Below are 144,179 nucleotides of genomic sequence, written 5' to 3'. Positions count from 1 at the left end.
CATTCGCTTCTTAATTTAGCTAGCTTGGGTTTAGCATCACTTGACGATGTGAACTGATTTAGAAATGGCTCCATGCTCACGAGGTAGTAAACAAAGCTAAGTAGTGCCAGGAACAGTTGTGAGTGATGTGTGAATGAGTGATACGTGACAGATTGATGTTAGTGTCACAGTCATATCAGTGTCTATTGGCCCACAGCTAACTAGGGTGGGAGTGATGGGCACAAATATGCTGGTCCTCATCTGTATATATATGCTGTTTTTAATGACACAGCACAATTTTATAATTTATTAGAACTTTTTTATAATTGTTTCACGGACCCCCACGCTACGGTTCGCGGACCCCACTTTGAGAACCACTGGTCAAGACCACTCTATGTCAAATTAGAGTTTCTTTCACTTAAAGTGAAAGTGAAAGGTTCACTTACAGTGAAAGAGGCCTCGCGGAGAATTAACACAAGACTTTTCAGAGTGCTACAGAGCGTTTTAGCATATTTCAACTTATTGTTTTGGTTTAATTTAAGAGACCAGTATCTGTGTCAGGACATGGTGGAGACCAAAAGCAGAGTTAAAAGGAATCGTAAATGGTTAATTTTGATTGGTCAGAACCCCATTATGATATTAATTAGTGACGTCACTGAGGCTACATCCATGTTTTATATGGTCTATGGTCTTCAACTGCTTCTTGAAAGTGTCCACAAAGTTCACATACACAACTCTAACTGTTTTCACTATAACTTTAATTATTACATTTGACATATTATATTTAACTTTAAAAAGATTTTACTTAATGCTGAACTTAAGCGCCAAAGCAATTTTCTGTACTGTAAAGCTACTTAGAAAGCTTATAAAAAATCAGGCCTCCATCATTGATTGTCCTTTAATTTAGATTTGACAGTTTGTCCTCTGTCAGAGTCACTCAGTGAAACTGTCATTCGGTTCACTTAGGCTTAGGTTAACAAGATAATTCTATTTCTTAAACAAGCAAGTCAGCAGTTTTTATAAAAGTCCTCTCCACTGCGATGACAAAGCTGTAATTCACTTCCTGTGTCCCAGAGGGTCGAGCGTGACTCGATCCAATCAGAAGCCATGCCAATTAGACGCCTCAACTGGCACTTAATTACCACTGTGAGGAGGCTGATGGGCCATTAATTAGCAGGACATTAACGGACTGAGTGTTCATTAACAGCAGAGCATATTAGAGGAGATAAGACCCGATGTAATGGACTCTGGTGGAGGAGAGAAAAGCTCAAGCTGTCTCCAATAGAATTAGATGACCTGCTACGGCACTCAAGTCTGGGATAATAATGTTCACAATAGCCATTAAAGGGGAATACCACTTACTTTTAATGTTGGAGTGTGTCACTCATATTGCTGAGCTCTGTGTTAATGCTTGGTACTCCCACATAGATAGCAGAGACACATCATCTCGACAAGCACTAACAGCGTTGATTGATGCTCAGTTTATAATCACATTAGATCAGACCATTGTTTCTGGACAAGGGTCAGGAGAAGGTCAGAAAGGCCACTTCACTTTTTTTAAAGAAGTAGCGCAAGTGGCCCTGAGACTCTGCAATGCAAGTCACCTTGGCTAAAAGAAATCTCAAGTCACTACTGTTCAAAAATGTGTCTTTAAATAAATAAATAAATAAATAAATATAAAAGCAAAAAAAACTGCTAAAGCAGCAAATGCAGTCCTTCCTGCTCTTTCTTGAAAGTTGCTTTTCTTAATAAGATTTGTATAATGGGTCTAATGGGTTTGCACTGTAATCAATAAGTGAAACCTTTTATTCATGTTGTTCACAAACAATTATTTTCGAACTTCCACCACTTTTTTACGCCAGCTGGACAGAGGTGCAAGAGATTGACATCTTGGGAAACAAATGTAAACAAACAATGGCCTCGGCAGTGGTCTGTGTACGGACTCGCTGGGTTGTGTTCGAAAAAAGACTTCAAAGAAAAAAAAAAACTAAATGTGACTTTTTTTTGTTTGACTGTTTCAACAAGCAACAAGGACAACAACATAGTTTCTGCTTTGCGCTGCCATATAATAGTTGTGCAATGAAGAGCCCCTTGAGTTTTGTCAACGTAGCAGATGAGAAAAAGACAAAACCTTCTGTTGTGGAGCATCATTAGCCATTGATGCAGCTTTGGTTATTGTAAACTTCTGTCTCATACAAAAATTGATTTTATGATATATATATTTTTTAAAGATTAAAAAATGAGAGCCTTTCTAAAGTGATACATTTAACATTGTCCTCCCAACAAACTGTTAGCAACCAGGGATGCAGCTTGCTCGGCTGGAGGTGAAGCTTCCCCAAAAACTCTGCCCCCTGGTTGCTGGCTGCAGTATAGGTCAAAAACTCTGTCTCCCCCAATCATTTGAATGGGGCTGCAGTCAAACTTTAAAAAATAAATACACGTGGTACGAATGTTTCTCACATCCGTATGCTGTGGTGAGATGTAGTTATTATTTAACTGTTTTGTGTTCAAGGCCTCTTTTCTCTGAAAAGTTTATTTTTCGTTAACTATTAGAGGTTGACTCTGGCTGCACAATGGCTGCCCATTGGAATGGTTTTTTTTGGCTACAAAACCGTACAACAGGAAAAGGCGGAGCAACGCTGTCCATTTTATATACAGTCTATGTTAGCAACACATGGGAGCCCAGGAAACATCAAACTCCTTCCACAAGGGGGCGTGTAGATGCATACAACCTGAAGGTTGAGGTTGGAATCGTGGACAGTAAAAAAAACATGAATTGAGTCTCAGTGACTTACTGGTTTCTGAAGAGGTTGCCATATTGGAAATTTTAAGGCAGTGCTCAAGCCCCCAATTATGCAGATTTATGCATAGCTCTGAGCCTTTATATATACCTGTTGTAACAGGGACACATCCTGGTAGCGCTACTTGCTGACATCATCAACATCAACACATGCCCATACCACCCATACTAGGCTATAAACAGGTTAGTTCTGCTGTAAAAATGGGCATTTCAATATGGTCTGTAATGGTGATTCCTTAGCTTATAGAGCGAGCATCAAGTGGAGTCTTGAGGAACTGCAGTTTATTGCACTTCTGCATTGGTTTCATTTTGCAGCTCTGGAGGTTGCCACTTGGTTTGACCGTCCTGATCTATCCTGGCCCGGTCTGTGTCAGTCTGCTGTAGAGGATCCCTGGGGAAGGAATGTTCTAACATCTCTGACTCTTCATTTCACGCTTCATTTACCATCACACTCTCCCAAAACACTAACTCTGCATCTCACTGTGTGTGCGTGTGTGTGTGTGTGTGTGTGTGTGTGTGTGTGTGTGTGTGTGTGTGTGTGTGTGTGTGTGTGTGTGTGTGTGTGTGTGAGTGCGTGCTCAGGGTCGCACCTTCTCTCCATATATATGTACTCATAGTCTCACTCTCACTCTTACACACACAACGCTCACACACACACACACACACACACACACACACACACACACACACACAATTAAAAGGTAAATGATAGTGACCAGCCTGCTTCTATATATGTGAGTCAGTAGGTGCTTTGTTGTTCTCCAAGGATATATGGTACAATGAGCTATAGCTCTAATGCACATTGACACTGCTTGAAGACAGGTTTTGACACACACATACACAACCAAACACACACATAACGCCTGTAGTTTAACTGTTGTTTTACTTCTAAAGCTAATGCAATTACCTCTTTAGCCTCTTTGTGGTGCATACAATGTACAAACATAGCTAGGAGACATGTAGTAAATGTGTGTGCGTGTGTTTGTAAATGTGTTTGAAAGGAGTGTGTGTAGCTCATAAAGCCTCTGCTGTGTCATTATAAACTTCCTCTACAGCCACAAGGTAAAGGAGTCTCACAGCATGGTGGTGCTTTTTATTTTCATTTTGCTGAGAGGCTTTTATTTTTTTACAGTGTGAATTGTTATGCTCTTGTTTATGTATTATTGTGATGCATGGATTTTCGGTGAAATATAATGGCCTACATATCCATATTACACACTCCCAGGGGAAAGTGAACATTTAAAGTTTATTCAAAGTCATTCAGGATTAATTTTTCCAGTCAGGAGTTGAAATTCACACAACAGCCATCAGACAGTAAATTGGCTTTGGAGCTGAGCTGGTGATAAAATATCAGAGCTTAGACACAGGTTCAAAGATACACACTGGCACACACACACATACACACACAACAATAAGCACAGTGAGACATTGAGTTGCATCACCAACTGCAGTGTGAATGGATGGCTGCTATCATTACACACATACAAACACACTCTGGTAGGTAGGTGTGTGTGAATAGATGGTGTGTCTGAGACTGGTGAGATTGGTTCCATCTGTCGTCGAGTGGGTCACAGGGTCACATCCCTCCTATTACCTCTCTCTCTGTCCCATGATTCTTTATTCACCTGTAGGTAGGACTGAGAGCGCGATGGATGGAGCTAATCTGAGTTACAGAGAGAGTGATTGCAGGGCAAGGAAAGATGGATGGATGGATTTTTGTAAACTTTTCAAAGATCAATAAGCCACAAAAGTCTCAAATCCAAAATAGGTAACTGCCACTTGGGATGCAACGATTAGAGATTTTGGTGGTACGATTATTGTGAGAGAAATAATCATGGTTTCACAATTATCCTGAGTATTACGTTTTCCTTTCGGACACAGGTGTCATAGGGAAGACCTCACCTGTGGAGAATAAAAGATACGCACTCTGCAGAGTGTTTGCTTTGTCCCTTTGTCTTCTTGTGCCGTTTTGGCAGCGCCTTTTCTGCTGCACTGAACTGATTTTAATAAAACACCGCCAACACGTCGTTTTAATGTTGCAGTTAAAACTGAAAACAGTGTTCTTCATGAAAACACCATCTGACTCTGACGGGATCTGGATTCGTTACGGAAATGGGTGGAGGACGCTGCCTCGCACTTTTAAATGACGGAAAAACTTTGCACAGGTGTCACTCATTTTTCGTTTACAAGTTGCGCCGGGTATAATGTACCGGACCCTTTTTGACAGAGACATTAGAAAAACTCGGTGTAGTGGAGCCTTCAAGATGAGATTAACCGTGACAATTTTAAGCGCGGTTAATAGTGAAACCGGTTAATCCCGACCAGTGTTGGGCAAGTTACTAAAAAATAGTAATTAGTTACAATTACTAGTTACTACTTTCAAAAGTAACTGAATTACTAACTGAGTTACAACATTATAAAAGTAATCAGCTACTTAAAGTAACTTAAGCATTACTTCGTTTCGCTTGATTCCTCTAATTAATGTACATATTAAGTGTCGCATTGGCAGTGTGAAAGGAAACAACTTTCAGATTACATGACATCTTAGCTATTAGACCTATGATGAAAAGTATTTAGTGGAACAATGAAACCCGAAAGAAATGTTTGAAACTTTTGATATTTCTGAAATATTTATTATAGCCTCAACAGACATTAAATTTAAGCATTACTGAATTATTTTAGCAGTGTAAATATAAATAACTTCACTATATTAGCAGTGACACAATGAACATACTTCGCAATAAGTCTGTTTAGTCCTTCCTGACTCACATACTGGGATGCTGGCAGTGACTTAAAACCTAGCCTTGGCTGTTTTGATGGTCCTCCCTGCTCTGCCGAGCTAACGGTAGCTTCACCTGGGTCCACTGTGTGTTCAGCACCGGGCTCTCTGGCAGCAACTAACTTTGTCAAGGGATGTTGTTTCATGAGGTGCTTTGTGAGGTTGGAATTGCTCGTCTTGGAGGTGGACAACGTTTTCCTTCCTGCACATATACAGCAACTCACAACTATATTCCTTTCCTTTGTCTTGAGGAGGGAGAAATAATGTTTGTATTTCCAGGTCTCAAAGCTCGCACCTGAATGCTCATTGTTAGCCATTGTGTTTGTTTACTACTAGACGCACTTTTTTACTCCCACAATGCTACTGTGCTGACGTAAGCATAACCCCCTCCCCCCCGCAGAGATTGTTTGTCTTCATCAGCATTTGGAAATATGACATAAAGTAACGGGTAACGAGTCCTCTAAAATGAATATAACGGTAACGGCGTTATCAAGTTTAAAAAGTAATTAATTATGCAACTAGTTACCGAAGATAGTAGTGGAATCACAGTAACGCGTTACTTAGTAATGCGTTACTTACAACACTGATCCCGACATCCCTACCTGCCATATGGCCTTACTATTACAATGTCCGTTGTCGGCGACAGAACCACTTAAATATATGTAAAGTGAGTACACCCTTCATGATCATTTCAGGGAAGCACTAGCCTAAGGTCTGAAAACTGACCTGCTATTGTCAACGTGCAAGCTTTCATGCTCCACCTGCAAATTGAGGAGATATTTCATCTTTACTAGTGTCAAACATTTCCATCTAACAAAATGGCATACCTTCTTTTTTACTGAGAGTGATGTTATTTGAAGGTGTTGCAGAGCTCGATCAGTTGGAGCAAAACACCTTTCATTTCAAGCATAATCATTATACATTTGATTTCCGTATGGCAAAATAAAAGCAGCATAAAGAAATAAAACAAAATAAAAAACATTTTCTGGGGTCCAAACAAGGCATAGCTGGAAGTCAGCAGATAATATAACAATCACTGTCTGTTATTTTCTACTGGCAACAGTCTCAGCATGCGACTTTTGCACATGCAAACAGGCACGAACCAGAAACTCCAATTCTCAAAACAAGCATGGAGAGGGCCGGGATGATGACACAAACACACAAGGAGACAGATGGACTGACAGAAGTCTCATCAATCAAAGACCAAAGCAGAGTGCTAATCCTCTAGCCAACACAGACAGAAGAGGAGCCAGGTGAGAGGAGAGGAGACAGGAAAGGAGGAGAGGGAAGATAGAAGGGGACAGGGTGAAAATGGAGAGAAGGAGAAGGACAGAGAGGGCACAGTGAACAAGGCCTATTGAAGGACAATCATTGTCTATCAACATGAAGAATTACCTCTGTCTTTGTCCATTCTGCCTACATGCCTACACACACACTGAGACACAGGAGCGAGTTGACCTGTGAGGGAACACTGATGGAATCTTCAGTGGGATTAACAGGGATTTAGCCCAGTGTAATGATATCTGAATGAGTTGATTAGCTATCTGATGACACTTTGCTGTCTGACCTCTAAAGCCCAAGAACAACTGGTAACCCATCTCATTCACTCTGCATTCAAACTGAGATGGGACTAAAACAATACAGGACTGCATGAGGTGGTGATCTGTGCCTTTTTTCCGCTAAATGAGCCATAACTGTGTCAGTGTGTGGGCAGTTATGGCATGATGATGTGGATGCTTATGGTGAAGCATCAGTTTTCATTTGGTTTGTTCTGTTAAAGAAAGGGACTAATCATGCAAGGAGTGACAAAATACAAACATGGAGGACAAAGGATTCCTGAAAATGCAGCTAGAAGAACACATAAAGCTGCAAATACTTATTAAACCCAGCCAAATAGGACAATGTGATGATGATGATGATGTTGATGAAGGGGACAGAAGAGGAATTTTGTAGGGAAATAGCTGAGCATCACTCGTGCCCAGCCTCACTGTACATTAAGAAACTTTATAGGCATTGCTTGACATTACTGGAGAAAATTCATTGTTATTTTCTTTCTTGGCATAGTGTAGAGGGGAAAAAAACATATTGCTTTCTCGATTTACATCAAAATATTGAGACCAATTAAATTCCTGGCAAAATCTAGGAAACAGCTCGCCGAGCTTAGCTTAATGGTTACAAAATCCAACAACCACTTGCCCTCTTATGGTGCCTTCCATTTACCTCAGAAGTCAGATGTCAGAGCTGGGAATTACATCAGATGCGTGTTGACATGATCCCAGTTACGAGCTAAAACAACATGGAAAATTGTTTAGCCATTAGCTCCTGTTGTTGTTAGCATTGTTTGCCAATTCCAGGCGATGACAACACACCATGCGATAGTTTGTGGCTGATAGCAACATGAAAACATGTCCAGAGACAGAACATGCAGTTAATTCTGTGGGATTGATGTGATTACACAGAACAAGACTAAGTTGCAAATAAACACTATTGAATATAATTTGCTGTTGATGCAGAGGGAAGCCATCTTGGATTTCAAGCTCAGGGTAACTGAAGGTGCTCGGAATTTTAGGGGGTGTGAATTTTGTTATAACTCACCTGTTATTTTATGTTATTACCGCTAAGAATTCTGGGTAAATGTGCATAATTGGGGGCGTGGTCAGTTGACACACAGATGGGCCTCATTGTAGCTGTTTGCTTGGAGGCTTGAGGCCTGCCCATAGACTGTATAAAATATGGACATCATGTGCGTGACGTCACCCATCTGTTTCTGAAGCGCTGTTTTGAGGCTGTCGGAGGCAGCCATATTGCTGCTGTTGAGCCAGTGTGACGTAAAGAGGCGGGCTTTGAGCCTCCTAGCCAAAACAGCTACATGGTTCCTGCAGGCAGCTGTGCCTCTCATTGGAAGACTAGGAATCTCAATATCTTCAAAATTGCAACGTTAGAAAAAAATTCACCTGCCTCGGAGTGTGTGCGGATAGAGAAATGAGCTATCCAGACTACACTGGTCTTTTGTACCAGGCTGTAAACATGTTTATTTCTGCTGTAAAGATCGTCTTTTTCTCATGTGTATGTGACTTTTGGTACTTCCAGAGCCAGCCTCAAGCGGATCCTCGATGAAATGCAGCTTTTAACACTTCCGTATTGGACTCATATTTTTAGACCGGAGGTTGCTGCTTGGGCCTGCCTCAGCTCCACCTCCTTGCCTGTTTTTTAATTTGACCAAAAGTCAAGAGTCATCATTTCCAACATGGGGACCACAATGTTTGGGCTACATCTCCTTACCAATGGGTGAAGTCCAAGTGGCAACCTCCGACCATGAGAAATTAAGTCAGTGTGGAAGTGCTAAAAACTGCAGTTCCTTGAGTGTCCACTTGAGACTGTCTCCAGAGGCACTGAACTGCACATCTTTTTAATACCTCATTTGTTTAGAAGATGGTGTGAGATTTGCGCAATTAGAGGCATGGCTGACTTGACTGACAGGTGAGCACACTGTAGCTGTTAGTGAGGAAGCTAAAGACCCGCCTCAACTCCACCTCTGTGCTTGAAGCTGGGTCGACTGAAAGTTCAGTTGAGTCAGCTAGACTTCAAAACTCCACTTTAGAAACCAATGGGTGACTTCAATTGGGCCACGTCCATTACTACGTCCATGATTTATACAGTCTATGTTGTCAACCCAAGCATGTTTCTTAGCTGAAAACACCAGGCACCCCTCTGAAAACACCAGCTTTTATCTATTTTACAGTCAGAAGCTCTGACAATGTCTGCCTGCTTTGATAAAGAAATCAGCTGAAACAAAGAGATCTGCTCTGGCTTCAGTATGTGCTGTATTCCTTGTTATAAATGAAAGGAAGCTTCAGGTTAGGAAAACAAGCAACACAGGAAATAGCAAGAATGAAACTATTTACAAAATATAATGCTTACCCACACAAAAAGGTATGCAAAATGATCTACTCTAAAATTCTAGAAATGGAAATAGAAATTTGAAACATGCAATACATTTTGAGTAGATTGTCAGACAAGCATTTTCATGCCTAAGTCTTACAGCAAGATGAAAAATGGAAAGGGACACCACCTATAAGTTTACTGAGACATAATGACATACATAAAATGTGTGATACAAATAAATGAAAATAATAAAAGCTACTTCTCAGAATACAATGTAGAGCATTTGGCAGCATATCAGGAAATCCTGAGTACATCAGGTCATCAGCTTAAAACCCTGATATTGTCGGTTTTATATACAATCTTCTTCATCAGCCACAAGTTGTCGTAAATAATTGATTGATGGCATGATAGAAATCTTGTGACAAAAAGAAAACCTATTTTGTAGCATAAAGCACAGGGATCAAGGTATGATTAAGTCTGTTAAAAGCCAGTTCAAACATTAAGAATTACAAAGTGTGAGTAATCCTGGCAACAAGAGATTCATAAACACACTACAGGATCTAAAATGCTGTTTAGACGGGTATAGTCTTCTGGAAAAATGTCCTGGGATGTGTTGTGATTACCAGATGTGCCACTTTTGCTCAAAAACATGGAGCTACAGTCCTGTGAGAGTCTTTCTGTCATCTCCAGGCAGACCTGTCCCATCAGTTGTTCAGAACTTCATCTACATTTCCTCTGCACTCCTCCCGTCTCCAACACAGAGGTTATGTGAGGATTGTGGGTGTTCGACTTAAGAGCACTTGGAGCTCTCTGCCCTTTTTCCACATCTACCTGCACTTTACCATCAGCTATATTAAGTGGATGTGACTGGTGTGACAGTTGTTATCAGGAGCTTTTTCCTTTAACTTCTGTCTAAACAGCATTTCACTGGAAGTATCCAGCTTTAGTTTCCCTTAATGCCAACTTTAGTAAGCTTGTTCCTTGTTCGTGAAAAGCCGAGGGAAAGATCACTGACACATACAGCTAACAGTCTCATGTATTGAACATGTTTCTGTTACTGAATCAGGCACAGTGTTCAGAACTGATCACAAATGATGTGCTTCAACTATTCAGACTGTTACATCTTTTTAAAATGGAGTAAAGGAGTTCACAATGTTACTTCTGCTGTTCCAAAAGGTCAGAAACATAAATATGAAAGTTCTCCTGCAGGCTCAGCAGGCGCTAGAGCTAGTCTATCGATCAGCATACAAGAGCTGGTGGTTCAAACCATTTCTCTGGCTTGACATTTGAGGATAGTCCACATTCAATTTTCTGTTACAAGAAACAGGATGGATGAGAAATGCAGCATGGTTTTTAACTTGTTGAAAAAGGCCTGTCCTCATGGCCATAGTTGTGATAGCTTCTCCCTTTATGTGATGGCAGGCTGAGCCCTGATAAACATCGAACTGATTCTTATCTGGTGATAAATTTTGCTAAATTAATGCTCCTATGAGTAACCAGTTGTGTTTGAGCTGTTTGTGTTGCTTTTGGTGCCCCCTGTGGACAAAGTTGTTTGTCTTATTTCTTAGCTGATTTTGTCCTGACATTCATCCAGACATTTTGCTGAAGTAAAAAGGCTGTTAGGGCCACAAGCAGTTAATCACTTCTTCTGACACTTACCCTAGGTATACAGACTGTATAATATATGGACGTAGGATCCTTGACGTCAACCATCTGTTTCTGAAGCATTGTTTTGAGGCCAATTGTCGGCGTCGGCCATAGTGCTGCTGTCGAGCGATTGGCCACGGTTACAGGATGTTTTTTAATTCTGAATTAATAATTCTGAATTAAATGATTCGGAATTAAAGTTTTCTCCTTCGTGTTTACATGGAAATAGTAATTCCGAATTGAGGTTTACATGGAAAACACATTTAATTGTTTTTATTCAATTCCTCTTAAGGTCTGGGGGTTGGGCAGGGTTCTGATTGGACAGGGGCGGGCGTGACGTATTTACGTTAACCAGAAGAAAACAGACTCCAGTTCCTGCTTCTTTCATTTTCGGTTACAACATGGAAGACCACACAATAAGTACAACTTTCGCTTTTGATTTTGATTATAGTTTTGAATAAGCAGCTCGACACATACATACTGCTTCACTTTCGTCAGCTGAGGAGGAGAAGAGAGATAGAGGACCGGAGAAGGGAGGCGGATGACTGTACTTTGGCGAATCAAAGCCGGTTAATGCAACGGCTGCTCCACCTCAGCCTGGAATATGAGCCCACCAGCGCGGAATATGTGCATCATCGCGACAGGACAAGGGAACAAGCATGCGCAGAACGACCAGAATTAATATAAAGCGGAATGAACATATACATGATAGAGGAATTATTCAATTCGGATTTAAAATCAGAATAAACCAGCCACTTACATCGGATTTAAGTTTAATAATCATTTTCATTCGGAATTATGTGTTTACATGGTCGTTTTTAATCTTTTTAAAGAGGATTTAATCTTAATTTGGAATCAAAGAGGAATTAAAAGTCTCATGTAAACGTAGCCAATGTGACGTAAAGAGGCTGGCTTTGAGCCTCCTAGCCAACAGCTACAGTGTTCCTGCAGTCAGCTGTGCCTCTCATTGGAAGACTCGTAATCTCAATATCTTTGAAATTGCCACGTTAGAAAAAAATTCACCCTGTACAGTGTGAGCAGATCTAGAAATGAGCTATCCAGACTACACTCAGCTTTTGTACCAGGCTGTAAACATGTTTATTTCTGCTGTAAAGATCCTCTATTTCCCATTCAGGTGTATGTGGTTTCCGGTACTTCCAGAGCCAGCCTCAAGCGGATCCTCGATAAACAGCAGTTTTTAGCACTTCTGCATTGGACTCATATTTTTAGACCGGAGGTTGTCGCTTGCCTAGGCAGTGTTTTCAAACATTAAAAATAGCTATATTTCTCTTAATGCTGATGGTGATGGTCTTGTTTGCTTTTGTCGGTTATGAAGAGATACATTTCAATTTCAGATTGTTTCATAACAAGTTAAATCAAATACCCACAAGAGCTTTAAATCAACCACCGAATACCTGTGCAGAAAAAACTGCATGTCCTGCAGTAAATGAACTCATTAATTTCTTCTGTAGCCATGTGGTCACAGATGCCTTGTCATGGCTAACATGCCACAGTGACAAATAGGAGGGCAGAAAAGACCTCAGTGAACACGAAACCCATTAGTTAACAGAGTGTATGCCTAAATTGTTTAATAAAGTTGGCCGCCAAGTTTACTTTGTAAAAATTAATAAGAGGGGGAGTCACTGGCTGATTTCATCTGAGTAGCTGTAACACATCCTGTGAAATACAGCAGGTGCCAAATCCTCCATCAAAGAAAGATGAGCCGTTTTATGCACACCACAATCAGCTTCTTAATGATGGTTATTATATGATTGAACTGCAGTCCTAAATTGCTTACATCCATTTCTGTGCCCGTGCTTAAACTAGCAATGACTGTCATCAGCCTGTTTAAATCAGCGTGCTCATGCTGTCCTTATAGTTTATTGTGGATATTTTATGCACTGCTGTTAATATGCACAATATATCACTTTTATGAAAACTAGCTACTCTATAACAGCAGTTTTTATAATATTGATGCTTGTTGTATAAATTATATTACTATTTAGCCTACTGACTTGGTTTATAACAGCTTCTCACTGTTGATGTCTGGAAGAAAATCAGAGTTGTGATTGGATACAAATTGTCCATGTGGATAAATTTCAGACTTTGCTCAGCAGTGGACACACTCACAACCTGGGTGACTCACACTGGAGCTGAGACGCCATATAGACTAAGCAGAGCTCTGGCACACCCAGGTGGTTACAAATGTGACTGCAAGTAGATGCACTACAGGTCTCTCAAACTACACTTACAATGGTGTTTAGGTATCAAAACCAATCCTCTAATCTTAACCCTCTTGTTATGTTGTGGGTCAAACTGACCCTTTTTAAAGTCTATTTTAGGCAGTATATGCCTTCCAAACCAGCTAAATGCAGCATAAAAACCTGGGCAGCACGTGACAGAAGAGGTGTGGTGTTAATGTATCACTTATTCATCACTTCATGAAAAAAAAATTCAAAATGTAAAATAAAATAAACACAATCTATGTTATGTAAAACTATTGTATTTATATATAGGGCTTTCAAATGTACATTAAAAAAAGGTTTAACACGAGTTTTAATGAAAAATGAGTGAGTTATCCTCATTGAACCATTATCTGAGTATTAAAGAACACCAGTGGACTAAATCTTGTTTTAAATGGTTAGTAATGGAGTTAAAAATTATTTTTTAAAACATGTGTATTGGGATTTTTTGGGGTTCTGACACTTTTGGATCATTGAATATGCCCAGGGTCAAATTGACCAAGGAACATTACTGCTGTTCCCGAGAAACGAACATAACAGGAGGGTTAATCCTAATCCAGTGATGCCATTAAAGCCCTAAAGACAAACAGACTGACTGAATCAGTTTGAATGTTATGTGTAAGATACCCAAACATATTTTGAGAGCATAGACTCTCATATACACACATGCATGCAGACACACTCCAGTGGGTAGAGTGCTAGGGTAGCAGAAAGCCCTGGCACTGTTCATTAATCACTACATTGAGGTTTTGATGCCACAGCAGGAATGAAAATGCTGCTCAGACTCTCATAGATATACTATACTGCCTTCATCAGCTTCACCAAAGCCCAGAGCTAAGAGATGTAACTCTCAGGCAGGAGTATGCCTGCCAGAAATACTTAGGTGTTTTGTGTTTTTTTTTTTTTTTAAACAACCACCTGGAGCGACAGTGTTTTAACAGCAAGCCAAGAACCTAGCAACAAGCTTGGCTAACATTAGCAGGAGATGGCTAAAAGCTTCTACTGGGATGCTGTGTCCATCCAAAACTACAGCGTCCTGATTTCTCTCACCAAACTGCTCTAGTTACTCTGTGTTTTGACTATCTCAACTTCAAACTGAAAAGGCAACACAGCCTTAAAATGTTTCTCTATGACACCGTTTTTGATCATATTTTGCTAGCTAACATTTGCTCTCTGCTAAGAATTCAAAAGTCATAATTGATGCAGTACAGCCATAGTGGCTACTAGTGGTGGGCGTATCGATTCTGTGGTATCGATATATCGATATTTACACGCTACTCATTTGAGTATCAAAACTCTAATAGAATATTGATACTAATTAGTAAATGCGAAATAAAAGTGCATGTGTCACTTCTGATTCTTTTAGGGTAACTTACTCCAAAGTTTTGTACCGACAAATTCAGAGACATCATGATCACAGTGTCGTTTTAACAGCAGTCATGGTGAAGAGGCTGTTTTAAGCTTTCCACTCAGAGAATTTATATAGATGATGTTGATTATTTATTATTTATGTGTTTTTCTTAATGTATTTCATTGTTTAAACAAGGCCAGCAAAGGGTTTGCATATCAATTTTTTTAAACTAACAGTATTTGTCATGGGACTTGTCTTTCAAGCGTTGCATTTTATTAAAAAAACAAACACTGAAAGTATCGGTATCGGGTATTGGGTGTCGAATAAATTGCCCAAAAAGTCATTGGTATCATATGGAACCATAAAAGTGTGGTATCACCCAGCACTAGTGGCTACTAGTTATTGTTAGTAGTTGTATAGTTTTGTAGTCATTGATGTAAAGGTTAGTGGTTTTGAAAGTGGTCACTTTGGGGGTAGAGAGCCTAAAAATGATGGTATCTGATTGGTGCATTGTCTAGTGTGACTAGCTATTTCTCAGTAGCCTAACTAAGACAGAAATGACAGCATTTTCAATACCTGTGTCTGTATCAGATAAATTTTAGCTAGCTCTCTCAAATTACTGTCAGTTCCATTCTCAATCTTTGGGATTCGTTAGTTGTAAGATTAATGTTTAATATCACTTTAATACTCTTTAGTAGTTAAGTAATTATTTGGCCATTGTAGATAAATCCTAACAAGGAATTGCAGATGCTGAAAAAATAGCAGTTACATTTTCTCAACAGGTAAGGACTAAGAGCTGTGGCCTTAGAAAGGTTATAGACGTTCTCGGATTCTACATAATGGTGATCATTTACATTAGCACTTTATGGTTGTCGTTTATCACGCTTGTGAAAAATGGCGTAAAATCTACCGTGGAGAGGATCCTGGACGCCTGCCATGTGTGATTAATGAGACGTCCTTAATCTACCAGACGGAGAGTAAATCATACATCAAATGCAGCTGTGGAATTAAAACCATGTGGAACCAATTCTAGATTTACATATGACAAGTGTAAATTAGGCCTGCTGGTGACTCTTGGCCCAGCTACATTTGCATAGTTTACAAACATATGTGCAAGCTACAGTATGTTAAAGTAGATGTTAGAAAAAGCAGTTGGTGTGAATGTCTGTTAAGGTACTGTAGCGTCAAAGAAATTCAAATTTCAGACACCAACTTTAAACAGAAAATATGTTTGTACCAAGATGCATGTCATATAGCAAAGATTAGGAGGAGATGCTGGAGTTACACTTGAACAGAAAAAAAAACATTTTGATTGGGGTCCTTGTGAAAAAATTGTAACAATCAATTTTAAATACACAAACTTACTTTAGCTGCTTTCTAACACTCTGGTCTGCAGCCTTTCTCTAAACCCTGACTGGGTTTATGTCACTGAAAACAGATGTTCTACCACAAGATGGCATCCTGGATCATGCAGAAACACATGTCCTTCTAAGAGTAAGAGAAATCTATGCAAAGATTTTGTCAAGGATGCTGAGAAATCTATTTTGTCAAAAAGCCAAATCATGTCTTTTACTTGACTTTAGAATTAACCCTTCAATTTGAGGAGTGTTATCTCTGACAATAACATGAAAACATCCAACTAGTGGTTAGACTGTTTAACGCCCCAAAAATAGAGAAAGGACTCACTTTACTTTTTTTCTAAAAGAACAAAGAAAAAACAGATTTTCCACATTTGAACTATTTATTTGTCAAACAGTTGCAATTATTGAATTGCCCTCTAAAAAATGGCGTGCAAATGTGGAGCAGTCGCTACACCGTGAGCTCCTGCTGCTTTCCTATCACAGTGACCTCCACCTGGGTAGCTTCTGTGCGAGCAGCATGCGCTCTCAGGAGCTGCTGTTTGACCCAACAGCTTCCATCACGGTTATGAGTTCAAGTCTGGTTAACACCTGTTTCAGGTGTCAAGCTTTGCTCAATTGTCAGGGTACGATGCAGGTTGCCTTTCGCAGGGCCAAGTAGCCGGTGACAACATCTGAGGGGAGAAGACGGATGTAAGAGAACTCCTCAGAGGATGTGAAGCGTAGTTTACTCTGAGGGTCTGTGTAGTTTGCCTGAGGAGAGATGAGACAGTTTTCAGTGTAAGCTTCATACAAGACTGAGATTTTTGAGTTGTACATTAAGGATTGAAGCTCTGTTTGTACTCACAGGGAGGCCAGAGATGTCAGAGTACTTCTTGGTTGGCAAAAGGGAAGGAGGGGCATCAATGTTGTAATCTGTGAAAACATTAAGGAAACTTGAACTGAGCTTATAAACACTATAGTGTCATGGGAATTTTCTTCTGAAATTGAAGCTCTGCCATCTTTATTTTAACAGTGATATTATGCAGTTTTGAAAAATAGAATTTAAAGAACGGCTTTTTAAACAAACTTGAAGCTAAAACGCATTCAAGAGATTTTCAAGACTAAAAAGATGAATTAATATATTCTGCAATATTTTGAATTAATGTTTGCATAAATAAGAGGATTGTTTAATACAAAATTAAGCCAACTTGTTTCTTGATAACACCTGCACATTTTTCAGGTAAGAAGGAGATAGCAAAACTCACAGTTGGGATCATTAAGCTTCCAGGGTAAAGTTCGTTCCAAAGCCAGAATCTGTTTGAGGTTCTTCCAGGTCCTGTTCTTTTTACCTGCTGCTGCTCCTCCAATCCCAGAATGCTGTCATAGGAAGATAGATTAAAAATAAGGGCAGGAATTGGGGGGGGGGGAAGGAACAAAATCAGATAACCTGAGTGAACACTCACCATGAATATGGGGTCTTTGAAAGGTGGAGGCTTTGCTGTTGGCTCTGCAGGGACAGGGGGTGCACTGTCAACAGTACCTACTGGCTTCACCTCAGCCACCAACTCTGCTGCTATTGTCTGATGAGACAGAAGAGAAAAACAAATCTTCAAAGGGTCATCACATTTGTTTTGCATTGTCTTGTTTTACATTAGTTTTGAAGTGAAACACTTCAGTTTGATAGTGTCACTTTAATGTTTGACAAACAATTGAACTTTGTCTATGTTTCTGTTGTCAAATGCAGAACACTTTGAAGTAATGTTCAGTGATCAGAACTAGACTTTATTATTCATTTGTTTAAACTTTGATGATCTTTTCAGTCAGCTTTTTATTTACAATTAATCATATTTCCTGGTCTCAGCTGCTCAAATATTGGGATTTGCTGCTGGTCTTTGTCAAAAATGACATATCCTTGAGATGTGGACTTGTTGGATGAAGAAGGAAAGATGTATTAACACTAAGTAGCTTGTTCAGTGACAGACTTCTTCACCCGCAGTGTCTCACGGAGAGCTATAGCAGGTCTTTTCATCCTGCAGTGGTCAGACTATATAATTGTTCTTTAATTGTTCTTTATAGGCTCTTGTTTGCTTTATATTTTTTTTCTTTTTTTGCATTGTCTACTTTGTTACTGTGACACTTGAATTTCCCTGTTGTGGGACGAGTAAAGGAATCTCTTATCTTATCTTATTCTATCTTGTGCTTTGTGGTCTTTTTTTTTTTAACCATAATTCCTGAAAATTTCCATAAAGATGTGCATTCTTTATTACATCTTATCTCCTTACGCCCATGAAGTGTGATATCTGTCTGTCCGGTTTGCATAGGGTTGCCAACTGTCCCGTATTAGCTGGGACATCCTGTATATTGGGCTTCATTGGTTTGTTTCATATGGGACCTCAATTGTCCCGTATATTGACTATTAATTCTTATAAATACAGCAGACTGCACTCTTCACATCCTAGATCAGATAAAACGGTAGTGGCAGATCATGTGCCAATCACACCGCCTGTCATCGAATCACAGGGCCCCTCACGCGCATCAGTTGTAAATGGACTTGTACTTACATAGCGTTTTTCTAGTCTTTCTGACTACTCAAAGCGCTTTTACACTACTCGTCACATTCACCCATTCATACTCATTCACTCACTGATGGTAGAGGCTGCTACAGTGAGGGACCATCAGTGTTAGTTAATCTCCTTCATTCACATTCACACACCTCTGAACAACAGAGGGAGCAATTCGTTCAGTGTCTTGCTCAAGGACACTCCGACTGCTGGAGCTGGGATCCAACCGTCAACCTTCCGATTTGATAGACGACCGAATCTACCCACTCAGCCACAGTCGCCCATTGTATACAGCGCCATCTCTCTGATGGCCATTAAATGGTCAGACTCAAGAAACAGATGCAGCACAGAGCTGATCAAAAATGAACTTCAGATATCTGTAAACTGTGACTTGTCATGTAAGGACTTCTCTCTGGCCGTGCAAAAGTACAAAAGACTGCTTGAGTCAGTCAAGAGCAGCAAAAAGTACATTTGGATTTAATTTTTCTTTTGCCTGTTTTTTGATGTAAAGAGCCAAATTGTGGTTTCTTTGAGGTTCTCATTCATATGAGGTACATAATGATACAGTAAGGATTAAAGGGTATATCCACACTTTCTGCATTTCCAGTTACATCAGGATATGAATATACGCTGCTTTCACACATCATGCTCACACCACCATGGCACTTGTCCCTTATTTAGTAGTGAAAAAGTTGGCAACCCTAGGTTTGAAAAAAGTATTAACTTACCTGTGCTATCTTCAGCGCATGTTAATATTTGCATGCATAATAAACTACAGTGCCCTCCAAAAGGTAATGTCTTATTGAAGACACTGAAGAAACAAGAAAGATTGAAGGCACAAACAATAATACGTTTTGCACATAGCTAAGATTAGTTAGCACTTAAAGCCATGTGCTGTTTTTTTTCCTTCTTCCTTGGAACAGTCTAGCTCCTGTGTATTTTAGCTCCAGCTTCTCTACACAGCCTGCTGCAAATAACAGGCTGTAAACAATATGAAGGCTATGTGATTCAGATCAATAGCTAAACACAACCCGATGACTTACCTGCGTTTGAGTTACTGGTGTCGCTGTCAGCTGGCCCTTCTTCTTCTTGTTTCCGCTCAATGCAGCCTGTGGAGCGGCAGAGACCCCCGGGCTACCGGGACGTTTCTTCCCCCGGTTAGCAGCAGAGCTCGGGGCTGCCGGCTGCGGTCTGACGGTGATGGGGATCTGAGAAGCCATGCTGAATGGTGAGCCGAATATTTGGGATAAGTGAAGCAGATGCTGCTCCGAATCTTAGCATCAGCTGTGCGTCATCCAGACCGACAGCCGTAAACAAAACTTCACCCCGGATGTGAATCATTTCACTTCCGGTTGAATCGTTTGAATATAATTGGAGCCAGTGGCTGGCTGTTTCCGAAACGGCCTGCTACATACTACTTACTAATGTAGTTGGCAGTAGGTATTGCCTACTACATACTGCGTTTGAATTTAGAATTTAGTATGACTGTTCTGTCCGATCTGTCATGCAGCATGCTGAGCCAGACTTCGCTGGATTTCCGGTTTCGGAAAGCGGAAGTAAACAACGGCGAAGCCGATAAATAAAATGCTTATTTAGCATCCATTTATGATTTAAAAAGTTAGGAAGTGGTTTATATGTAATTTGATAACTTTCACAGCACCCAAAAACGGATTTCCTCCCGTCAAAAAATAAGGAAAAAGAAAAAGCGGACCGAGCGCTGTGCATTATGGGAAACAGTACGCGAGGCAGACTGGTCCGATCAAGCGGCAAACTCCGGTCTCAAACGATGAAGCCAATGCGGAAGTGATATAAACTGCAATACATCGAAAATCCGCTTGAGGCTGGCTGCAGAAACACCGGAAACCACATAGATATGAATGGGAAAAAGACGATCTTTGCAGCATTAATAAACATGTTTACAGCCTGGTTCAAAAAACGACTTGGCCCTACAAAGCTAATCTCTCCAATGGCACACACTGTACAGGGGGTGAATTTTTTTCTAACGTGACGGTTAAGAAGATATTAAGATTATGAGTTTTGCCCAAATAAGGACATGACTGACGTGACTCCCGGTCGGGAACACACAGCCATTGGCTAAGAGACTCACACTACGTCACACTCTGCCTAGTTGAGTTCCGCATTACCAATATGGCTGCCGCCGTCGATTTGCTTCAAAACAGCTCTCAGGTACAGATGGGTGACGTCACGGATACTACGTCCATATTTTTTACAGTCTATGGGTCCGATGCATACTGAGATATTTTCCTGTATCAGTAGACATCCGGGGATTTTTGGCATACTGCCGATTTTGCTCTTGTTCACATACTACTTACTACATACTGAATTTTGGACATATCAGTACGTACTGCTAGTATAGTAGGCGAATTCGGAAACAGCCGCTGCATCTTAGACATCATAGACTGTAAATAAAAATGGACAGCGTTGCTCCGCCTCTTCCCGTTGTACGGTTCTGAAGCCAAAAAATCCCACTTCTGGGCATAGCCATTGTGCAGCCAGAGCCTGTGAAGCCACTGTAATATGCTCCGCCCTACAGCGTAACGTCACAAGACGCTGTGTGTCCTTTGAAGTTTCACTCCACGGCGGCTGTGAATCCCAGGAAAAAAAACCCTGTTTTTTAAACTCTAATAAATAACGAAAATAAACTTTTCAGAAAAAAGAGGCCTTGAACACAAAACAGTCCAATAATAACTACATATCACCACAGCGTACGGATGTGAGAAATATTCGTACAACGTGTATTTGGTTTTTTTTAAGTTTGACTGCAGCTCCATTCAAATGATTGGGGGAGACCATAGACTGTATAAAATATGGACATAGTATCCGTGACGTCACCCATCTGTTTCTGAAGCGCTGTTTTGAGGCCAATCGTCGGTGGCAGCCATATTGCTGCTGTCGAGCCAGTGTGACGTATAGAGGCGGAGTTTGAGCCTCCGAGCCAACAGCGGCAGTGTTCCCGCAGGCAGCTGTGCCTCTCATTGGAAGACTAGGAATCTCAATATCTTCGAAATTGCAGTGTTCACCCCCCCTCATAGTGAGAGGACATCGAGAATTGAGCTATTCAGACTACACTTGTCTTTTGTACCAGGCTGTAAACATGTTTATTTCTGCTGTAAAGATCGTCTTTTTCCCATTCATGTGTATGTGACTTCCGGTACTTCCAGAGCCAGCCTCAAGCGGATCCTCCATGAACTGCAGCTTTTAACACTTCCGCATTGACTCATATTTTCAGACCGGAGATTGCCACTTGGGGGAGACGGAGTTTTTGACCGATACTGCAGCCAGCCACCAGGGGGCAGATGCTTTGGTGGAAGCTTCACTTCCAGCCGGGAAGTGATTAGTGATTAATATAAGAAAAGTAACTGATGAAATTACAGTTTGCAGGGGTGTCAAAAAAACAGCACGCAGGCCAAAACCGTCCCGCCAGAGGTTCCAATTCATAGTTTTCACGTAACGTCACATACTTATGGAACGCGCCCCCTGGAGGGCAAAAAGAGGCTTCTTACTGCTATGAGCAAGCGGCAACCTCTGGTCCAAAAACTGAGTCCAATGCTGAAGTGCTAAAAACTGCAGTTCATCAAGGATCCGCTTGAGGCTAGCTCCGGAAGTACCGGAAGTCACATACACACCAATTCAAAAAAGACTGTCTTTACAGCAGAAATAAACATGTTTACAGCCTGGTACAAAAGACCAGTGTAGTGGCTAGTTCATTTCTTGATCGGCACACACTGTACGGGGTTGAATTTTTTTCAAATGCGGCAATTTCAAAGATATTGAGATTATGAGTCTTCCAATGAGAGGCACAGCTGACTGGATTGACAGGCAGGAACACTGTAGCTGTTGGCTAGGAGGCTCAAAGCCTGCCTCTTTATGTCACACTGGCTCGACAGCAGCAATATGGCTGCCGTTGACTTAATTCCAAAAGGTCTAGAGGGACTGTTAAGTCTTGCTTGTGACAGTTTTCTCGGTTCATTGTGTGTAAACTGTGTGCATTAGTTCAGTGTACACACCTGCACCAGCAGGTAACTGGATCTCTTCTGTTTTCCAGTTTAGCTCCTAAGTTTCTCCTCTTTTTCCTCTGTTGCATTTAATTGACTTTTCCTCTGTAAACTCTGGCTCATAAAGGTGTCCACGTGTGTCCGCAGTAAACTGTTGTAAACTCATCACAGTAGAAGCGGTGGATCCACTATTTTTGAAAGGAGCCTCATTTCATGCGCATGCTTACTGTATATGTGCGAAGTTCATAGGTGCGCTCCATCATTAATAACGTTAGCATTACATCTATAGACATACAGTATCTCACAAAAGTGAGTACACCCCTCACATTTCTGCAAATATTTTATTATATCTTTTCATGGGACAACTCTGAAGAAATGAAACTTTGATACAATGTAAAGTAGTCAGTGTACAGCTTGTTTAACAGTGTAAATTTACTGTCCCATCAAAATAACTCAAAACAGCCATTAATGTCTAAACCACCGGCAACAAAAATGAGTACACCCCTAAGTGAAAATGTCCAATTTGGGTCCAAAGTGTCAATATTTTGTGTGGCCACCATTACTTTCTAGCACTGCCTTAACCCTCTTGGGCATGGAGTTCACCAGAGCTTCACAGGCTGCCACTGGAATCCTCTTCCACTCCTCCATGACGACATCACAGAACTGGTGGATGTTAGAGACCTTGCACTCCTCCACCTTCCGTCTGAGGATGCCCCGCAGATGCTCAATAGGGTTTAGGTCTGGAGACATGCTTGGCTACTCCATCACCTTTACCCTCAGCTTCTTTAGCAAGGCAGGGGCCGTCTTGTGGATGTGTGTGGGGTCGTTATCATGTTGGAATACTGCCCTGTGGCCCAGTTTTTGAAGGGAGGGGATCATGCTCTGCTTCAGTATGTCACAGTACATACTGGCATTCATGGTTCCCTCAGTGAACTGTAGCTCCCCAGTACCGGCAGCACTCATGCAGACCCAGACCATGACACTCCCACCACCATGCTTGACTGTAGGCAAGGCACACTTGTCTTTGTACTCCTCACTTGGGCGCCGCCACACACGCTTGACACCATCTGAACCAAATAAGTTTATCTTGGTCTCATCAGACCACAAGACATGGTTCCAGTTATCCATGTCCTTAGTCTGCTGTCTTTAGCAGATTGTTTGCGGACTTTCTTCTGCATTATCTTTTGAAGAAATGTGTGGGTTGTACTCACTTTTTTGAGACTTTTTTGAACTCTGTCCAGAAAGCAAACTGTTCATGCTGGAGCTGGGGGTTCCATAAAAGTCAATTTTACCTTCGTCATTGTTATAATTGATCTGTTCTTTTGCTGTAGACATTACACTGTGTATCAAGTGACTGGGAAACCTCAGTGCTTAGTTTATTTGCAGCAGGTTTCAGTGCTTTAGGAATATCATATTTGGCCCCACTATGAGACTCATGATGGCGAAAAAAACAACAGCTGTTTTTGTAAAAAGAGAGTTCATTAAATGTGACATTTTTTAGAATGTACTTGTACTTTTTTGCATTAAAGCAAAGGGAAAACTTTGGAGTTGTCATTATTTATAGGTTATTGTTGTGATTTTACTCGTCCGGCCCACTTCAGATCAGCTCAGGCTGTATGCGGCCCCTGAACTGAAATGAGTTTGACACCCCTGAGTTAGAGTAAGCTGGATGCTGAGCATTTATTGCCTAGCTGTGGATCACTGCTGCCACCCTGTGTTCACTGTCTGTTCAAACAGCCTCTTATAACTGTCAACTTGTGATCGGATCATGCTGCGTGAACGTTAATACCAGCTGCAAACAGGCTCTTACTGGTATAAACAGGAGGATAATTGATGAATACAAACTGTGAAGAAAATTATTTTAGAGCCTCTCAAGAAACTGCAGTGACAACGCTGCTGAACCTCGTGTTCACAGTGCTTGAGACAGTCTTTGATTGATCCTCTTTCAGGCTTAACATGACCGTGAACATAAAATAACCCTGGAGATAACCCTTCTTCATCTCTTCTTTATAATATCGCCCTTTAGTCCACCTTAAATATCAAGACAATCACACATTACATTCATTCAGATGAAGACATGCTTCAATAACTTACCTTACTAACTATTTATTAGATAGAAGTGTACATAGTGTGTATATATCTGTAATATTTGCCATATTTTATTCTATTTTATTTTATTTGTATTTGTTAATATTATTATCATTACTATCATTATTGTTATTATATTTTTAACTTTGTAAGTACATCGTTGTATTCCCCTGTCCCGTATTGTTAACTGCTGTAACAAAATAATTTCCCCCAATGGGGCATCAATAAAGTATATTCAATTCAATTTCAATTCAATTTGCTTTATTGGCATGAACAAAGACATGTTGTTGCCAAAGCACATAAGATGTATACACATACATTACATATATATTCATTACATATTATATATATTACATATTTTATACGCATTAAAACAATGGTGTCACTAATACAGCATATCTCAATGTCCTCACTTGATGCGGTATGCTCATAAAACCTTCACCTAAAATCAAATATTATGGGATGGTGCGTCCCTCAGGCTGTGACAGGCAGACACATATTTAGCAGCCAGAGGAGCTGCTAATCCTTCCCCCAGGAGAACTGACAGTTTCTCTTCTGGGGTTAATGTTGGGAAGTTTGTTACTATTTTAGTAATTTCCCTGTAGCTGGAATCTCTTATCCTATCTCTTATCTTGTCTCTTACTTGTATAGCAAGATTTTCAGTGATGTGGAAACTGTGACCATGTTGATAAATATGCCTCTTAAAAATGCACTTTCTTCTTCTGAAAGAACCCATAGTTCTCTTATTAAAACACTTTCTCTTCTTGCACAGATTTCTGTCAAGAAAGAGATAATAAATTGTATGGATTACATCAAAAAACTGAAATAGTGGATAATTTGATTTTAAAAATGGTATAGGTTACAGAAAATGTTGATCAATCAATCAATCTTTATTTGTATAGCGCCAAATCACAACAAACGTTATCTCAAGACGCTTTTACAAACATAACATGTCTAGACCACTCTATGTCAAATTATTAGCAGAGACCCAACACCAAGACAGGGTAAGACTCAGTCTTATCTCATCTTAATCCACCATGAGCCTTGCACCTTGCAGTATTTAGCTAATGCAGCAGCGAGGAAAAACCTCCTTTTAACAGGCAGAAACCTTGAGCAGAACCAGACTCATGTTAAACAGCCATCTGCCTCGATCGAGTTGGGGTTAGAAAGAGGGATAGAGGAGAATAAGAAGGAGAGAGAGCGATGATAGTGATGAGACGAGCAGTAGTAGTAGCTGTTGCCGCTTGAGTCCAGCACTTCCGTATCAGCTGGAGTCTGGAATGTCCACAGCAGGAGAACGTCCACAGCAGGAGAACGTCTACGGCAGCTCAGAGGAATGATGTGATGGAGACATTAGCTCAGTAATTAAGTACAGATCACATGTTTTTTGCTAATAATCCCACAAACAAAGCAACATGGGTGTATTTGCCCAACTGTATTCAGTAAACAGTATTTTGATTGAATAGGCAGTGCGTGAAAGTCCAGTGTAAAAAAAGGTGCCAAAGAGTGTCACAGATATTTTTTCTTGCCCTCCTAAAGTGTTAGAGTGAGGAAAACTCTTCCCCTGCAGGGATCTGTAAAGTAATTCTGGTAAAACTGAACAAGCTTTCGTGTTAGCAGAACTGTGCAGGCTGAGGTGGCCTTTGGGAATCTGCTGCACGATTATAGTAAGGCGCCTTGGGAGGTACACGGTTATTCTCTCGTTCAGTCACAAACACCTTTGTGGGGGAAAGCGCCTCCAGCATATCCATCAGTCTGTACCGGGACATAGCTGTCAGCATTCAGACATCTCTGCACAATAAAGATGTACCACACTTTAATCCAACAATGGTGTCCTCTGAGCTGCTGCAGGGACCTGGATGAAGGCTGGTCTTACACTGTATGTGTGAGGGCTATAACATAGACACACACACTCTGAGGCCTTACCGCTACTTTTCTGGCCTTGTCATGAATTCCTGAGACTTTAGCTCACAGGGGATATGCTGATTCAGAGGAAGGTCTTTCCAAATGTCTCATTCATTTTTCAACACTGGCACACTGCTGCTGCCAGCTGCATGAATAAAGTATATCTGGAGACTCTGCTGGAGCTCAATTGCAAACAGATATGAATGTTTAATATGTGAAGTTAAACTATGAGCTGTAACTCTGAGCCATTGGACCAGCACACTCTGTTCCTTATGAACACATCATCTACTGTACCAGCGAGGCAGCAGGTGGGAGCAGCATTCTGCAACCAGCGACATCAAAGTCCTTGCACCAGATGTACTCCTCCTTACAATCTGAACACACCTGGGTGCAACTCTGGGCTCTGCTGTCAGACAAGAGAGGCTGTTTTATGTTGATCTAAGCCGTCTTTTGCTAGAAATAGTCATTTTGATTGTGAGGTTGTCAAGCACACAGACACTGCACACAAGTGCTGTAAGGGATGTAGCATGATAGTAGATTACGTAAGCAGGCTGGGGAGGTTTTCTGCTCTAGTGACTATGGGTGGTATGCGAGCCAACCATGTAAGCCACAGCCAGAGGCACAACTTATTGATCCGTGTCAGCAGGCCATTGACTGGTGCTGGATATGTGTCAGTGTTTTTTAATGGGGATGGATAGCTCTCACGTGTGTGTGTGCGGGTGTGTGGGTGTAAAGTCAGATCCCACACAGTTTGTGAAAATGTGTTTGTATGGAAATATAAAGTGAACATGACATCGTGCATGGGAAGTTGTGCTTTCAAGTTTTAAGCTGGAGTGTTCTGTAATTGTATTCAAATAAAGAGCCAGCTGTGAACTGCATTTTAAAAATCACTTTATGCAAACTGTGTGTTTGAGAAAAAACATTTATTCTTCTATTACAGCCCCACCATATCCATCCATCCATCATCTTGACCGCTTATCCCGTTCGGGTCACGGTCGCTCTTTATAATTTGCAATTCTCTGTACATGTTAAGCAGTGTTTTGGTGAGAAAAGGTCCCTTTTCCCACTAAAACTTAAACTTTTCTCGTCCAGCTCTGCTTTAAATCCTCACACATGTTGTACAAAAAATGTGGACAGTTTATGTTCTCACTGGAATCATATTTCTTGGTCTACATTAAAGCCTTTACAGCTTTCTGGTGGATTTGGCGCAACCCAAAAAGCAGCTGATCTCCAAATATGATTATAAGAACAGACAACAGAAAAAAAAAATGTGAGAACATTTTTTCCGATGTTTGATGACTAATACAAGATTGGGAGCTTGTCAGGGGAGAATGCAAATCATCCTTGTGTATCACATATTTAATCATACACTGCGCTTACTGAATACATTGTACATGACCCGACCCAGAAGCACAGCTGTATTGCTATTCACATCTCATCAAGTCGGGGCAGAGTGTTTTCTGTCAGTGCAGGTAGAGAACGATGAGTCACAGAAATGAGACACAGCTTCTTGCTGACTTCATTATATGCAACAGGAGATTGGCACTGATGCTGACACAAACCACTTTGCATGAGGAATACTAGAAAAAGGTGGACCTGCCCATCGTAGACCGGCCTCTTTGAATCACTTACACACTTAATCTGAGAAATGTGCTGCCAATCAGAAACATAATTCACCATCCCGGTGAGCAAGCGGTCACTAAAATGGTATCAACTGAAGAAAATGAACTCACTGAGTCGGGCTGCTTCCACTGCCTTGCATTGCAGGAGTTTGAGCACTCTCAAGTGCTTCTCTTATTCTGGTAATAAATTGTGAAGAGAAAAAGGTTGTGCCTGCAGTCAGACATTTAAACACTCCCCTGATGGAACAGGTAATAGTGAGCAATACTGTTGACATCTTATTTATAGTTTTCTTTCCTGTTTGCTGTAAACAGACTTTTTCCTTGTAGTGGAATAGAGGAGCCAATTTCCTGTTCCGCTCCCTTATTCCCTGTGTTTTCAGTCCAATTTTTATCTCAGTATATATTGCAATATATGACAAGCCCTTGGCTGAATCTGCGTTCTTGTTGGATTGATGGTATGTATGCAAGTAGTGGCCAATAAACAATTTTAAGTTATGGCCCCCTGTCAGATCTGTCAGAGACTCCCACCGGTTTCAGCAGTGCTTCAGTGTTTATTTACATTGTTCAACACACCCCATTCAAAGAATTTTAAACAAACAGCCATCTAGTTTCTTGTGTATTGGTGTTTTCACCTTTTCTCTCATTTTGTTTTACTAATAAGCAGTGGTGGACAGTAACAGAGTACATTTACTCCAGTACTGTTCTTAAGGACATTTTTTGAGTATCTGTACTTTACTTGAATATTATTTTTTGAGGGAACTTATCACTTTTACTCCACTACATTTAGAAGACAGTTATTGTACTTTTTACTCCACTACATTTCTATCAGTGCTCTAGTTACTCACTACTTTAGCTTTGAAGTCAGCTCATGAATTTCCTTATCTTTTCTGAAATCTGATCCCTAAGACAGTAAAATGTGTTTGTGTAGTTCTGTTTGTCTCAGTGGTTTAGTCATACCTGTATATCGTACAGAGCATGTTTCACTCAGATCAGGCAGTTCATTCAGAGGTGGTAATGATGGCTATAATTCTCCACCTGAGCACCCATGGTCATATCTTCATCCCGTTAGAGGTTTTTAAAATGGAGAATGATACGTATCATTTGAAATGTTCTCCTTGTTTCCCACTCTGCCCAAACATACAAACATTCACCGTCCAACCTGAGAAAGCGTGTTGAGGTATGTAACACTTGTTTCATTCCAGATGAACATTTCAAACTAAGGTGTCTGAGTTTGGAGTAACTTAGTTGCTTGTTTTATTCCATGGTATAGTTTTTGGAGATTTCCAGTAATGGTTTCTAAATAAGTATAATGTAACGGTACAGCACTTGTGTATTGTGAAAATACATAGTTTTGAGATTTTTTAAGAAGTACTTTGAATACTTAATTTTTTTTAAAAGCAGGTACTTCAGTACTTTAAATCAAGTAATAATCTGACAGAGCAGCTTTCACTTGTATTGGAGTAATATTTGACCTGGAGTATCTATACTTTGACTTAAGTAATGAAGCTGTGTACTTTGTCCACCACTGCTAATAAGCCAAACGAAACATTACAATGGGATAGTTAGAATAGAATAGTCATGCAGACTGTTCTTGCCTTTACCACCCTCTTGGCCAGGCGACTTATACTCCTCAAATGGAAACACCCTCAACCTCCGTCTCATAACAGATGGGTGAAAGAGTTGTTACTGTCTATTAGACTTGAAAAGCTCAGGTTCCTCGAACACATTCAATAAGACTTGGAGCCCTCTCTTGAATCATATTGAATCTTTGACTTCCCTGCCTGAACGGGGTATGGAAGTTGCAATTTGTGAATTTTTAATGAAAAGTTCTCGTTAAAGCTTGTATTCAAACCATATAAATAAAAATAAAATGTATGTGCACTATAGCCTATCAGTTGCAGAAGTAACCTAAATGCAAAAAGGAAAAAAAAAATTGCACCTCTTACTACAGCACCCCCAACTTAAACCCACTTCCCACGGCTCTGCCTCTGTGCCACATTGTACTTTTCCTTTGCTACCACTGAATCTGCTTCCAATAAACGAAGTTATATATATATATATATTAAAAAAAAGAAAGAATAGAATAGAATGTACTTTATTCATCCTCGAAGGGGGAAATTCAGGAAAAAACTCTAAGTTAATGTTCTAGACAAAGGTTAGATCCCCTTCACAAACCTTAAAATAGATCAATAATTGTCTTATATTTTTTGACTATCCAAAAAAAGGATGCTGTTTTAGTATTTCTTCCGGGTTGAGGGAGGGATGAGCAGTGATGCTGCCTCTGTTGGCTCTGCACATCACTTCTCTCTCTCTCTCTCTCTCTCTCTCTCTCTCTCTCTCTCTCTCTCTCTCTCTCCCTCTCTCCCTCCCTCCCTCTCGCTCTCTCTCTCTCTCTCCCTCCCTCCCTCCCTCCCTCTCTCTCTCTCTCTCTCTCTCTTTCAGTCACACAGAGCCAGGCCAGGCAGGCAGAGGCAGCGCGTCCGCTCGGGGAGACAGACGTATAACACCGCATAGAGTGTTCTGCCGACTGAACCGCAGCCTCGTAATTTTAACGCTCTTCTAAAATGGATGTTTCCGCTGATACCACGCTTTGACACTGGACTGTCGCTGTGACCGTGGGTAGAAACGTTTCCTCCGGGTAACTGTTTCGCCTCGACGACATCAGAGAGGACCACACTCCCCCCCCCCCCCATCGTTAGCTCGCTAAGCTAGCTAGCCGCGCTAACTTAGCCGTGATACTTTGAACCGGATCGGCGTAGACCTGCTTTCTGCCTCGAAGCCAGCCTGCGGTCTCCTGCGCCACAGCGGTGGATTGAGGTGCCCCGTTACTCAAGGTGAGCGAATACTAATGTAAACGCTGTATTATAGTGGTCGTTTCCCCCCTCACTGTGAATAACGGGGCTTGTGGAGCTCTATCTCGCAGCAGAGATCTTCTTGTTGACAGAAGCAGCCAAGCAACGGGGAGGAGGTGATGCGACTCACCGTTAAACACACATATGGAACTTTGATTTCCTGCTAACAAGCAGACAATTGCTCTTCCACAGCCAGCTTGAAATGTACTGACTGAATGAGAGCCTGCTCTGTCTACAACAACGACCCTCTGCTGTACTTTTAAATGCAGATCTCATGTTAGTGTTTCCTCCTTTTAGTGGTGAATGGGCCACTGCCTGCCAGGTTCACGTTATCTTACAGCTGCCGCATTTGACTGCAGCGAGTTGTTGTAACTGTCCATTCAAATGACAGAGGAGCAGGAGATAACGCCCAGGAACATGAACAACAATGTTCAACATGGAGCTGTGTAGTTATTAAACCTCCAATAAAAGTGCTTCTCTTCCTCTTCTCTCTGTGAACATGTTCAGAGGCACTGATGGTGCTGGACCGTGTGTGGTGCCAAGCATGATCTCTAACACAGGGGTGTCAAATATGTGGCCCGTGGGCCAAAACCAGCCCGCAAGAGGTTCCAAAACAATTACAACAATTACAGGGAAGACATTAGCTACAATGTTCAATAAAAGGAACTGCTATTTCAGATTTGTCCTCTGGGGGTCGCATACAATCAAGGCCAAATTCCACCAGGTCCGTCTCCAGTCCGTCTCCGATCCGTCACGGCACCGGATCTGATAGGTTTCTATTCTAGTCTATCTGTTAACCCCCACTGGATCCGCTCCGTTGCGTTCCGGCTGATCAAATTGGGCTGTATGTGGCCCCTGAACTGAAATGAGTTCGACACCCCTGGACTACAGCAAGCTGGTCGGGATGCTTTAAGAGTATTGCTGAAGAGACCTGGATGATTCAGTACAACTGTTAGTTTGTAACTGCATGAGTCGACACTCTTCTAGCTATCTGCAGGGATCTTGTGACTATCTGTTAACCCCCACTGGATCCGCTCAGTTGCCTTACGGCTGAGGCTCTGATCCGGCAGGTTGGAACGCAACAGATCAGATACACAAGACTTCAATTTTTGCTGGACGCATCATATCAGCACAGAGTAGATGGAGCAGGACAGGGAGTCAGGCACCAAAACTAAATAAAAAACCCGTTAATTTTCAGAATGAAACACTCATTTAGTCATTTAGAGCGGAGCCAGGCCTGGAGTCATCAGGTCAGAGGTTTTCGGAGGCTGATAAAGACAAGCAGATGAGGAGAGGAGGAGGAGAATCCTCAATTCGAGCATGATCTCAAAACAGGGGTGTCAAACATACGGCCCATGGGCCAAAACAACAAAAGGTTCCAAAACAATTACAACAATTACAGAGAAGACATTAGCTACAATGTTTCAATAAAAGGAACTGCTATTTCAGATTTGTCCTCTGGGGGTCGCATACAATCAAGGCCAAATTCCACCAGGTCTGTCTCCAGTCTATCTCTGATCCGCCACGGCACCGGATCTGATAGGTTTCTATTCTAGTCTATCTGTTAACCCCCACCAGTGGCAGTTTTGGGGAGGGGCCAACAGGGGCCAGTGCCCCTGTAAAACTGAACCTGGACCCCCCTGTGGCCCCCCCTCCACACCAAACAAATATAATACAATAAAAAAAGCTTAGAGCGCTGAGGGACTCATGTTGAGTGTAAACAGCCAAACAGCTGCTGTCAGTCTGCATTTGATATAGTACACAGTAGTAAATATGTCTAGTATATAGGGATGCACTGATGTTTTGCCAGTTTGTTCTCAGCCGGTCCTCTAGAACCGCCAATGACCCCTACTGGATCCACTCTGTTGCGTTCTGGCGGGGTCTCTGATCCGGCAGGTCGGAACGCAACAGATCAGATACGCAAGACCTCTATTTTTGCGGGACGCATCAATTCAACACAGAGTAGATGGAGCAGGACAGGGAGTCAGGCATCAAAACTAAATAAAAACGCGGTTAATTTTCAGAATGAAACACTCATTTAGTCATTTAGAGCGGAGCCAGGCCGGGAGTCATCAGGTCAGAGGTTTTCAGAGGCTGGTAAAGACAACATGGACGAGGAGAGGAGGAGGAGAACCGGGCACGGATCTGGTGGAAGTCCCGTGTCATAGTGCTGATGGAGCGCACCTGAACGGCGCTCTGGGAGAATATTTGCAGTTTGCATAATCCGGTGGAAATTCATAGACTTTTTAGAGCACTTCAAGATCCAATCAACACTAAAGTTTTCATATATGTAAACTTGTAACAGCAGGAGCGCTGGATCCACCGTTTTCCAAAAAAGGAGCCACATGTCGTGCACATGCTTACCATATATGTGTGTACTTCATAGGTCCCACTATGAGACTCATCATGGGGAAAAATACAACAGCTGTAATGTGGACCTTTTCAGAATGTACTTGTACAAAGGGAAACATTTTGAGTTGTCCTTCTCTATAGGTTATTATGCTATGATTTTACTTGTCCAGCCCATTTGAGATCAACTTGGACTGTATGTGGCCCCTGAACTGAAATGAGTTTGACGCCCCTGGACTACAGCAAGCTGGTCGGGATGCTTTAAGAGTCTTGCTGAAGAGACCTGGATGATTCAGTTAACACTCTTCTAGCTGTCTGTAGGGATCTTGTGTATCTGTTTGTCGACTTGATACCTCTGAAAATGAAAGTATATTTGTCCCATCCTGTTACAGTTATGTTCATCACCAGGACAATGGGGACAGATGGTTATTGTTATGTATGCATTCTGTATATGCTACATACAATAAAGCACTTTATTGTGCTTTTGTTGATGTTTCTTTTAGAGGCAGAATCCGTTATAAAGTTCTAACTGAGTAGAGCCTCAGTGTTGCATCACAGCCTGGAAAGATGAGCTGTGCAGCTGGAATTTAACCCTCGCTTGGTGCTGCTTGTGTGTCCTGTGTCCTGATTAGAGGTCAGATGATTTAGCTTAGCTTAATAGGAAACCAACTAGTCACCATATCCTTCCTTGCAGGACTTCAGATTTTCAGGGCCCTCCTCCTCCTCCTCCTCCTACCCTGTTGAACAGAGGTTAATCACATTTCATGTAGTTCAGTCTTTTATAGGGTTCAGTTGAAGCATGTGAGACCTGACCTGTGCGTGTGCATGTGTGAGAATGTGAGACTCATTGAGTGAGTGAAAGAGGAGAGAATGGGTGTGCATGAAAGAGCTGGTATTACTGTAATTATCTCAAGAGATAAGACAATGGATTCACTATCAGTCCTGCAAGAGTTCGCAGTAGCGGAGGAGCAGATGAAGATGTAGCATTGACAGGGAACCAATTATATTAATCTGTCATGTTCCTTAAAGGAGAGAGGCGAGGAGCATGTATTATTTATTCCCTGTGTGTGTGTGTGTGTGTGTGTGTGTGTGTGTGTGTATGTGTATGTGTGTGTGTGTGCAGTAGCAGAATATGCAGTGTAGCCAGAGGGGAGCTGCTGCTGTATGTTTTTGCTACCTGTAGGATTAGTCCCATGGTGCCTTCACATGAGCTGCCGGCTTTGATCATACTTTCAAAGATGTGAAGTAATCTGGATTACATTAAAAGAAGCACTGACTTCACCATTTAGGTTTATATTACGTAACAAGTTGGTCGTGAGACGTATACCGAACAAGATATGTTCTCAGCACAAGTCTGTTTTTCTGATCCGGGTAACCTGTAAGCCATGTTCAGGACCTGGTCTCTGAGCTGGATATCTAAAAACAGGCCTGTATTGAGGCATGACTGTCCAGCTTTAAAAGGAAATGAATCATGTTCCTCATTTCAAGGCCGTGGAGTCGGCATGATGCGTTTCCTGCCCTGTGTGTGTGTGTGTTGACTGTGTCCAGGCGTCGGCAGATGTGCCTGCTTTTGTGTGTGTGTGTGTGTGCTGCTGCTCCTGTATTTGTGGGGCCTGATTTGAGATTTCTGCACATTTTTTAATATTTTTGCCAGTCTTTGGGACTTATTTAGTTAGGTGAGTATTTGGACTAAGGAATGTGGGTTTGCATCTGAGATAGAAATGATCAGGGCTACAAAAGACGTGTGTGGTGAGGGGAACGTCATTGTGGGTTTAGCTCATATGAAGGGTATTTATAATAACTCTGAAGGTAAGGGTTTTACACATGGTGATAGTGATAATAACATGCTGTGGAACATGTTTTTTATAATCTCTACAATGCATGTAAACCGATGCAGCCAAGGTTATTTTTTTGTTTCGTTTCTCATCAGAATGAAAACTCGGTGTTGCTGCTTATCTAATGCAAAAGATGTAACGGCGAACATCTACGATACGAGCCAGTATTTGGAAGCGTACGTGTTCGTCATAGAAGGTGGCCGTGGAACATTTATTGCTCCGAGCGGGTTTCGGAACAATAGCTCTATTCTGGCCCATTTTCTCCGGAGGGGAGGCTGCACTATTCGGCGTTCCCGGCACTCAGTGTGCCAGCGAGGCTTGGTTTGGGATTGGGTTTCCACAGCCACCTGGAGCTCTGAGCACAGGAATGCCATTGTTCCTTCTTCCAGACTATGGCCGGATCAGACACGCATGCAAACACACACACATGCAACGTAAACAGACATGTGCATGTTTGCATCCTTATTGCACAGCACGCAACAGGAGCTCATATCAAACTGAGGGTTACCCCCAGCTTTTGAGATGTTTTCTTTGCTTGTAAAAATAGACACAGCTACTGAGAGCTGACACTAGCAGGGGGAGACAGAAGCTCGTCAGAGTTTCTGGTTTGTGTTTTAAGCATCACCAAAAAAGTCGAAAAAGAGTGAATTTATTTTACTTTCACTTTTCTTTTCTAGCAAATGATTAACCTGCTCAAGACTTGTAGTGAACGGAAAGCATTTTAAAATGCAATTAGTGTGGAAACAATTGCTCAGTTAATAAATGAGTTGCTTGACATACAATCAGTCATCAGTACAGCTGAGAGGCAGTAAATCTTTTCAGTCATTAATCAGGAGAAATGTTTTCCTCTCGTGTGGGGAATTTTGAGCCCGGGGCTTGCTGAAAATGATAATGAAAAATCGTCACTGTTGCCGGTCAATTTCTGCACCAAACTTTTTAATTTTATAAATGAAATGATGATAGAAAAAAAACAAACTGCAAACGGTGACCTTGAAATGGATGTATAAATTGATTAATATGGATACATTATGCTAAAGAGAAAAGCAGAGCGAGCGTGGCGACACCCCCTCTGTTATCTGTTCCAGCCGGTGAAATGTCACTCCGACTTTGTTTACTCCGAAGTTGTCTCTTTAATCAAATCCTCCTCTCACAAGAAAACATTGAACAATCACCAGCTGTCAGTTAGACATGTGATTACTTTCCTGCCAGCTACTTCTCAAAGGTGGCTTTTGTTTTTTAATAATGTTGTCTGATCAGCGAGCACGTCGGACAGACTTATCTCCACATTTTGCAGTTGTTGTTTTTTGCAAGTGGCAGTGCAGCAAAATCTACATTATTTGACTTGCATGTGATTGGCTAAAATATAAGTGGATGTGTATGCATGTTAAAGGGTCATTGACTTGACGTGCATATTTTTGTGTCCGAATCCATTATTTTCTTTTGAAATAATTTGTTATTTTTAAGACATACATCAATTGATTCTATAAAACCTGCTTATTTTGCATACAATTTCAGTACATTCAAATATTGTGATTTGTTTTATTTTGAAGTATCTCAAACCCTGAAAATGTCAGTTGGCGCAACCGTCCGAGCAAGTGAACTGACTTAAAACACTATAAAACATTTTTTAAATAACAATAAATTCAAATTAAAACACCATGGCATTATTTTACATATACAAGCTTTGAAATAAACATAATTTCATAAATATCAATAGTTTAAAGGCACCTAAGGCTATTTAAAAACTTTTGTCCAGCAATTTGCATGTTCTCAAATGTCAGGGTGGCACCACCGTACTCATGGACCTTTTATTTTGAAAGTAAGTAGTTATAATGGACTTCAACATATGAAATAATTCAGAGGACCCCAACTAATTGTCATGGCTGAGTTAAAAGGTTTGTAGATGTCTCTTAAATATTAATAGAAAAGCTTTTATCAACATATAGGTGGACGGTAACACTTTCCATGTCATGTGGTACAACCAACCTAAAACTGTAAAAATTATATTTTATACCTGGCCAGTAGAATGCAAAAATCCTAATATATTGTAAATAAAAAATATACTCACAAAATACAAATGTGTGAAGCACTGTAACCACTCTAAGGCATACTTCCTAAAACTTTCAGTTAGAATAAATGATAGGTAAGTACATATATTTTCACAAATATCTGGTTGCGCCACCTGACATTTTTTGGGTGTTCAAGTTAAGAAAAGGGTAAAAAAAAACAACAACTATTTAAACACTATAAAAACTGTAATGTGTTCAAAAAAGCCTTGTTTGAACACATTATTCCAGACACAAAAATATGCATTGCAACCATTCTGGAAATACTTAAAAAAATATATATTTTGAGGCTTATTTGTCAACAACCCATACGTATGCATGTGTATGTGTGGGTATGCATGTGCAGATCGATATGTGTGTGTATGTATATGCTGGACTCTTTATATATTTTCTTGATGAATCCCTCAGTGATTGTTTTGTTTTTTGCTTTTATTTGTAATTTTCACATGGCTCCTATGTTGTGGAGGCCAAAATAAACCTTATCAATCAAATTTGCTCTTTACTGATACACCTGTTTATGTGCTATAACATGATTATTATATGATTTTACCTTCATTAGAAAGGAAAGAGATGAGAGTGACAGCAATGTGTAGTTCAAGAGATGGAGAGATGACATGCTGTCAGGTCTCCAGCTCAGTGCTGCTGTCGAGCATATTAATAGGCACTATTTATATTTTGAGTTGAAAGTGTGAGATGTATGTGCTACCTGTTTAACCTTGCTATGCCTCTTGAAAGTGGCGGCCTCTACAATGCGCAGACCATGCAGAAACTCACTCCGGATGTTGATAGCTGGTTAAGTTTTTATCAGATCAGGCCGAGTCTTAAGTGTTTGATCTTCAGACAAAGTGAGAGAAACAGTAAACGGAGAGAGATGAGGGGAACAAAGAGATAGCCATCAGCAGCATTTAGTGTTTTTTCCCTCTGTCCTCCAGGGTTTGAAGGCAGTTAGAGTTGTGTGTGTTTGTCTGTGCACATGTGCATATGTGTGTGTCCTCTGTCTTTCCAGCAGGTCACAGTAGGGATTGAGTTGCACAGAAGTGGGTCAGCTAGTGCCACCAGGGAGTCTTGCAAGCTCCCTGCTCCCTCTTAGGCTGGGACCAACTAAAGGCCAACACAAACATGCAAACCTTACTTGTGTATATGCATCATTTGTACCACATTGATTACAGTTCACAGAGTGTGCGTGTGACGCTTGTCATTCGTATCTAACGTGACCCTGCCTTGTTCCCTGCACTTTGACTCCTCATAAACCTCTTAAAATGGTAAATGGGTAAAGCCTTCAAGACAAAAAGAGCAGCTGGCTGGAGCTATGGCGCAGTATGTTCAGACTGCATATAGAGCCTCTACAGATGATTCAGAGCCTGTCACACTCTGTGTGTCTCAGCTGGATGGACACACTGTTTCTGCTGGCGTAATGATAAGGAAATAGGATTTAGCCCAGTATTCAGCTGAGGTTTATTTCATCTCCTTACCGCAGCCTCTTGTTTTCTGCATTGGTTCTCCTCTGACGAGGAATGAATGATCTATTCTTGTTCACAGTCTGCTTGCCTGTATGTTCTTGTTGTTGGTGTTGAATTGAGACAACATCATTAGGTAATAAGTAGACAGTAATATAAGCAGAGCAGAAGGCTGAATTATAGTGAAATATAGCAGAGATCACACTTTAATCACATCAAGTTCTAAAAGGAGCGATCAACAGACTGGATAGTGTCAGAAAAACACTTTGTAACAACGAGGAAGTCTTGTGGTTAAATCCTGCATCTGCTGCCAGTGTTCAGGTGTGGTTAGGTGCACAGAGGAGAGGGGTTTCATCTGGGCTTCAAGAGTGCTTTGTAATTATTACTATTTACTCAACTTTGTGGAGGAACTTCCTGGGGAGAACTCAAAATCTGTGATGCATCATTGTGGTTTGGAATACATAAATATTTTGCAGAAGCGAGTCCCAACTTGTTCATGATCTGCATTCCAGCAAATGAATGATGGCTTCCAGAGCAGACACTGTGACTTGCACATTGCTGTCATAGAGAACAGGGTGGAATATTATAACATTTGAAAAAAGATAAAGCAACTGAGGCAAAGTTGTGCAACAACTGCAGAATCTGAAAAATAGTTTTCCTTTTTTTCTTCTTCTCATGACAAAAAAAAAGCGTACTTTAAGTTATAGTTAGAGAAGAAAGAGCCTCATAAAGCAATCATTTTTATTCCTTTCTCATGCCTTTAACTCCCTGGGCTTTTATTTCAAACTACTTGAACAAGGAGGATTTTCCTGCAGATCGCAATAGTTACAGTAGTGAAGGGAAACAGTAAAATCAGATGTATAAGCATCCCCTAAAGAGGCACCAGCTCTGACTTTGGTTTTGAGAATTGTAATAATTCTTTCTTACAAGTGTCAGACCATCTCCAGGCAGGATGTGCTGCAATAGTTATTTCTAAGATACCACTGGATGTTTTTCCTCTCTTTCGGCTCATTTTTTTGGTTTTATGTGATGTAACCTCCTCTTCCTTTCTGGTTTATTCATGAATCAGTAAATACAGGCTTGGGAACGAGACAAAGTGTATGACCTAAAGGATTCAAAGTGAACTGCTCAGGGGAAGCTGAACTGTTACTTTTCCATTGTGGGAGAAAGATACTAGGACAAAAATACTATTCGATAATCATTGGCATCTATTCAACGATTATTCGAATAATCCCACCCACACACACACACACCCACACACACCCACACCCACACACACACACACACACACACACACACACACACACACACACACACACACACACATACATCGCGTGTATAGCCCGTTTGTGTGACAGTCGCGTTAACCAGCATTAGGACGAGGTGCTGTTTGTAGCGGGCACTGACAGCGTCTGTCTCAATCTTTATGTTAGTGTTTCTGTGAGGCGGTTTTGCGTTGCGTGTGTTAACATTTTACAGCCATGCTCAGTCTCTGGAAATACGTGTGTTAGGGATGGGTACCTTTCACATTTGAACCGATACGGTACCGATACCCGGTACCTGGGAATCGGTACCGGTACTCAACGGTACCAATTTTCTGTACTTTTGTGTGTTTATGTGGTAATAAATGTTAATTTGTTTAATAATAAAATAGAAACAGGTTTATATAGGTGATTAGATATATTAGCTGACACGTGCTCGTGGCGTTTAAATTCTCTTTCTGGAGTTTATCAATGAACACACGTGAACGCCTGCAGACAGGAAAAAGTCAGTTCTCCGTCTCTTTAGAAGTACAGGACACACAACTTACTTGTTGGGCATTCACGCACACAGGAACGGTTATAAACAGGGCAGGTAGTCGGAGCGATAGAGTCCGTCTCAACCATAGACTGTAGATAAAAACTAAACTTTAATCCTCCTGCTGCTCTGCCTCGCGGTGAGTGCGCGCGCCCTTTAGCTGCAGGCTCCGTTTGGCGCACTCCCGTGCAGATGCAGAGAGCAGAGACGTCCACCCGATCAGCCTCTGACTTTATTACAAGGCGAAAGTATAAAAAAATCGCCTATTCTTCCACTCCCTCACAGTCACAAGGATTCGTCTAGGTACCGAAAACATGGTACCGTTTGATTTTACATGAATCGGTACTCGGTAGTACCGACGGAATTCGGTCGGTACCTATAAAAGTACCGAATTCGGTACCCGTCCCTAACGTGTGTAGTAGTGTGAGATTCAGATATGGAGAAAATCACAGCAACTGTTGCTAATATTTTCTTCCTCTTTTGCCATTAAATGAAGTTAGCATTCTTCGTCACGTGTTACTTAATGCGGTTAGCCAACAGCTTTAAGACGCTCTATAACCATCGTCTGGTGGGAATACTGTATTACAACCAGGTACCAGTAAAAACGAAGGAAAATTGTACTTTTAAAATGAGAACATATCCGCATTAACTCTTTGATTTTTACTAAGTGAACGAATATTCGAATATTCATCAGATCATTGCCCATCCCTAATAGATGCCATGATATAGGACTTTAAAGGTGACATATCATGCAAAATTGACTTTTTAATGGTTCTCTACCTGAAATATGTGTCCCTGGCATGTCTACAAACCCCCCGAGAATGAAAAAAATCCATTCTGCCCCTGTTCTGATTTCTCCACCTTTCTGTAAATGTGTGATAAACGAGCCGTTTCAGACTTCCGTGTTTTTGTTACGTAACAACAATATCCGGTCTGTCACGGAGTCAGAGCTCGGAGCTTGTTCAGCCCATAGACTGTATAAAATAATACTGAATCCCTCCCCCGTTTTTAATTACCTGCACAAATGTGTGCTAACAAGGAGCTTAGGAGCGAGGCATGCTAGTTGTAGGCTGTCTTAATAAACACAAAGGTCGGTTTTACTCCCCACGTCTGCAGATTTGAAGATCTAGTGGATGATTTTTATTTGTCATGGATAAGTGCTAGCGCTAATTAGCATAGCCACATAGCTACATGTTCATAGCTGTAGCTGTGTACCAAGACACACGTCGACATACTGACAAATAAAACAACAAGAAACACTAAATCTGTGACCAATCCTTCATAAAAGGTCCTGCTGCCTTTCTGGCAGAGGTCGGTTTTACTCCCAACGTCTGCAGATTTGAAGATCTAGTGGATGATTTTTATTTATCATGGATAAGTGCTAGCGCTAGTTAGCATAGCCACATAGCTACATGTTCGTAGCTGTGTACCAAGACACACGTCTACATACTGATAAATAAAACAACAAGAAACACTAAATCTGTGACCAATCCTTCAGAAAGGTCCTGCTACAGGCGCCTCTCCATCAGGATCAGATTCAGAGGGTTGAAGTAACGTGATCTCTGAGCAGCCGTGTATATTCAGCCAACATGTAAACATTAGATCAACGTGCTGGAGAGCCGAGGCACATCCACTTCCTGAGGGGGCGTGGTCAGAGAGAAAACAGAGTGTTCTGAGGAGGACTGAAGAAGAGGACTTTTCAGGCATGCCAAAATCTGATTTCAAAGTGTTTTTTTGAGCATAAACTTTAAAGACATGTTTTGGGGACCTCTTAGACCAATATATATTGATGAAAAAAGCGTGATATGTCCCCTTTAACACTGTATACGAACAAATCAATTTCTGTGTATGCAAAGACAAAGCAAAAGTCAATATGTACACTACCAGTCAAAAGTTTGGACACACCTTCTCATTCAATTGGTTTTTATTTATTTTAATTATTTTCCACATTGTAGTTTAATACTGAAGACATCAAAACTATTAAATAATCTGGTTTTGCCATAATAAGGATTACAACAGTAGTCAAATAGGGCTATCCATTGTGTACTAACCCTACCTCTGAACAACACAACTGATGGTCTCAAACACATTAAGAAGGCAAGTCATTCTACAAATGAACTCTTGACAAGGCTCATGTTAATTAGAAACCATTCCAGGAGACCACTTCATGAAGCAGACCGAGAGAATACTAAGAGTGTGCAAAGCTGTCATGAAGGAAAAAGGGGGGGGGGGGCTACTTTACAGAATCTAAAATATAAAACATGTTCTGCTTTGTTTAACACTTTTTTGTTAATTAAATAATTCCATATATGTTCTTTCACAGTTTTGATGTTTTCAGTATTAATCTACATTGTTTCAAATAATTACAATAATAACAAACCCTTGAATGAGAAGGTGTTTCCAAACTTCTGACTGGTAGTGTGTCATTGCTTCCATTTTTGTTGTCAGTCCAAATCCTATTTTCTACTGTTCATCTCAAGTGTCATTAGACCTCCATTAGCTTACATGAAATCCAATTGGACCTGAAGTTGTAACTGACTTGTTTTCACCAGCGTAACTGGCTTTTCCTCAGTACTTATACTCATCCTATGACACGTTTGACTTCAAACACTGATCCTGTTCTTGGACTGTACCCAGCATTAAATGGAGCCTTGAACACCTGAACAGAGTGAAGTAGTATTACTGCACCAGCTCTAGTCAGGTAGCATGAAGTAACACTACACCACGATCAACTCAGCGTCAACAATCAGCTTCTTTGTAAGAGTGTGCCGTTCCTGTGTTGCTTACAGCATCTGTTTCAGACTGAGATATGACCCAACAGGAAGAGACATAGTTTCCATGGTGACAGCCCCGCTCCTTTCCTAAATCCCCCGTGCAGACACTATAAGAGGAAGTGGAATATGTCCAATTTCTGCTGACTCGTGGCGAAACAATGAAACAACAGATATCTTTTGTCCATCAGGCCTGGTGTTGCTGTTGTTGTGGGCCTTTTTCATGTGTTTGAAACTGTGTTTTTAAAAGCTTGTTTCTGGGCTTCTGTGCCGTTATAGGATGGTGGATGAAGTAGACAAATAGGAAGAGGAAGTGGGGAATGACATGCGGCAAAGGGTCAGGGGTCGGGAGTCTCTGTACGGTCAGGGCATGGGATTTGTTCTTAAGACTAATTTAGAAAAAGAATGAGAATATTTCATTCTCCACCTTGTTTTTGTTTTATGTCAGAAAATGACTTTAGTGTGCTCACCTCACAACTGTTCCTCCCTTACACACACGCACACGCACACACACATACACATACACACACACACACACACACACACACACACACACACACACACACACACACACACACACACACACACACATTCCAAAGATACATGAGCACAGTGCATCTGACATTTATGGCTTAGAGAATTGTCTCTCTCTCTCCCTCCCCTCCTTTCTGTCTTTCCGTCTTTCGACCCTTCTCTCACCCTAAACCTTCTCTCTCTCTCTCTCTCTCTCTCTCTCTCTCTCTCTCTCTCTCTCTCTCTCTCTCTCTCTCCATCTTTCAACTTTTCTCTCACCCTTTTCTCTCTCTAGCTCTCTCTCTCTCTCTTTCTTTACCTCTCTCTCTCTCTCTCTCTCTCTCCCCCTCTCTCTCTCTCCCTGCCTCCCCTCCTTTCAATCTCTCTCTCTCTCTCTCTCTCTCTCTCTCTCTCTCTCTCTCTCTCTGTCTCTCTCTCTCTCTCTCTCTCTCTCTCTCTCTCTCTCTCTCTCTCTCTCTCTATCTATCTATATATATATATATATACCTCTCTCTTTTTCCCCTCTCTCTTTCACTGTCTCTCTCTCCCTCCCCTCTTTTCTCTCTCTCCATCTTTCAACCTCTTTCTCTCACCCTAACCCCTTTTTCTCTCTACCTACATCTCTCTCTCTTTCTATACCTCTTGTCTTTTTTTTTTTTTTAAAAAGGTGTAACTGGTTTGAAAACAAGGGGGTGATCATCCTGTAGTCTGTGTGTGGGGAAACACTAGTTGTTATATGAAAGGCAGAGCAGGATGTCCTCCATAACTTGTATTAATTATTCATGTTTGAGCCCATTAACTGATGGTATTTATCAGCCTAACTCTTTTGTTCCTGTTAAGAGGTTAATTGTTAACATCCTCAATCTGTTTTTACCATAGTTTGAGCAGATAGTGAGTCGAAGAGCAGGAAAAGACTTCCTCATTGTCATAGTCCTTTTGTTATCATAGACAGACAAGTTCTGCAATCCAAATCTGTGGTTTGAGTCATGTAAGCATCACACATATAGGGTTTGAATCATCTAAGCATCACACATTCCTACATTTAATTAGTGTTACCAAGCTAACCAGGGGCGATGCAGGATCAGGGATGAGGCAACATGTTTCAAAGTCAAGTTACACAGTTGTTTGAACCATCAGCTGTTTATCTGTTCTCTAAAGCAGTGATGATAAAAACTGATGAAGAGCAAAACAACATCAGTTGTGTCCCACTTTTAGTTTTGTCTCACCCTTTAAAAAGCCTTAAGCCTGCTTTAAACTTGTGCATCAAATCTACGCCGTAGACTGCGCCATAGGTCTGCGTACCCCTTTTCCGATGCAGAAGCCTACACAGCTAGCCTTTAGGTAAATGATGCAGACCGCAAGCCCTGTTATGGGTCTGCTGGACTGCTTTGTATTTCCTACATTTACAGCACTTCCGGAATAGCCGTACATTGGCGGTACATTTCATCTCCTCAGATGTCACCTCTCTATTCTTCCAGGTAATCAAATCAAATCAAGTTTATCTATATAGCACTTTACACACAACTAGGGTTGCAAAACTCCAGGAATTTTCAAAGTTGGAAACTTTCCATGGGAATTAACGGTAAATAACCAGGAATTTACTAAATTGAAGGTTGGCTTTTTGGGGGAAATATATTTTAGCATAATCCTGTCTAAAACAACTAGAGGATGCTTTTTTATTAGCATGTTGAATGGACTTTTTTTGGAGGGAGAGGGGCTCTTTTCATTTAACATTTTGAATGGGACTTTGTTGGGATTGCATTTTTGTTAGCTTTTGAATGGGTTGGGTCGGGGGGATGAGTAATATTTAACTCAACATTCATCTTTTTGTTCTTCAATGAAAGAATTGATTGTTTAATAAAATATTTAACACTTGATAAAGTTCTACTTTCAAATAAATCTGTTTTAATTGTATTATTTTGGATGGATGTCTGCTTATAACAAAACATATATATGCTTGGATATGATACCTTTCCATTAAATTACCCTCAATTCCCAGTTAACTCCCATTAATTCCCATGGAAAGTTTCCAATTTGGAATATTTCCAAAATTCCCGAACTTAACTTCCCATGGAAATTTTGCAACCCTACACACAACACGGTTGATCCAAAGTGCTTTACAACAGACAATAAAGCACTAATTGCACTAATAATACCGTATGATAGACAGCAACATGTATCAGCTCTGAATTAACAATATACACTCTAGAGATGACCACAATTAATTGATTATCGATTAATTGATTGTTAAGAAATTACTCGAAAAACACATTTTTGTTATCAATTTTCCGTCATGTGGAACAAACATCATGTGGTCTCATATTACACTCATCTATCAGGGAGGTGTTTTAAGTTTAAAGTATGTTTAGATGTGAATCAGCTGTTAAAGATGTTGCGCACAGCGGAGACGCTCAGCTGGGGGCTGCGGCTGTGCGTCAGGTCTCCACGTGCGCTTTCTAAAAGAGGATCAATACAAAACTGCTCCCAACAACAACACGGACACGAAGGTTGACAGCTTTAAACAGGATATTTCCACCTTTGGATACAAAGGTAACAGACAGGTGGGAAATTCTGGTACGCTACGTTTACAGACCAGCAACATCAGAGCCGTCTGGGCTTTTCTCCAGTGGGACTGATTATGACCCGGTTGCGCTCCCGGCTGACACCTGACTGAATACACACGTTTATTTTTCTCAATAAGAACGAGTAGACAGAAAACTGGACACTGTGAGTCTGAAGTACTTCTCTGTTAGTATTATGAGCCTTCAGTTTATAAGATTATGTCCTCTGAGAATATTTTAATGAGCCTGATCGTTGATATTCTGCGTGTCAAACATGTACCCGTATTCAATCCCATCAGTTATATGCATTTTGTTGCTGTAGAAAATAAAATTTAGGGGGAAAACAACGTATTTGGCCTTGTTTTTGACGTAAGACTAATAATGTTTTTTTTTATCAGTTAAGCGATAATTGATCGTTAACATTTCCAAAAATCGATCACGAAAATACTTAAAATGTACATCCCTAATACACTCTGAATCGCTGGACCAGTAACAAATAACCTAACTATCATAGAGACGGCACTTTCCACAGGAGTTTTGGTGGAGTACTGCAGAGCGACTCAGACACATCGATGAACAAGTATGTCGTGCTCTGCATCGGCCACTGCTGCATAACTATGTTCAACACAGAAGTATAAACCAGGCTTCACTAAACACTCTCAACAGCTCATAAATGTTGTTGTTTTAGTTTCCATGTACATGATCTGGTGCAGTGAACCCTAATAAAAACAATGGAGTGAAATATTTGAGTGAAGAAGAGATAAATTTGACTCCGCACTCTCAAGGTGGTTCATATGCTGAGTTTTTTTTAGACATAGCTGAAGGCAAATTGTCTCTCCTAAATAGAAAAGTCCTAAAAGAATGAAGAGAACTAGAGGAGGGCAGAGAGGACAGACCCCTGCTGTGGCAGCTCTGTGCTCTGTCTTTGTTGTGTGACAGAGCACAGAGCTATCTGCCCCAGGCTCACCCTGACCCAGGTACACCCCCCCTTAGGCTCACACAACCATCCATCTCCTGCTCTTATCTGCTACCAGGCTGCTCCTCTGACGGTCTGCATTGCATGTGTGTGTGGTCTCTGTGTTAGTGTGTCTGAGGACTCTTTTGAGTGCAGTTGTTCTGGCCCGGTCACACTGATAGCCGTATCAACAGTTACTCCTGGCTGATGGACCGCAGAACAACATGCCCATTGTTTTTCTAAGTGTGTCTGTGTGTGTGTGTGTGTGTGTGTGTGTGTCTGCATGTGGCCGGGTATGCTAAGCCATCAGAAATTACATTTCAACAATCCACAAATGTCAGATGCACTGTGCTCATGTGTCTTTGGAATGTGTGCGAGTGTGTGCGTGTGCGTGTGTGTGTGTGTGTGTGTGTGTGTGTGTGTGTGTGTGTGTGTGTGTGTGTGTGTGTGTGTGTGTGTGTATGCTGCAGTGTAATCTGCCAGAGGCTGGGATGTGGGTCAGTGTGACTGCAGCTCTGCGTGGAGGCAGAGAAGCAGGATACTGCCTTTGAGCTTACTGTAGGAGACTGGCCTGGTGAAAACAACAACAACTAAAAAAGTCAGTACACAATCTGAAATTAGAAAATGGTCTTTAGAGCCATGATGAGGGACGCAACGATCCAATCCTGGTATCGGATATCGACTAGATCGAACTCAAAAAGCTAGATTGGATATCGGTGACAAAGGGCCGATATATAGTGCCGATCCATATGGCAGATCTATTCTTCTCAGTTCTATGCTTTTCTGTGTTTAAAATAGCCATGTGCGTCTCCTACGTCATCAGCGCTGGCAGGTCTGTGCATTTTTGCCCGGTGGAGCATGATGGAGGATAACTACAGAGACTCTGCAGTTTAGGTGCATGTCACGCTTCTTTTGCTAACAACTCTGCCGGAACCTTGCAACAGTGCAGCGGTAATGTTTCAACGGATGGCAGTCGCGCTGAAAAGTTTAATGGCAGCCCGAAGGAAGAAGTTTACGTCAGCTGTAGCCTCCTGCAAAGAAGCAAGAAACCTTCTATTAATGGTTTCAAAGTGTGAAAAATATGACAGGTTATTGGATTTAATTGTTCCTGATCCTTGAAATTAAGGGATTCCAGCCTCTGGTTTAGCACTTGGAACCCAGGTACAGTTCACCATCAAATCAGAAAAGTCTGAAGTTGCCAAAACATGATTCTATCCTCACATTAAGGAATAGAGATTGTTAAATCAATACCAGGATCCGATTGGCTAGTATCGGTATCGGCAGATACCAAAGCCCAGGTATCGATATCGGTATCGGGACCCAAAAAGTAGGATCGGTGCATCCCTAGAAATGATGTAAGAATTAGAGATGAACATCTGTATGTGTTCCTAATGAGGCTAGATTAGAAAAAGGATGACCGGTTTAGGTGCACCTCTGGGCTCATAGTGGATCAAATAAAGCAGAGTTATTGCTGAACATTTCAAGCTCACAATGAAAGCTTATTGGAGGTTATGTAATGTGACATTACGTGTTTGTATGAGGAACTATTGGCCTCATGACGTAGCAGCTCAAATCTAGTATTAATAGTGCTTGCTTGAGTTGGAGATTCATGTATGTGTACAAATATATTTAGAACTTTGCTCTGAGATAAGTTGTGTGTTTTTCAAGATGATTTCTGACTGTCAGTACTTTTATTGCAACGGTAAGGATAGTGGAGGGTTGGAAACTGGGGAGAGAGAGTGGGGGATGACATGCAGCAAAAGGCTGGAGGTCAGAATTGAACTTATGCCTCCTGCTTGGAGGACTAAAGCCTTTGTACATGGGGCACAACTTAACTGCTGAGCTGACACCGACGCCCCTGATGGAGCAAATTTCACTTTTACTGATAAAAAGCCAAGGTCAGTCGAAACACTTGACTTTGTGATAACCGCAGGGTTAATAAGGACCAAACATGCAAACAGACTAGTAGGTTACATAATGGCTGCAGCTAATAGAGGATGTCTTTTACTGCACAGCTTGAACAGTAACATTCAATGATGTTCCCTCCTGAGAAAGAACTACAGATGTGCTTTTTGTTGAAGGCTGAAAATGGATATAACTCACGCTTGGAGTGACTCAGCAAGCTCAGCTCGCCAATTAAATGATGTGGGGTCTCCAGATGTCTGCTGCACATGTATCATTTCACCCTGACTCTGTGCCTATTAAAGTTGTGTTACATTAAAAGCATCTACTCTGCTTTGTAGGAAAAGAGGATCAGTAATGTTTGTGGCAGCCTTTGTTCTCCTGGAAATGTGTTGCCCCTTTGAACTCTGCGATAGAAATAGTTTGCTGTGTGCCTACATCGTGTGTCTGGTCTTAAAGTATCCTGAAATTCTTCACTTCCCTATAATTTGTGTGGTCTCTGCTACAAGGTCATGATTGTACACCATTAGTATAGATGAAAGTGAAGATATCTGCCTTGAATTGCTTGAAAAGTTGATAGTGTAATTTGCATAAGCAATACAATTTTTAAAATCATATTTTTTCATATTCATTCTTATGTAAAGTCACTTATTGGAGGCATCTCCAAATGCTGTATAGACCTTAACATCATGAACATCTTCCAAGTTATGCTGTGGGTAATATGGTCTTGCTTAAATATCACCGAATGCAAAAACAATCTTCTGAAGCCGGACTCTTTGCTAAAAAACACGAGTTGTCACCATAGACTACAAATAATGGACGTAGTATCTGTGACGTCATCCACCTGTTCTGAAGCGCTGTTTTGAAGCCAATTGTTGGCAGGAGCCATATTTGTAATGCTGAACGCAGCCTAACTTCTGTCAAGCTAGTGTGAGGTAAAGGGGCGGGCTTTGAGTCTCCTCGCCGACAGCTACAGTGTTCCCGCCTGTCAGTCAAGTCAGTCATGCCCTTATTTGGGCACAACTTGTAATCTTAAAGGTGACATATCATGCAAAATGGACTTTTTAATGGTTCTTTACCTGAAATATGTGTCCCTGGCATGTCTACAAACCCCCCGAGAATGAAAAAAAGCCATTCTGCCCCTGTTTTGATTTCTACACCTTTCTGTAAATGTGTGTGAAACGAGCCGTTTCAGACTTCCGTGTTTTTGTTACGTAACAACAATATCCGGTCTGTCACGGAGTCAGAGCTCAGAGCTTGTTCAGCCCATAGACTGTATAAAATAATACTGAATCCCTCCCCTGTTTTTCATTACCTGCACAAATGTGTGCTAACAAGGAGCTTAGGGGGGAGGCATGCTAGTTGTAGGCTGTCTTAATAAACACAAAGGTCGGTTTTACTCCCCACGTCTGCAGATTTGAAGATCTAGTGGATGATTTTTATTTATCATGGATAAGTGCTAGCGCTAGTTAGCATAGCCAGATAGCTACATGTTCGTAGCTGTGTACCAAGACACACGTCGACATACTGATAAATAATACAACAAGAAACACTAAATCTGTGACCAATGGTTCAGAAAGATCCTGCTACAGGCGCCTCTACATCAGGATCAGATTCTGGATCAGATTCAGAGGGTTGAAGTAACGCGATCTCTGAGCAGCCGTGTATATTCAGCCAACATGTAAACATTAGATCAACGTGCTGGAGAGCCGAGGCCACATCCACTTCTTGAGGGGGCGTGGTCAGAGGGAAAACAGAGTGTTCTGATGAGGACTGAAGAAGAGGGGTTTTCAGGCATGCCAAAATCTGATTTCAAAGTGTTTTTTTGAGCATAAACTTTAAAGACATGTCTTGGGGACCTCTTAGACCAATATATATTGATGAAAAAAGCGTGATATGTCACCTTTAATATCTTCTGAACTGTTGCGTTAGAAAAAACTTCACCTCCCGTACAGTGTGTGCAGATAGAGAAATTAGCTACTTAAGGTGCATTTCGACCAAGAGTTCCAGGGTCTTTAAGCCCCCAGAACTACTTTCCCTGGAACTAAAAGGTTCCTGTGCCCCCGTTGTTGTCTGCGTTTCGACCGTGAGCTGAAGTCCTGGGTAGATTGTGCAAATCAGGCCAGTGACGTACTACCCCATCAAGCAGGGGCTTTTCAGGGCGGATATTATCTACCCCTGAACTAAATTTAGACCCTGTTTCCTCTGGTCGAAACGTACATAGTCCAGGGGTAAAGTCCCTAGTTCCAGGGTAAAGTTTCTGCGGTCGAAGAATGCCTTTAGATCTAAACTGTTTTTTGAACCAGGCTGTAAACATACTGATGAACTGCAGTTTTTAAAAACTCTGCATGGGCTTCATATTTTAACACTGGAGGTTGCCGCTTGGTTGTCACCCCACATAACATAGAGTAAAAATATAATGCACATACTGTATGTATTAGAGGATGTCAATGAGAGCACATGGATGTTTTTTGTTGGCTGAAGACAGACTAAAGTTTGTAGTCAGAGTTTTTATTTTGGATCAAACAGGATCGTTTTCAGACCAGAGTTAAAAAGGGTTAAAGCCACGCTTTCTTTCTACATCACGAGAGGAGATTTACGCTGCAGAACTGTTGGGAAGTCTCTCCTTGGTTGAGAATGTTGCCTGGAGCAGTTGAACACACAGCTGGGGGCATGCACGCACTTAAGCTTGATCCTGTTAACACGGCTGCTGGCCAGAGCAGAGACAAGCCGCGAGATACGGAGCCGAGAACAAATCACACGCCTCCAGATGTCACCAAAACACACAGAGATGGATGGGAAAGTTTGGGGCTAAATCCGTTCTGTGTAATCAGTCAGGACGCAGAGGGGGAAAGGTAGTGTGTGTGTGCGTGTGTGTTTGTTGTCATCCCTGTCAGGCCTGTTAACAGCGTACCCTCTGTACCCTCTTCTCTACATAAACAGGAAGCAGATCTCTCTTTCTGATACTCTCTCCTTTCATGTGTCCCTTTCTGTTCGCTCGTGGTCCCACTTTGTTCTTCCTCCTACAGCCTTCTCCCCTAGTGAGTTTGTACAGTAGATCCAGAAAGTGACAGGTCCCCTGCTCCCATAGCACATCCTTTTTATAGAAACTAAAGCGAGCTGTTGTGCTTCATCCAGGTTAAGTGTGACATATTGGTGTTTCCAGCTGCTTCTTACCTATTTTCCTCTGCTCTATTCCTGGTACTCCCGTTTCTCCTCCCTGGGCTTCCCTGGAAATCTGTCAAAAATGATGAGCTACTGCTTCACTTGCATGCAGTGTTGTTGTTACCATCTTTTGTTACTTTTCCTCTAGTCCCTATTTAGCATGGATTCTGTGTTTGTGCGTGCAAAAGGGGACTGCAGGATCCTCTGGGCCTTTCCTTTCCCACACCACTGGAGACGTGAGGTGTGTGACAGGGGCAGGAGGCCTGCATGTAGGTGGAGATGGAGGGGGAGGTGCTGCTGGCACTGGATTGACAGAGAGAGCAGTGTTTGTTGTTGTCATCTTTGGACTCCCTCTGTTCCAACATACGCTACAAACAGAGTCACATTACACATGTAGAAACCTTGGCTGGGAACCAAATACACACACACACACACACACACACACACATACACACACATCTTGCTCAGAGCCATCTCACAGTTTTAAGAAAAGACACCTTTCTTCTTCTCTTACCCGGTCTCCCCTCTCTCCTCTGTGTCTCTCTCTGGCAGTCTTTAGAGAGAGTGGAACCGTTTGGTTTTATGCTTCACCATGGCTGGTTGGTCACACTGTGTTCATGCTGAGCTTGGGGAATTGTGAAAGACTGATTTGACTGTCTGTTAGTTTAGGCTCAGCCCATACCATTCCTCTAAATTGTCCAGAGCAAAGGTTGTTTCAGGGCTCCTCCACCTCTGTCTGGCTCCAGTTCTGCTCTGATGTCTTGGATCTCTCAAAGCTGTAGCACGCCAACTTAATGTTTCAAGGCGTGATGTGAGAAGAGCGCCACATGAACCACACATGCTGAGCGAGTGTGTGTGTGTGTAAGACAGAGAGCGTGTGCTTGCTAGCAGAGATTTCATTATAAGTCCACTCATGAGCTCATCCTCTCCTCTGCATTTTTCAGTCTGCCTCGTTCACTGTTTTTTGGACATATGTCAGGAATTACGTCGGTCCAGACTGAATAGAAAGAGGCCTGCATGGGAGAAGAGAAAGATTTGGTGGATTCAACTAAAGAGTGTTCATTTGGGTCATAGAGAGAGGCAACATTAGGGTGGGATAATGAGGACCAAGCCTTTTGGCTCTCACGCATTTTCAGCATCGGCCCAGCTGGTCACAGCTGGAGAAAAGAGAAGTACAAAGAGAGGAATTAAAAGGAATGAGGGAATAAAAGTTCTGAGACCTTAACTCTATCAAGGTATCTGCCAAAATCAGTCTCTTTTCCCTTAATATTGTGTTCTACAGAGCCTTACTTTTCATTACTGTTTGTGAACATGTCATTCTTTTTGTGGGTGTGTTTTTAAACCGTACTCTGCTGCACAGTTTATGATATTACATAACCATCAGTTACATTTTATCTTGATATTCTGACTTGAAGATTTAACTCATCAAAATAGGCACACAGCAGCAAATGAATTGAGCAGGACAGGAAACTGGATGCAATGTAGATTGCTTGTGTCCGACTGGATCCTGATCTGCTTTTAGAGGGCAGTGTGTGTACTGACTGATGCTAATCCATTAGATTGTATCAGCACATTTCTACACAGAAAGGGTGTTTAAGACATCAGTTTTAATCGTGCTGCAGGACAAAGAGGCAACCTCCTCTCTCAAAATATGAAGCACATGCGGAAACACCAGAAACCACATAGACACCAATTCAAACAAGATGATCTTTGCAGCAGAAATAAACATGTTTACAGCCTGGTTCAAAAAAACGGTTTAGGTCTAAGTAGCTAATTTCTTTAGCCGCACTACTTGTACGTGGATGAATTTTTTTTTATAAAGCGACAGTTAAGAAGACATTTAGGTTACAAGTTTTGCCCATTTAAGGACATGACTGACATGACTGACAGGCGGGAACACTGTAGCTGTTGGCTAGGAGGCTCAAAGCCCGCCTCTTTACCTCACACTAGATTGGCAGAAGTTAGGTTGCGTTCAGCATCTACAAGGCAAGGCAGCTTTATTTGTATAGCGCATTTCATACATGAGGGCAACTCAATGTGCTTTATATTAAAACATTGAAAGCATTGGAAACATTCAGACAGGCATAAAAGAACAAAATTAAAATGACAAATATAATAAAACAGAAAATAAAAGGAAAATTGGAAATGTATTAAATTTAAAATTTGCGTTTAAAGTGAGTTAAAATAAGCTAAGATAGGAAGGCAGTGGCAAATAAAAACGTCTTAATCTTTGATTTAAAAGAGGTGAGAGTTGGAGCAGACCTGCAGCTTTCAGGGAGTGTGTTCCAGAGATGTGGTGCATAATGACTAAACGCTGCTTCACCATGTTCCATTCTGACTCTAGGGACTGAAAGCAGACCAGTACCTGATGACCTCAGAGGTTGAGATCGTTCATAAAGTAGCAGCAGATCAGCAATGTATTTTGGGCCTAAACCATTCAGTGCTTTATAAACCATCAGCAGGATTTTAAAGTCTATTCTCTGACAGACAGGAAGCCAGTGTAGAGATCTAAGAACTGGAGTGATGTGATCTACTTTTAAGGTAGTCCTGTAAAGACCCCGTTACAGTAGTCTAGTCTGCTAAAGATAAATGCATGGGCGAGTTTTTCTGCATCCTGCTGAGACATAAGTCCTTTAACCCTTGATGTAATATTAAGGTGATAGTAGGCTGACTTTGTAATTGTCTTAATGTGGCTGCTGAAATTAAGGTCTGAGTCTAAGACTACACCAGGGTTTCTGGCTTGGTTTGAACATTTCATCTGTGCAGATTGGAGCTGAGCAGTAACCTTTAACCTTTCTTCCTTGGCTCCAAAACAATCATTTCAGTTTTTTCTTTGTTTAACTGAATAAAGTTCTGGCTCGTCCAGTCATTGATTTATTCATTTACTCAGCGTTTGTATGGGATTATAATCCCCTGGTGACATGGTGATGTAAATGTAAATCTCCAATATGGCTCCTGCTGATGATTGGCTTCAACACAGCGCGACAGAACGCATGGGTGACGTCACGGATACTACTATTATTTTTACAGTGTATGTACAGGACACAATCTTTAGTGATTTTCTACAACAACCCTTATTATCTTATCCTGCAGCAGACACAGACACAGACACAGACACACACACACACACACACACACACACACACACACACACACACACACACACACACACACACACACACACACACACACACACACACACACACAGTGTATCTCTTCAGTCTGGATGCTTGAGTCAGTGCAGTGTGTGTCTCCTTAATGTCATGTTACACTGGCACAGCTCAGTGTTTGGACAGGTTCATCTCTGCTCACTTGCTCTGCATTACACATCTGACTAAGTGTTCATCTGTTAGCCCAACCACTCAGGCAGGCAGCATGTATTGAGGTGTGTTCTCTGTGATAAAGCCGGTCTTGTCTTGCAGCAGCAGTTTGTACAACAACAACTACCTTCTTTAGCTCCAAAGGACAGGGGTCAGGGTTTACATTTATTAAGAAAACAGTTTATACCCCGGTGGCAGGAATGCTGCGTTAGCTGCATGTGTTGGAAGACCTCCCAGCTTTGCTGCACTGCTGGAGACGAGCCCAGTCAAACACACAGACATGGAGGATCTCTCTTTGTTCAAATTCAAATTTGTTTTAATTGCCAGGAAGTAACTAAGTGAAGTAATGCCAAACCATGATGTAGAAGTTCTGATCCCTTTCGGTCCCAGTATGTGTCATTGTCTGTCCTTTGTGGTTGCTCTTTTGTTGGTTTTCATCCAAAGCATTTAGTTTCTCATGCATCGTCTTCACAACATGAGAAGAGCAGACTACGAGGAGGACAAGGTTTCACTCTCTGCAGGCACACACAGAGATGGGTTGCTGTTTGCACTGCAGTGTTGCGTGTGGTTCTGTAGGTTTCTTTTTTGATTTGTCAGGGGAATCTCATGAGTATTTATAGAAGCTCTCGCTCGTCCTGCTTCCAATTTGCAGATGGATTAGGTTCCACTCAAACTTGGTGGAGGTGTGAGCGAGATAAATAAAGAGAGAGGGAACAAAAAAGGGAGAGAAAGAGAGGCGGTTTGTGATGTGTACGGTTCATGGAAGAAGAGAGAGAGAGAGAGAGAGAGAGAGAGAGAGAGAGAGAGAGAGAGAGAGAGAGAGAGAGAGAGAGAGAGAGAGAGAGAGAGAGAGAGAGAGAGAGAGAGAGAGAGAGAGAGAGAGAGAGAGAGAGAGGGAGAGAGAGAGAGAGGGTGTAAAGTGGGGGAGCAAATGAGAAGAAATGCATCGCCCTGGAGGAGACACCTTAGGTGGCCAGGATCCTTCACATACTGAGGCATACCTGCACTGCAGTACAGCCTCCTCACACTCACTAATGCAGGAGTGTGTGGGCTGGCAGGAAGAGATTAATGGTATGGTTCTTATTGTATTACAAACTCTGAACGCACACACACACAGACAGACAAACACACACACACACACACACACACACACACACACACACACACACACACACACACACACAGACACACAGATACACAGATACACAGCCTGGCAATGTGAAATCCCAGTGTACCCAATGATGACTTGGCTTTAAAGTAGGCCAAGGACCAGATTGAAGGACACACACACACACACACACACACACACACACACACACACACACACACACACATACACATATACATACACATACACATAAGCCTGAATTGAGTCATATTCATTCTCATCTTTATTTTCTGCGGATTTTTCAAAAATAGCAGATTAATCGGGTGAAATGAGCAGTTCTGAGAATCTGTCAGTTGTCCATCCCCATATCCCTCTGTCTTCTTTCTCCCTCCCTCCCTCCCTCTCTCTCTCTCTCTCTCCCTCTTTTATCTTCCTCCAAGGCTGCCAGAGTCTTTGGCTGTGTTTGACCTTTGGGTTGGCGTGAAAGGAAGGAGGATGATGGATTTATATCAAAACACAAAGAGATATGGGGTTAGGCTGACAAATGTAAATGATTGACAACTGGAAACATGCGTGGTGACACTGACTCCGGTTGTGTGATTATATGAGAGGGATGAGTGTTATTAGTGTACGTGCGAGCCAGGAAGTGTGTTCGAGGCGGTTGACTTGACAACTTCTCCCGGGTCTTCCTGTGGTTGCTGAGCGTTTTTTACATCCCTGAGCTGCGATCATCATGACGCTCTTTGTCTCTTTTTGAAACCATCGGGTCAAACCACATCCCTAATGCATGTGCTCTTACTTTAATGTTAAAGTGATGAATGAAAGTGAGACAAAGCTCCTGTAGGATATTTCCTGATTTAGAATCTCAGTGTGTTGACATCACCCCAGGATTAAGAATTTATATTTAACTGCTTAGCATGCACGCTGGCTTTTCACACTCTGTAAACAGCTAAACAGTGTTTTAAGTCAGCGTCTGTTCTTCTCTTCTTCAAAGGAGCATGTTTGAGTGACGAGACAGGGAGGAAGTGGGATCTCTGACGCTCCGCCCCCCAGCTGGTGGAGCAACCTGCACATCTGACCAGAGACCCCTTAGTCACCTGAACAGGTATGTGCGTGTAAAAATGAACACGGACCAATGACTTCATTACAATAACAAATACATTAAGAAAGGACAGGGAGCTGAAACACCTACATTACATTTCACAGTGCGGTCTGTTTTTAGGGGTCTCCCTCGGGGAGAAGAAGTCTTAACTGTTTCTCTTTGTAACAATTCCCCCTGCTCTTAGCAGAGCCCATAATCTGCAACTCCTGAGCTCCTTCTTGTACCCTTCTGATTTAGCCATGTGGAGTTTGCAATCCTGCTAGCTAAAAGTATGGTAGTTAGAAAGCCATGAAATAAGGACCCACTGCATGAGACCAATTCAGCCAGAGCAGCGCCACCCACTGGCCACTTATAACCTTACATTGAGTAGTCTATTTAATCACACCAGCAGTCCATAAGGTTTATGTAATTCATTTATAGTGTGCCAACATTTTCTTTAAATCCATCATTATGACCTAAAGAGGGAGATATGGTATTAATTAGGGATGCTTAAGATTGTTAAGACATTACTCAAAACACACATTTTTGTTTTCAATTTTCCGTGACATGAAACAAACATCATGTGGTCTCATATTGCATTCATCTATCAGGGAGGAGTTTTAAGTTTAAAGCATGTTTCGATGTGAATCAGCTGTTAAGGTGTTGCGCTCAGCGGAGACGCTCAGCTGGTGGCTGCGGCTGTGCGTCAGGTCTCCGCTTTTTAGAGAAGATCAATTCGCAACTGCTGCCAACAACGACTTGAAGGTTGACAACTTTAAACAGGACATTTCCCACCTTTATATAAAGCCAACAGACTGGTGGGAACCAGACCAGCAACATCCCAGCCGTCTGAGCTTTTATCCAGCTGGACTGATTGTGACCCGGTTGCTCTCCCAGCTGACACCTGACCGAGTACACATGTTTATTTTTCTCAATAAGAAGAGTAGACAGAAAACTGTGAGTCTGAACTACTTTTTTGTTAGTACAATGAGCCTTCACATTATAAGACTATGTCCGCGGAGAATATTTTTATAAGCCTGATTGTTGATAATCCGTGTTAAACATGTGCACGTATTCAATACTGTCAGTTCTATGCATTTTGTTGATGTAAAAAATATAATTTTGTTGGAAAAAACATATTTGGCCTTGTTTTTCACATAAGAATAATAATGGGTTTGTTTTTTTAATTGATTAATCGATAATTGATCGTTAACATTTCCAAAAATCGATCACAGAAATTACTTAAAATGTACATCTTAGTATTGATTGTTTCAACAATGAATGGGGACAAATTTTCAATCGTGTGAGGTTGCATGCTGTGGGTGATGATCGTGGCTGCACTTATGTCCAATGATGAAGCTGTAACTTCTTTGTGAAAGACCTCTCTGCATCTTATACTGATGTACTGGTCACGCCTGTGTATGGGACACAGCCTACTTTTTAGATCAAAATAAGAACAGTAGGGGCGCTGGTGGCCCAGCAGTCTAAGCGCCCCACATACAGAGACTAGAGTCCTAGTCGTAGAGGTCGCTGGCTCGACTCCCGGTTATGACCATCTCTGCATGTCCTCCTTCACTCTCTACTCCCCACGTTTCCTGTCTCTCTTCAGCTGTCGTATCAAATAAAGGTAAAATAGCCCAAAATATAACTTAAAAAATAATAAAATAAGAGCAGAACTGTTAAAACGAAAAGATAACTAAATTAAGTTTCAAGTCTTTCAAGTGGCAGTTAACTAAAAGCAGCCTTTGTTTTTAATTTGACCTTTATTGACCTTTATTAACAAAGAAAGAAGAACTCCATATGTCTTGAAAACACAAAGTACAAGTGGTAGTTGATAAATAATACATCAAGGAGCATGCTTTTAATAAAATTGGGGGAATTTGTAAATAATGCAGCACTTGTAGAGCTAAAACATGCAAACACATTATGTTCTGTCTTTTAAAGCAAAACTACTTTAAAAAAAAAAAAAAATTAACACGGGATCTCTGTTCCCTCTTCAAAGCCATCCCAGTACAAGGAAAACTGAACAGTTCAAACAGAGCTGGTTTTACAGATCCTGCAGTCAGATTTTTAGAACGCTGCTCTAATTTGCTCATGTCACTGTGAGAGGATTTAGAAAGTCGATGCAAAAAAGGAATGTGAAAAGACTTTGGAAGTGTTTGGAAAGTAAAAGTAAAGTGTAATGAGATGTCTGTCATATTTTTCATATTTTTGGGTTGAGATAAAAGGTAGAGCCAGGCTGTTAAAAGCGGTTAGTAAGCAGGGAGTCCTGCTGTGAAGCCGGAGCCTCATAAATCCTGCCTGCTCGGCATTAATGCTGGAAGGTAGCAGCTCTGGAAGCGCTCGTGACAGGGTTGGGGCGCGGCCGGACGACGGTCGCCCCTCTCCTATCTCGCACCGCATGTTTGTGGAGAACCTGGTGCTAAATGACTTGCAGACGACCTGATTCTGGGTCGGGGTTTCGTACGTAGCAGAGCAGCTCCCTAGCAGCCCACATACAGCCGAGACCAGGTATGGAAAAGCAGACAGGTTAAACAAGTCAGACCACTGGTATTGTGATATGATCTCAGTGTGAGTGTGTTAATTACCAGAATAATCAGACTGTTTAAAAAAAAAATGGGGATATCAGCGTCATAACTGCCTGTTCCATTTCTCCCTATGTTTGTGAGGTGAAGGAAAGAGAGAAAAAAAGGGATAATGAGCTGTTAAATGAATAATTACTTCACACTGGCGTCACGCAGACTAAGAGGCATGATGCTGTGGTTTATGTTCCCTTATGTGTGCTGTAAATGTTTATATGAATGTGCTTCGTGCCTGTCTGTATAGCTGTGGTTTAACGCATAGACAACCAGCTGGACTCTCTCCAAACATCACGGGAACCCCCCTGTGACGATAATGTGTATTGATTCTGTCCGAAAATGCCCGAGCGATCGGAGATTGAAGTGTTTAATTTCACTTTGGCCTGTGCCAAGCTTTGCATTGGTAATCAATTACAGTTGGAACCCGAACACTGCCATGAGCAGTACTCTGTGTTGTACTTTTGAGTTTTTAAACTTTGTGTGAACTTTTCATATCTTTGTTCCTCTCTGAAACTCTGTGTTACTCAAGGTCAATGACTCTTATTTCATTCAAGTTTTTGAACTTTGATGATGTTGTCTGAAGTCATTCCCTCTTTAGATATGTGTGTTCATATAACCAGGGTTAGCTACACTGCTATAGAGTCAACTTATGTTTCTGTAAACAATGTGTATGCTCTGTCTCTAAATGAACCAAGGTTATCATTTTTTTTCAATTTTCATTAGTTTGATTTTTGTTTAGTTTTTGACTCTTTTTTTTTATTATTTCAGTTTAGTTTTAATTCGTCTTTAAAGCGGGTATGCTTGTTTGGTTTATTTTTTGAAAATGCTTAGTTTTAGTTGAGTTTTTATTAGTTTCAGTATTAGGGATGGAAATCGAAAACCGGATCCGACTTAGAACCGGTTCCAATTGATCAATTCCAGCGGAATTGTACACCTCAAATGTTATCGATTCTTCTTAACGATTCATGTCCCAGCACAACGTCATGTCACATTGTGGTATGTACATTTCGTCACATTACGTCACACACTCTGCAACGCAGAACTCTTAAGTGCAAATACCTCAAATATGCTGAAGCATTTGGCGACTCGGCCTCACAGCTTGGGATTCGCATTGGGCCAAAGTGGAAAAGGGTTCCATGTGAACATGTTCGCGTCAGGGAGGCTTACCCCCGCCTACCTCTCCCCTTTCGGAGTCGGGACGCTTTCCCTCAGGCTCAAGGGGCCACATCCGGACTCACGCGGCCGAAAATTAGGCACCGAGAGCGGGTAAAATACCTCCACGATGACCCCCGGAGGAAAAGTGTTTTTCCTCTCCAAATTCTAAATCTTTTCATCCAGGTTCGATAGGCCACATCCAGACTCATGCAGCCGAGAATGAGGTCAACCTATTGTTCAGTATGTTCAAGTTGAATATGTTCATGTTCAGTCTTGTTCAGATGTAATTTTGGAAAAAATAAAATGGTTCCTTTTGGTGTTGGTGCGGAAGACTTTGTAAAAGTACTTTTTTTACCACTCAAAAAAGCACTCAGGAATCGTTAGGAGAATTGATAAGGAATTGGATTAATAAGCAGAATCGACAAAGGCATTGACATTGATAAAATCTTATCATTTCTCACCCCTATTCAGTATTAGTTTTAGTCTTTTTTGTAATATGGGCTAGTTGTTGGGCGAGATTCGAAAAGGTCAGAAAAGGCATCGTGTAAGCTTCCTCCCGCTTGTGATGTTCCTGCGTATGTACTGACCAGCAGCTATCAGGTCGCCAGTGGAAGCAATGCATCAGTGTTTTCTGCCCTCTGGTTGTCTCGGGCTCCATCATGCTGCCTGGCCGGGGTTAGCTTCTGTTTCAGGGGAAGGGGGCTTGGCGCTCTCCCTTGCCTTGACAAGGTAAGCTAGGTTAGCTGTCTTGTGTGAGCTTTTCAAATGGACTTTAAGATTGGCGGGATTTTTCCAGCGGTGCAGCTCGCTCGGCTGGAAGTGAAGCGTCCACCAAAGCGTCTGCCCCCTGGTGGCTGGCTGCAGTATAGGTCAAAAACTCTGTCTCCCCCATTTGAATGGGGCTGCAGTCAAACTTTAGAAAATAAATACACATTGTACGAATGTTTCCCACATCCGTATGCTGTGCTGATATGTAGTTATTATTTGACCGTTTTGTGTTCAAGGCCTCTTTTTTCTGAAATGGTTAGTTATTAGAGGTTGAAAAACTGGGTTTTACTTCCGGGTTTACTTTGATTGACAGCTGCTGTAGAGGGAAACTCCATAAGATCTCGTGACGCTATGCTGTAGGGCCGAGCTTGTTACCGTCGCAACACATAAATAACCGTGGCAACCACAGAAATTCTCTACAGCGCAGACTCTGGCTACACAATGTCTGCGCATTGGAACAGGTTTTTTTGGCTTCAAAACCGTATAACGGGAGAAGGCAGAGCAACGTTTTTATATACAGTCTATGGATTTTTCCCCTTGAGAAATGTTCCGCATATTTTATCCCCTTCCATTGCAAGACACTTACTCCTATCAGAGACACAGTCATATTCAGAGTAATCCTAAATGAGGCTCTGCCGCTTTCTCCTGACTTTTGCTGCCATTGACGATCTGCTAGCAGATGAAGTGTTGACGCGTGCTTGCTTGTGTGACTGAGCCAACTGAGGTGAAACTGGCAGAAACTAAACAAAAAGACTAAAGACATTTTTTCTATCATTTTAGTTTATTTTAGTTAGTTTTATAAACTCACAATACAGTTAGTTATCTTTTTTCTGTAAAGCCTCATTTTTATTTTTATTTCAGTTCAGGAAAATGTTTTTTCACTTCTCGTTTTTGTTATTTCATTAGTTTCCGTTAACGATAATAACCTTGAAATGAACTGATGGAATGGAAGGACAGTCTCTCTCTCTCTCTCTCTCTCTCTCCCTCTCTCTCCCTCTCTCTCTCTCTCTCTCTCTCTCTCTCTCTCTCTCTCTCTCTCTCTCTCTCTCTCTCTCTCTCTCTCTCTCTCTCTCTCTCTCTCTCACTCTCTCTGAATAAGATGACCTCAGTATTTTTTACCAAGAGTGACTCTTCCCCATGATTACTCCTCAGAGAGCGATGGATACCAGCCCACATCTTTCTGTCCCCCCTCTCTTATATGAGCCAGTGCCTTCTTCTGCTTCAGATGAGTGGCACCACACCCATCAGCTTGGTCATAGCAACAGTTGAAGATCACCACATGTGTTTTTATGAGCTGGTTTATAACAGAGAAAGTTGATTAAAATACAATTATCAGCTTTTGTAAGCAATAAACTCTGAGCGAGTGAATATACTGTGTAAATAATAAATTATAAAGCAGCACAATCTTTGTGTAAGCAAGTAAGTTATGTCCTCCTCTCTTGTTGCCCCTTGCGTCAATAAATTCTCTCCCTCCCTCTTTATTTTTTGTTTCTGGTATGAACACAGAATGCCCAGAAGAGAGACTCCTCACTCCCAGTCATAAATTGCGATGCTCTTGGTTACTCCTGAACTTTTTTCCAAATGGTTGTGAGAAAAAAAACTGGTTGTGCAATCTCTAAAGGGGGATTAAGCCTGTGGAGAAGAGGAGAGGAGGGGGATATGAAGAGAGACACAGAGAAGGATGTGAAGGGGGAAATTGTGTTCTCGTAGGGGTGTAGTGATGGCAACCACTCTTGAAAGGAGACGACATCACTAAGAGAGGGACAAGGAGGTGGTGGAGGGGGCGGGGGTGAGAGAAGAGAGAGAGAGCGAGAAAGAGATGCCAGGATGGAGATATAAAAGAAGGATGGGGGGAACGTGATATGTTAATGGATCTGGTTTAGACGGAAGGTTGGAGAACGTGTGTGTCTGTTTAACGTCGTAGGGAGCCATGCTGTTTAAAAAAGACTTCAAAGACACTAGTCTCTAACATAAACTAGACTGACACACTCTCTCACACACATGCTACACAGGCAGTAAAGCACGACCCAGGGCTGTGAGGGTGAGCGCAGAGGAGACCTGAGGTGTCCGCTGCCATGCCTGATTAGAAATACAGTGAGTAGAGCCGTAGAGCAGAGAGGCAGCAGTGGGGAAAGTGTGTGCTTGCATTAAGTCAATGTACAGGCATATAAATCTGTTGCTGTTGCTGCTCGGAGCGCAGCTGTCTGCTTCTTTTACGCTCACTGGGATCCGGTAGCATCCTAGGAAACAGGTTGACATGTCTCTGACAGCATTTTGACACAACTTTGAGAGCAAGAGTATATGTGAGTGTTTGTGTGACATAGTGCTTCCATGTCTCTGCCTGTCTCTGCCAGACTCTGCTGATTTAAGTTTGGCATATGTGTGCCTAGCTCTGCTGGGAGAGATATCAGTAAAAGAAGGAAAAAGTGAGCTTCTTGCAAGTTTCTTCTGTGATATCAGATTGTGTCATGTTACTGCAAGGAGGTCAGGCGAGGCCGGCACGATCCATCCTGCAGAGGTCAGAGAGAAACAGTGAGGACAGCGGGGACTTCAAATCTGGCTTCCCACTGCTTCTGGAATCCCAAGAATTTCAAGTGGAGCGATATGATGACTTTCTTTCATGAGGATATCCGGGAGAATAAGTGAATTCTCCAAATGGATTTAAAGCAGGAAAAAACCAGATGGAGTTGTGCAACCATGTTGCCACCATGTTTGTTTCTTTCCTGTCAGCGTTAAGCTGTTTGCTGCCTGCAGTGATAATCAGAAGTGGCTTTTAGTTTGTCTCTTGAGTGTTTCAACGATGGTGTGAACACTGAAAATTGACTGAAACTACATACCTTTACTGCGGCTCACAGATAGGACAGAGGTTATACATCAAAGACAGCAGATAAATAAAGAGGAGAGAGTGAAAGCTTTGGTGAGATACAGTAACAAACAGTATAGCTCTGCAATTTATAGCACTCAGCCATCACCCACTCTCTCTCAACACTTACTGCACTGGGAGTAACACGTGTGTGAACCATAACAACAGTCTGGGGTGTGAACATGCTGAGCAGGTCTTACTGAGACATTTCTGTCTCCTCTGCTTTAAAAACACACAACTCAAGCTTGACAGTCATCCTCTAATGTCTTGTTGCATCTAAATACATGTGTGTTTGGTAGGGATGACCACAATTAATCGATTATCGATTAATTGATTGATAAGAAATTACTCGAAACACGCATTTTTGTTATCAATTTTCCGTCACGTGGAACAAACATCATGTGGTCTCATATTACACTGATCTATCATGGAGGTGTTTTAAGTTTAAAGTATGTTTAGATGTGAATCAGCTGTTTAAGGTGTTGCGCACAGCGGAGACGCTCAGCTGGCGGCTGCGGCTGTGCGTCAGGTCTCCACGTGCGCTTTTTAAAAAGAGGATCAATACAAAACTGCTGCCAACAACGACACGGACACGAAGGTTCACAACTATAAACAGGACATATCCCACCTTTGGATACGAAGGCAACAGACAGGTGGGAAATTCAGGTATACTATGTTTGCAGACCAGCAACATCAGAGCCGTCTGGGCTTTTCTGCAGCTGGACTGATTATGACCCGGTTGCTCTCCCGACTGACACCTGACTGAATACACACGTTTATTTTTCTCAATAAGAACGAGTAGACAGAAAACTGGACACTGGGAGTCTGAAGTACTTCTCTGTTAGTATTATGAGCCTTCAGTTTATAAGATTATGTCCTCTGAGAATATTTTTATGGGCCTGATCGTTGATATTCTGCGTGTCAAACATGTACCCGTATTCAGTCCTGTCAGTTATTTGCATTTTGTTGCTGTAGAAAATATTATTTAGGGGGAAAACAACGTATTTGGCATTGTTTTTGACGTAAGAATAATAATGTTTTTTTTTATCAATTAATCGATAATTGATCGTTAACATTTCCAAAAATCGATCACGGAGAATACTTAAAATGTACATCCCTAGTGTTTGGTGTTCAGGGCTACGTCTCACATTTACTGTGTTGATAAAAGCAACAAGATGAAACACTACCACATTATAATTATTATTTTTTTAATTCTTTATTTTTGTTATTGGACAGCAGTTTGTTATACAGAGCATTGACATATAAAAGAGAGAATAATGTTCATTTCCTCTGCAGTCCTCCGTTTTTAACGATTATTAGAACTAAATACAACCTGGGGGAGACAATATGTTTACATTAGAGTGAGCCAGAAACATTTCAGGGAAAGATAAGTGACAGAAAATCACATTAAAAAAACCCAGAAAACACACAATAAACATGTAATTAGCTAAGACAAGACAGCATCAGCATCCTTGAATGGCATCATCCACAAAATCTGTCTGTAGGGGTTTCACATAGTCCACTTGGTTTAATAAATTCATCCTTCTGAAGTCGTAAACAGAAAGTAATCCTTTCCATAACATAAATATAATTTACTATATCAGTCCACTCCTGTATTGTGGGAGATTCAGGAAGCAACCAGTGCCTCGTAGTTCCCATGATCCCATGCTACTTCATATCATCATCATGCTTTGATGACAAACTGCTAGTGGCAGAATCGCACACTGTGCTTTTAATGTTTTGCTCTTATTATCTGTTATTTGAGAAAGGAACTTTTTCATCAAGGGGAAATTCACATGTAAGGATCAGAGATTTCTACATTTAGATTTTTTTTTAACTATATGAAATATCCCTGAGCTTTAATTTAACTAATTGAAGTGTTTAACAAGACTAAATGTAATAAATATGAGGTTTTAAAGTAACACATTTGTTCAGATGGAAAAACAAGGGAAATTTGCTCATTTAATTTTCTTTGAAGCTAAAATTTTGATTCTGTAATGTCTTCTTCTGTCTGACTCACTGCTCAAAACCAAAAGATATTTTATTGACTGACACATGAGACAGACAGATGTTCAGAGCTGAGACGCTGGAGCCCAACAGTGAACAATCATCAAAGTCGACTGGCAGATACAATTCAAACTCAAATACTTTGAAGATGTTTACATTACATTTAGTGTTTTATCCATTTATTTCTGAAGGGGTTTTGCAGTTAAAGCATTTCATCTGACAGTCATTTGATGTTAGATTATATACATATTGTGTAGGGATGCATTGGATTTTTTGCCGATATGCTGATATTTTACAGCTCATTTAGCCGATTACCGATGCCAATATTTTTTTCCCACACACCTAATTGCAGAGATCATCAATTCTCTTCTGTATTGGAAATAGTGTACAGTATTATGGTGATACTCTTATCACATTTGTTATGTAATATTCATTTCTTGTGCAAAATAAGAAAAATACTTAATACTTAAAACTGTATATTTATTTATGACAATTGCTTTCAAACAAAATTCATACAAAAAGATACATCCTGCTTAACACTTGGATGATGCTCTCCCTGAGACAATCAGAACAATTCACACAACAAGGGCAAATTTGGCCAATTTCACATTTGACATAGTAAGTAAACCTAACCTCAGTTCACAGGGAACATGTGAAAAGTGTAACTGTACAGCAATTAAACCCAAATTAAATAAAATGTTTACTCTTTGACAGTAAATGTGCCTAAATTAGTCAGCTATATGTACCTTACAGACTGCTGCTTAAATTCAAATTTAACTTAAAACATGAGCCCAACATGTGTGCAGCAGCACATTATTTTATCGGTTAATTGTATCAGCAGATATCGGCCAACATGCCGATATCTCAAACCATAGCTCAAACCATTACCCTCTACAGGCACCAAACTCTGAGAAAACACAAACTCTGGAGGAAAAGATCTTCACTCTCATTTTCTGCTGTGCCCACACTTTGTGCATCCAGAATCCTATCAGGTGGAATTTAGAAACGCTGCTCTGCACTTCCCCAAGCCTCCATGGCTTCTATGCAAAGCTAAACCAAGCTAAGCTAAGCTAAGCTAGCCATGCACAAACGCCTTCTTCTTTTTTTCCCCTCCTGGGAGGACGAGAGAAATCACCGTGGCCAAATTAATTTTCTCCCTTCTGCTTGTGCTGTTGCAACCTGAGGGATCACTGAGGCAGAGAAGCAGCCAAAGAGAGGAGAGATGGTGCTGGAGGAGAGAAGGAAAGGAGAGCAGAGGAATTTTAATGTGGCTGTGTCTGTCTGTCTCTCGCTGCCTGCCAAAGAAAAGCAATTACTATCACAGCTCCCTCTCTCTCTGGTGTGTGTGTGTGTGTGTGTGTATGTATTTGTGTGCTTACATGTGAGTGTGTGTCTGGCTGCATGCAGGGTACCTGTATGTTACATGTGTTAAGTATCAATTAGCTTGTACACTGCACTGTGTGTATAAACTCTGATGCAGTAGATATGTAGCTCTTCAATGCAGCTTTAAACATTCTTTGGATACCACAAAACATCCTCTCCAGAACACAATCGTCAATGCTCATTGTGTTTCTAATGGCTTCAAACACAAACAAAGCCAATTCACATTTACTGCTACATAATTTACAAATGCCCTCATAGATTTTCTACTCTAAACGGTGAGACATGACACAGAAATCCAGCAATGCAGTGTGCTGATTTTGAGGCTCTCTCTGAATATGAAGGTGACCATTTGGAGAGGCCCGATAAACAGCTGACAGATCAGAGCTGAGAGTAAGTCAGTCAGTCCGTCTGACTGACAGACAGACAGGAGGGAGGACAAATAGAGGCACTGAAAAGATACTCAGGCGCTGAGCTGTTGGCAGTATGAGGTCTCATTGGTCTTAAGAGAAATGAAGCTTGATCTCCTCATAGAGCTCTGAAAAAGCTTGTGATTATATCAGGACTCTCCATCACTCCTCACCTCAGTCTGGGCTTTAACATTTCTCCCCTCTTCTTTCTATCTCTTGTTACACCCGTAGGATGAGGAGGTTCGCCTACTGTAAGGTGGTTTTAGCCACCTCTCTGGTGTGGGTGATGCTGGACATGTTCATCCTGCTCTACTTCAGTGAGTGCAACAAGTGTGACGATAAGAAGGAGAGAGGACTGCCTGGGAGAGACGGTGAGTGTGTTGCCCGCTCTGCATATAAAAAAATGTGATCAGACAGGCACATGGCAGCACTCTCTGATTGTTTCTTTCTTCTTTCAGATGCCCTGGCCAGGCCGCGGGACGGGCCCGGCGAGGGGGGGAAGCCTGTGGTGATCCCTAAGGAGAACCAAGAGAAGATGAAGGAGATGTTTAAGATCAACCAGTTCAACCTCATGGCCTCTGAGATGATTGCTCTCAACCGGTCGCTGCCTGATGTCCGGCTGGAAGGGTAAGCAGCCTCCCTGCAGCTAATATCTGAACTGTCACTTACTCTTAAACCGCTCATCACACTCCCCTCTCTGGCATCCACTCCTGGGATAGTCCGCACCGATGATGATGAACTAAAGGCTGCAGGCCAGACGTCTGCCTTGAAGCCTTTACAATCACTCACACAGGAAGCCATTTAGTTCAGCAGATGTTACATTGAGACAGAGTTACCGCAGAAGATTGGTAATATTAAAAGACATGGAAATCATTGACAATCAGATGAGCGTAATTAAGGAGAAAATATGTCTTAGGAAGTCTTTGAGACAGTTAAATACTTGATAAGATCGGGTGTGGTGGACTGAAAGAATCCATGTACACTTCCTGAAAAACATCACATGTCTCATTCCATACTATTATCTGATTGTTCACAGTATTTACTTTATTCTAACTATCCCCATGTGCTCTCCTGTAGTTTGTGCACACAGCAACATATCATAGTAACAGGAAATCATTCAAACACATAGTGATACATTTCACTCATGCTGTGATTTTGCAGTGTGATTGCTAATTACCGTCAACACACGGACAGCAGAATGTTACCCAGAGACTTGATTGATGTTTATTTGTCGTTGTTGTTCTGGGATGTCCCCAAAGCTGTTGTTCTGTCATCACGATTCATTTTAATATCGCCAGCTGTGAGCAGCCCAATATATTTCTTGAGCAATGCATCATGGAAAAGTACAGAACTCCTGTCAATTAATTGTATTTAGACAGAAACTGTGATGCCGTTGCATGTTAAATCTTTCTCATTGGTCGGGTGTGTCAGCCATTGGTTTAAACCTGGTGTCACCATGCGAGTGTGGAGATTCTCAGCCGTGAATCAGAGTGTTCAAACTGCTGTGTGTTGTTCTGGTGGGCTGTGTGTGCGTTTTTATAGTTCATTAGGTGCATGAAAAGTGTGTGAAATTGCAATTTCATTGTAATAATAGTAATAATAATGATAATGAGGATAGTAATAATAATAATAATAATAATAATACATTTTATTTATAAAAGAGTTTTAAAAGTTTCTCTAAGATGGGTTCCCAAAGTGTGGGTCGGGACCCCCTGGGGGGGTCGCAAGACACACAAGGTGGGTCATGAGATGTCTTCTACAATGATTTTTTTTTAGTTTACTTACTTACTAAGACACTTTACAAGAAAATAAATTATACAATACAAAAGCAAAGGAAAACAGTACAAAAAAAGCACCAAAACAAAACAAAACAAACAAAAATCAATCATGATAGGTTAAAAGCCTTTGTAAATAGGTGGGTTTTGAGTCCGAATTTGAATTTGGTGAATGAGGGAGAGAATCTGAGGTGTACACATCTTGTAATCCAGCTGTACAAGATGTGTTGTTCCTGTCCCTTCAGTCAGTTAATTATATCAATAAGCACTAAGTGTGTCTATTTATATGATAATCATGTCTGTCTTTGCGACACCACAGAACTGGTGAAAATAGAAAAAACCCAATGAATTTCCCCATGCAGCAAACTTTGCAGTAATTCTGCAGAATGACAGTTGCTAGAGTTGTCCACTCGTTTGTTTGTTTGTTTGTTTGTGGCTCATTCCTAAAAAGCCAGAATGGCCTCAATCCAGACCAGACCTGAAGTGTCTCAAAGTATAGCTTCTTGTCTAGACCAAATGAACCAAACTGAAAGTGTGAAAATGCGCTTACTAGTCACAGTGACTATTTTTGGGGATCCTTATTTTGTCACATTTCCTGTGTGAGTATAAAGCGTCAGACTCAAGACCTGCTTAGAAATGTATGCAGTATATAACTGGGACACGGCTTACCAATGACTTAATGAGGTGACGTCAACTTACACTACTGGGTCTAACTAAAGACAGCAAAGTTAGGACAGATTTTGTAGGGCTGTCAAAATTGCTCCAAAATTAAGTTTGAATATTCGCTCTAAAAAAAAACCCATAGGTTCGAACCATTCGAATATATACAGTCATGGCCAAAAGTTTTGAGAATGACACAACTATTAATTTTCACAAAGTCTGCTGCTTCAGTTTTTATAATGGCAATTTGCATATACTCCAGAATGTTATGAGGAGTGATCAGCTCAACTGCAATTCATTTCAAAGTCCCTCTTTGCCTTGAAAATGAACTTTATCACCAAAAACACATTTCCACTGCATTTCAGCCCTGCCACAAAAGGACCAGCTAACATCATTTCAATGACACACAGGTGTCACACACATTAACACAGGTGTGGGTGTTGATGAGGACAAGGCTGGCGATCAATCTGTCATGATTGAGTGACTGGACACTTTAAAAGGAAGTTGGTGCATGACACCATTGTTCCTCATCTGTTAGCCATGGTTACCTGCAAGGAAACACGTGCAGCCATCATTGCATTGCACAAAAAGGGCCTAACAGGGAAGTTTATAGCAGCGAGTAAGATTGCACCTCAGTCAACCGTCTATCCAATTATCAAGAACTTCAAGGAGAGAGGTTCAATTGTTGCCAAACAGGCTCCAGGGCGCCCAAGAAAGTCCAGCAAGCGCCAGGACCGTCTCCTGAAGGTGTTACAGCTGCGGGATCGGGCCACCACCAGTGCAGAGCTTGCTCAGGAATGGCAGCAGGCAGGTGTGAGTGCATCTGCACGCACAGTGAGGCGAAGACTTTTGGAGGAAGGCCTGATGTCAAGGAGGGCAGCAAAGAAGCCACTTCTCTCCAGTAAAAACATCAGGGACAGACTGATATTATGCAGAAGGTACAGGGACTGGACTGCTGAGGACTGGGGTAAAGTCATTTTCTCTGATGAATCCCCTTTCCCATTGTTTGGGGCATCTGGAGGAAGGCTTGTTCGGAGAAGACGAGGTGAACGCAACCATCAGTCCTGTCTCTTGCCAACAGTGAAGCATCCTGAGACCATTCATGTGTGGGGTTGCTTTTCGGTCAAGGGAGTGGGCTCTCTCACTATCTTGCCTAAAAACACAGCCATGAATAAAGAATGGTACCAGAACGTCCTCCGAGAGCAACTTCTCCCAACCATCCAAGGGCAGTTTGGTGATGAAGAATGCCTTTTCCAGCATGATGGAGCACCTTGCCATGAAGCAAAAGTCATAACAAAATGTCTCGGGGAACAAAACATTAAGATTTTGGGCCCTTGGCCAGGAAACTCCCCAGATCTTAATCCCATTGAGAACTTGTGGTCAATCCTCAAGAGGCGGGTGGACAATCAAAAACCCACAAATTCTGACAAACTCCAAGCATTGATTATGCAAGAATGGACTGCCATCAGTCAGGATTTGGTCCAGAAGTTGATTGACAGCATGCCAGGGAGAATTGCAGAGGTCTTGAAAAAGAAGGGTCAACACTGCAAATATTGACTTATTGCATGAATTCTGTGTAATTCTCAATAAAAGCTTTTGATACTTATGAAATGCTTCTAATTGTATTTCATTATACCATAGAAACATCTGACAAAACACATAAAAACCCTGAAGCAGCAGACTTTGTGAAAATGTAATATTTGTGTCATTCTCAAAACTTTTGGCCATGACTGTATATTTGCGCATTATGTCAATAACAGGTGGACAAACTAATACAAGGAGACATAACTACTTGTATAGGTATTTTTATTTCAGATTTAACATGCCTAAAACATACCTACACATTACAAAACAAGTAAATGACCTAAATGCCTATACCGTAACACTTAAGACCGTAACCCCCCCCCCAGTTCGTTTTGTTCTTTATGTTGTTATATAGGCTGGCCTAAAGATGTGTTTCCTCTTCATGTTCCTTGCTCATTTTATGTTAAAATGCATTAAATTATGTAGGCCTATCACTTGTCAGTGCAATTAAAACTTCAAATTTAGTTCTGACTTCTTGCCTTTTGAAAAATATTTTTCCCATTGAAATATCATTGTGACAACCATCCCCATAGTGTGTGACAACCATCCCCATAGTGTGTGACAACCATCCCCATAGTGTGTGACAACCATCCCCATAGTGTGTGACAACCATCCCTGTGATGGGGTTGGTTGTCACAATGTGTCAGAGTGTCTTTGATAGTTAATTACCTCTTTGTTACAATGAGTTGGAAAATGAGAGGGATACACATTTCAAGCCAACCCCTTAAGCTTTAATTTAATGTAGGAATGACTATTGAAAGATGTTTTGATGATGAGCAATCATCAAAACAGTAAAAAGTGTGACAACCAACCCCGTTCTCCCCTGCATCACACTTTGCAAGCAAAGATAGGCCACTGTGCACTGACTCAGCAGTGCTATACCCAAAGCTCACAGCCGTACAGTTTAACTTTAAAGTACACAGTCAAGAACAAACAAAAATTAACATTATAGCCACTTTTAAGGATAATGAGGTTTTAATGATCACTCTTTGGCTTCCTGCTTTTTAATTTTGTTTCAGTAATACTAGGTTACCTGTGCAATTCACATAATAAGGAGTTCAGTGTTGCTAAAGTGTCTGTCAGTGCAGAGGCTGCAGCTCATTCAGTCCTCACACAGAAGCAGTCAGAACAGCAGACAGACGAGTATCCGGCCGGCAGTGTGGAAGACATGTCAAGGTTAGTTCAAGCAGGTGTAAACCAACTCCGGCCGCCCACCCAACCCCCCCTTCTCCTGTGCCCCCCCCTCCCAACCCACGCTTCAGTAGAAGAACATGCATATATGAGTAATGAAGGTTTTAAAGACCAAACACAGAGAAGACTGACTGACAGGCACGAGAGTGACAGACAGGGGCACATGCACAGCAGACAGGCAGCAAAGAAAGAGGACATTGATCCGTGAAATGGGTTTTAGTCTTTGAGCAAGAGTTGATTACTAGGTGTGTTTTCACTCAGCTTTCTCTCCGTCTATCCGCTTTTCCAATTAGGAGATAAGAGAGAGTCAATATCAGGCCAGGCAGTGTGCTGGTTGGTGTATGTATGTGTTTATCTGCGTGTGTTGCGGGCGCACATGTGTGTGTCAGCAGGTTTAGGGGAAATTGTGAGCGCGGGTTGTCATTAGCTGAAACTTTGAAGAGGAAAGTCGCTGATAGCTCATTTCTCTGTGGTCATTTATACAGAGAAGTTAAAAAAACAATAGAGAACACATCATTCTGACTTTGCAGGCAAGCCTGTGTGTGGGGGTTTTGTGGGTGTGGGCGTGTGGACATGTGGTTGGGTGGATCTACAGTGTTTAAAAACACTTTCCATGACCACACCTTTCAGCGACTTGACATTTTTCCCCTTTTTTTCCCCTGACTGCAGCATTTTAACGAGGAGAACATATAGATTTATGTATGTGTGTGTGCTTTTGTGTGTTTGTGTTTGTTCAATGTTGCAAGAGTGACTTAATCAGAACCAGTCTGCCCGCCCATCCCGACTATCCCCGCAATCCACTGGCTGGAGAAACAGTCTGTAACTCATTATGCTGCGTTGCTGCTTGCCAAACGTTGCTCCAGCAGCACCCCGACTGTTTGGGATACACAGGACTCACAACCACTCCTCAGTTTTTTGAATCCACATCATGTGACACATAGTCACAACATGTGTCAACACGTGTTGGCCCCGTTGACACACAGGCATGCTTGTTTTCCATGAGCTGTGCGGCACAGATCACGTCTGCAGACCGGACAGTCCTGGTCTCTTCGTGTTTTTGCACACGAGAGGAATAACAAACTGGCGTGTACAAGTTGAAAGACTGCAAGGGTGTCTCTGTTTTCGCAGTGAATCATCTTGTGTGCTCATCAACCCGCCTTCCTTGCAGAAACACACACACACACACACACACACATGCACCGCACACACTGAGAATCACTGTGTGTGTTATTTAACATGCTCCAGAGGCAGCTGCAGGATGGAGTGTATTCTTGACCTCCTCTCTCTCTCCTCTGTTACTGATACATTCCTTCAGTTGAAAGCAGCAGCAGCACAGAGAGAGAGAAAGAGAGGAAGCATTTTTGCATTCTCGATCACACTGAGCGAGGGAGTTATGACGATGGAGGAAGAGGGATCATATTCCTCTTGGCTATTGTGACAGTGTAGTCTGCCAGAGGAAGGAAGTCACAAGCCTGTTTCAGTTTTGCCGTTAATACATGACAGTTTGAGCGGCTGTTGGTGTCTTTTGAGAGAAATACAGTCACTGTTTGATGTCAGGGAGCTTACATGCAGGTATCAGAGCTGGCTGCTGTGTTTCCTGTGAATGTAACTGGTGAACTTCAATAAAAAAATTTCGTAATGGAAAAATAACAATCATTTATTTAGAGGAGAACATTTCTACTGCCATCTGCGGTGCAAATTAATCCATCTGTAGCATGTGTATTGTTCTCTGTGATTCAAAATGTGTTGCTCAGAAAATGAATTGTTGATTTGTTGGTGATGATCATGACATACTTGAGGCTTTAAAATAGGTGGATATAATGTGACAACGAAAGACATGGAGAGCAGCACTGAGTCGTACAGATAATGAGTAGATATAAATATGGGAGCGTAAAGTGTGAATGTGTGGTGTGCACTCTCTGCAACACAGATTTAAAACTGACTATCAATCACTCTGGTAAGATCCCTCAAAATGAAACATTGTCATTATTGCAACCTCAGTAATAAAAAAGATTTTGCAATCAGCAAGCAAAGGAGAAGCACTATGGATACAACCCTAACTGTAACTGCACTGAAAAAGCCAGCCTTCAAAAACAAGAAAAAATATACAAAATATGGGGGTATATTACTTTAACTAAGCAAAATGATCTGCCAACAGAACAAGACAATTTGGCAATTTTCTTAAATTAAGTAAAAGCTATTGCAATTATCTTACAATGTTACAATGTCATTTAGCAGACGCTTTTATCCAAAGCGACGTACATACGAGAACAAGAACAACACAAGCAAAGATCTAGACAAGAGGAAACAAGATCAGTAAGAGTAACAAAGTGCTTCAAGTCATTTTGGGTGCAGGTACTGCCAAGCAGTGTAAAGGCAATGCACAATTTTTATTTTTTTTTGTAAAATAAGGAACATCTACAATGAAGCAACAAAAAAATTTAAGACCTTCCATTATCATCATCAACAATTAACTTGTCATCACCACAATAATTACCAAAGTACCAAGTGCTAGGTCACTCCAGAGCTGAACACTTAACATATTACCATACACTAGGCATTACATTTCTTAAAACCAGCAAAGTTATACTAAAAACAAATTTGCTTTTCTGGATGGAAAGACCAAAGTTAAGAATATATTTATCATTATGTAGGATAATTTTCTTAAAATTCTTAAATGAGCCAAAAGCTGTGGAATTCATAAATCATATTAATGCCTTGTAGTTTGGAAGAACTTGTGTAATTATTTCCGTTTGAAACATTTTGAAATGTTAAATGATTAAATATTAAGTGTCAGTTTACAATACTGTGCCAGCTGTACTAATATATAGTAGTACATATTGTCTATTGTTTCATTGAAAATAAAACAGTGGAGTACATTTGGCTGTCATTTGTTTTAATTGTGTGAAGAGATACAATTGTGTCAAAGTCATGATTTCTTATTTCATGCTTGAAATAAGAAATTATTACTTTGAAAAAGCAGTTTTACACTTGTGAGTGTTGATGAAACAGCTTTTTAACAGTTGATATTCTAGTTTCAAGCATGTATTCCTCAATATAGGTCATACAATCTCAGTAACAAGCTGTAATATGTTACCGAGATCATTTAGGACCAAAACACTCAAAACAAGTGAAACACTCCAACATAAAAACTGCTTAGTGAGGAAAAATATCTTATCAGGCAAAAAATAAGAAAATTTTGGGCACCAACGTAAGCGCCCCACGTAGAGGCTATAGTCCTTGTTGCAGAGGTCGCTGGCTCAACTCCCGGCCAGTGGACCATTTACTGTATGTCTTCCCCAATTCTCTACTCCCCACATTTCCTGTCTCTCTTTGGCTGTCCTATCAATAAAGGCAAAAAAGCCCCAAAAATATAACTTGAAATAAAAAAAAAGAAGCAAATTTCACACTTATCTGAGATATTCAATCTCACTTATTATGGCCCTTTTCCACCGGCCCGTCTTAGCCCTACTCTCCACGACTTGACCCGACTCTACTTGGTTTGTGTTGTGTTTCCACGGGTGCGGTACCTCGTGTCAGATACCAGTTTTTCGTACCCGCTCTGCTCTGGTTCCAAGCGAGCTGAGCCGATACTAAAAGGTGACGTCGACGGACTGCCGGCCACTGATTGGTCAGAGAATATCATCACCGAAGAGTCATGAGCGTGACGCCGAACACAGGAATCAAACCCGCCATTTTTAAAAAAAAAAAATGACATCAGTACTGTACAATGTCTGCACGCAAAGTTTCTCTATGGTTTCTCCTGTCTCTCGCTCGGTCTGCGACAAAAAGCCACAGACTGAGCAGCAAGTATACCATTGCCTCTATGTTCTCCATTGCTTGTGATTGTTGTGTTTGTGTCGTGTTCAAAATTACGTGAACGCAGTTTCGTGCAGCTGTGTTATGACGACCCCGCCCATCGGGAGTTGGTACTCGGGCTGGTGGAGAAGGTACCCAGACCGAGTCGAGCCGAGTCATGTAGAGCTGGAACTGTGTAGTGGAAAAGAGACAATAGATTTCCGTTTTTGCAGTGTGTGTAAAATGAAGAGTTAACGGTAAATCTACCATAAACTAGAAGTCGATTTCCTAGAAAATTACTCATGAATCCATTTAGAGATAAAAATAACCACAAATGAATGTGTTGAGGCATTCACAGAACCCATCTTTTGTTTATTTTCTATGTAAAAGAAGCTACACTAAGCAAGTTTCAAGTATCCTTAAGCTGATTTTCTTACAACAATCAAATAATCCTTCATCAATGGCTGCCTGGAAAGCATAAAATCCATCTTAAAGCCATAAATGTGGTTTTGGAAAGAGTTTAAACAAACTGTAATAACAATTGAATCCCACAAGCCTGATTGTTTCAAACGGAGTATTTAAATAAGCGTGTGACTCCGTCTTCACCTTGCTCATCTCCGTCTTCACTCACTCCTGCTCTCCTCTGTGTCTTCAGTAAGAGAGTTTGATGTGTGTGCCGCTCTACACGGCTGCGATAATGACTCACACTCTTAATTAGCATCACTAATCAACTGTCATCATGCTGACCTCGCTATTTCTGTATCGACTTTCTCCGTCTAAATTTGGGGGGATATGTACGCTTGGTTCGCTCATTACTCCCTTCGGTTTCTTTGTTCCAAGATGCTAAAAATATGACTTTTCACGAGGCCATAAATGATGATCTGATTAGTGCAGCAACTCCATGACTGACTAATGCGCTTTAGCTGATGTTTTAGACCCAGCTCTTCCTCTCTGATTCAGCTCTCTCTCTCTCCCTCCTTTGTTGCAGCTCTTCCTCTCGGTGCAGCAGTCTCTTACAATCAGACAGACGTTGGATTGTGATGTCTCTACTTGGGTGTTTCTCTCTTTTCTTGCTCTGTCTCTGTCAGCTTGGTTTTGTCTGTATTCAAAGCCTACAACTTCACTTAGTGCACATGTGGTTGTCTTTGTGTCTGTGTTGGTTAAGACACACTTCCTCTTCTCTGAGCTGCGTTATAGTCAAGCAGCTTGAGCGTGTGTATTCTGTCTTATATCGGATCCAATATTTGCCTAGATGCATGAACCATCTCTTCTATCGCTTGCTGAATTTTTGATTGTTTTGTTTTCTCATTGTAGGTGCAAGAATAAGTTATACCCAGATAACCTCCCTCGTACCAGCGTGGTGATTGTATTTCACAACGAGGCATGGAGCACGCTGCTGAGAACTGTCCACTCCGTCATCGACCGCTCCCCACACACACTGCTGGAGGAGATTGTTCTGGTGGATGATGCTAGTGAAAGAGGTGCACACACACTCACACACACACTGCACGTAATTCCTTCAGTGCTTGTGCCCCTTGTTTGAGGGCTTAGCCTCTTTTTTTAAGAGCTACTGTATGATTTTGCTGGGTTAGTGTGTATCTGTCAAAGTGTGTTGGCGCTAGTGCCCAATAGCCAGTCAGCATATATGAGCTGCGTGTGCCACTCCACCCTGTGCAATGCTGCTAATCCCTGTTTGGGGGAGATTAGGTCTTTAATTCGCCAGCCGCAGGGATTACACTCTGTTATTACCCTCAATCCCCCCACACATCCCCCAAGCCACCACTACCACACAGCGCCATTTAACCCTGTGGGGCCTCAGGTTGGTGTGTGTGTGTTTGGGGTGTGAGCTCTGAGCAGGTGTGATGTAAGCAGGCATGCTGAAACACATCCACATAAACACAACACTTACCCTTTGAGCTCTGGTGTGACTTCAGGAATACTTTGGAGGAGGACCTTGTCATCTATCTTCTGCTGTGTGTTGAATAAAACAATTTCTTCCTCGCAGACTTCCTGAAGCGGCCGTTGGAGCAGTATGTCAGACGGCTGGAGGTTCCTGTCAGAGTAGTCAGGATGGACCAGCGCTCTGGACTTATCCGTGCTCGCCTTAAGGGAGCGTCCATCTCCACAGGCCAGGTGTGTGTGTGTGTGTATCATACCTGACATCAACTGACCAGTGACCTAATCTCCATATGGTGTGTTCACCGTTGGGTTCGTCTGATGTTTTCTTTGTGTGCTTCTAGGTCATCACCTTCCTGGATGCTCATTGTGAATGCACAACAGGGTGGCTGGAGCCTCTGCTGGCCCGCATAAAGCAAGACAAGTAAGAGGCACACTCACACCGACGCTACAAAAGACACACACAGCAATCACGAGCATGAAAAAAAATCAATAAAGTATGTTGAGCTTGCAGGGGGCTTGCCCTTGTGTTTATTTGATGCTTAATTACTCATTCTCTGTTAACGCCTTTAGCTAAGCAGGTACTCAAATGCACACACCAACACAAACACACACACAAAACACATAAGGCCCTGTATTAGAGCCAGCGCAGAGCTCCCACAGTTCAGCCCATCTGTCATTCAGAGTTTCACACTGCTGCAGTTGTGATTTTTCCTTGCAGTGCAAAGATTGTGTCAGCAGTAAACAGTTCTGCACCCATCTTTTCACCAATAGGTTTGTTGGTTTTGATCTTGCACCAATACTGCAACTGAGTTGTGGTCAGGTGCTTTTTGTAGTGCATTGCTGTTATGTCACTCTTGACTTACAAAGACCGTTGTTGAAGTTGATATGATCAGCTGCTGGTAACATGGAGGACGGTGAGATGGAAAGCTTTTGCTTAACGTATCCTGCCGTCATCATACAACCTTCGACACTGTGTGGCTGTTGAGGTATTACAAGATTACGAGGACATGCTCAAAGCTATATCTTCCCACGCCTGCCTCACCTCAGGGAGCTTTGCTGGATCCCTGCTAGAGCCCTGCATGGGTCACAAACAACAGCCTGAGACTGACGCCTAACTCTCACTACGTAAACATACACACTCCTTCAGTAACATTACCACAGACGATCATGCCCACTAATATTTACACTTATCAACTGTTTAATACTTAGAAAGGTTCAAGGTTCAAGGTTAATTTCATTGTCATTCAGTCACATTTAAAAACATGAAGGAACGAAACACATTACTCAGGTCCAGCAGCATACAGAATAGATAACAAGCTAAAAGTAGACTCTAAAAATAAAGAAATAAATACATAACCTCAAGCCTACAGTCAGTAAATATGAAAACGTAGTTTAAAACCAGCGAGAAAGTGCAGTATTATGTGCATGCAGTCACAGCGGTAAAGTGCAGGGAACAGACCTAAAGAGAGTTCCCAAGTCTCACAGCTTCTGGAAAGAAGCTACACCTTAGTCGTAGTTTTAGGCTGCGCAGCCTTCTGCCTGAGGGGAGGGGGGTGAACAGTCCGTGTGGTGGATGGGTAGGGTCCTCCATGATGTGCGACGCCCTGCCTCTGCACAGAGGAACATATAGACTGAATATGTTCCAGTAGTATAAACACACAGACAACTTTTTAAGGACTGCTGTTGTTATAAAGAGCACTGAATGTAAGAGAACATTAGATCTTGATCAGTCCAGTGAGTGTGTGACACCCTGTCACCTTTTATTTGTTAACATTTGTATGGACCCCAAGAGAATAGTAGTTGCTGGGGTAATAACTAATGGGGATCCGATGTAAATACATAAATAAACATTCTTATCATTTCTGCTTTGACTGGATCGCTTCGGGCATAACTTCAGTTGGTGCATCACAATATTTCAAAGTGCGTGTATGTGACTATAAGGACCTAACAAGGACCGAGAAAGTAGATCACATCACTCCAGTTCTTAGATCTCTACACTGGCTTCCTGTCTGTCAGAGAATAGACTTTAAAATCCTGCTGATGGTTTATAAAGCACTGAATGGTTTAGGCCCAAAATACATTGCTGATGTGCTGCTACTTTACGAACCACCTCGACCTCTGAGGTCATCAGGTACTGGTCTGCTTTCAGTCCCGAGAGTCAAAACGAAACATGGTGAAGCAGCGTTTAGTCATCATGCACCACATATCTGGAACACACTCCCTGAAAGCTGTAGGTCTGCTCCAACTCTCACCTCTTTTAAATCAAAGATTAAGACTTTTTTATTTGCTGCTGCCTTCCTATCTTAGCTTGTTTTAACTCACTTTAAATGCACATTTTAAATTTACTTTTCATATATTTCTAACTCTCCTTTTCTTTTCTGTTTTATTATATTTGTCATTTTAATTGTGTTCTTTTATGCTTGTCTGAATGTTTCAGATGCTTTTAATGTTTTAATGTAAAGCACATTGAGTTGCCCTCGTGTATGAAATGTGCTATACAAATAAAGCTGCCTTGCCTTGCCTATAATTAGAATGGAAAGATGTGTAAAGAGTTGGTTGGAGAAAGATGGGCAAAATCGGCCAAAGCAAACCAGGGTTCATACCCACTCTCATTGCTCTCATGCCGTGCACTTAGACTACAGCATTTAAAAAGATTCCCCTAAGGCCACTAGAAAGTGTGATAATCAATGAGAAGTTGCAGTGCATCATGGTCTGTTGTTAAAATAGATTTTTTTCTCTTTGTCATTGCTGCAGGAGAACGGTGGTGTGCCCCATTATCGATGTGATCAGCGATGACACATTTGAGTACATGGCAGGATCCGACATGACATACGGGGGCTTCAACTGGAAGCTCAACTTTCGCTGGTATCCTGTACCGCAGAGAGAGATGGACCGCCGCAAAGGAGACCGCACGCTTCCTGTCAGGTGAGCCATGCAGCAAGATGAACCCTAACTCAGCTGAAGTGGCGTTTAATACATTTTTGTATCATCTGAAACATCCTCAGCATCTTTAATCCTCACCAGCTCTGGGGGGCTGCTGTAGAGCCGTTGACCCTGACCTTCTTGTTTGGTCAAGTGGAGAGAATTTGCGGAGACTTTGCCTACAGGGACAGATGAATTCATTAGTAAAATATACCCTGTGAATCATGCAATCTAACTCTGTCAGCTTAAGAGAACTTATATGCTTTGAGCTGTAGCGTTGCTGAAAGGCATTCACAATCGGTGGGCACAGTAATAACACTTCGCTATTTAATTCATCACAGTTAATAGTCATGAAATGTTCCAGCGGCATATATACTGAAGGAGAGTGAGCTTCCTCTGTAGCTGAAGTCATAATGTTTTTCTAAGTTTTATATTGTTTCGTGTATCATTCCTCATGACCTAGGCCTCGGAGCCACAATGAACCATATTTGTGCCTGTCTATCATCTCTTCTTCCTGCTCTTGTTTTCAAGCCTGATTGATGCCAATATTAGAGGTCACACGCACATAATATATCTTATGTAACTGTGTAACCCTGTTTTCACTTGTTTTTATCAGCTTTGCATAACATAACTTTCCTAAGGGTGTCTTCTAAGCGGCCCAAAAAAAACAAAATGTAACATCAGGGAAAGGTATTAACAACTACCATACACTAACGACATGATTCACATAAGCACTGTCCTTCCACAGACGTGCTCCTACATTATTGAGAAGGCTTGAAAACTAGTTTAACCCTCCTGTTATGTTTGTGTCTCTAGAACAGCAATAACATTCCTGGGTCAATTAGACCCGGGGCATATTCAATTATCCAAAAGTGTCAGAACCCCAAAAAATCCCAATAAACATTTTTTTAAATTTAATTTTTAACTACATTACTAACCATTTAAATCGAGATTTAGTCCATATGAAGTGATGTTGATAAATTAACACGACCAGAGTTTACAGTAGACTTTTTTTACGTCGGCCAATTTGGCCGATGACATTCCAGAATTCCGGCCAAATAGAACAACTGTCGGACATCCGCTCTGAAAGCCCTATCTGCTGAATAGCTTACATTTACCAGCAAAAAAACACTGATAACACCGACACGGTGACCCGGAAAATCACATTTGCATCGTAGCGCATCGGACCAGCACTTTTTCTCAAAGTGCAGTTTGCATTGTCCGGTTTACATTCACGTGGACATTATAGAGTGCTTCATGATCTAATAATCACTAAAGTTTATGTCATGCAAGAAAGAGGATTAGAACGAACACTGGTGAGTAATCATTTTGACCTTTAAGGTGTTTTGATCGATTCACAAAGTGAATTCATGCACTGATTGATAAGAACACGCTCCACCTTAAAATGTCCTGTAGCTTTCAGATAGGGCCGTATGACAGCAGCATGGTGAGTTTATTTATTTTAGTCTAACTTCTGCAGTAAAAATGAAAGGCAGCAGAGCATCCCCTGTCTGTCATCCCATGAGCCCCGCACTTTGACTCTAACCTGAGCCTCCTCTGGTCCGGGGCCAACAGGCGTGACCTGCCATGTCTCTCAGCTCCGAATTCCGCATGCAAGTAACAGGTGAATGTTTGGTAATGTCCTCTGTACACTGCGCTGAAGGGAATAATCCACGTGCACGCTATCTCTCCCCTTTAAGCGCTATGGAAGGCGGCCATCACCGAGTTTGTTTTGATATTCATATCTCATCATGCTGGGAGGCTAAACTTCATTGAACTCTTCATAAAGCATATGATCATAACCTTCTGTAAACTTGTCAAAGTACGAGCTGTGGTTACACAAATTTCCGTGTGTCAGTCGTCAGTGGAAAAACGTTTCCCTGATTTTTTTGAGCATTCAGGTCTGACTGTTATCTCCGTGCCACTGTCAATCATTAAACGTGACGTGTGGCGTTTGGGTGACACTCAAAAAAATCTGCTGCTTCACTGCACAGTCCTGAACGCATGTTGGTATGTAACAGTGTAGACTCCGTATATAAGACTAGTCCACGTTTTCACTTGCAGTTTAAAGGGAAAAACCCCCAGCTTAAATTATGAGAAATATGGTTATTTATATTTGGTCATTTTTCCGCCGGACATTTTGGCCGACAATATCTCTAAATGCCGGCCAACTGCCCTTGAAACCAGCTAATAGCCCGTAAATACCGGCTAACATAAACCCTGAATACGACACCTCTTCTGTCATATGCTGCCCAGTTTTTATCCTGCATTTAGCTGGTTTGGAAGGCATATATTGCCTAAAATAGACTTTAAAAACGGTCAATTTGACCCACAACATAACAGGAGGGTTAAATCAACACATTTCAGAATGACGCTTGTGTTTCAGGGCTCAGTCCAGCACCAGTATAGCTCACTGGATGTAGAGTTTCAATGGTAATGAGTAGATTCAGCCAGTGATGCACAACACTGATGTTTTTACAACAGAGGTTTTCCTGTCATACTATGCAAAACCCAACGGAGGGACACTACAGAAGAAAACCTCAACAGCTGACATGGTTGTTACAGGCTCATCTGCCCTGTAATTTAGTTTACTGGCAAAAGTCTGAGGTCACTTTGAGAGTCTCTCTGTGCTTCTAATGGACAGAGAACATGAGTCCAAGGTCTGAAGGAGACTTTGAAAAACCCTCAGAACATTTGAAATAATCCTGTGCCAATTAGGCTCTGTAATTCTTCCTGGGAAGAAAAGAGCTGCGAGAATTTATCATAGATTCACCAGACAAGAAAAACACTCCACCATGAAGCACCAAAAATGTTTTCAATAACTGAAATGAGACAATCCTGCTATCATGTTTAACAAGCTCCTGATGTCTTCCTCTAGTGTATAGAGATGGTGGATTGACTGACTTAGGTGTTTTCATCCGCTCTTTGCCTAAAGGGAACCTAGGATGGTTATGTAAACTCTTTGTTTTGTATTTGCTCTTACACTTAGATATCGGATAAAGCCTTTCAGAGTCTGAGAATCTTTGATTACGGATCCTTCCAAAGCTCCTGAGATTTATTCATCAAAAGCTGTTCAAATCCTGTTGTTTATTTCCATTTCACTGTGTGGTTTAAGAAATAAACATTTTTTGCACAGCCCTTTGTAAGTGTCAGACACTCACTGTAGTTTACTCTGATTTCTGCCTGCAAACCGTTACCCATGCAATCTCAGGATGTGTTTAATATGTCGATTTGTATGCAAGCTATTTTGTGTTGTTGGATTTCAAATGAAAGCAGAAACTGGTCATAATTATTGGAGATCTGCTGAGGAGGACACCATTTTTCGAAGGGGTAGAAATAGAGTGAGATCTGTGAGGCTGTTATCTACGAAGTGAGATCAAAAAAAGAGGAAGGAAAAACAGGAAAAGAGCAAAGAACAGGGAGTGCGAGCAGTGAAGATACAGCATGACCTTTAGAAAGCTGGCCTTTGGTGAATTAAGTGGCTCTAACCCACCTTGCTCTTAATTCACCCTGCTGTATCCCTCTCTGTGTCTCTCTCCAGGACTCCCACTATGGCAGGTGGCTTGTTCTCCATAGACCGAGATTATTTCCAGGAGATCGGCACGTATGACGCAGGCATGGACATCTGGGGAGGAGAGAACCTGGAAATCTCTTTCAGAGTGAGTGAACACACTCGCAGCCAACTGACATGACTGCATTCTTCCACAGCCTGGCAGCCACTCAGGAGTGTCCGACACACACTCACTAGCACACACTCACACACAGGGCGCATTTGCACTTGTGAGTCTGACTTCTCTGACCAAACTGTTGACTTGACTAATACTTTGTCAGGCGTCATCCTTACTGCCGTTTAATCAAACTTATTCAGACTGTCAAAACACAGGCAGGACCAATCTGCATCATGCATCTCCCTGCAGAGTTCGCTGGTCAGCCTCCTGTGCTCGCTCAGCATTCAGACCTGCGGTGTGTTTACTCATGTGTCAATGATGCTTGTGCTTCACAGATCTGGCAGTGTGGCGGGACTCTAGAGATCGTGACATGCTCTCATGTCGGCCACGTGTTCAGAAAGGCAACGCCCTACACGTTCCCTGGAGGAACGGGACAGATCATAAACAAAAACAACCGGCGCCTGGCAGAAGTCTGGATGGATGAATTTAAAAACTTCTTCTATATCATCTCTCCTGGTGAGTTTGCCTGTGTGAACAATAGTGAGTGTTTGCACTCATGAAAGTATGCATGTATGTGCTCATGTGTGGAGGTTAATCTCCGCGGCAGTTTGATCTATCCATTAACCCCGTGACAGTGTGATATAGCAGTGGTGACCCAACAGTGCAGGACGGGGGGCGGCGAGTAATTTCACGCTACGAAGCATTTATTGACTCACACAAGCATACCCCCACACACACTCACACACACTCACATATACTCGCTGGCTCAGGAAAAATAACTAAAGAAAGTAAAAGTCCTAAAAAGAGTTTTTTATAAGAGGCAAGGCACCTCTAAGAGCTGGCCTGGGGTTCACCTACAAGCTCAGCCAATAACTTTCGTGGACTGCAGCTTCTCCACAAGGGGGAGCTGTTTTATTTTTGCCAAACTAGTTCTGAACACATAAATATCGTTCACCTTAGGGGCGTGCGATATAACAGTCTTAGATCGTGAAGGATTAGAATGTGACGTCGATCTGTCAAAGCACAGAGATCGTTGAACCGGCTGTAGTGCATATTCTGTCCCCCAGTGTGCCGTGTCTGTGCCTTTAGTCTGTGCCCATGCACAAAAGTTTTTTTTCTCTCTGTCGAATCACACCATTTGTTAGTCCGCTTCATGTAAGCACTACAGACACACAGATGAACCAATCAGAGCGAGCTATAGGCAGTGTCTTGGTTTGTTTATCCCCCCTCCCCTTTTGCCCCTACTATGTGAGAGAAAGCATGGCTGCTAATGAAAGTGAAAGTGAAGAGTTGGTTTTCCCAAAGCAACACAACACAAACAACTGTTATTTACAAAGTTTGCAACGAGAAGGTCCGCCCCTCAGATGGAAACACAACTAACCTTATTTAACCACCTGAAGAGGCAGCACCCGAACAGTATGCAGAAAGTCAAAAGGCGTGGAGACCTGTGTCGTGCCGAGATCCACACAGGCAAAACAAACAACTTCGACACAGGCGTTTGATAAGGGCACTCCGTATGATAAAACAAGTAAGAGCTGGAAAGATGCAACTGTAGCAGTTAAGTTTTATCAAGGACATGATCCCCCAGCAAGTGTGCACCTTACTTTAATGTTGTGTTTAAGTTTTTTTTCATTTTGAGTTAAGAAAAGAAAAAGACTGATTAAAAGAAGTTAAAGTTATGCACGTCAATATTATTGTTTGATGTTAATTGTACTTGGCACAAGTTTTCTAAATTGCTTAACTAAATTAAAAAGGTGTTCGAACAGTATCCTGTCTTAAATTATCTTTTATCCTTTTATCCGTTTAAGGCTATGATTTTAAAAAGGTAAATTGGTTTTCTAGTAAATGACTTGTAAAATAGTCTGAATAATCTAAATGAAAGAATCGTGATGAAATCGTGACCGTGATTTTGCCCCCAAAAAAATGTGATATGATTTATTTTTCATATCGCACACCCCTAGTTCACCGTTAATGTTTCCTCCACAAACGTGCAGTTTGCTTCCCCATACCATCATGGATGCAGGCCTTTGATCTGTGCCCTTATAACAAGCCAGATGGACCCTCTCTCTTCTCGGAGGATGCAGCGTCCGTGATTTTCAAACAGGATTTCAAACTTTGATCAGACAGACTGCAGGCCAGTTTTTCACTTTGCGTCAGTCCACTTTAAATGGGCTCAGGCCCAGAGAAGTCACCAGCACTTCTGGATCATGTTTATACATGGTTTCCTCTTTGCTTCCTCTTTGACAGTTTTTACCCGCATTTGTTAACGCAGCCATGAGCTGTGTTCACAGACAATAATTTTTGGAAGGGAAACCATACGGGGATTTCCACTACAGAGTCATGTCTGTTTTTAATGCTTTTTTTTTTAAGATTTTATTTATAAACATTTTTTATACATTTATACCAACATACATATAAAGACATAAACGCACACAAAACAAAACAAAAAATTACAAACACCACAAAACAAAACAAAACAAAACAAAACAAAACACACTGCCAGTAAAAGAGATAAGATGTGCAACTGTGTCAGTCCATACATTGATGTATTGTCCACAAATAAATAAATTGCTAGAAGTAGAGTCCACAGAAAGTCCTTGAGGGGTCCGAGGTGAGGCAAAAAGAGCAGGGATCAGAGAATATCACAACACAACATCATTCAGGGTGCAACCAAGTTGTAATGCTGTGCATATACAGTATACTGTCATAGTTAGTTCCCAGACTGACTTCTCTCCTTCTCGATAAACTCCACAAAGGGTCCCCAGATCTTAAGAAACTTATAATAGGTGTTTGACATTATGTATCGGATGTCCTCAAGATACAAACAGGAAATCATATTTTAATGCTTTTTGTTTTAATGACATTATGTACTGTAGACGATCAAAACCCCAAACTCTTCTCAATTGTAGTTGAGAAAAAGTATTCAGAAAGACTCTGGGATACTCACCCGATGATATTACTTTCCTGTTTGCAGTCTGCCTAATTAAATGTGAGATATTCTGTGACCTATTTTCTCTGAGCATTTTCAAAACTTTGTTGAAAGGTGTTCCTGGCATCAAACTCATAATGAGCTAATAATTGTCCCAAAACAATGTAGTGTTTAACTTTTGATATGGCGTTTCAATGTTTTATAATTCACACATTCTGTTTCTATTCACATCTTACTCAGCATCCTGTCTTATTTGGAGTTGTGAAACAAGTTCTTTGTACTTCCTGTGAGAGGCACTTGTCTTCCAAGTTGTCTGCAATGTTACAACATCATGTTTCTTCAGTCAGATCAAACACTTCTCCTGTATCCAGCCTTGTGTGTTCTTTGTAAGTGACTGTAAGTGTTCTTTGCAGTGCTCCTGTGCTCACTTCCGCTCTTATGCAATGTTTTAGCCTTAGCTTGAGAAGCCACCTGTCATGTGCAATGACAGTGAGGGCAGAGTGCGAGCAGGTAGACAGAAATACAGGAGGACACTCAGGTGGACACTCAGGTGGCCCCATTGAATTGGACATCTTGTTAGAGACCTGCGATAGCCTCAAATCAAAGACGTGTTTCTGTTTTATGGAGCGTTTGAGTTCTTGGTGGCCGGCAGGGTAAAAAGAGAATTTCAACAAACACAGCAGTTATCATCTGAACTAATTTCACTACTCAAGATTTAATTGTCATGTCAGGCATCTGGTTTTTGTGATGCTGTGTTCAGGCTTTTGTTTTGGCGGGGTATTATTATTGTGCCTTGATCAGTCAGTAGTAACTGATGTTTCCAGCTCAGAAGACAATGGTAGCAGCTGCTCAGTACAGTAAACACAATGTTGTTGATGGAGAAAATGGGCCGGTTTGAGGCACATTCATCTGGGTCAACAAAACAACAACATGAATAGCTTGTTGCCATTTCTGTCACCATTTTTTTAACTATGGCACAGGAAGAAGTTGTCCCCATGCTTTCCACTGCACACTAAGCTCTGTTTGTCTTGTGTTGTCTTTCCACCTGGGGAAACGCTTCACTTGACAGAGAATGTGGAGAGTTACTCAGAGGTCTGGAACCAGGCTGTATAGCATTGTAGAGTGCCTGCTTCCTCTGCTGTAAGCATGGCATTTCTGACCCTGCACATCCTTTAAAAATTAAGCATGGGGTTCCTCATTCTCATCAGAGAGCAACTCGGACTGTTGGAGGAGTGGAAGGTGCAGTCACCGGGATAGACAAATAAGCATACAGTGTGTTTATTTAACATTCCAAGCAAACACATACAGTTTATTGACATTGAAGAGGTGGATCATCTTGCAGGGCTGGTTTCAAATGGGTTTTTTTTAGGTTGTTTTTTTTCTTCCTTGAAGTCGCAGATTCAGACTGCAGGTTCTGCTTCCAGCAAAAGTGCTAACTGCATCCACTCTGTAGACGCTCACTATTAAACATTAATCTCTCCACTCAAGTGTCAATTAAAGTTAATTAAAATTAGTTGTTTGTTTTGATAACTTGACCATCAGAAAAATCATCTCTGCAAATCTGTGAGTCTAAATGTGGCTCTTTGGGTTTTAAGTTCATGTTCTATGCCGATGATGACACCCTTTAAATAATGCTTAGATGGAAACACTGACTCTAGAGCTGTAGTTGCTGACCTTTATGTTACTGTCTGTCTGTGATTGTGTGTGTGTCTGTGTGTGTGTCTGTGTGTGTGTATGTCTAGGTGTGACCAAAGTGGACTATGGTGACATCACGTCTCGTTCAGCTCTGAGACAAAAGCTTCAATGTAAACCCTTCAGCTGGTACTTAGAGAACGTCTATCCTGACTCCCAGATCCCCAGGCACTATTACTCCCTTGGAGAGGTACGCTCATCCACACTTACACACACATACACACACACACACACACACACACACACACACACACACACACACACACACACACACACACACACACACACACACACACACACACACACACACATATTTATACTCACTCTCATTTGCTGTCTGAGTCACAAAATTTAGCACACTGTAATTCCCTGTCAGACAGACAGACAGACACAGATGAATATTTGATTCATTGCCTCTTGGCTGAGAACCAAACAGACACGAAGGATCAGGTAATGTTTTTTTTATTCTGAAGTGTTTTCTTTATGTGTTCTGCTCAGATCCGTAACGTGGAGACAAACCAGTGCCTGGACAACATGGCCCGCAAGGAGAATGAAAAAGTCGGCATTTTCAACTGCCACGGCATGGGCGGCAACCAGGTATCTGAAGACTAAAGGGGTGTTCACACCAAACGCAAATAAAATCCTTTGCGCGAATGGATTACATGTAAAGTCAATGCAGAGTCTCGAATAGATACGTCACACATCAGGTCATTGGGTGAGAAGACAGAGAATGAGGACAGAGAGTGAGGACAGAGAGTGAGGGCAGAGAGTGAGGACAGAGAGTGAGGACAGAGAGTGAGGGCAGAGAGTGAGGACAGAGAGTGAGGGCAGAGAGTGGGGGCAGAGAATGAGGACAGAGAGTGAGGGCAGAGAATGAGGACAGAGAGTGAGGACAGAGAGTGAGGGCAGAGAGTGGGGGGCAGAGAATGAGGACAGAGAGTGAGGACAGAGAGTGAGGGCAGAGAGTGAGGACAGAGAGTGAGGACAGAGAGTGAGGACAGAGAGTGGGGGCAGAGAGTGAGGACAGAGAGTGAGGACAGAGAGTGGGGGCAGAGAGTGAGGACGGAGAGTGAGGACAGAGAGTGAAGACAGAGAGTGAGGACAGAGAGTGGGGGCAGAGAGTGAGGGCAGAGAGTGAGGGCAGAGAGTGAGGGCAGAGAGTGAGGACAGAGAGTGAGGACAGAGAGTGGGGGCAGAGAGTGAGGGCAGAGAGTGAGGGCAGAGAGTGGGGACAGAGAGTGAGGAGGATTATCTGGTGAGTTGGGAAAAACTTTGTCTGTCAGCTATGGGTTGTAGTAGGAAGTTAGCTCTGCCCCCATTTAGCATAACCAGCTTCCCCATTCAATGTCTGTGAGCTCAACCTTGTTTGATAACAACAGACTAGTGTGGCATGGGTCCCTCCTACCTCTCGCGTCTTGAGCACTTGTGTACACGTGGTTTTGACGCACAAATTGTAAATTGAGCGATCATTCGCTGGTGTGAACGAGACATAAGAGAAAAAACAGCCAAAACAACACAATAACCAAACACAGTCATAAGGTGTAAGTGAAATGTTTAGGATGAGAACATAGAGAGATTTTATTTTACATCTGGTTTTTGTTTGTGCGTCTTGCAGGTATTTTCTTACACGGCAAATAAAGAGATCAGAACAGACGACTTGTGTCTAGACGTGTCCAAGCTAAACGGACCCGTCATGATGCTCAAGTGCCATCACCTCAAAGGCAACCAGCTCTGGGAGTACGACCCCGTGGTAAGTGGACGAAAACATGTACATTTGCACTACATGGTGTGTGTGTGTAAAATAGTTAATCCAAACTTGAATACACAAACACACAAAGCAAATCTTAAAGCTTCCTTCCACTGTGTACAAGAACTATCATGAAACACTGTAACATCAGATAGTAATCTCTGCTTTCTGAACACTTAGCTGTGTCAGCCACTGTGTCAACTACTTATAGGCTTATAAGCTGACAGACAACATACACAAAGACTTAAACCAAACTTTACTCTCTGATTTCTCTGCTCATCACTGATTTTGGTGCACATCATTCCCCTGCTCCCTACTCCTAAATATCCTGTCTCTCTTCAGCTGTCCTATCCAATGAAGGCTAAAAAGGCCCCAAAATATAACACCAGAGTGAGAATAAAGGGCAGATCCACCAGGTCCATGTCCGGTCCGTCTCTGATCCGTCACGGCACAGGGATCTCATAGGTTTGAGCAGATGGAGCGGGACAGGAAGTCAGGCACCAAAACAAAATACAAACCTGGTTTGTCAGAATAAAACACTCTGTGTTATCACTAGATTGTTTTTAACTTAACTACTACAAAAAAAAAGTCATTTAGATTGGAGGCAGGCCTGGAGTCATCAAGTCAGAGGTTTTCAGAGGCTGATAAGACAACAGGGGCAGCTGTGGCACAGTGGGTAGAGTCGGTTGTCTATCAATCGGAAGGTTGGCGGTTTGATCCCAGTCACATACCGAAGTGTCCTTGAGCAAGACACTGAACCCCGAATTGCTCCCTCTGTTCTTGTTCAGAGGTGTGTGAATGTGAACGAATGAGATTAGCTAACACTGATGGTCCCTGACTGTAGCAGCCTCTACCATCAGTGAGTGAATTGGTATAAGTGGGTGAATGTGACGGTGAGTGGTCAGAAAGACTAAAAAAGCGCTATATAAGTACAAGTCCATTTACCATTTTCCATTACCAACATGGATGAGGAAAGGAGGAGGATAATCCTTGATTCAGTGATTGCAGCAGGAAAACCTCGGTCACATGACTCCAGCTGTCCGACGGTCCTGCTCCGTGCTCTGTTCCGAAAAAGGAACCAGTGGGTGTTGACGGACGAGAGCGCACTGAGCTGGACCGGAGACAGACTGGACACCGATCTGGTGGAAGTCCTGTGTAAGACTAAAACACAATCACTTAAAGATGTCATAGAAGAAAATAAAAAAGGAGAGTTTATGGAGAATAAATAGAGGTTCACTTTTCAGCGATAAAAGTGAAGCGTGTCATTCTCAGTGGAATTATATATCTTAATTTTATGTCCCTACGTCTCTACATTTTGTGTTCTCCCTGTTGCAAAAATTCTGATCACCACAATTTGCAATAAAAAAGTTTCACCAGCAACAAGCACAGCTCAGACGCTGCATCTCTGCATCTCATTAGAGCAAGTGAAAGTAACAGAAGAACATAAATGAGTCACTGTTCATGACCCAAAGTGTCTCGTTACATGTTTTTCTAGTTGTTAAAGATAAAAACAGACTGTTTTCTGCAAACAATGAGCCCAGAATAAGGCTGTGCTTTAGCTGTAATTTCAGTCGATGGAATATATGTTGTTGTACTTTTATGGGTTGCATATCTTGACTGACTCATAAACCCAACTCCACCACAGAGTTTCAGAGCTGAGAGCAGAGCCAAACACAGCTGAGCCTCTAAATTAAGTCTGACAGAGTTTTGAAACGATTTAACGCATATGAATAGTTATTTATTTACTTGCCTGTGTGAATAAAAATAAACAGCCTGGGTTACATCCCCCTCACACACTCTCTCTCTCCATCTCTGTTTCTCTGTGCAGAAGCTGACCCTGATCCACGTCAACAGTAACCAGTGTTTGGACAAGGCCAGCGAGGAGGACAGCCAGGTGCCCAGCGTCAAAGACTGCACACACACACGTTCCCAACAGTGGCTACTGCGCAATGTCACACTACCAGAGGTCTTCTGACCACACTCTGCAAACTCCCAAACACACACACAATCACACACACAGCAGCAGCCCAGAGCGAGCTATCAGGGGAGCAGACCTTGTTTATCAAAAATGGGCACAAAGAAAACAAAGACTTCCCGTGAAGGGATTCGGGACAAGAGGGGGACAGATCGGACGGTACTACCTCTGCCCGAGATCACAGGGAGGAGCTTGTTTGCCCCTCCTCTGAGCAACAAGAGAGCAAAGACTCCCTCGTGGAGACGATGGCTGTTTGTTTTACGTTTGTATTTGTTTGTTTTTTAAAGAGAGATTTTAACCACACACGGCGGAGTGTGACGTCATTCCTGTGGGTGAACGTGAGACTGACCGATGGAGTCGAGGGTCTTCGCTCACAGCTTCCCTGGACAAAGCAGTCCACCCCTCAACTCATCACTTAACGTTTACTGACTGCCTCTTATGAGAGAGTGTGTGCACTTACATGAGTGTATGTGTGTGTGTGCGTGTGTGTGTGTGTGTGTGTGTGTGTGTGTATTCTAAGATGAATGTATGCCAAGAGAAGGGGGCTAAATTCGTTGTTTTATGTTGTTTTTTTTTTTAATTTAAATTTGTAATGAAAATGAACTCCGGTGAACTCATACGAAGAAGGGTGCATGTGTAAGTGAGTATGCGTGTGTGTCTGAGGCCCTCCTACACTCTTGCAGCAGTGTGTGTCTCCCTCTGGTGTTACTCTTTGGTATGTCATCCCACAGACTGAAGCCTCCCCACCGAGGACTTTCCAAGAGACTGCACATAAAAACTGAGAGGACGAAGAGCTGACGTCTGCCGTCAGCAGAGAAGTAGAGATAGAGAAATATGATGTTTGTGATATCTTGAGATTTCTATGTCTGTTTTTTTTTTATGGTTTCGTGTTACGACAGTCCTGTGAGAGTGCCACAGAGCAGTAACATTAGTGCGTCTGTCTGTCTCTGTTGATGTTTAACATAGAGCTAACACACAAACAGGAACTCTGCATATGTAACTGATGCTCACTGCCTAATAATGTGTTCAACCATAAGGAACTCATGCACACACCACCTGTGAACATATAGGAAACAGGCTGCACCAGTCTGATACTTTAATCCATTTTGTCATATCTTCTTCTCTATGACCTCTTCAAGACACTCCAAGGGCTTTTTTTTCCTCCAGTGGAGTGTGTGTTTGTGTGTAAGAAAGTGTGTGTGAGAGAGTGTGTGTGTGTGTTTCAGTTAATCCTAGTCCACCGGCTCCCTGTTTACCAGGACAAACAGCTCTCTGATCCCTTCGCTGTTGGACACCCAGACTCTGTGGCTTAAAACCGACGGCAGATCCGTCACATAAAAGAGCAAAATGCTGCTTTTCTTGTCTCTGTGCTCTCCTGAGGACGCTTCTATAATAGGAAAGGAAGCCGGGGGGAAGCAGTTGTTAGAATATCAAAGAGACCTGTCCGAGGTGTGTTAGGAGACTTAATCAGGGACGGAATAATAAATGTAGAGCGAGCCGAGGGGAGGGAAGGGTTGAACTGTAGGTAACAAAGAGCACAGCAGCAGACATATCTGAAATCATGACTGTATATCTCATCCTGAAAAGCCCACCTGCAGTATTTCTCTTTCATATCTCAGACAGCTGAGCAGGAGCATCAGCGTGTTCCTTTTTTTTTCCAACCATCATGCTTTCTTTTCTCTTCTTCTCTATCACTGCTGCTGCTAGTCAGAGCAGAAGAGGGGGTTTCATGAACCTTTTCTACCATTTCAGCTTCCTCCAGTGGAGGAGGGGTTTACATAGGACGAGTCCCCGCTTCATCTTTGTCATGGACGTGAAAGAGAGACGAGGCCATTGACTGATTCCATGTCTGAGCGAGTGACTGTGTGCAGAAGATGTGAACGTTTTTTTTTGTTTGTTTTGTTGATTGTGAGACAGGGAGTGAATTCGATTGTTCTGATATTCGGGGGTTTATTTTGGGTTTTAAGTAAACTGACGTGTCCAGGCTTCCACACTGAGCTGATCCAAATGTAGAAAATAAAAATGAAAAAGTTTACAGAACAATGCGAGAGAAATGTTGATTTCTGCCTTTTATTTTTGCACACACACCATAAAACACACATTTTATTTTCAGTCAGTGAACAGTTGCCTCATATTCCAGGGTCTAAACAATTAAAAACTGCATCTTCCAGTGTTATTATTACAGGAGAAACCCAGAGAACCTACTGATGAAGAGAGTTTCGAGTTCCTGTCTTCCTTGCTGACACAACTGACAGTGCGTTAATATGGACAGGGTTCCTCTATCTGCTTCTGTGATGAGATGTGAGGCTGTAATACCGCTGACATGTTGCTCGGGTGGAGCGTGCCCAGAAGTGACTTGACTAGTAATACGTCAAAGATGCCTCAGCTGGTTACAGTGCACAGCTCAACAGCTTATTGTTTTGGTTTGAAGCACACTTGTGACCATCAGACAGTTGGAGACTCCACTTATCTCCAACATACACTGCAGTTTTGAATTATCTTTCAAAACAAGCAAGGCCATACTCACACCACGTGACCCCAATGACCCACTGAAGACCAAAGACTTTGACTCCAGGAACTAGGTAAACAACTCTGCTGGCGACCCCATGTGACAACCAAAAGCATACTGACAACCCTTAGAGGCTTAAGGTAGGGGCTTTTCAGTGGGGAGATTATCTACGCCTGAACTAAATGTAGACCCTGGTTCCTGCGGTCGAAACGCACATAGTTCAGGGATAAAGTCCCTAGTTCTGGGGTAAAGTTCCTGCGGTCCAAAACGCCTTTTTATTCCCTTGCTCTGTCCACCAGTCTGTTTAGAACTGAAGAAGCCTTTCAGAGGAGAGATCAGATGTCTCCAATAATTTACTGACCAAGAACCTTCATGGACATTCAGTGACTCTTGTGTCAGTATTAAGTTTTCTATAGGCGTTCCTCCTTTGTCCACAGAGCTGCCATTCAATCATTTGTTAACCCCAATCAACTTATCAGAACTGTAATCAGAAATGAACACTTGCACATCACTCAGCATGATAAGAACTACTATAGACAGAAAGCATGTATAAGAATAATTTATTTGACATGTATTTTAACTTTGTAGTTTGACCCTTGTAGGTTCTTCTGGAACTGTAGACGGCCTGCTGCTGTTGACATGCCACACTCCAGCTGCTACAACTACTACAATCCGTCTCACCAACATCATCTCTCTCTCTTCATCTCCCTCTATCCCTCTTTCCAACCCCAACTGGTTCGAGGGGGATGGCTGTCTAACATGAGTCTGGTTCTTCTCAAGGTTTCTGCCTGTGAAAGGAAGTTTTTCCCTTGCCACTGTAATTTGCTAAATGCTGCTAAGTTCTCTACTCATGGTGGATTAAGATGAGATCAGACCAGGGGCAACCTCCGGTCTCAAATGATGAGCCCATGCGGAAGTGTTATAAACTGCAATACATCGAGAACGCGCTTGAGGCTGGCTGCAGACACACCGGAAACCACATAGACACCAATTCAAAAAAGAGGATCTTTACAGCATTAATAAACATGTTTACAGCCTGGTACAAAAAACAGCTCGGCTTTACGAAGCTAATTTTTCTATCAGCACACACTGTACGGAGGGGTGAATTTTTTTTCTAACGTGACGGTTCAGAAAATATTAAGATTATGAGTTTTTGCCCAAATAAGGACATGTCTGACTTGACTCCCGAATGGGAACACGTAGCTGTTGGCTAGGAGGCTCAAACTCCGCCTCCTGACGTCACACTCTGCCTGGTTGAGTTCTGCATTTCAAATATGGCTGCCGCTGTCGATTGGCTTCAAAACAGCGCTCAGGAACAGATGGGTGACGTCACGGATACTACGTCCATCGTTTATACAGGCTATGGATCTGACAGAGTCCTGCCTGTAAGATGGGACTGGATCCTGTCTTAATGTTGGGTCTTTGTCAATAATAAAATACAGTGTGCGGTCTAGGCCTGCTCTGTTTGTAAAGAGTCTTTCGATAACATTTGCTATGATTTGGCGCTGTATAAATAAAGATTGAATGATTGATGGAGGCAGGCTTTAAGGCCTATACTGCAGCCTGTCACTAGGGAGAGCTCTAAAGTTTTGGCTTCACTTGGGACAGCTGTTGTGCTGTTCATGTTTTTAATGCAGTCTTTAGTGCACCCATAAGCAAGCTAGAAAGTTGCATGAAGTATGCAAGCACAAAAAAAGAAATCTCAGAGATTATTTTCTTTATTTTTTACAGGTCAGGAGAGTAGGACTCTGGCTTTGACATGGTCATGTGCTGCCTCTGCTCCGGGCACCCATGGGTATTAGAAGATAATCATCTTTTTATTTAGCTCCTACAGTTCTGTTGCAGAAATGAGTCTGGCCAAAAACAGGATGTGTTTGGTTGAAACTTGAATTAACATGACTGTGCAGTGTGAAGGTAACAGAGTCGGGCAGTAGACTCGCTACATGTTGAGTGGATTATTCAAACTCCTCGACTTGATCTGTTGAATTATTCATTGTCAGGATTAAACCCAGAGAGCGCCATCAGGGAGACACATTAGACCGCAGAGTTTAGCTGACGCATTTTTAATAAAACATGCTTTATTTCACAAAGCGTTTTCTCTATGATTAGAGGAGCAGTCCAGTTAAACGTTTGTCTCTTTTAGGGAACATAAGTAGAACAGAACCCCAAACTTGCATTGTTTTCATATACCCAGAGATGAGACACAAGGAACACTCGGATGTCAATTAGTCAATCTGTTCCCTCTAACTCGATAAAGCTTTAAACCAAAAGGAGTCTTCTGCAAAGAGACAACATCATGCAAATGAAATGAGTCTCCCTCTCTCTTGTTAAGGAGATTTGGAGCTGCTGGAGACTCTGCTATGGTTTGTGTGCTGCAGACTTCAGAAGGACTGTGACTGTGGAGCCTTTGATGTGAAGAAATGGATCAAAGTGAATCAGGCTGCAGCCCGGAGGAAAACTCCAGGAAGAGATGGAATAATGAAGCACGAGGGGAGGAAGAGAGGGAGTCTGTGAGCCAAGCTGCATGTTCCTCTGATTTAGTTGTTTTATTGATCCCTGGTTGTAAACAGACACAGAGCTAATAGTACTTGTAAATCTTTTTTAGTGGACATGGTTGAGTATCAAACAAAATATATTAATGTCATATTGTAAATTAGACTATGACAGATTATCACAATAATAGCAGCTGTGTGTACTTGATAATTAGAGTCAGTCTTAGCTTGTGATGGAGTTGAAATTATTGACTACTCATGCAAGGTTTTGTATGAACTGATTTTTGACAGCTTCAATATTTTAACCAGCTGTTACATCAAACACCAGCTTCAGACAGTGACCACCAGCATCATCCAAGATTGAAGATTAACTTTAACAACAACCACATACAACATGATACAGTCAGTGAAGGAGCCTGACAGTTTTGACTTGGGTGACCAAACTGGGGCACTGACTGTTGAAGGGGTGGCCAGGCCTGAAAAAATTAGGGGCTTACCCCAAACCGAGGAGGATTACCTCCAATAATCATATCTACTTTAACTTCTTTTTATAAAATAATTTAACAAATGTTTCATTTTTGTAGATTTCTAACATTAGCATTTGAAATGTAACTCAACAGAGTATTAAAGGTGACATATCATGCTAAATTGACTTTTTAATGGTTCTTAACCTGAAATATGTGTCCCTGGCATGTCTACAAACCCCCCGAGAATGAAAAAAATCCATTCTGCCCCTGTTTTGATTTCTCCACCTTTCTGTAAATGTGTGTGAAACGAGCCGTTTCAGACTTCCGTGTTTTTGTTACGTAACAACAATATCAGGTCTGTCACGGAGTCAGAGCTCGGAGCTTGTTCAGCCCATAGACTGTATAAAATAATACTGAATCCCTCCCCGTTTTTCATTACCTGCACAAATGTGTGCTAACAAGGAGCTTAGGAGGGAGGCATGCTAGTTGTAGGCTGTCTTAATAAACACAAAGGTCGGTTTTACTCCCCACGTCTGCAGATTTGAAGATCTAGTGGATGATTTTTATTTATCATGGATAAGTGCTAGCGCTAGTTAGCATAGCTACATAGCTACATGTCCTAGCTGTAGCTGTGTACCAAGACACACGTCTACATACTGGCAAATCAAACAGCAAGAAACACAGAATCTGTGACCAATCCTTTAGAAAAGGTCCCGCTGCCTTTCTGGCAGAGGTCGGTTTTACTCCCCACGTCTGCAGATTTGAAGATCTAGTGGATGATTTTTATTTATCATGGATAAGTGCTAGCGCTAGTTAGCATAGCCACATAGCTACATGTTCGTAGCTGTGTACCAAGACACACGTCGACATACTGACAAATAAAACAACAAGAAACACTAAATCTGTGACCAATCCTTCAGAAAGGTCCTGCTACAGGCGCCTCTCCGTCAAGATCAGATTCTGGATCAGATTCAGAGGGTTGAAGTAACGCGACCTCTGGGCAGCCGTGTATATTCAGCCAACATGTAAACATTAGATCAACGTGCTGGAGAGCCGAGGCCACATCCACTTCCTGAGGGGGCGTGGTCAGAGGGAAAACAGAGTGTTCTGAAGAGGACTGAAGAAGAGGGGTTTTCAGGCATGCCATAATCTGATTTCAAAGTGTTTTTTTGAGCATAAACTTTAAAGACATGTTTTGGGGACCTCTTAGACCAATATATATTGATGAAAAAAGTGTGATATGTCCCCTCTAATATTTAAATCTGCTGAACTGAACTCTTTAAGGAATCAAAATGAAGATGATTGTCCAAAGTCAAAGCATCAACAAAAACAATATTCAAATCCACAGAAACTACTGTCTCTGCAGCTTGTTGAAACAGAACAACACAATAGCTGATTTCAATATAAGTAATGCCTCTGACTTGGCAAATAGCCAATCATGTTTAAGAATTTCAGGGTGGCCAGTCAGTTTTCAGGGATGGCCCCTGGCTCCGCCACCATCTTTATGTCATAAAAATCAGTCAGGCAGCAACTTTAGAATATGAATAATAAATAGACAACATTAAGCGTAACAATAGCAATGCAAAAAAACAAATCAACTCCAGCCTTTTCTGACTTTTAGCTAGCACCATGTAACAGTATTTTACACACTGGAAAAAAAAAGAACAAGGAACTAACCTGTCCAGGTGTTTGTAGCTCAGCTCGAGAGATTTGTGTTTGTTCTTCTGTCAGGCAGCAAGAACAGAAAGCACATTTCCCTGTCACAGACTGTATCTCTGCCACATCCTGTTTACGGATAAACATGTCAGTGCAGAAAACACTGGTGCATTAGGATAAAATCTTGTTCTGTTCTATTGGTGGCAGATTTTGTTGAGATTACAGCTCAATTTGAAATACTAGAGTTACAGCCATAGACTGTATAAAATGTGGACGTTGCATCCGTGACGTCACCCATCTGTTTCTGAAGAGCTGTTTTGAGACCAATCATCGACAGCAGCCATATTGCTGCTGTTGAGCAATTGTGAGGTAAAGAGGTGGGCTTTGAGTCTCCTAGCTAACAGCTACAGTGTTCCCGCCTGTCAAGCAAGTCAGCTGTGCCTCTCATTGGAAGACTCGTAATCTCAATATCTTCGAAATTGCTGCGTTAGAAAGAAATTCACCCCCCTACAGTGTGAGCCGATCGAGAAATGAGCTATTCACACTACACTCGTCTTTTGTACCAGGCTGTAAACATGTTTATTTCTGCAGTAAAGAGCAACTTTTTCCCATTCATGTGTATGTGGTTTCCAGTACTTCAGGAGCCAGCCTCAACCGGATCCTTGATGAACTGCAGTTTTTTAACACTTCCGCATTGGACTCATATTTTTAGACCGGAGGTTGCCACTTGGTTACACCCTTAACTTACCTATGTTTTATTTCTTTAGGTGTCAAGTGTAGTCTGAGGATGCTGGGTTGTTTAGTATTGACAATATACTGTTTAGAGTATATATTTAGCATCTACATACCCACAAAGTTTATTCGGATACTTGTGTAGATAATGAATGCATAAACAGGTTGTGAGATATGTTGCGCTGTCCCCGCTGTGCTCCCACTGTCTTTGTTTCACGTTTATGTTTTGTTTTATTTACAGAATGGTATGTCATCCTATTGGACCCATATGTATGTATGTATGTATGTATGTATGTATGTATGTATGTATGTATGTATGTATGTATGTATGTATGTATGTATGTATGTATGTATGTATGTATGTATGTATGTATGTATGTTTGGTTGTTAAAAAAGAGAAAAACTTAATAAAAAGAAAATTATATAAAAAAAAGAGATTACAGCTCAATTTGATGCAAGGTGAGTTCTCATTTCTTACAAGTTGTTAATTTAAGCCAAGAATGAGGACAGAAGTGTCTTGTTCATCAATCAATCAATCAATCAATCAATCAATCAATCAATCAATCAATCAATCAATCAATCAATCAAGAAGAATCAGTCTTATCTCTTCTTAATCCACCATGAGTGGAGCACCTTGCAGTATTTAGCGTGTTGCAGCGGCAAGGAAAAACATCCTTTTAACAGGCAGAAACCTTGAGCAGAACCAGATCCATGTGAGACGGCCATCTTCTAGATCAGTGTTCTTTAACACCAGTGGTTTTCCATGCAGTATGAGCAGTTTCTTTTCTCACTGCACAGAGAGGTCATCAACCCAAACTGTGATGCTGTACCTGATTAGGCTCTCAGGTACAGCATCACAGTTGGTGACTGAAATTTGTCTGTGATTTTTTCTGATCCTTTATTTATTTGTCATTATGAACTGGGTTGAGATTCATACAGTGGAAAATGTTCTTATTACAGATTAGGCTGCCTCACAAAGCCTCCCCTTTAGGTTTAAATGAACTCACCCTGCTCCCAAAGAACTTCTCTATGTTTCTCTCTGTGCTGTTTCTTAAGTGAAGTGTGAGTCACAGATTTTATAACAATACTTGAATATCACATTCATGTCCAGCTTTTATTTGGTAAACATGTATCATAAATATCATCCTGTGATCACTGTGTTTGGTAATTAGTTGACTGAAGACTTCAGATGAAGGTTTCTGTCTGGATTTCACAGCAGCTGTGCTCGAGCTTTATTTATTCTGTCCATCTGTCCAGAGCCTCGCTGACACATCCACAATCTGTAAAGTGTTTACAGAACAGACGACACCATCTGACTCAGCTCACACAAACACAGACAGACGATTTAAGTTTTATTTATCCAGAAGTTCGATTTAAAATGCATGTTGTTTATTTTCTTAATCTGAAGCCTTTATTTCTGAGTTCTTCTGGGCTGCTTCCAGGTCAGATAGTGTTCAACTGCACAAATATAGAGTTGTGCAGTAAAACATGATCTGACCTGGAAGCTGCCCAGAAGTCTTCCACTACATCATTTATTCCATACTTCTCTTACCTTAGGACAGTGCTGATGCTGGGATCACATATTGGGAAACAGGTGCAGAACTAGTTAAAAGACTGAGTCTATGACTGGGTCTGAAGTCTCACAGAAAAATCTCTCCACAGTCATTCAGCTGCACAAAGAGCATGCATGTTTAAGTTAGTAGTTCAGGAGCAAGCCGTTTACCCATCAGTAAACACTAAAGTTCAAACCACCCTGTTCAGTGTTTGCATGAACCCACTGATCCCCTGACTGTGACGGAGAAATGAAAAGCCAATATTTTACTTCATTAAAGAACAGAGTTATTAATCTGTCCACTGATAATTATGAATCTGATGATTGTTAACAGTGACACCTTGGCAGAGGAACAAGATCAAACATTGACTTGTTCAAGCTTTTGTCTCTTGTTGTTTTTTTATCAGTCTTTTAAAAAATGATTTTACGAATTTACGAGTTTATGAAACATAAAGATGAGACAAAAAGACATCAGGATACCAAGCTATAAAACAAACAAGTCAAACTAAAAGTTAAGATACCGATGCTGATTACATTGATTTCAAATATATTTAGGTATAGATGCAATACATTGGTGTATAATACAGTATGTATGACAACCAGATACCCCAGATCAGACTCATCATGGCAAAAAATACCTCAGCTGTTTTTGTAGAAAGTTAGTTCATTAAATGTGAACATCTTCAGAATGTACAGTCATGGCCAAAAGTTTTGAGAATGACACAACTATTAATTTTCACAAAGTCTGCTGTTTCAGTTTTTATAATGGCAATTTGCATATACTCCAGAATGTTATGAGGAGTGATCAGCTCAACTGCAATTAATTGCTAAGTCCCTCTTTGCCTTGAAAATGAACTTTATCACCAAAAACACATTTCCACTGCATTTCAGCCCTGCCACAAAAGGACCAGCTAACATCATTTCAATGACACACAGGTGTCACACACATTAACACAGGTGTGGGTGTTGGTGAGGACAAGGCTGGCAATCAATCTGTCATGATTGAGTGACTGGACACTTTAAAAGGAAGATGGTGCATGACACCATTGTTCCTCATCTGTTAGCCATGGTTACCTGCAAGGAAACACGTGCAGCCATCAATGCATTGCACAAAAAGGGCCTAACAGGGAAGTTTATAGCAGCGAGTAAGATTGCACCTCAGTCAACCGTCTATCCAATTATTAAGAACTTCAAGGAGAGAGGTTCAATTGTTGCCAAACAGGCTCCAGGGCGCCCAAGAAAGTCCAGCAAGCGCCAGGACCGTCTCCTGAAGGTGTTACAGCTGCGGGATCGGGCCACCACCAGTGCAGAGCTTGCTCAGGAATGGCAGCAGGCAGGTGTGAGCGCATCTGCACGCACAGTGAGGCGAAGACTTTTGGAGGAAGGCCTGGTGTCAAGGAGGGCAGCAAAGAAGCCACTTCTCTCCATTAAAAACATCAGGGACAGACTGATATTCTGCAGAAGGTACAGGGACTGGACTGCTGAGGACTGGGGTAAGTCATTTCTCTGATGAATCCCCTTTCCGATTGTTTGGGGCATCTGGAGGAAGGCTTGTTCGGAGAAGACGAGGTGAGCGCTACCATCAGTCCCGTCTCTTGCCAACAGTGAAGCATCCTGAGACCATTCATGTGTGGGGTTGCTTTTCGGTCAAGGGAGTGGGCTCTCTCACAATCTTGCCTATTTGTAATGTTTGTGTCATTCTCAAAACTTTTGGCCATGAATGTACTTGGGGCAAAGACGGGCAATGTTTTTGAGGTGGAAGAAAGCAGTTTTTGAACAGAGTGATTGGTCGATAATGATGCCAAGGTTACGGATGTGGGTGGAAGTTAAAACAGTGGATTTGTCAATAGTGAGTGAGAAGTCCGGGCAGGTGGGAGTGAGGGATTTTGGACCTATGATAAGAACCTATGTTAAATTAATAAGAAAGACCCAACATCAAGACAGGATAAGATCCAGTCCCATCTTACAACAGGACTCAAACGTCCTGTTAACAGGCAGAAACCTCGAGCAGAGCCAGACTCATGTTAGACAGCCATCTGCCTCGACCGAGTTGGGGTCGGATGTACGTGTTACTCGATTTCTGTACGCCAATAACTGAGTTCATGTATTAACAGAGAGTTGAAAACAAGCGTTAGCTGCATCTGAATAAGTCATAAAAACAAAGTCACAGTGAGGCCTCTTTAGTTTACATGAAGTTTTATTGTCAGTGCATATCCAGAGATAAAAAATGAAACAGTCCCAGATGCAAACTACAGTAAATCAGTTGAACAGTGAAACCACACGCTGGTTTGAACCAAGAGCACATCACAACCCCTCCCCACCCCAACCCCAGGCAGCTCACACAGTAGCCACGTATTAATAATGTGTCACATTACAAACACAATTCATACGGACAGCTTGTTCATTAAAGCTTCAAACGATGTAAACGTCTTCAGACTCTCTGTTATGAAAAGTGCTCCGACAGTAGTTAAAGAAAGTGAAGGGGAGTGCAGAGTGGATGAGGTGAAAAGAGAACATGGAGGTGTTTCTGTTGAATTTTAAAACCGGAGACAAAATCAGTCCAAAGTTTAGAGATCTCAGTCTGAGAGCACGCCGAGCGTGAATGTGCTTCATTACTGGTGAATCAGCTCAGTGTGTTCAAATGAAAAAGCTTAGCTGTGTTGTGTTTATGTGCACTTAATGTATTAAACAACAAATGTTAACCTTGAAATAAATGTCATATATTAAAACACAGTCTGTCATTCTATTCCCTTGTTGTCAGATTAAGACTAATCTCTCAGAAAAGAGGACATTCACTCTGACCCTCTAAAGTAGTTGTCATCAGTCTGAACCTTTAGTCATTTTAGGAAAAGCTGAAAATATATTTAAAAAAAAAAAAAAACTGAGAAAAAGTGATAAAAGCTGACGCAGGAGAGAAAGAGAGAGGGAGTTTCGTTGGCAGAGATCTACGGCTACAATCACTGAAACGTGAATGACATTTAGTTAAACTTAAAAACAGTCATCATCTCCTCCCCCTGAGCCAGATTTGAAACTGAAGTTCATCTTTACACGAAGCAGTTGTCACTATAAACTACTTGAGCCTCCATTAGGAGAGAGGTAGGGAGTACAAATACTGCATGACCACAATCTTGTACACAGCCGGGGAGTGCAGTTTTTTTTTTTAGTAAAATATATAATCTAGTAATTCACCACAAACCTCACGACAATTTGAGCCTTTTCCAAACAAGCAAATCGATTCAGACACAAATAACAGAGAGATGATTAATTAGCATCAACATCTCTGCCAATCAAACCCCAATGTGCAGCCGTTGGTTCATATTTGGGATCAGGATGAACACTCACATCCTCAATTTTTGGGTCTCGAGTGAAAGCACTCTCAATAAAGCGCTCTGGTAAGAAGCAGCAGCAGCATGGTGGGTAACCAGCCGTTGAGCCGCCTTCTCTTCCGGGTCAGGGGGCTGACTCCTGTAGAGCCGGGCGGGCGGCACGGGGAGTAGCTTCAGGGAGGAGAGCAATTCCACCGAAGAATCAGCCGATAGGATGTCACGGGAATGAATCCTCTCGCTCTCACTCACAGGTCTTCTTCAGGACAGAGGGTGTGGCGTCTGCGAAGCTCCTTTGAATAAACAAAGACAGTGATGGGAGAGGTTAGGGATGTGCATGCTCAGTCAACTAACACAACCAGAATACGTAACCAGCACAAGCATATAGTGCTGCTGACTTCAGCCCAAGCGTGCCGGATACGGCCCTGGTGGTGAGGCTTTCAGCAGTGTGTCTGCCCCCTGGTGGCTGGTTGCAGTATAGGTAAAAAAATCTGTCTTCCCCCATTCATTTGAACGGAGGAGCAGTCAAACTTTAAAAAATAAATACACGAAGTACGAATGTTTCTCACATCCGTATGCTGTGGTTATATGTAGTTAGTATCTGAGTGTTTTGTGTTCAAGGCCTCTTTTTTCTGAAAAGTTTCTTTTTCGTTAGTTATTAGAGTTTATAAAACAGGGTTTTACTTCTGGGTTTCCTTTGATTCACAGCCGCCGTAGAACGAAACTTCAAAGGACACACAGCGTCTTGTGATGTCACGCTGTAGGGCGGAGCTTATTACAAAGGCTTCACAGGCTCTGGCTGCACAATGGCGGCGCCCAGGAGGGGGATTTTTTGGCTTCAGAACTGTACAACGGGAAGAGGCGGAGCAACGCTGTCCATTTTTATTTACAGTCTATGCTTCAGCCACATAGACACCCTCAGGCTCTATGATCCTCTGTTCAACTGTGTTAAAGAAAATGTAGCTCAATGTAACTGCTTTTGCCTGTTTCTGACCGTTGGAGGAGTCAGTGAGTCATCAGTTTAAAATTTTCGGTTTACTCAACTAGAAATGATTTGCTAAGCGTGCATTTATAACATTTTATTATATTATTTTTTGGGGGCATTTTTGCCTTTATTTGATAGGACAGCTGAAGAGACACAGGAAATGCGGGGAGCAGAGAGTTGGGGAGGACATGCAGGAAATGGTCGAGACTGGAGTCAAACCTGTAACCTCTGCAACGAGGGCTACAGCCTCCGTGTATGGGGCGCACACACACCGCTAGGCCAACGGCGCCCCTTGTAGCATTTTCTATCCGTCTCAATCAAGCGGCAACCTCCGGTCTAAAAATATGAGTCCAATGCGATAGTGTTAAAAACTGCAGTTCATGGAGGATCCGCTTGAGACTGGATGCAGAAGTACCGGAAGTCACATACACATGAATGGGAATAAGCTGATCTTTACAGCAGAAAATACACGTTTGCAACCTGGTACAAAAGACGAGTGTAGTCTGGATAGCTCATTTCTCGATCAGCACACACTGTACGGGGGTGCATTTATTTCTAACGCTGCAATTTCGAAGATATTGAGATTACGAGTCTTCCAATGAGAGGCACAGCTGACTGCGGGAACACGGTAGTTGTTTGTTAGGAGGCTCAAAGCCCGCCTCTTTACGTCACAATCGCTCGACAGCAACAATATGGCTGCTGTCGATGATTGGCCTCAAAGCAGCGTTTTAGAAACAGATGGGTGACGTCACGGATACTAAGTCCATATTTTATACAGTCTATGTTCTGAATGTGTGTCCGATTTGAATTTCACCTCATGTGGTGCAGTGGCCAAGTGGTCTGCACAGGTGTTTGCACAGCCGAGCTGGGGCTCATCAGCATGGCACTGTAGATGTTCGCTGCAACCACCAGGATGCAGAGGAGGATCGGTCCGATGATGGCGCCCTCGAGACCCAGATAGTATGCTCCACCTGCCACTGCCAGGCCTGTCAGATACGGGTGTCCACCCCTGAGACACAAAGACAAAGAGAGATCAAGAAGAAGAAAAGTCTTAAAAAAATGTGTTTTGAAAATAAAAACTTTAGAAGAAACTTTTGTTGTGTTGAAATCTGCTTTCCCATAAGTATGTGGTTCCCTTCAACTTAACCTTACTAGAAAGAAGTCCTTCCTTTGTACTAAATCATGACCTAAAGTAACCCCAGATTAGTTCAAATTAAACATGAAGGGCAGAACTACAGGAAACAGATTTCCACATGAGGCTTGCCAACAAAAGCTGAGCTAGGTTATTATCTGTCCAGCTGTCTGGTGTTGTTTTTATCAGGTCCATCTCAAACAGCTGATGATTATGTAACGACTGACGCAAAAAGAAACACTATTTATAGGCTTGAATTACAGACTGTTTTCCTCTCTAGGCCGTACCATTTGGTTTATGCTTTCCAATGGACCACTGGGGAGCTCAAATGACAAACACACAAGCATGCTGTACACACCCTGATATGTCGGAGTAGATCGCCGTGTCCACAAAATAGGTTGGAAGCAGGTGGCAGATCAGCAGCAGCACCGCCTTGACGCCTTCTCCCTGTGCCAGCCACAGGTCGCACACTGCAGGCACCGCCGCCCAGTACGTCCCCAGGAATGGCACAGCACCCAGGATGGCAGCGAGAGCTTTAGAGGAGCAGAGGAGCAGAGGAGGGATTTTTAAAGCGTGAGAAAACACTCACGCTGGCCAGGTAATGAGACCGCTCTGAAGCGCACAGACTCACCAGAGGGAATGAAGACGATGTTGATGCCAAAGATGGTGTGTGTGAGCCAAGTGTAGAGGCCGTAGAAGCCAGCCATTTTAAAAGAGGCGTCGAACACTCCTCTTTAAGACAAACACACACAAGAGATCGAAATGAAATCCATGTTCGGGTTGTTGAAGTCATTAAATACACAGGAAGAGTTTGTGTGCATGCTGCTACCTGATGGCCTCCTCCACAGACTGGCCGATGATATTGGAAGAAGGTCCAGGCTGGGAGAGGGGCGTCAAGCTGATCACCCATTTCACAGGTTTGTAGTATTCACCACTGGAGCTCAGTAGGTAGAAGAGAGTGGTCAGGAAGATCACCTGCAGGTTAATAGAAGACATGTCAACAACTCAAAGTGTAGGTAATGTGATCAACACTTCAAATCAACTGGAGGGAGTCTATGGATCATCACTATCGTATTTATAACAAAGAATAACTTTCCCCTTTGCAACTCAGGAGTCAATATCTGCAGGGCTTCAGGATTTGTGGGGAAGAAGCCACTGACATCCAGATCTCCCACTGAGAAGTGAGGATAAATCTAAGATCGCCCTGTTAAGACAAAACTACATTCCTTAATTAAAAGTAGCATAAAAATCGATATGCTCAACCTCCCACTACATCTTTAATTATTAATTGAAGGTTTGTTGACTGCTTCTCACCCACAGCAAAAACTGATGTAAGTCCATTGCATCTTAATATAATAATCACCGTTTTATCAACATATATTTATCTTATTATTTAGTTATCTATTTATTTCTTGTAATTATCTAATTTTTTAGTTGTAAACTAATTTTTTATTTTGCTTTCTTTACTTACTTATTTAATTGATTTTACAGTATTTTTAAGATCAACATCTTTTTTTATTTTTTATTTTATTATGTCTTTCATTTCTGTTGTGTTCTGTCTCTCTGTGAAGCCCTTTAGGCTGCATGTTGTAAATGTGAAAGGTGCTACAATACAATTTTAAGACTTGAGCCCAGATTGTCTTATTTATTCATGGGATTTTATCGTTTTTATTAGTTGACTGTTTTCTGATATGCGTTTTAAATGGAACCTTTAGCACTTTTATCATTTTATCATGTCTATTCATTTTACCATTTTTATTGTTAGATTAGTTTTAGGATATTTTTGGTTTTTTTGCACATTAAGTAGTTTGTTCTGTCTGACATCTGTCTTCTGACTCCTAACATCTCACCGGCTGCAAAACAAGTTTACCTACGGGTACAAATAAAGTAACCTGAACAATAATAATGTTGAGTCTGAGTTTGCGTTTAATATCTGTTGTATTTTAAAGCTCTGGTGAGAAACTTTTGGTTTGTGTTGATTTTGGCGCCCCCTGTGGACAAAGCAGTAAGCTCTCTCTTTGCTGATTTTGTTGTTTTTCAATAAAAATTTCATCCCGTCTTCTTTTAAAGGTGAAATGTGTCACTGATAACAAGGTTCATACACATTGTTGCCTTTTCCATGTCAGAGGTACATTTCCGTGACCGTACATTCTCTGAAAGGTCTGCTTATTTATGAAAAATAAGAATATGTCAAAATAAACAACAGTATATCTTAACTTTTTATTGATTTTATGTTTTATTGCTTTGTTCCTTGTTTTATTACTTCTGCTGGATAATGACATGCTCTTAACTACTGCCTACAACTTTTGTGTGTAAAGTGCTTTGTAATTTGTTTTGAAAAGCGATATATACATAAAGTGATTAATATTATTACTTTTATTATTATTATTATTATTATTATTATTATTATTATTATTATTATTATTATGTGACATATAACCACCAAAGCGGTTTAGGAATAAAAAAAGGGACATCAATATTAATTATAGTCCGTTTCATAACCAGGAAAAAAACTCACTGTAGCTTTAAGCTGAACGGTAAAATATTATATGTTAGTTTAAAACAATAAAGAAGCAGCAAGTGTTAATAACTTAAACCTAAGGTAAAAATGTTTGCTTTCATTTTACTCAGTGATTCCTCATTATTCCACTAAACTACACCTTCCCCTACGCATATTTTCTTATCCTTACCCTTTTAAAATTTTAGTTGCATATATTTTATTGTTGGTGTGCATTAGTCTCTATTTTATTTTGTTTTATTATATTTTTGTTTTCATTTGTATTAGTACTATTTTTATTATTATCATTACTATTACTTTCCCCCAATATATCTTGCCATTGTATTATTTCTGCTTCTTTCTTGTTTTCAATCGCTGCAAAGCACTTTGGGTTGCATTTGATTTGTATGAAAGGTGCTGTATAAATAAAGCTTGATTGATTGATTGATTCCCCACTTCCTGTAATGGAGTTCAGCGGTCAATGGTTCATACCAGACTCAGGGCGAAGTTGAGTAGAGCCGTCCCGCTGTGGAACAGGACGGTGAAGAGAGTGGTGGTAGTGGAGATAAGGAGGCCAACATTTCGACTCATCACCACCCACAAAGACTCCAAGATCTATAAAACAACAAGGCAACGTTAAACATATCAACCACAGGAAAAGTGCACACCCCTCCAAGATACAGAGTTGTAAATCTGTCAACAACTTCCAAACATTATAATACCCACTGTAAGCCAGCCAGGGCAAATCTGACATGCACAGATGTATCCACATCTCTTCACTGGTTCTTTAACATGTAACAAACAGATGATCAGGGTTCCCACTCTTTTCCAGAGATCATTTTCCAGGACATTTCCAGGACATTTTCATTGATGATCAAGCTGGTATGACAGTCTAAATTTAGTTCCTAATTTAGCTCCTAAATAGTCAAATATGTTCCTCTCAGTGGAAGTCTACATTGAAAGACATGTAGTCTTGGAGTCTAGGAGGTTCTGTGCAGTTGTGTCACTCTGTTTGTTCCGTTTGTTTTCACTATCGGGAGTTTGCACTCCTACTAGCTAGAGCAGGGGTTCTCAAACTTTTTGGTGCCAGGGACCCCTTACAGGTGAGAAAAGTGTCCAAGGACCCCCTCATAATTGTAACACAGATTAAGCACATTAGTGATGTGTCATGATCAAAAGCTGCGGCTCTGAGAGCCGATGCTTTATAGTGAATCAGAAGAGCCGGCTCGCATCAAGGTTCGGTTCGGTTCTGGTTCGGGTTCAGTTCTGATTAAGTTCTGGTTCGGTTCTGGTTCGGTTCTGGTTCAGTTCTGGTTCGGTTCTGGTTCAGTTCTGGTTAAGTTCTGGTTCAGTTCTGGTTCGGTTCTGCTTCGGTTCTGGTTCGGTTCTGGCACGGTTCTGTTTCGGTTCGGTTCTGGCTAGGTTCTGGTTTAGTTCTGGAACGTTCTAGTTCGGTTCTGGTTGAGTTTGGTTCGGTTCTGGTTTGGTTCTGGCACAGTTCTGGTTTGGTTCGCTTCGTTTCTGGTTCAGTTCTGGTACGTTCTGGCTCGTGTCTGGTTCGGTTCTGGTTGTGTTTGCTTGAGTTTAGTTCTGGTTCTAACCCTAATCCGAACCCTAACCCTAACCCTAATCCAAACCCTAACCCTTACCCTAATCCGAACCCTAGCCCTAACCCTAATCTGAACCCTAACCCTAACCCTAATCCGAACCCTAAGCCTAACCCTAATCCAAACCTTAGCCCTAACCCTAATCCGAACCCTAACCCTAACCCTAATCACAACCCTAACCCTAACCCTAATCTTAATCCGAACCCTAACCCTAACCCTAATCCGAACCCTAACCCTAACCCTAATCACAACCCTAACCCTAATCCGAACCCTAACCCTAACCCTAATCCGAACCCTAACCCTAATCAGAACCCTAACCCTAATCCGAACCCTAATCTTAATCCTAACCCTAACCCTAATCCGAACCCTAACCCTAATCACAACCCTAACCCTAATCCGAACCCTAACCCTAATCCTTACCCTAATCCTAACCGTAATCCTAACCCTAACCCTAATCCGAACCCTAACCCTAATCTTAACCCTAACCCTAATCACAACCCTAACCCTAATCCGAACCCTAACCCTAATCCTTACCCTAATCCTAACCCTAACCCTAACCCTAATCCGAACCCTAACCCTAATCACAACCCTAACCCTAATCCGAACCCTAACACTAATCCTTACCCTTACCCTAACCCTAATCTTAACCCTAAACCTAACCCTAACCCTAATCCTAACCCTAACCCTAATCTGAACCCTAACCCTAACCCTAATCATAACCCTAACCCTAATCCTAACCCTAATCTTAACCCTAACCCTAATCTGAACCCTAACCCTAATTCTAACCCTAACCCTAATCCTAACCCTAATCCTAACCCTAATCACAACCCTAACCCTAACCCTAACCCTAATCTGAACCCTAACCCTAACCCTAATCTGAACCCTAACCCTAACCCTAATCCTAACCCTAACCCTAATCCTAACCCTAATCTTAACCCTAACCCTAACCCTAACCCTAATCCTAACCCTAATCTGAACCCTAACCCTAACCCTAATCTTAACCCTAACCCTAATCCTAACCCTAACCCTAATCCTAACCCTAACCCTAATCTTAACCCTAACCCTAATCTGAACCCTAACCCTAATCCTAACCCTAACCCTAATCTTAACCCTAACCCTAATCCTAACCCTAACCCTAATCTTAACCCTAACCCTAACCCTAACCCTAATCCTAACCCTAATCTGAACCCTAACCCTAACCCTAATCTTAACCCTAACCCTGACCCTAATCTTAACCCTAACCCTAACCCTAACCCTAATCCTAATCCTAACCCTAATCTGAACCCTAACCCTAACCCTAATCTGAACCCTAACCCTAATCACAACCCTAACCCTAACCCTAACCCTAATCTGAACCCTAACCCTAATCCTAACCCTAACCCTAATCCTAACCCTAATCTGAACCCTAACCCTAATCCTAACCCTAACCCTAATCACAACCCTAACCCTAACCCTAATCTGAACCCTAAGCCTAACCCTAACCCTAATCACAACCCTAACCCTAGGATCAGGGTGAGAATGGTTTTGTAACAGAAATGCACAAAATTGGGCAATTATAAGGCTTCTCATAAAAACACTGTACATAAAAGGGTTTTCAACACAAACCATTAGTTTTTGCAAAGTTAAGGTAAAATATACGGCAACAAAAGATCCTAAATTAAGAGCTGTTCGGGAGTCGAAAGAGCCGGCTCTTCTTTGGGAGCCGAGTTAAAAGAGCCGGCTCTCTGAAAAGATCAGAAGTTCCCATCACTAAAGCACATGCTTACTACCATTTGCACTCTTAGTTGCCCTTGGAACTATTTGTATTGTAAAACGTATCAATGTAAATACTTCAGACCTGTACCATAGTGATAAACAGATAACACTTCAATTTGAATCAAGTAAAAACCACTTGTATACTTTAAAACAGAGGGTCATTTCATTCCTTGTGGACTCAACATGACAGCATTTATACTTTTCAAGTAATTGATCTTAAACGCTTTCAGAAAATTAACAGTAACAAGACTCACATATCCCTTCAGACACCAAATGGTATCATAACAATGGTGTATGCTGTTTTGTAATGACACAGCACAATTTTATAATTTATTGTAAATGTATTCAAATTATTTCACGGACCCTCAGGCTATGGTTCGCAGACCCCCAGGGGTCCCAGGACCCCACTTTGAAAACAACTGAGCTAGAGTACGGTAATTGAGCTCTCAGCCTGCAGAGAAAGTTGTGAGGCACAGACCCCCAAGCTCTCTGCCTGACTCCACTGATCACACTATAACTTAAATATAAGACTCTTTGAATCAAAAGAACACTCTACAAGGTTAATGTACCATAAAACATAAACAATGTACCCCCGTTTTCTGTGAATGCATGATTATGAAGTGAAGGAGAAAAGATGTGAAAAAAGTTGCACAGTGTCGCTGTCTTTTCCAGCACAGCGTGCACTCAACATTCAATGAATGGGGATGTGTTTTGTTAACAGGGTCAGGTCGCACGCAGCCATGTTGGAATAATTTTCCAGGACTATATGTGCTTTTCCAGGACATTTTACTTTTTCTCCCATTTTCCAGGTGTTTTCCAGTACTGGAAAACTGGTCAACTGTTTTTCCATGTTTTCCAGGACGCGTGGGAACCCTGATGATGTAGAATCCTTACGGTCAAAGGGTTTAAGATTCTAAATGAAAGACAAATATATGCAAATTACTTCAAGACAAAAGCGCAAAGACTTACAGACAGTAGGGTCTCAATATTCTCCTGCAGGAATGAGGCGATGTCCTTCCAGTCAAGGATGTCAACCAACCAGCTGTTCTGTCTCTGAGCCATCATCTTCTGACCACGATGGCGTCCAGTGTGGGTCGTGTTCTGTTAAAATGCATTAAATATTATTCGATGAGTTATTTAAAGATCTTTTTATGGCTTCAATAGATTTCATCATGCTTGCACTACCTTCACAAACCAGGAGTGGTACAGTCGGTCCCAAAGCTCCAAAACCTGTTTCTCAATCACAGCCGTGTGGTTCACTTTGTCTCCTAACATCTTATGAAGCTGAAAGAAAGAGAGATTTGTTGTTTTTGCTTCCATATTCAAGAACGGGAAATCAATACAAAGAACAAAGACGGTTCTCGCTCTTACCTTATGTGTTATCCATTCTCGACCATGTTGATAGACATTAGTAGCAGCTGAATTCAGAGCCTTCTGCACCACTTGAGCCTCTGGAAGCCAACTAGAGGAGAAAATAAAAAAGTGGAGCAGATGTGGAATTATAAATTCTGGAGAGAGACAGAAAATGTACAAAGTCAAAAGAGTCTTACTTGGCCCATTCTGGATGATTAGACACAGTCTCGTTGATCAGATTACTCGTCACCTCGATGATGTGAGCGCTCTCGTGATGAACCTAGAGAGATGACAGTCACCTGATTACACAGGGTCAGGTCTCAGTGCAGTCACAGTGCAGTAAATAAAAGGAGCAACAACATACCATGGCAGTGAGCAGAAGAGCCATGAGTAATGTCCCTGTGACCAGGAGGAAGATGATGAAGATGCTGATGATTTTATCCAGAGATCGCTCCAACCACACAATCATCTGCATTTGTAGAGAGGAGGAAGACAGTGACAGGAAACAAGCAGGAGAGTGAGACAGAAAATGAAGTCAGTGAAATTCGGAAGAGGCTGAGAATAAACGTTCATTAGACACATGGAGAAACCTGTGTTCTTCCCATTTTGGATCAAAATCTGCCCACCTGGGCCCTGAAGAGAGGTTAAAGACTGTCAAACATCATGTTGTCTGTACCATGCATGCACACACCCTTGCATGTTGAAACATGCACGTTAAAAACTCAGGCTATGTGCTTTTGAATGCATGAATTCTCAGTCAGTATATTTGATTGTAAAACCATTACAGTCTCTTTAATATGTGTTAAAAAGCAGCAAAACACTCAGGTTTCTCAATGTTCAAAACTGCAGCAACATCAAACCTTACAAGCTTTAATCTCCTTAAGAGTGTGTGTGTGTGTGTGTGTGTGTGTGTGTGTGTGTGTGTGTGTGTGTGTGTGTGTGTGTGTGTGTGTGTGTGTGTGTGTGTGTGTGTGTGTGTGTGCGTGTTAAAGTCACAGAAGTCATGTGTTAAAGTTGAGTTACAGGGATGAAAGAGGATCTCTTACTGTGGACACTTCTCTACAACAAGGTCAAGGAGTTATCAATGAATATTAGAGCTCTAGGACTCAGAGGGAAAAGTGGATGCCCCAACAATGCCATGTTTATGAATATTAAGTCAAATATTTAAAGGTACAGTGTATAAAATTTAGCATAATTAGCAGAACAGCCTTGGTAGAAATGAAAATATTATTCCTAGCTGTGTTTAAGTGTTTAATCACCTGAATACACCAATATTTTTTGTTCGTTGTTCACTTAGAATCAGCATTTTTATCTATATAGTTGTGAGGCCACCATCTTTAAAGGTGACATATCATGCAATATGGACTTTTTAATGGTTCTCTACCTGAAATATGTGTCCCTGGCATGTCTACAAACCCCCCCGAGAATGCAAAAAATCCATTCTGCCCCGGTTTTGATTTCTACACCTTTCTGTAAATGTGTGTGAAACGAGCCGTTTCAGGCTTCCGTGTTTTTGTTACGTAACAACACTATCCAGTCTGTCACGGAGTCAGAGCTCGGAGCTTGTTCAGCCCATAGACTGTATAAAATAATACTGAATCCCCCCTTCGTTTTTCATTACCTGCACAAATGTGTGCTAACAAGGAGCTTAGGAGGGAGGCATGCTAGTTGTAGGCTGTCTTAATAAACACAAAGGTCGGTTTTACTCCCCACGTCTGCAGATTTGAAGATCTAGTGGATGATTTTTAGTTTTCATGGAAAAGTGCTAGTGCTAGTTAGCATAGCTACGTGTCGTAGCTGCAGCTGTGTACCAAGACACACGTCTACATACTGACAAATAAAACAACAAGTAACACAGAATCTGTGACCAATCCTTCAGAAAGGTCCTGCTACAGGCGCCTCTCCGTCAGGATCAGATTCTGGATCAGATTCAGAGGGTTGAAGTAATGTGATCTCTGAGCAGCCGTGTATATTCAGCCAACATGTTAACATTAGATCAACGTGCTGGAAAGCCGAGGCCACATCCACTTCCTGAGGGGGCGTGGTCAGAGGGAAAACAGAGTGTTCTGAGGAGGACTGAAGAAGAGGGTTTTTCAGGCATGCCAAAATCTGATTTCAAAGTGTTTTTTTTGAGCATAAACTTTAAAGACATGTTTTTGGGACCTCTTAGACCAATATATATTGATGAAAAAAGCATGATATGTCACCTTTAACCACCATGTTTCTATGGTAGCACAGATCCGTCAAACTATCAACAGACATACACTTTTTATATTTAGTGAGTGGCCGTGCACAAATGCACCAGTTCGGAGAAAAAGAAGAGACAAGAGAAAATAGAGTAGATGTTGTGTGCAAAAGAATTTTTTAGGAAAAACATTTTTGTTTGTAAAATCTTGACAAATGGAGGGTCATATTTTTCAGGAATCACGGGAGCTTCTTGTCCTTGAAGGCCACTGTCACTTCACTGACAGGAAGGGTGAGCAAGGGAGTGTTTCAATCTAGAATCTGACCGCTAGATATTGCTGGATAGTCACTGTAGGAGCCATGAACGATTCAAGTGTTTATTGTATCTTAACTTTAAGGTTTAGGGTAGTTTATTGTTTGTATATTTTGTGGTGTTATTTTTGTTGTTTGTTTACAGTATGGTTTATTGTGGGGTTAGTTAATGAGGTTATTTACGGGTCATGTGTTAGGGGCGGGGATATTGAGTTCATTTAGGCCTCCTGTTTTCTTTTGTTTGGAGGTAGAGAGAGGGGGTGAGCTGGGTCTCTGTACTTTTTGTGGACAACTTATTTTTCGCTATTTTCTTTTGTGCACTTTATCATAAGTTGATAAATGGTTGAACTTAATTTTTGTGCATTAGTGATTTTTGCTTTAAGCACGTCTGACACTAACTAGGCCCAACCTCAGCCTCTCAGCAGCTTTTGGCTCTTCGTAGTCGCTAGTCACACACTGTACCTTTAAAAATGACAACCATGTTCTGGAGACGGTTTAAGAGCCATGAGAGCATAATAAAAAATAACATTACTAAATTAAATGACTTTAATGCCTGATAATCAGATTTTCAAATATGCCTGTTTGTTTTGCTTATGTAATAGTACTGAAAGCACTCAAACTTATCCTGGCAGAAAAAGTTATCATTCTTATTTAAGTCATGAACAAACGAGAGACAACAGTGTAGATCAGATTTGGGAAATAAATGTCAATTTTTTCTCTCACTTTGCCTCTCTGGGCTTTCGTATTGTAATTTAAGCAAATTCATTTTTTATCTTGTTTATCTCTGGAACCAAAGCTTTTGAAGAAATGGCAAAATGTGCTACTTGATACTTTCCACCCCTTACATGAGAGCACTACAGAGAGAAGTGTAAAGATGAGGGTTGTTTTAATTATGTTTTACATCGTCAAACTGCATGTTTCCAATGTTTTGTCTAGTACCTGCTCCAATCCCATCTATAAAACTTGTGAAGTGTAGTTATATCTAAACTAAAGATGGTGTTTCTCTTACATCTGTCTTTAAAAACACAGTAAGCATGGGGATTATAGACCAATATGTGTTCAGGCACACTGCCCTCACCTCCATCTCAGCTCTGCCTGTCTACATCAGCCACCTCTCCATGCAGCTCATTCACTCTCAAGCCAAACCTGCTGGTTAGACCACAGCAGGGAAGGTACAGACGAGGCTGAGGGACGACAAAACCCTCGACCTGACTGTAGCTCCCTTTCAAAATAAAAGCAGGCAGCAGAAAGCAGCGAAAGGATAAACATAAAGACAGGATGGCAGGGTGATGACAGTGGATGGGTAAAGTGCCAGTCCAAGCTACTACAAGGTGTGCTCACGCCTTCACCCACACATATCAACGGGTTCTTGTTGTTTTTCTAATCTGTGTTTTCTCATACACACTCTTTCTCTCAGCACTCTGCTCCTCCGAGTCATTACCTGCTTGTTAAGCCAATGCCAGAGCTTTGGAAGGAGACAAAGAGACATTGGGAAGATTATTTTTGGATAGATCTGTGCAGCAGTCATCACACGAACCAGTGCGACAAGAACACAACCTCTTTGGGTACAGGCAGTTGGGGGTCAGAAAGAGAAGTGTGGCAGGCAGGTTAAATACACCACATACAGGAAGAGTGGCTGTACAGAGAGATGCAACTTATTGTGTTAACACATGACAGTCTCCAGGGGAAGGCAACCTTTGGTGTGAAAGGTGTCAGGAATGGGAGTTATGTTAGTGTTTGTTTGACAAATACAAGTGCAATATTAACCATCTTTTTTTAGGAAATATCTTCCTCTTAAGATGAAAAATTCTCCACTGTGTTCACCAGCTGTCTGTCTGCTGTTTTCATTTGGATGAGCAGTCTGCTGCATCTTGAAGAAACCCTCTGGACACACTAGTAACAGTGCCTCAAGTATTCTTTTGAGGTCTTATTTCAGATTTTCTGCTCTTATGTATAATTTGTATTTGTCTGCATGTTGCTGTTTTATTACCCCCATAGGAATTAAAGAAGTATTTTTAATTAAGCTGTTTTGAAAGTCGGTAGAAATGAGACTGCCAAAGTATATTTGCAAAACATTTCAGAATGTTTCCGTTATAATCAGTACAAGACTGATATCTGCTGGCATGAAACCAGTGCATGATCTCACTCATGATGTACCCCTTTCTGAAGCTTAAACATAATCTGGGTTCTTTACAGCTGGGGTTGGTAGTCAGATTTAGATACACTTTTTGTCATACTGGTTAAAATTATCTATATGTCCCGATGGACATCAATACATAATGTGTTCTTAAAAAGAAGCCGCTATCTAAAGCCGGAGTAAACCTGGGAAAACACCAACCAATCACCGTTTTTGGGTCCAATTTATGAAACCGGTTACACAGAGTATTGAGGAAATGCTACATTCAAATTCATGCTAGTTTGCTGTGACTACCAACCCTAGATTTAAACCCTTATGAAATAGTGGAAAAATTGTATCATGAATCCAGCATGAATCGTATTATGTGTTAAGTATAAAATTGCATCCATAATGAGCACTGAACCAACCGAGTTTTGGCTTGAAAGAGACCATGGGTTGAAAAAAACCCTGAAATCTGCATCAGTACATGACCTCACTAGTCATTGTTTTGCATGTTTGACTGTGCATGTTTTTGTGGACGGAGACAACATACGAGAGATGTTATCGCTTCACAAAACTTCCCTCAAACTTGTTCTCCAAGAAAATGTTGCAAGCCTCAAACAAAGTGAGTGCTCTCATCTTCATCATTGACAGAATTCAAAAGCTGCTCTTTATTGTTGAACTATTTCAACACTTGCTGAATATTTTACTCTGCTGCTGTGTATGTGCTGTGCTGATACGTTTGTTGTCCAGGCAGTGCTTGATAGCCACTGAAGATCTGTGATGTGCACTGTGTTTGAGATACTGTATAAACACTTAAAAGGATGTGTGTGTGCTCGATGACAATGTGTGGAAATCAAAGAAAGAGCAATAAAGGAGAGCCCCAGCACCTCTGGCACCTAGAGATCAGTCAAAGGCATTACCTTAGTGTCAACACGCAGCAGGAACTGAGCCAGGCCTTTGATTGGTCCAGGTAGCAGGGCCTCCTCTCGCTCACGTCCCAGCTTCTCCAGCACCGCCCACCACGAGCTGAGAGTCCGCACTGCAAAGCTCTTCAAGCCAAAGTGGACCACCAGCTTCTTCAGCACCCACACTAAAGCATCAATGCAACATTAATCTGAACACTAATCAGGGCTCATTAAAGGGATATTTCAATTTTTTTTGAAGTGGGGTCGTATGAGTTACATTACACTAGTGCTCCTTCTAGCCACAATGAGTGCTGGTGAGCTCTTCTCCTTTAATGAGAAAATTCCCAGATGACCGTTAAGTTGAGAAAATATGGTCCAGGCACTCATCACGGTGCAATTGCATGCTCTACTAGAAAAAATGTGCAGCTCTGGACTTTGCCTTCAGAAACCCTCTTTCTTTTGTCACTATTTTCAGACGCACCTCGCAGACCTGGGTCCTTCCGCTGCATGAGCACGGATACACGCCGATCAGCTGTTTGGATCAACAAGCACGTAGCAGGATCAAGTAGTGGTAGTGGTCTTTAGAGTGAATTAAACTCACTTTACTGCAAATTTAAAAGATGGGATGTACCTGTCTTTATCCCGGCTGTTCAAACAAGCAAACCTCCTGGTCTCAACACAGGTTTTATCGTATTCTGGTGTACGACATAGACAATGTTTATGTCATAGTTTAATAAAAACAACAACAAAAAAAGAGTAAAAACAGAACATTTACGTTGGAGACAAATTTCCATTTAGCCCTTCAGGTCGTGGATGTTTTTTCCAATTTATCTTTAGAAAGTTGAAGAAAGTCCATAAAACACTGATGTTTAATAAGGCAGGGAACTCTGGATGATGAGTGATGCAGACTGGAGCCGTATGTGAGCCGCTGGTATCCTCTGATTCAGAAAGGTCCTGAAGTGTTGTTGTCACTAAGTCCCTCTCCCGACAGCAGAAGCTCTCTGGGTTTGTTGGCATGGGCTCACCGTTTACACACCGGCACCACCAGGTAACTTGGGATCTCTCCTGCTCACTCGTTAGCACAGAAGTGTCTCCCCTTTCTTCTATGGTACGTTGGGTCTGCATCTGGAGTTCTTCCTCTGTAAACTCTGGTTCATAGAGAAATCCTCTTGTGCCCACAGTAAACGGCATGTCATTGTCGCTGTCAAAATCACAAATTTTTGTAGTTTGTAGTTTTTGTTCCTGAAAGTGCAGGCAGATCCAAACAGCTGATCGGCGTGTATCCGTGCTCATGCAGCGGAAGAACACCGGTCTGCGAGGTGCGTCCAAAAATAGTGCCATAAGAAAGGGGATTTCTGGCGGCAGAGTCAAGAGCTACAATTTTTTTCTAGTAGAGAATGGAATTGCACCTTGATGAGTGCTTGGACCATATTTTCTTAACTTTAGCGAAATTACGCGAAATAGGTTTCCTGTCTGCAGAGAATTATTGCCTAGCTTGCCTGCCGGTCATCTGGGAATTTTCTCATTAAAGGGGAAGAGCTCACCGGCACTCATTGTGGCTAGAAGGAGTCCTAGTGTTATGTAACTCATACGTCCCCACTTAAAAAAAACTGAAATATCCCTTTAATCCAAGATTTGTGAAAAGGACTGTGCGTGTATGTGCGGTGTTACCAGCAACAGGGATCGGCAGAAGCTGTAGGATCCATAGGTTGAGCCACACTTGAACGAGTACGATGGCCCACACCAGTAGGATAAAGTAGATGTCACTGGCTCTGTGGGAGCTCCTCTCTCGCTGGAAGAGGCCGGCTGGTAATGAACGAGGACCCCGAGGGAATCCAGGCGTGCCAGGAAGTGGGCCAACAGACTGCACTCCATCTTTAAAGGAGGTGAGGAAGAAAAGGAAACAGAAACAAGGACGGATATTGTTTTTTGTTTCATGCAGCAAAAGTTAATCACTGCGGTTACACGCTGAAGCCAAAGTAGCAGTGTTGTGAGCTGTACATCCTTCAATGCTGACTTAAACTTCTTTGTTGAATGTTCTTTTCTTACCTGTAGTCGAGCCGTTATTGGGCTCAGTTTTCGGCTGAAGGTTGCTACAGGAGATGGCCATGTAAATAGTGTTAGCAGCGAATGACAACACCTGCCCCGACAGCTCTCCTGGAGGGTAAGAGAAACAAAACACATTCACTCATAATGACAGACAAACTTCTTCTTCGCTTGTGTGATGTTCCTCTTTTTGATCACATGAGGAGCATCTTGTACAAAACAATAAATTACACCTCAGAGCTTAAACAAGAAATAAGATCTCAAACGATTACCAATAGGGATGCACGATATTGGATTTTTTGCCGATATCCGATATGCCGATATTTTACAACTGATTTAGCCGATTACCGCTACCAATATTTTTTTCCGCACACCTAATTGCAGAGATCATCAATTCTGTTCTGTATTGGAATTAGCATCAGTATTATGGTGATACTCTTATCACATTTGTTATGTAATATTTATTTATTGTGCAAAATAAGAAAAAAACTGCATATTTATTTATGAAAACTGCTTTCAAACAAAATTCATACAAAAAGATACATCCTACTTAAAATGGATTATTTTTATTATCATAACAATACCCACAACCAGGGCAACAGAACAGAGTTAATTTAACAGTAATGCCTCTTTATGACCTACAAAAGCAAACAAGAGCATCAAAAACAAGACTGTTCATTTCTATATTAGTTTTTAATACTGTAACAGCAAGGGGCTCCCAAACTTTTCAGCCCGTGACCCCCAAAAATAAAGGTGCCAAAGACTCGTGACCCCCACTGTCCCTCAAAGTGATTTAATGTGGCTTCATTTAGCTGGTCTGTAGAAAACTAGCCTAACTATATGAGCATGTGTCTGTGTTTCCTGTGCTGTTATGAATTAACCTGCTGCTACTGATGCTTTTGATAATTAACTGTTCACTAACCCTAAACTTAGGAGTCATCTGGCAAAACAGAAAGACAGAAACCACATTACATTTTCTATTTTCAAGGTTTTATTTCAAGTTAAGTTACTATGTTTGTTGATATTTTTTACTATAATGGGTAAAATGTACTATTTTTTTAAATAACTTTTGTCATTCAACTTTTTTTATTGCATTTTTTCAGTATTTCTTTGTTCACCACAAGTTAACAAATGATATATAAGTAATGCAAAATCAACAAAGAGAAGAAAAATAAATAAATAAAAACATAACAATGATAATAAAGGAATAACCAGAATTAACAGTACAACCAAAAAGGAAGGTAAACATAAGAAAACAAGCTAAATAAACAAAATAAATAATAATACAAAATATTTTTAGATAACCTTTTCAAAAAAACATTCTGGAAGACATCTCACAACCCCCCATTTGTGTCTCGCGACCCCCCAGGGGGTCCCGACCCACACTTTGGGAACCCCTGATATACAGCATGCTAAGGAAACAGCCTTTTTTGATGTTCTGCAGCAAATATTCACTGTGAGTTGATACATTTCACTGTGAAACCAACACTGTTTTTCTGTCACAAAACACTACTTACATATTTCATCAAGGATGTAAGAGGAATCGCAGGGGGCCAAAATCAACAGAGGAGCTTTAATGAAAAGAACTATTCACCTGTTATTTTTGTTACATGTATTAAATCTAAGCTAATGAGGAGCAGTGTCTTCTAACTGTGGTATATTTAAACGTGTGTGTGTGTGTGTATGTGTTCAGTATTCACCTCTGCCAGGAACAGGCGGTTTCTCTTGGGAGCCCACAATCAAGAGTGTAACCATGATCACAAACAGGGGCACTCTCCACGGGCCGGTCAGAGACACTAAAACAAGGAGATGAACATGAATCACTTTAATACTGCTGACACATACTGACTTCTGGTACTGTTGTAGAATAAATAATTCTTAAAGTCTATATAGTAGTTGTGGGAACATTATAAACTTGCAAACATGTGGTGACATTTTTAATCAGGCACTTTAAAATTTCACACATGAAGGTCAAGTGTGCTAAAAATAGTTGAGACTTCCTCATCTGCTCGGCATGTGCCTCGTCTGTTGAGACACCATCTTATCTTTACTAGAAAACTGCTTCCCTCTGCACCAGCAGTACAATGTTTAAGCAGATTTTTCTCAGTCTGCTTCCAGCGACCAGATACCTGTCTACTCAAGTTTGCAGAAATGTTGAAAAACCACCCCTCAGGCAAAGATGGGGTTTACATGAAAATATGAAATGAGAACTAACCTGCCTGAGCAGGTAACCCCCTCACACACTCACTTACCAATGAAGAAGAGCAGGACAGACCAGACAGGAAGAGCCAGAGCCCGCAGGTAGCGCTCAGTGTGGGGACCCCATTTGAAACAAACAGCCAACAGGTAGCCAAACACCACAGTGCACACCTGAGGAGACACCATAGAGGGGAAGTGAAAAGTGGTCAAACAGAAAAATGCTGTACAGGAATGTTTCAAAATGACTGTGTTGTTGTTGCAGAAATTACAAACTTCCTGACTGAGTACAAAGAATGTGGTCACTGTTTAAGATTCACACTCAACAGCTGTGCTCTGCAGTTACTCAGTTTTAAGGGTCTTGCTAAAGTTGAAGGAAAATAAAAATCAGTAACATTGAATAATAAGACCTTAAATCGATCGGACTCTTTGCTTCCCAGGACTTTGTTTAACAACATTAAGTGGGAAAAGGAAAAGCATGAAATTCAATGTCTGAAATGATCTGGTCATGAAGGTCTCCGCTAGTCTCTCTCCACACAAAGATATCTTTCAGTGTAATTTAATATAGTTTCCTTATGCCTATTTATAGACAAGGGCCCTGTGTCGATCCACCTCTGTGTCTAGAGAAAGGACCGACTGTCTGAGGAGGAACATTTAACACAATTTGTATCCAATCGAAGTGTAGCTGAGCTCAGGACCCTGGAGCTGTTTGGGAATAATAAGATATTGATCGATCAGAACCTGAGACTGAGGAAATTAGATTACCTGAGGCAAAGGTTGAAGCAGAAGTTCCCAGAAAAAAAACTTTCTGCTGTAAGGTTTAATGTGTTAACCCATTATAGACACATGTTCAGGGAAATGAGTGTTTTGTTGAGGGGATTGTGTTTGGAGGATAATAGAATTTAACATAATACGGGGTCATACTTGTAACTGAAATTAAAATTTCGATCATAATTTGATCAAGACTATTTTCTTAGCTAATAAGAGTCTTGAGTTTGTCAATATGTTTTGTCTGTAATAGTACAAATGCCAACCACAATTTCAAATGTGATTTATCATTTTGACTCAGAAAAACAAGAAACACTCACTGTAGAGCAGTAGTTGTCAAAGTGGGGTCCTCGGACCCCTGGAGGTCCGTGTACCATAGCGTGGGGGTCCGTGAAATAATTAAAATACATTTCTAATAAATTATAAAATTGTGCTGTGTCATTAAAAACAGCATATATACCATTTTCAGGACACCATTTGGTGGCTCGAAGGGATATGTGAGTCTTGCTGCTGTTAATTTTCTGAAAGCGTTTAAGATCAATTACTTGAAAAGTATAAATGTTGTCATGTTGAGTCCACAAGGAATTAAATGACCCTCTGTTTTAAAGTATACAAGTGGTTTTTACTTGATTCAAATTGAAGTGTTATCTGTTTATCACTATGGAACAGGTCTGAAATATTTAGATTGAAGTTTTACAATAGAAACAGTTTAAAGTGCAACTATGAGTGCAAATGGTAGTAAGCATGTGCTTAATCTGTGTTACAATTATGAGGGGGTCCTTGGAAAATGTTCTCACCTGTAAGGGGTCCCTTGCTCCAAAAAGCTCAAGAACCCCTGCTGTAGAGAAGCTGGATTCAGTGGCCATTTTTCCTTTTTAAAAAGGGACAAAGTCCTCCACAAACCTGCTGGTGCCTCGTTTTTGGTGAATCAATCCTTCATGTTTTTTTTAACTCATGTATCAGAGACTGAATTTTGCAGTTGAATATGTTTCTAAAAAACACCTCACATTTTTTTTCTCTGTGCTTGTTTTCTACATGTTAGCTGACTATTATACATTAACAACAATAACAATTAAACATTCCTCTTTTTAGCTGCTTACACAATAATGGATGCAAACCCATTTTTAAACCTTAGTTTTTATTTCTGTAACTACAAACTTTTAATTCATTTTAGAAAAAAAGAGTTTTAATGAAGTTTTGTAATTAATTTTACTTTCTTTCTTGGTCTTAGATTTTAAAAATTGTTATGTTTCCTTACTTGTGTTTGTTTAATGTAACATTTTAATATGAGTTCTAACATGTGACCCAGTTCTTCTTTCAGCTGTCTTGGGTGACTCGGATGACAGGCTGATCTCCCTAACCCAGTGGCATTCCCTCAGTGACACAGCTGAGCTTTTGTTGCCATCAGAGAGGGGTGTGTACCCCCTGTGCACTCACTCACCCACACTGTGTGGAAACAGTCCAGCACGGTCCCGATGATCCAGCAGATGTGCCCGAGGATGACCTGCATGCCGATAACGCTCCAGAACAAGTAGAGGAAGTAGACCAGCGGCGCCCCGGCCCCGATCACCAGCAGCACCGTGAGCCTCTCCAGCACCAGCCGGCCCATCGCCTCCACTCCGTAGTTCACACACCACACTGGGACCAGCAGGGTCCCCAGCACGATGGGCGTTCCGGTTTCCTGCAGGCCGCTGAGCCAGGAGCGACCGAGCCGGGCCAGGGAGTGCTTGAAGGGATGGAGGAAGGTTCCGCAGAGCGTAGCCCAGAGCAGCGGGCGGAGGAAGGCCTCCAGGATGAAGTAGACCAGCACTGTGGCTCCGCAGCAGATAGCTACGAAGATCATCGCCCCCGTGTTGTAGAAGGCCTGTTTAATGTTCTTATCAAACTTCAGGGAAGCCGGTTGGCTCAGCAGCTGGCTCATCATCCCGACGGCCGGCTGGACGCTCTCGGAGAAAGAGACAAAGTGAGGCCGTTCAACGGGAGGGCTGCCCGGGGGAGAGGCGGCGGCTGGCTCTGGAGCCGCGTCTTCCTCGTCTGCCATGTTCCCCGACTCCACTTCGGTCTCGTTGGACTCAGACTGCCCGAGATATGATCCACAGCATGACGAAGGAAAACATGTGACGTAACAGCAACGCCACCACAAAGGAACTCTGGGAAATGGGGTCAATTTCAAAAACCAAAAGCTTCCGGTGACCCTTTTATTGTTGTTATTATTCTTATATTGTTATTGTTGCTGTTATCACACGTATTCATTATCTTATAGTCTCATTGTTTTTTGTGTGAAGGCTTATTAACATTTTTTTTTTATGTAATGTCAGACTTTAGTGCCCCACAGTGGTTCTACCAAATAATGACATGGTGAAGAACAGATAGGCCCCTTGAAGCCATGTGACAATTACAGTATTTCTCAATTGCTAAAACACTAAACCAGGGGTGTCTAAACTTTTTTCAAAGAGGGCCACATTTGATGTTGTCAGAATACTTCAGGGCCAGTGGCTCCCACTGAGACTTAGGAATCATAAAAGTTATATATGAAATATCTATTTAATAACAATTATTTTAAAAAAAATCTCAATAAAACCACGTTAACATTAGCAAACTTTATCTTCTTCTGGAGGAAAATGTTTTTCTTTAGGGTCGGGCAATGTGGGAAAAATATTGTATCATTATTTTCCTATGGCAGGATCATGATCTGGATTACATCACACTTCTTTTTCATGTCGTTTTTAAGACCTTTCTGCCCAGCAGACAACATTTTATAACAAAATAACTATTTTCCTGAGTTCTGAACAATTTTTATGCATCAAATTTAGCCTTTTCTGTATGATTTCAGAATTTTGATGTTGTCTTGTGTCCTCTTTTGTGTCTTCTGAACTTTTAGTGTTCATCAAGAACATTTTCACATCATGATAAATCATGATTCATTTGAAAACCTGTCAGCTTTAAGAGTTATTGTGTTTCTTCTTAGTTGCCGTCTTGCAGAGTTCCCAGTGTTTTGGCTTTTTGAGACGTTTCTGGATTAACTTTAGTTTTGTTTGTGCGCTTGAAAGAAACTGCAAATGTACAGATGATTCAGAATGTGATTAATTTCTGTGATATAAATAACACCATTTAAGATGGAAGCTTTGGGCCATAAATAAATGGACCTTGGGCCGCGATTGGCCCCCGGGGCGTACTTTGGACATGCCTGCACTAAACCATATTGTCTGAACTTATGTGCTTTGGCAACAACATGTCTTTGTTCATGCTGATAAAGCAAATTGAATTGAATTGAAGTGTAAGAGGTGGTCGAAGAGGAAGAGGAGGGGAGTGAAATCGAGAAAGACAAAGAACAGTAACTTTGGATGAAATCTGAGCTACGGTGATAGATCATGTTCTCATTTATATTTATTTTTACTGTATATAGGAAGCAAATTCAAAGAGGGCATTTGAAGCCTACTGTGAACAATAAACATTATTTCTACAGCTTCATGTCCAGAGCATTGTGTTTGAAATGATTTGATGTAGTGTGTAATGACTGCTCAGTATTGTTTTTAATTTTGATTGACTCAGGGTTTGATCTGACAACATTGTTTGGTTTTGCACATAGGGTTTTGCAGGAAGAGTCAGAGGTTTGGTGAATGTAGTTTGAAAATTGGGTTTTGTGCTTATAGTGTGAGAAAAGCATGGTGGATGTCGAGAAATGTGTTTTAGCAATTGAGAAATACTGTAATTTATTATTGTATTTAGTTTAATTTTATTGAATGAGCAATACATGGCATCGTGATTTTCTCCTTCTTTTGACCACTGTAAAAAGGGTTTTTGCTGGAGGTAAGCAGCAAGTGACATTAAGTATAAAGTAGTTTCTAGTTGCTTTCCTGGGAGACATTTTCCACTCAGGAATTTTTAAAATTGACATGGAAAACATTGACAAACTGAAACATAGTGAAATATAAATTTATTTTTTTGGAGCCTTTGCATTCATAAAAAGCACAGGATATTATGTGAGTGTCCTTAATGTTAGTGTCAGCCCTAAATGCAGTTATATTAAAACTTTTGAAAAGCACCTCATACAGCTTCACAAAGGTTGACTTTCACAGCTCTGTTCATGCACGGCATCATCTGTATTTTTATTTGTTTGTACTGAATTTTTATTAATCCAATGGCTTACTGTTGATAAACTCAACCATGGCACATTTTTTCAGTGAGAGGCATTTTAACAAATCCATCCATAATCTGTACAGTTCAAAAGGCTACAGCGACTACCAGGGGGAAAATATTCATCCAAGTCCAAGACAACACTTCTTCTCTCCACAGTTCACTCCTGTTCAGTGTTATTGCTTATATCAGCAATAATGACTCATGTTGCAGTCTCTCTCTCTCTATCTGCGAAACACAGTTGCAGTGTCACAGTAACAACCACTGTGATTGAGAAAAAATAAAATAAAAGTGGAAATTGTGATGAACCAAGAGTTTATCAGTGCTATAAACATTAGGAAAAAATCTTAAAATATTTTACATGGTAGATGCATACTTAAGTTAGTCATTCAAACCCTGGAAACTACATACTGTTATGGTTAAAACAAGAAAGTAGACCATCTTTGTTCTGCTGTTTTTGAAAGGTAAACATAAAGGGTAAACAGACAGGAAGAGTCATTGCAAACAGCTGAGAGCTGCTATTTTTCTTTCCCCTACAGAAATCCATTATGTTTTAGCCAAGTTCAACATGAGGCTCCGTCTCCTCTTCTCCAGTTACAAGGAGCCTTTGAACTCATTCCCAGATCTCCCAGTGCATGCAGTTTTGTAAAGTCTTGTGAGGTTTAGTTATTGGCATGTGTAGTCCTCGTACTTTTTATTATTTGGAAGCTATTGTGAATACTGAAAATAATGAGTCTGCTTTAACTATAATACTACTCTTATATCAGACCATGTGTTTGTATCGACAGCAGTACATGAATCCTCTACAGAACAGGTTTAATACTTTGTCTAGATCCTCAGCATGGATTCTGAGTAATAAATATATACTCTCTACTGTTTTTTATATATCTATTACAGTGTCTCTATGCACTTGAATGTGGCATCAGACAAAAATGGCAACTTTGTTTATTGCTGCTTCCTCTTCCTCTTTTTTCGGTCTCGCTCTCTGTTGTGCTTCATTATGGAGTTCCCATTAGTAGATAGAAGGTGAGGGCTACAATGAGCAGTAAGCAGAGGGGAGAGTTGAAGGTCTGGTAGGCTGTAGAGGGCATGAAGATGTCTTCATATTTATAGATACTGATCATGTGGTCACTGACAGGCGGACTGTCGATGTCATGCCTTGTGATGGAACCTGTTAAAAAAGTAAAGACAATGTGTGAGATATGTAAGACAAAGAAAACACAGCTAACTTTGTACTCAAGTTTCATCAGTTACCTTGGATGGCAGGTCCCCATGCAAACAGGTAATACCACGACAGGTGTAAGTCCACAAGTGTTTCCTCTCTGGGTACATATAACGGTCGCTTGAAGCGGCAGGTCACCCGATTGTTCTCAAAGATGCCCTCTTCATCTCTCGCAGGGTTCCTCTTTATCTCTTTGGCCCACTGGCCCACATTGTAGAAGTGATGAATGCGCACACGTCCATTATCGTCATGGACACAGCCCATGACATCATCTCCACCCTGAAGAAAAAAAAGGCAACACAGATACACAGCTATACTCAAAATTGAAGAAAATTGACAATTCTGATATAAAGCATTAACACAGTAACAGGGACAGACAGGTCACTGTTCATTTTTATCTCAGTAAAGCGCTGGGTTTTCCTACGATAACTGTTACAAAACCACATAAGACATTTGTGACTCAGCATCTAATATATTGTTGTAATGTATAAACAGGTAACACGTGTAGAAAGAAATTCATATCAATAAAAGGTACAAGTCCTTTACAAAATATTAAATCAACAGAATTAACATCCATCAAATTTGAATTGAAGAAGTGCTACAATTTATAATTGAACTTTTAAAGTTGAAGTTAAAAATAAAGCTCTCAGTATGATTATACAGAGATCAGATAATGAATGTTGTAGTACCCACCTCATTTACTAAAATAACATTCCATCATATACATTAATAATAATAATAATAATAATAATAATAAAACATTTAATTTATATAGCACCTTTTAAAAACATGTTTACAAAGTGCTTTACAGAGTGCAAGACATAGTGAGTGAAAACACAAAAGCACATGACAAAGGTAAGGAGAGCTAAAATGAGTTAAGTAAAAACAATAATAAAAACCATGCAGAAATTAAAAAGTCAGTGATGAGTAAAGAAGTAAAAGCACATTTAAAAAATTGTGTTTTTAAAAGAGATTTAAAAGAGGACAAGGATGTGGCTTGCCTGATCTCCTCCGGCAGGTCATTCCAGAGTGACGGGGCCCTGACTGCAAAGGCCCGGTCGCCTCTGGTTTTTAACTTCGCCCTTGGGAGTTCTAAGAGGGACCTGCCGGAGGATCTCAGGCAGCAGTTTGGGACATACATTTTAAGGCATTCACTTAAAGGTATCTTGAACACTTCAAAAAGTATCTCCGAAACATTCTGTTTGGAACCCCATTTTCCTTTGACCCTCACAGTTTCAGTCTAAAAGTTATCAGTTGCTAATGCAAAGGATTGTCTTTGCCGAAAGAGTTGAATGACTTCCATAAAGTGTCTTGTAATGTACTTCACAAGAAAATACACTAAAATGGGGGAGGAAGGCATAGGTTATATAAAACATGGATGTAAGTTGGTGGTGTCACCCAGACAGCAACAACTCTGACTGTTTTTAAAGGTAATGTGTTTTAGCCTTTTTTTGACAGGACAGCGTGACGGAGACAAACGTGGGGAGAGAGAGGGAATGACATGCACTAATTCATGCCAGGACTGGGAATGTATGGGGAGAGCAGCAATATCTGTAAATGGAGGACCACTGTTGGTGCAACTGAGCCGAACCAATGTTTGAGCCATGCCACTGATGATGCAAATCTATGCATAACTCTTAAACTCAACACAAACAAAATGGATGAGTTATAGAACAAAATTCTCTCCTCATATAGTGTATATTAATAAATAAAATGCTATTTAGACAATAACAGCTGTGACCATTTTCATTTCTGCTGTAAAATTGGGTATTGTAATATTGGTGTCAAGGGGACACTTAAGAAACTGCTGTTTTTTAAACTCCCACATTTGCTTAATTTTTCAACAATTGAGGTTGCTGCTTGGAGGAAAGTAACATAATGTCACTTGTCTAATATAATATCTAACCCACAGGCGCTTATATTTATCTTTTGACTGCTTCTGCCTTAAATTATGATATAAACTAGGGCTTGACTGATCTTGGATTCTCAGGTCTGATACCAATACCGAACAGCCCCCATTAATCATCCAGGCCAATAAACAGTTGATCCCTGATATAAACTGTATCCTGTTATATCTTTCAATGTCTTACCATGCTATGTATGAAGCTTTTATATTCATGGCAAAAGAAGATGATGTAAACAACAGAAAGAACAACAAGTATAGTTAGTGTGAGTATTTTGGGCTTTGCAGTCTCCTTAATAGATGCAGGAGTTTCAGGTCGTGCACCAGCTCACCATCTTTTTGTCGGAGGAGAACCCTACAGCCACCCATCCATCTGTGTCTGCACTCATCTCATACTCCACGTCTGTCCCAATACGACGATAGCTCAGGAAGTAGTCACATGTCTCCGCATCGCAGCCTGGCTTCCCATATCTGTACAGAAGCAGATAAATGTCAGCACTATTTTTTAAAGCAACAGAGAAAAAAACAGACTTAAGTTGACAAGGTGGAGCTCACAACATTACATAACTAGTACTTCTTTTAAATTAATTTCATCCCAGTTTGAGAGATCAGAGACTTAACAGTCAGGACACATCTTCTAGGATAGAGCAGTCTCAGGGAAAACAGCTGCTCTGGAGCCTGGAGCTGTGATTTCAAAGAGTGAGAGCAGGGAAAGGATGCCTCCTCCTCTCACCTAATGCAGCCTTTGGTGACTCCACAGTCGATCACTTTTATCTTGGCAAAGGGGTCAACTGGTGGGGCGGTGGGGAACGGATAACCTGTGAAATTAAAAATTAAAAATCAGCATGTTCATTTCCAAACAAAACTATTGTAGGCTGTTTAAAGGAAAAGTGAAGAATGTCTCTCCTCCTCCTACTACTTTGTTTGTGTGTGTGTGTGTGTGTGTGTGTGTGTGTGTGTGTGTGTGTGTGTGTGTGTGTGTGTGTGTAAGAGAGAGAGAGGTGTAGAGGGGGGTGGGCAGCCTCACAGGGGAGCTGGCCTGGGTGCTGAAAGGCCCTGCAGAGTGAAGTCAGGTTGGATGCAGGACAAAATAAAACAGCACATACTCAGCTTCTGTTTCTCTGGCCTTTGCTTTCACCTCACGCATTTTTAGGGTTTGTTTGTTGGGTTGTAAACAAAATCCTCCAGCGAGGAATCTTAAGGACAAAGCATCCTGCATCCTTACCGTCATCGGACAGATATCTGGACTCCAAGAACTCGGACGCGAAGGTGCTATAGGAGTCCTTGTGAGGCTCTTGGTGGCCCGGTTCTCCGTGCTCCCCCTGGCCGGCCCGGAGTGCTCCCTCATCGGTGGGGCTCGATGCGACCCCCCACCATCCGCACTGGATCAGCAGCACCGACAACTGCAGCAGCCTCCGTAGGAAAACCATGGCTTCTTTATTTATAAACGATGTTCAAACAGCTTACAAACTTGGAATCAAACCTATTACTCGTGATTTCTTGCATATCTTCGTAGGTATCCATCGCAGCGTCACAAATATCATCCCTGCATCCTCCTGCTTGTTGTGATGTTGGTGCACAGGGATGTTCAGGAGGATTAAACGCCAATGACCGCGTCGCTCAGAGGCTAATCCAGTCACAAATTAGCCAGATGTGTAATCTTACAATCTAATTCAGCAACACGACCATAATCCTCTGTAAAATCCAAATTCAGATGTCTTGTAGCCCGAATTAGTCTTTACATATTTTCCAGTCGGAGAGGAAGAATGGTTTCGCCCGGCCTCCCTCTTCTCTGCCTCTTCAGTCCATCACAGAAACAACCAATCAAGAGCCGCTACGTGCTGCCATCAGGATCAATCAATTGGGCAATTTGCCCCATACAAATAGAGCAGGGGTTCCCAAAGTGTGGGTCGGGACTCCCTAGGGGGTCGCGAGACACAAATGGGGGGTCGTGAGATGTCATCCAGAATGTTTTTTTTTTTATTTAAGTTATCTAAAAATATTCATTTATTTTGGTTTATTTACCTTTTTTTCCTCATGTTTATCTTCCTTTTTGTTAGTACTGTTTATTGTATTTATTTCTTTATTGATATTGTATTTTTTTATATACAGTTGTGGTCATAAATTGACATACCCTGGCAGAATTTATGGTTTCTTGGATAGTTTCTGTTGTCTTTATGACATAAAAAGAGTAAACACAGTTGTTTGATAATAATTTGCTTCACCCAACCACTAACCATGAGTCAAAAAAAAAATGTTCTCTTATCTTTCATATTCTCTAAAAAATGGCCCAAAAAAAAATCCCCAAATCTGCCAGGGTATGTACACTTTTCAGCACAACTGTATATATTTTTGTTGGTTTTGCATTACTTATACATAATGTGTTAACTTGTGGTGAACAAAAAAATACTGAAAAAAAAAGCAATAAATAAAGTTGAATGACAAAAATGATCTAAAAACAGTACATTTTACCCATTATAGTAAAAAACATCGACACAAATAGTAGCTTAACTTGAAATAAAATCTTGAAAATAGAAAATGTAATGAGTTTTCTGCCTTTCTTTTTGCCAGATGACACCTAAGTTTAGGGTTAGTGACCAGTTAATTATCAAAAGCATCAGTAGCAGCAGATTAATTTATAAAGGCACATGAAACACAGCCACATGTTCATATTGGTAGGGTAATTTTCTGCAGACCAGCTAAATGAAGCCACATTAAATCACTTTGAGGGACAGTGGGGGTCACGAGTCTTTGGCAACTGTATTTTTGGGGGTCACGGGCTGAAAAGTTTGGGAACCCCTGATATACAGGGATGAGGCCGGGGTCAAAGAGCAGTTCACAAGAGCTGTGAGACCATAAATGTGTGAGACATTTGGTGTTCACTCATCGTATCCCATCATGCCACGTTTGAAAGCCGGGGCTACACCTACACGTGAGCATAAATAACAAAAGAGCGGAGCAGTCATTAAAAAAATACGGAAATAGTGGGTTGAAAATAGAATTAATGTAAAAAACAGAACTGGATTATCATTGCCCTTGAGCTACTACTCCGCCACAAACACAGGGAACACGCAAAAAATAGTCCCTAAAAATCATCGCAATTGAAAATATTCTGTTATTTTAATTGTTTCCAAAATCAAGTCAGTTATTTGTTACAATTGATTTACTGCCATTTTATCACAAAACAAACACTCTTTTAAAAACTTTTTATTTGTTAGTATTTTTTTCAATTGACACTCAACAAGCACACATACAGGATATGCATTTGCACTTAAAATATTTGTCACTACATTCTTATCATTTTATTTCACAAAATACACACCCAGGTTATAGTGTACATTACACAAGTGTATTCAGGGTAAAATTAAACAGAAATTAACTCAAGGGAAATAAATCAAATCAAATAAATGAAGAAAATTCAAGAGGTGATTAGAGCTCAGTATCACTGGTGACCATGTTTTGTAAAACCTATTTGTATTCAGCTGCAACCTTGCTATGATTTTCTCCATGATAAAGACAGCTTTAACTCTGCCTCTACTTTGCATAATGCTGGGAGGTAGTGGATTCAACCAGGATGTTGTTATTGGGTTTTTTTGCTATTAAAAGCAAACTTCTTTATAAGGACATTAAGTATCCAAACACTTTTTTAATGACTTGTCCACATTATTAGAGATAAGTCAGCTGAAGAAAACATAGACTTCTGAGCTACTGTGAGGAACTCTCATTTTGTTTTATGTTGATTCTGGCAACCCCTGTAGGCAAAAATGTACTTCTTATTTCTATGTTGATCTCATGCACACATACACTATATTCTGCTAAGTAAAACATTTTCTGCTGTCTTTGAACTGTCAACCCATGGGGAGGTTTTGCTGCGTAAATGTAAACAAAGCCTGATTAATTAGGTTCTGTTAGTCCCCTTGGGTCTGACACTAACCTGGTGGCTTTGTAAACAGGCATGAAGAAATACTAGATAGAAGGAAGTCAATCTCATGCTGATGGTCTTATCTGCTCTTAAGAATCATAATATATTGCACATCATATAAAGACATCAGTATCAATAACAGCCTGTTTCATTATCTGATTAAAAAAATCAGCAGGAGCTTTAAATGTTGGTCTAAAAAAATGTAATCAGCCATCCTGTGAAACAAACTCTAATGAAAAGATCTACCTGAAAATGGGGGAATTCTGTACAGGTCCAAATCTGTATCCAGTTTGATAATATGCAAAGGATTAAAAGGCCTTGTATGCCCTTGCTATTGCAGTTAGGTTTTCATTTGTGTATTGGGTTCATATAAACTCATGACTAGGAAATGCAAAAAAAGGTGACCCTAACAGTGTCGCTGAACCTCTGAACTTACCTCACTCACAACCTTGAATGATAACACGTCTTCTTGTTCAGTGTCCTGCCACTGGAGGGTGATGTTAAACCAAAGATCTGGCACAGGCAGGCTGAGAGGGTTGTCTTGGGCTACCATACCTTAAAATTCTAACTTAAACTAATATAGTATGTTGGACTATGTGGTTTCAACAGATGTCTCATCAACCTATGTTACTCTAGTAAAATTGTGTCTTCTTTAGAGCATCAGCTGTTAAACATGTAAGTTATGAGCATAAAACTCTCAATAAATACATAAATCAAAATTAATTCAGAATTACTCTCGCTTCTGAAAAAAATAAATAGATCAGATAGTATTATTTATTTCTGCATCCTGTTAATGTCAGACAGCCATATATAATTTTTAGTCATGCTGTTTTTTTCTTTTTTTTGAGTTTGATTAATAAAGAAACAAATACAAATCTACTTTGATTTTGTACTTTTGTCCAGTTTTAGGCATTGTAGTTTGAGATTATACGCATGCAGACAGCAGGTGAGGGAGTCTCTTTAACACTGACAGTTTGTTGTTTATGTGCGTAACCTGTAGGTGATGCTGGTGTCACACTCTGTGAAGCAGACTATGTATGTAAGAGACAACAGTGACTGTCAGGGAGGTTAGGAGCTGATTGACAACAAATACTCAAACCCGAATACAAACACACGATTTTAGAATTTGAGCGTAATTCTTAAATCCACAGCTCCATAGGTCTGACCACTTGGTACAAACTAATGCCACAGAAATGCCAGACTAACTTTTTCTCATATGTGCATCTCTCCTTATAATTAGAACTGAACCGTCATCAGGTCCAAAGAGCATCCACTCATGCGTGTAAAACGTGTGTTTCCTGTATTATGGGTGTGCACAGACATGTGTGTACATACATACAAGAGTGTGTGACCTTTAACCCTTCCACTCCTCACAGCTTCGCTTTCTGCAGACACAAATCAGCCTGATCAATCACTCCTCTTGTTCTCAATCCGCCCAATTATCTCTCGTTTATCCTCCTATTAACCCCCACCCCCCATCCCACCTCCCTCCACCCCCTCCCTCTCTCCTTCCCAATTACCATTCTGTGTAGGGGGCAATGCTTGCTGGGTAATGAGGGACTCGGGCGTACCAATCTTATCTTAATAGCCTTAAAGGGCCACTCATTAACACAAACACTTGCTCTGTTTCACACACACACACAGACACACGCACACACACACACGTATCCCCACACATCAGTCCCTGCACATCACGCACAGAGAGATGGAGTGACAGAAAGAAAGAATGAGCGAGGGACTTGATGGAAGCAATAGAGAGAGAGAGAATGAGAAAGGAGAGAGGAATGATATGGTGGGAGAGAAGCAATGAGGAGAGGGTGAGTCAGAAGAGGGAGGGAGGGAGGGAGGATGGACTGGGGGGAGGGTGGGGGTCTCTGGTAAATGTCAGCGGTGTGTCTCCAGGGTCTGAGAGACGAGTTAGTGACAGGAGAACAATGGCTGCTGGATCCATTCAGAAACACAGCTGCTATGAGCGCAGGCATGGATCTGTCTGCTGCTCAGCCACCAACCTGAACTTGTTGAGACAGACCTACAAACCAACACACATAAACACACACTGATAGAAAACATTCATGGGTGGTGTTTTTTTTAGGAACCCACAATTGTATGCAAAGATACTCTTGTATGGTTTAGCACGGACTATCAGTCAATAAAAGTCTATCGACTTGAGAAAACACTCTTCATACTCATTCATTACTGACACTTTGACTTTGACATATGACTTGTTTTAGAGTGATGCATCAAACTTATGTGAGGTGCTTTCAGTTAGTGTCGGTTTTAATGCCCCCTTTGGACTAAGCTGTACCATTAATCTCCTTGCCTTACGTGTAAGCAATGTTATTGATGAAAAACTTTCAGGTGCCGCTTTAGCTCAGTGATTCAATTTCACATCCCACGTGTTGAGGTCTTAGTCCTCTAATTGGACTACCCAAGGCTCCATTCCCAATCTGCAACCCTCTACCACATGTTATTCCCCAATCTTTTTCTCCCCATTCTCCTACTCTATCTACTGCTCTCTAAAAAAAAAAAAAGTTATGAAAGCCCAAAAAAAACCTAAAAAATTCAATCCTCTGTCTTTCAACAGTCAAATCTATTACTCATGGGGCTTCTTTGATGCAAATTATGTGTGTGTATGAAAAAAAAGGTAGCTTCTGTAGAGTGCAGTCCTTTGGCAGCAGTATAAGACATTAAAGTAACTATGTGGAAATGATCAATGTCTTATCTGATGATCTGGTTTGCTTTGTAGCTCATAAGGGGAATTGATGTCATTTTCAGTCACAACCAACTTGAAATGTCTCACAGGGGCTTACAACCATAAACTGTATAAAATATGGTAATGCGTAACTCAACTAGGCAGAGTGTGACGTAGTGTGAGTCTCTTAGCCAATGGCTGTGTGTTCCCGACCGGGAGTCACGTCAGTCATGTCCTTATTTGGGCAAAACTCGTAATCTTAATATCTTCTGAACCGTCGCGTTAGAAAAAAATTCACCCCCGTACAGTGTGTGCCATTAGAGAGATTAGCTTTGTAGGGCCAAGCCGTTTTTTGAACCAGGCTGTAAACATGTTTATTAATGCTGCAAAGATCGTCTTTTTCCCATTAATTTCTATGTGGTTTCTGGTGTTTCTGCAGCCAGCCTCAAGCGGATTCTCGATGTATTGCAGTTTATAACACTTCCGCATTGGCTTCATCGTTTGAGACCGGAGTTTGCCGCTTGCTTACATCAGGCATTATGACCATAGACTGTATAAAATATGGACGTAGTATCCGTGACGTCACCCATCTGTTTCTGAAGCCCTGTTTTGAGGCCAATCGCCGGCGATGGCCATATTGCTGCTGACAAGCAATTGTGACATAAAGAGGCAGGCTTTGAGCCTCCTAGCCAACAGCTACAGTGTTCCCGCAGGCAGCTGTTCCTCTCATTGGAAGACTCGTAATCTCAATATCTTCACAATTGCCATGTTGGAACAAAATTCACCCCCTTAAAGTGTGAGCCAATCGAGAAATGAGCTTTTCAGACTACACTTGTCTTTTGTACCAGGCTGTAAACATGTTTATTTCTGCTGTAAAGATCGGCTTTTATGAATTGGTGTGTATGTAGCTTCCGGTACTTCGGGAGCCAGCCTCAATCGGATCCTCGATGAACTGCAGTTTTTAGCACTTCCGTATTGGACTCATATTTTTAGACCGGAGGTTGCTGCTTGATCATGACACAATTAAAAAAAAGAACCCCAATTTTCTACTCGCACATGGTTGGTAGAGTCCAAAAAAGTTGGTAGAGTCCAAAAAAGATAGATGCTTTGAGCTCATGAGGAATGGCAATGGGACCCTCTGGATTTCTGGGTTTGTACTTTTCAGAAAAACAGATATTTTGCGCTCTGGTACTCTATTGGATAATTTATTACACATGAGGCACAGCTAGAGTTTTACCACCTACTCCTGTAGATATTCATGCACAAAATGTGTGGTTTACACCCATAAACACACTAATTCAGTCCTTTGGAGCAATTTTGTTTAAAAAAATGCAATGCCCAGCCCCTTTTAGATAACTACTGTGAACATAAACATGCAGAAAAGGGTAATCTGTGATCTTTTAAAGTCTGCCGTTGTATTAAGTCAGAATAAAAAGGGGACACACTTACAAGGAAAGTAAAAAAAGAGAGAGACAGAATTAAAATGTCCTTTTCTGGATTTTTTTCATATAAAGGGAGTTGTTGCATATTTTTTCTTGAATGTTTCCTGAAATTACAAGAACCTAATCTCCAATTCCCCTTGATCAGTTACTGTCCTTTGTTTCATGGCCGATAGTTTATGTGTAGCAGGATTGCAGATGTTCCCTCTCAGTGCTGCAGAAACAAACCTGAAGTTTTTACTTTATTTTGGCATGTTAACTCAGTGAAGACAGTCACCTCCCACCTCATTCTCTATCGGAGAGCGGCTAGATCACTTATTGACTCGACGTCTCTTCAAACGTCAAGCTATTACCTCTCTCTCTAACTGTCTCACACACACACACAAACAGTCATAAAGCAGGCCTGTGATCTAGCTACAGGCCTCCCCACCCCCAGGGCTTCATTTAGAAGGTGTCAGAAATCACTTTACTCTCAGAGGACAGTAAGCACTATCGGCATCTTACTCTGTCTACAGAGCAAGTGCATCTCCACCCCACCCACCCCCTCACACTCTCACACCCACAGAGACCCTGAAGAGACACGCATCTCTACTGGAGTTTGCTGATTACACTTATTGGCTAGTGGGATTTGAACAAAAGCATGTCTGTCTCTGTCTCTCATTTGCATACGTCTTTTTGTTTGTGCAGTTTGACTGTTGGGGTCTCAGTGTGTACCAAAGGCTGAGAGGTTCCGTTGTGCTGATGAAATGTTTGCTTTAGAGATAAGACAACACATATGAGGCATCGATCAGCACTCATTAAACATCTCCAACTGTGGTGACACACAAATACAGATGCACACTCACACAAGCACACACACACAGTTGACAAACAGAAAAAATTATTGAGGCTGTGAATGTATTTGATCTCATTCCAGCCTCTCTTGTGCAGGGCTTGTATTGACAGCTGACTTAAACTGCTTGTTGTCAGTAGACTTATCCATAAAGCTGTGACACTGCTCTCTCCATATAGACGCGCCGACCAGCCAGGGCCTTAAGCAGTGATTATGGTGTTGGGCAGTGTGAGCTGGGGGCCATGTCATTAGTCTGGTTAATCAGAGCCTTACTCCAGGTTAAGCTCCGCAGTCTCCTGAGAAGGGCTGATGAGCTGAGAGCCGTGCCCTGCCTACAGTTCTCGGGGTCTGGGCTCCAGCGGCTCCCCTGGCCCCCTGCCTGCTCCAGCCAGTAATCTATAACTCTCCCCTGGAGCGCCGCACGAAGGCTCAGCCTGCTGGACAACACTGACACACCATGCATGGTAATGAGACACACAATGAATGACACAC

General features: G+C 41.5%; 4 protein-coding genes across 4 annotated transcripts; 1 reads left to right on the top strand and 3 right to left on the bottom strand.

The window, feature by feature from the left end:
* Positions 1-16,411: 16,411 nt before the first annotated feature.
* ino80c (INO80 complex subunit C) lies at positions 16,412-19,942 on the bottom strand. The gene is made up of 5 exons (XM_034697826.1): positions 19,629-19,942; positions 17,488-17,604; positions 17,290-17,401; positions 16,890-16,957; positions 16,412-16,795 (listed from the first exon to the last, which is right to left on the bottom strand). The coding sequence occupies exons 1-5, from the start codon at positions 19,803-19,805 to the stop codon at positions 16,664-16,666; spliced, it is 606 nt and encodes a 201-aa protein (XP_034553717.1). The 5' UTR covers positions 19,806-19,942; the 3' UTR covers positions 16,412-16,663.
* Positions 19,943-30,452: 10,510 nt separating this feature from the next.
* Positions 30,453-97,004, top strand: galnt1 (UDP-N-acetyl-alpha-D-galactosamine:polypeptide N-acetylgalactosaminyltransferase 1). Its single transcript, XM_034698039.1, has 14 exons — positions 30,453-31,050; positions 57,862-57,972; positions 69,342-69,481; positions 69,569-69,737; positions 79,433-79,599; positions 80,124-80,251; positions 80,359-80,438; positions 82,772-82,942; positions 86,481-86,598; positions 86,943-87,123; positions 91,279-91,418; positions 91,727-91,825; positions 92,844-92,978; positions 94,804-97,004. The coding sequence occupies exons 3-14, from the start codon at positions 69,343-69,345 to the stop codon at positions 94,948-94,950; spliced, it is 1,674 nt and encodes a 557-aa protein (XP_034553930.1). The 5' UTR covers positions 30,453-31,050; positions 57,862-57,972; position 69,342; the 3' UTR covers positions 94,951-97,004.
* A 9,533-nt stretch (positions 97,005-106,537) lies between these two features.
* tmem245 (transmembrane protein 245) lies at positions 106,538-129,657 on the bottom strand. Its single transcript, XM_034698053.1, has 17 exons — positions 128,982-129,657; positions 126,829-126,946; positions 126,277-126,372; positions 124,580-124,687; positions 124,202-124,405; positions 122,546-122,715; positions 117,375-117,479; positions 117,208-117,290; positions 117,029-117,119; positions 116,843-116,941; positions 116,627-116,758; positions 112,788-112,910; positions 110,628-110,773; positions 110,430-110,530; positions 110,157-110,331; positions 109,481-109,675; positions 106,538-107,974 (listed from the first exon to the last, which is right to left on the bottom strand). Exons 1-17 carry the CDS (start codon positions 129,579-129,581, stop codon positions 107,926-107,928), a joined length of 2,595 nt encoding a protein of 864 aa, XP_034553944.1. The 5' UTR covers positions 129,582-129,657; the 3' UTR covers positions 106,538-107,925.
* A 1,963-nt stretch (positions 129,658-131,620) lies between these two features.
* On the bottom strand, positions 131,621-136,633 carry LOC117823038 (DOMON domain-containing protein FRRS1L). The gene is made up of 5 exons (XM_034698070.1): positions 136,028-136,633; positions 135,536-135,620; positions 135,135-135,273; positions 132,932-133,178; positions 131,621-132,848 (listed from the first exon to the last, which is right to left on the bottom strand). The coding sequence occupies exons 1-5, from the start codon at positions 136,230-136,232 to the stop codon at positions 132,676-132,678; spliced, it is 849 nt and encodes a 282-aa protein (XP_034553961.1). The 5' UTR covers positions 136,233-136,633; the 3' UTR covers positions 131,621-132,675.
* Between the last annotated feature and the right edge of the window lie 7,546 nt (positions 136,634-144,179).

This window comes from Notolabrus celidotus, chromosome 12 (assembly GCF_009762535.1).
Source record: "Notolabrus celidotus isolate fNotCel1 chromosome 12, fNotCel1.pri, whole genome shotgun sequence".
In the NCBI taxonomy this organism is placed as follows: Eukaryota; Metazoa; Chordata; class Actinopteri; order Labriformes; family Labridae; genus Notolabrus; species Notolabrus celidotus.
The sequence above is the reverse complement of the archived record's forward strand: the minus strand, read 5'-3'. Positions and strand labels throughout refer to the sequence as shown.

Coding starts and splice junctions, on each gene's coding strand:
- galnt1 (XM_034698039.1), top strand. CDS start 69,343: ATGAGGAGGTTCGCCTACTGTAAGGTGGTTTTAGCCACCTCTCTGGTG. Junction 91,419..91,726: donor ACTATTACTCCCTTGGAGAG/GTACGCTCATCC, acceptor TGTTCTGCTCAG/ATCCGTAACGTGGAGACAAA. Junction 91,826..92,843: donor ACGGCATGGGCGGCAACCAG/GTATCTGAAGAC, acceptor TGCGTCTTGCAG/GTATTTTCTTACACGGCAAA.
- tmem245 (XM_034698053.1), bottom strand. CDS start 129,581: ATGGCAGACGAGGAAGACGCGGCTCCAGAGCCAGCCGCCGCCTCTCCC. Junction 117,480..122,545: donor TGCTGCGTGTTGACACTAAG/GTAATGCCTTTG, acceptor CTACAAATGCAG/ATGATTGTGTGGTTGGAGCG. Junction 117,120..117,207: donor AATCATCCAGAATGGGCCAA/GTAAGACTCTTT, acceptor TTTCTCCTCTAG/TTGGCTTCCAGAGGCTCAAG.
- LOC117823038 (XM_034698070.1), bottom strand. CDS start 136,232: ATGGTTTTCCTACGGAGGCTGCTGCAGTTGTCGGTGCTGCTGATCCAG. Junction 135,621..136,027: donor CAGATATCTGTCCGATGACG/GTAAGGATGCAG, acceptor TTAATTTCACAG/GTTATCCGTTCCCCACCGCC. Junction 132,849..132,931: donor ATGGGGACCTGCCATCCAAG/GTAACTGATGAA, acceptor CTTTTTTAACAG/GTTCCATCACAAGGCATGAC.
- ino80c (XM_034697826.1), bottom strand. CDS start 19,805: ATGGCTTCTCAGATCCCCATCACCGTCAGACCGCAGCCGGCAGCCCCG. Junction 17,402..17,487: donor TCAAAGACCCCATATTCATG/GTGAGTGTTCAC, acceptor TTCCTATGACAG/CATTCTGGGATTGGAGGAGC. Junction 16,796..16,889: donor CTGACATCTCTGGCCTCCCT/GTGAGTACAAAC, acceptor ATCTCTCCTCAG/GCAAACTACACAGACCCTCA.